The sequence below is a fragment of the Catharus ustulatus genome, chromosome 1 (assembly GCF_009819885.2).
Source record: "Catharus ustulatus isolate bCatUst1 chromosome 1, bCatUst1.pri.v2, whole genome shotgun sequence".
Classification (NCBI taxonomy): domain Eukaryota; kingdom Metazoa; phylum Chordata; class Aves; order Passeriformes; family Turdidae; genus Catharus; species Catharus ustulatus.
Window position 1 is genome coordinate 133,154,277 of NC_046221.1, and position 106,492 is coordinate 133,260,768.

The 106,492-nt window shown below is 40.7% G+C and overlaps 4 protein-coding genes across 8 annotated transcripts; 3 read left to right on the forward strand and 1 right to left on the reverse strand.

Annotated features, from left to right (window-relative positions):
• The first annotated feature begins 303 nt into the window (after positions 1 to 303).
• On the forward strand, positions 304 to 20,909 carry LRRCC1 (leucine rich repeat and coiled-coil centrosomal protein 1). Of its 3 annotated transcripts, XM_033073176.2 has the most exons (19): positions 320 to 791; positions 877 to 1,082; positions 1,445 to 1,510; positions 2,230 to 2,397; positions 4,232 to 4,401; positions 4,503 to 4,712; positions 5,514 to 5,716; positions 6,430 to 6,586; positions 6,906 to 7,054; positions 8,079 to 8,283; positions 10,530 to 10,669; positions 11,941 to 12,142; positions 13,198 to 13,383; positions 14,569 to 14,743; positions 15,468 to 15,631; positions 16,480 to 16,688; positions 16,884 to 17,021; positions 19,872 to 20,007; positions 20,617 to 20,909. In XM_033073176.2, the coding sequence occupies exons 1-19, from the start codon at positions 715 to 717 to the stop codon at positions 20,746 to 20,748; spliced, it is 3,093 nt and encodes a 1,030-aa protein (XP_032929067.1). In that variant the 5' UTR covers positions 320 to 714; the 3' UTR covers positions 20,749 to 20,909. The 3 variants fall into 3 exon arrangements, with proteins under 3 accessions (XP_032929075.1, XP_032929067.1, XP_032929085.1); XM_033073184.2 differs by lacking the exons at positions 16,480 to 16,688; positions 19,872 to 20,007; positions 20,617 to 20,909 and having other exon boundaries at positions 304 to 791; positions 16,884 to 17,005; XM_033073194.1 differs by lacking the exons at positions 320 to 791; positions 877 to 1,082; positions 1,445 to 1,510 and having other exon boundaries at positions 2,313 to 2,397; positions 4,232 to 4,297.
• Positions 20,910 to 24,772: 3,863 nt separating this feature from the next.
• E2F5 (E2F transcription factor 5) lies at positions 24,773 to 41,576 on the forward strand. Its single transcript, XM_033061362.1, has 9 exons — positions 24,773 to 24,937; positions 33,149 to 33,258; positions 33,912 to 34,073; positions 35,173 to 35,216; positions 36,998 to 37,062; positions 37,985 to 38,252; positions 38,969 to 39,169; positions 39,580 to 39,624; positions 40,845 to 41,576. Exons 1-9 carry the CDS (start codon positions 24,812 to 24,814, stop codon positions 40,952 to 40,954), a joined length of 1,131 nt encoding a protein of 376 aa, XP_032917253.1. The 5' UTR covers positions 24,773 to 24,811; the 3' UTR covers positions 40,955 to 41,576.
• Positions 41,534 to 46,800, reverse strand: RBIS (ribosomal biogenesis factor). The gene is made up of 3 exons (XM_033061378.2): positions 46,666 to 46,800; positions 43,178 to 43,294; positions 41,534 to 41,701 (listed from the first exon to the last, which is right to left on the reverse strand). The coding sequence occupies exons 1-3, from the start codon at positions 46,783 to 46,785 to the stop codon at positions 41,633 to 41,635; spliced, it is 306 nt and encodes a 101-aa protein (XP_032917269.1). The 5' UTR covers positions 46,786 to 46,800; the 3' UTR covers positions 41,534 to 41,632.
• Positions 46,801 to 47,260: 460 nt separating this feature from the next.
• LOC117008356 (carbonic anhydrase 13-like) lies at positions 47,261 to 65,950 on the forward strand. Of its 3 annotated transcripts, none has more exons than XM_033082156.1 (7): positions 47,261 to 47,683; positions 53,974 to 54,171; positions 57,854 to 57,972; positions 61,261 to 61,356; positions 62,477 to 62,539; positions 63,393 to 63,548; positions 65,661 to 65,950. In XM_033082156.1, the coding sequence occupies exons 1-7, from the start codon at positions 47,653 to 47,655 to the stop codon at positions 65,772 to 65,774; spliced, it is 777 nt and encodes a 258-aa protein (XP_032938047.1). In that variant the 5' UTR covers positions 47,261 to 47,652; the 3' UTR covers positions 65,775 to 65,950. The 3 variants fall into 3 exon arrangements, with proteins under 3 accessions (XP_032938047.1, XP_032938056.1, XP_032938064.1); XM_033082165.1 differs by lacking the exon at positions 47,261 to 47,683 and adding an exon at positions 55,688 to 55,752 and having other exon boundaries at positions 54,126 to 54,171; XM_033082173.1 differs by lacking the exons at positions 47,261 to 47,683; positions 53,974 to 54,171 and adding an exon at positions 54,892 to 55,752.
• The last annotated feature ends 40,542 nt before the right edge of the window (positions 65,951 to 106,492 follow it).

The following is a 106,492-nucleotide window of genomic DNA, read 5'->3' on the forward strand; positions in this document are numbered from 1 at the left end:
TGCACATGTATTTCTTGATATCCAGTAATCTTCCAACTCTCTGTCCATTCTGCCATGTACAGCTGGATTTGGATCACTATCTTAGAACAAATCAATGGTACACTAAATGGCATCTTAAAGTATAGATGCAATTGACTTTTTTTTCACTGATCATCCTAGTGTTCGATTTCTGGAAAAACAAAGATTTCTGATTTACAGAATCTCCCAGGCAGCAGATTAATAAGTATTTCTTACTTCGGACAAAGCTGCCTGATCTCAGGAAACCTCAGTGAGGTTATCCCCCAAGGAGGCGGTCACAGCTCAGGCCTGACAGAGCTGCACAGTGCTCTCAGGCACACGCTGTGACTCTCGGGGATGGCCGGCGATAATCCCTGCGCGTCCCTTCCACCTCCGCATGTTTTGTGATTCTGTGAAACTCTGAACACCGGGCGAGCTCTAAAAACCACCAAAGCCCCGCCCATGTTCCCCCGACAAGAATTCAAAGCAGTCCGGTCTGTTAACCCGGCCCCTTCCTGGCCGATGGCAGGAAGGGGCAGGTAGGCGGCAGGAAAGCGGCAGAAGGCAGCAAGGAGCCCAGCGGAGGCGCGGGGCCCGTCCCGCGCTGCCCGCGGCCCTGAGGCGGGGCCGTGAGGCGTTTGTGTCCCCGAGGCTGTTGTTGTGTCCCGGCCCAAGGCGGGAGCACTGCCGTGGGAGCCGAGGGAGGTTTGAAGCGAGATGCGGGCAGCGCGGGGGCCCGGCGGGACGGCGGGGATCCCCGGCGAGCTGAGCCTCATGGATAAGGGCGTTAAGAGGTGAGTGCGGGCGGGCCGGGAGAGGGAGGGCGGGCCGCGGCTGGGGCCGAGCTGCCCGGCTGACGGTGCGCACTTCTCCCCGCAGCCTGCGGGATGTTTCCCTGAGCTCGGACCTGCACACGCTCAACGCCCACTGCAACCTCATCACCAAGATCCAAGGGCTCGACCACCTCCGGAATCTGCAGCACTTGGATCTGTCATCAAACCAGATCCGCCGCATCGAGGGGCTCGGTTCCCTGGCTAAGCTGCGCAGCCTGAGCTTGTCCTGTAACCTGCTAACCAAAGTGGAAGGTCTGCAATGTTTATTTCTGTCCATTTAACAAGTTACAAAGGTTTCCTGAGAGTCGTCTTAAGTTTACTTCTGGAATGGTTGCATATAATTAAGGTTATACCAAGTTAGTATGGGTTAGTATGCTAACACTTTTATAAAGTAAATTTTATGATGGGTATATATGGTCTTCATAAACCTTATCATAGCAAAATGCTTTAATTTTGAAGGAAAACCTGATTTTTATATTGTGATTGTAGTTTAATGTCATAATTCGTAGTTATGATCTTTAAAGGCTCACTTTGCAAGCTTTGAATTTGATTTGAAAGTAGAGCATTCTTCCAAAAATCCCACTGATTCTATTTTTCCCCCTCATTTTGTTTAGGACTGGAAAACCTCTTTAATTTAAGTACCCTGAACTTGTCATATAATCGCATACATGATCTCTCTGGTAAGTGATGTTGCCATGTGCTGTGCAATACAAAGCATTTGTCTCACTTTAATTTTTAAAAACTTGACTAAGTGTATTTTGAGAAGTTTCTAGCACTTCAAGTGCCGGTTCAGTGAATAATTCTAATAAAGGTGGCAATTGCTGCTCTTTTCAGCTTAAAGGATTTTAACACCAAATATTGTTCTGAACTGGAATTTATTCTTCTGTGTTTGGTGAGGCCAAGCTTGTTTAGAAAGTGGTACAGTAAACATTTCAGACTTACTTCCAAACTATTCATGTCTTACATTTTTATAGAACAAAAATGCAACTTTGCCTATGATATGGAAGTTCTCTTCTGGGTCAGTTCTTACTATTTCATGCTACAAAATCAAGAGAGGTTTTAATGGAAAATTAAAATAACATTGGTAACAATTTTGTTAATGAGATTGTATTTTAAAATAACCTTTAAGGAAAAGGCTTATTTTTCCATGATTTTTGACAGTCAGAGATTAATCTGTTTCTTTAAAGTTAGCTCACATAGCTTAAGTGTTGTACTTTGTGGTAGAGTAGCATAGGCAGTTAACATGTAGACAGGGTCATGGAACAAGTATTCTCTCATTTCTAGTTATATTATTTACTGAATATTTTTCAACAAGATGCCATTTGTTCTAAATGCTATCGTCTAGGACTGTAGCAGAAAACATTATTTTCTGGTTGTTGGTTTTTTCTAAAATTTCCAGGATTTCAATCCCTTCATGGAACCAGACATAAGATTAGCCACATCGACCTTCATAGCAACTGTGTAAGCAATATTAATCACTTACTTCAGTGCACGAAGGGGCTGCGCTGTTTGACAAACCTCACGCTGGAAAGAAACGGAAAAGCCAATCCAGTTTGTCACACAGCAGGTATGGATCTGATCTTACGTAGATAATTTGTGCTCATTAGATCAGTGATTTCCTTTAAGCTGTGAGCTGTTTAATGAAGCTTGTAAATTCATTCATAAACTGGCCAGCCTGCAGAAATCTACATTCTGTCAAAATTAATTCATTTTCCATTTTAAGCAATTTTTTTTTTTCCCCACGGCATATTCTCAAAATTGTAATTTTTATGCTTTGGTAAGGCTCAGCATTTTCACTTGTGAGTCCAGAGGAGTGCCAGCAACACGAGTAGAGGAATGGAGCACCTCTCTTATGAGGAAAGGCAGAGAGAATTGGGATTATTCATCCTGGAGAAGAGAAGGGTTCAGAATGACCTAATTGTGTCTTTGCAGTACTCAAGAGGAGTCTACAAGAAGGGAGAAAGACTCTTTCCAAGCGTATGTAGTGACAGGACAAGGAGGAATGGCTTCAAACTGGAGTAGGCTTAGATTAGATATTAGGAAAAAATTATTTACTGTGAAGGGTGGTGAGGCACTGGAACAAGTTGCCCAGAATGGTTGTGGATACTCCATCCCTGGAAATGTTCAAGGACAGGTTGGATGGAGTTCTGAGCCACATGGACTGGTGAAAGGACAGGAGTGTTAATATTAGAAGCTGGAAAGGTAGAGAATTCAAAGAATGTATGTAGTGATACTGAAATGTATAGACAGGGGGCAGGCACGGGAAGTAGGTAGTCCGCTACTGATAGAGACTGCAAGAGAAAGATCAGTAACAGTTTTTCCTTCTTTTCCCACTGCTTTGGTCAGCAGTGACAGACTCTAGGATCTTTTGCAGTAATTAGCATTTTCATCTAAATAGGTGGCAGATGTTTCACTGGGCAACATCGAGACAAGTTAGAGAATGCATGTTCATACATCACTTTCAGTTGCACTTGAGCTTCTGGTTTGGGGGTAGGTTTTTCGGGCCATTAAGATGTTACACTCTTAAGTTAAAACAAGTTAAATTGTAGCATTCTTGATTGGTGTATTTAAATTTTCTTTGTGCGTAAGAGAGGAAAATCTCTTACAGGAAGGTGGAATTGGAAGATTGATGCTTTTGTGAGAGTTTAAAAGATAATTCCATTAAAAAGAGTAGGATAATAGGAATTACAACCATATAAAATAGCAACCATATCGTGACCATACAATTGATACAGGTGTAATGTATCCACAGTTCCAAAGAAACATCGGAGCTTTTTGAGGAAAGCAAAGGTTTTAAGTAATGTTTTTAAATGCACTTATGTTTTACAAATACATTCAGACACTACAGAAATAGTAACAGGACTACTAAAGGTATCTGACTAACTTAGAAAATGCCACTAGTTTTCTTCTGCAAGTATTTACATACCTTTTCATATCTATGTCTTTTGTGGCACTTTCAAAACTGCAGTGTTTTGAAAATGCTAACTTCAATGCTTTACAGTTTCATAATGCCTTATTTCTTTCACTGGCAAAGGATGAAGTTGTCTAAGCCCTTTCAAAACTTGCCTTCCCATTGTATTTGTCTGCCCTTGCACTTGGTACAACTGTTTGGGTGCAGTAGGCTGGTGTGAAAAGATTGTCTGTGCAATTGCAGTGTGCTGATGGTGGCTGGGAAACTCCTGTGTAGATCAGGACTAGGCAGGCAGTTTCCCAGTTGATTTAATTTGTAATGTTGTCTGTTGAAAGCCTTGGGTGGGGAACAATGAGAATTGTAGATCACTCACTACTTTTTTTCTTTCATTAAAAATGCAATGAATCATTTAAGGTGATGAGGTACCTAAAATACACTAGACATCATCTTGGAAGGTTGATTTCAATTTAAATGTGGTCTTTTTCTCAAGGTTATAGAGAAACTGTTCTTCAGTCATTACCCCAGCTAACAGTTCTAGATGGAAGAAATATTTCTGGTGAGTTAGTGGACCTGGCAGAAGAAAAGTGTTCAGATTTGCAGTGTTTACAAGACATTTTGGGCTCTTTGGTTTCATCTGGATGCCCTTCCTCCAGAGATCAGGTGCTGTAGTTTATGTGTACTGTTTTTTTAATTGACACATTCTGTTTTTATATTGCATGCAATGTATTAAATGCTGCAAGGGTTGTCTTTTCTTCCGATAGAGCAATGTTCCCTTACCGCTGGTGACACCACACATTGACCAGGCACTGGCTCAGTTTCGGCAACGTACAAGGATACCAGTGCAAGGTGCCACCAGCTCCTCCACAGAGCTCGTCTCATCTTCGGAACCTGAGAAGACCCAGCTTGATAAAATACTCGGTGAGATGAGGATTAGAAAAATAGAAGATCAGATTTTACAGATACTGCAAAAGGTGATTTCTTTTCTGTGATTCCACAGTAAGTTTTGTTTTTAAGATAACAAACAAAATCAGCCTTTCTGCTGAATTGCTGAACCAGACTAGCACATTTCTACTGGTATGTATGGGCTGACTGTGCTAATGTGTTCTTAGTAATTTTGAAAAGCTGGGAATAAAATCAAAACAAGCCTTTAAAACTGAAGATTGCACTTTGTGTCATGAATCATTCCATACAAAATAAAATCATAGTGTATGGGAATAGCAGAGCTATCTGATCGTGTTATATTAGAAAATTCTTTTTATGTTTGGGGGTTTTTTAATCCGGAAATATCAATATACTAACTGAACCAGGATGAAACATGAAATGCACCAAAGTGCCTGGATTATACAGTTGGTGAAAATTAATTTCACCAATAGGTCAACTTGGTCTGATACGTTTGTCATGTAATGTAGTTTGTATTGTTAAAATAGGTAACATAGGTTTGTCAGATTAGTTTGGTAGTGGTGTTTGAAAGGCTTTTTTTGGTTTTAAGTGCTGGGTTTGTTTTATATTTTTCACCAACTGCCTAAGGATTTTACCAAACTTCAGATATTTCAAAAGGAAACAAGCATCCTGGGAATACTTTAGCTTTAAAACAATAAAATATTTCGGCAAGGAGGGAAGAGATTGTAAAAGTAAAGAACTAGAAGCAATTGTTTAGTATTTTTCAAAATTATTTTTTGTGAACTTTTTTAAAAATAGGATCTGAATAAGTGTTAGAAATTAGCCAATCAGAAACTGTAAAATTTGTATCTAAAACTTTGATCTCTTCTTAGGTATCTGATAGTTCAAGACAGGAAACTGCTCCAAATGCTTTCAAAGCTAAGAGAGACACAGATCCAACTTCTGAGAGTGAAAATGAGAGTGGAAAAGAGAACAACAGAAAGGTCATGAAAGGAAGCAAGATCCCCATTTACCGTAAAACTGCCTTATCTAAAAAAGGTCATGCACGTCATCTAAAGAAGAAAATAACTGGCAGGTATCCCAGTGTTTACTATATAAAGCCAAAATGAATTAAACTGGATATTGTCAGCATGAACATAGTTTTAGCTTGAAACATTTCACTGAGAGTAGCAGATTGAGTAAATCAGGTCAGTTAATAGTGCCCTGAAAATGAGTAGCTAATGAGTTCAGTCGTTTCTCTATATAAGCCATTTCATTCTTCAGGTGAGAAGGAAATTGAACTGAAGATTCCAAAACACTTTCAAAATCTTAACAGCTTATATTTCTGTTTTTTTAAATTGTGGTGACAAAAGAATTATCCATAGATGGAAGTGAGTAATTTAAAAAATGTAAGATTCATGGTGTCAGAGCAATGGTCAAGAATATATATCCTTGATGAAGCTGAGGATGCCATATTAATTTAATTTGTATAGTAAATATCAGATGTGATGAGTAGAAGACATACAAATTGGCATATATGTTTTTCAGTCAGCCTCTGCAGTTCTACAGCTACTCTACCCTTATGAAATTATTTCATGTCTATGTGATCATGAGATGGTTTTGGGTAGCATCTGCTAGTTGTGTCTTTTTAGGGCTGAATATTTGAATTTAGCTGTTTCTGTGGTTTGATTGCAAATTATTTTCCAAATGGTTTTGAACTCTCTAGTGTCCAGCTGCTGAACAGAACGGCAAGTTTTTTTCATTTAGAAGTGTCTGAATCTGCTGTTAATGTTTAAACCCTGTATATAGGGAAGAGAAGACTTCTTCGAAGTGTTCATGCTCTAGTGAAAAAGACTCTCATTTTAAAGTAGTGGGAAGAAAAGCTGAAATACTAACTGGAAGACAGAGCAACATGGAAAAAGTAGAAGAATGTAATTCAAATCCCATAGAGGAATCAACATACCGAGTAGGTTTTGCATCATTTCAAGTTAAGTATGAGCGTATCTTCATCTGAACCTTGGTCAAACTAGAACTGGAGATGACAAAAATAATTGCATGTAGATATTATCAGAAGTAGTGGAGTTCTTGTAGTGTCAGTTGGGAGAGGATATATTTTATTTCACTTTTATGGGAGTTTTTGGCCTGGTCACTTGCACTTTCTTCTGTCATCCATGAATTCCAGAAAGACAAAAAAATCTTGTTCTACAGTTATACATTTTGTTTGTCATTTTTGGCTATGCTTGAATATTTCCTAATAAGTTGATGCTTATCACATTCTTGCTAAGGCACTGATTCAAGAACTGGATCAGGAGAAAGAAAGGAGGTGGAAAGCAGAGCAAGCAGAGAAGAAACTATTAGAGCATGTCAATGAGCTACAAAAGCATGCAAAAGAAGAAAAGAATATTCAGAGTATGGCTGTATACAATACAGACAGGTAGGGAAACAGTGCTGTAGTCGAAGAGTTTGTTTTGGTGGTTTTTTTTAGTTTCCAATAATTAATTTCATAGGCTTAAGAAACAAGGACAGCTTTAAACAATATACTTGAGAATACTGAGAATTTCTCTCAGTGTTACCTAGTGAAATTCCCTACTGCAGCTTTCATCCTGTTCTTGTCATAGAACAGTATCAGTATGCCACTTTCCTCCATTTCTAGCCATTACCATCTGTATCATAACTGTACCTTCAGTTCAAGCTCTAGTAGCTGTCCCATATCATACTTCTGCCTTCTGTGTCCCAGTCTCCCTTTCCACATATACCTAGAGCATTCTTTGCTTTTTTCTGTGCAGCACATTAGAACAAAAATGTTTCTGGCCAGCCAGAGTTGGCCCACAGGCAGTGCAGGGCAGGCCTAGCGTATCTTCAGAGAAATGGTTGTCACCATGCTTGTGTGTTCTGAGCAGCAACCTTTTTTTTTAAAAGATGTCCTTACTTTTTTTTTTTTTTTTAAAGATCTCCGTATTTTTGGAGATGACTGCTCCATATGTCTTTTTTTCAACTGCATTTTATTTATCAAAGCCATATTTTCTTTCTTTTAGGAAGAACCAAGTCATGTGCTTCCTGAGTTACCATCCATGACTAATTCTGAATATTTCCCCTTTTTCCCTTTTTAAGTTCACTTCCTACCTTTATATTATACCCATCTACATTTATACCATCTTCTATAAGAGGCTTATTATGTTCCTGTAAAGCAAAGTAATACTGGAATGTAATTTCCTAAAGACATATCTAGGAGGTTGTCTCTGTCTCGGGATTTTTAAAATGAATCTCCATACAGCAGTGCTACACGACTTAAGTAACAGTTTGTCTTTTTAAACAGTTTTATATGACTGCTAATAATAGTAGAACTCAGTAAAAAACAAGATATGTTGCTACAACAGCTACTAATGTCTTTTTCTCAATGTATTTGGCATCAAACTTAAAGTAAAATGTTTGTAATACAACTTTGTGTTTATTCTCAGGTTAAAGGAATTGATACTGGAAGAGAGAGCTGCCAAAGCAAGACTACAAGCACATGTCCAACAGTTGAAAGGTGAAACTGAAAGGCTTGCTAATGAACTAAAACAGGCAAAAAATAAAGAAGCAGAATATCAGAAGACCATGCAAGCTTTAGAAGAAACACTATCCAAGATGGAGACACAGAGATTGCAGCAACGAGCAGCAGAGGTAAATATTTTTCGTGAGTAAATGATGCAATGACAACAAGGTGGCTACCACAGTTCCTGAAAGAAATACTAGATTTTTACCAGCATTGAGTCTTGAGTTTCCCACAATAAAACCTTGGGCCTTTTTTCTGCATAGGTATCCATTTTAATAGCCAATTGTATTTTATAAATGGTGGCCTTAAGATAAAGGAGAACGAATCCTATGTACTTAACACTAAGAGTTGATATTTTCTGAAAATACTGAGGGACAAAGACAAGTTTTTAAAGTTCTAAGTTCAATAGACATCTTACTACTGGGATGGAAATCTGGTGAGTAGAATTAGATGCTTTTAATTGCAACCAGAACAAAACACTAATTGCTGAGAATGTTTAAGATTTAATTTGTGTGATGTTATGTGTTTGTTTGGGATTTTTTGGTTTTGTTTTTACAGCTGGAGAAGATAATGATGCTTTTGTAGTGAGACACTCTTTGTTGAATATAAAAATATATAAGATCAAGATGCTGGACCAGATACTGCCACTGTTTCTTTCTGAAAAATTTATTTCTGAATTTTCAGTGTTCTCCAATATCTATTCCTTTTGTCTGCTTACATTATTATGTTAGTCCATTCCTGTGTCACTGAACTTAGAGGAAATGAATCTTAACACAGCCATCCTGAAAACTCTTTGGACTGATAGTGTGATGCTCTAGGAAGTGGGGTTCAGGTTCCCTGGAAGGAATGAGAATCAGGGAGTGTGCTTCAGGCACACTCTTTGGGCACTTGAGTGGCTCTTCCATTTCTTCTTTAGCTGTAGATATCCTGGAGCTATTATGGAATCTAGAAGTGACCTTCATTTTAGATCAGGTATCTGCCTGTCAGTTTGAAAAGTACTAAATTTAGTGATTTGGAGAACAGGAGAGTGGGATTTGCATGTGTGTGTGGGTTTTTTCTGTCCTATAAGAATGGAAACACCTTATTAATGTATGAGGCTTTTATTTTTCCTTCAATGAGTTTGTAGAAATAAGTCATTTTTTTTGGTGGTAGTAACATTGTTTTTATTAAGGGAAGATTTTTTGTTCCTGTCTTTAGGATCCTGTAACAAATACTCCTTAATAATTATGTTTCAAAGAATAATCATGAGGCTCTTAAAACTAAATCCTCTTTTTGAGTGTTCAGATTTAACATACTTTGGGCCTATTTTATCAATTCCAAGATTAAGAAATTCTAGAGCATTTCAGAGAGCTTTCTCATTGTACATCCTGGCATTTACTTTCAGTGGTTAATTATGGGTACTCCATGTAGCCACCAATGTTGAAGGCCTTCAGGCAGCATTACTAGATGACTTCTTGAAGGGATTCAAGATTCAGCATGAGTACATTTACTATGCATCTAAATGTGTACCCTGTTCCCTTGTTCTACCTTGACATTTTTGTCAAAATGTGTTCCCACTTGACATTTTTTAAGTGCTTCAATTTAGGAGAGAATTGCTTCTCTTCTTCCACAAAACAAAGGAATACAGTGTGGTGTGTCTAAAAGTTGCTCATTAAGCTATTCATGAAAAGGTCTAACATATAGAACATAAGAACTTTGCCTTCTGAAGTGTCCTGATTTTGAATTACCATTTAATGAGTAATCAAAACCATTTTTATAATATTTGTCATATCTTTTTTCTTCATGTTGAATCAGAACAGAGTTTTGTATTTAAAAGGCTTAAGTCTGTAAAATGGAATTACTCATGAAAGCTTGCATTGAATGGAAAAAGTGGAGTATGCCATCTGCTGTTTATACTGATTCTACATTTTTTGTAAAATCATTAGAAAGCAGCTCTGTTCAGCAACTCTAAACTGTACAAATCAGAATGATGGAGATTTTTACAAAAGTGGAGTGTTAAAAAAATTAAGTTAATGTTGAATACATCTAAAAATGTTCAAAAATAAAACAAGTCTTAAAAGAGTTTCTAATTGAGGAAATCATTCTGCCAATACCCTCCCACTTCTGCAGGACACCTTGAAGTTCTTTACAAATTAGGTAAACACCCTTGGTTCTTTATTAAAGTAGCTTTTTGAGTTGAAGGAAGTTAAGACTTTATTTTAAACATCTTGTCTTAAATTTCTTCAAGTGTTACAGTATACATTAAGAAAAAAATAAGAAAAAAAACTCAAACAAAAAAACTCTTAGAAAGTACCTGTTCCTTTGTGTTCTAGTATAAAACATGAAGACTAGATTAAAGTTGTAAGAAAATCTTGCTCTTGTCTTTATGACACAGTTGAAACAGGTGCAAGAAGCAGAGCTTAAAGCATCAGCAAATGAAAGAGAAGTGCAGTTACTTCGAATATCTGTCCGACAACAGAAGGAGAAGGTAAAACATCTACACGAGCTTCTGGTATTAAGAGAGCAAGAACAAAGGTATGGGGTCATTATTTCTTTTCACAAGTTAATAGAGATGCTTGTGTTGCCAGCATGTCTTTTTGTTCTCAAGTACAGGTGTGTTTTTGTTTGGGTTTGGGTTCGGGTTCTTTTAGGGTTTTTTGATTAGTGGGAGAGATGGTCTTTGTAAAAATGTAGATGTGTTCCTACACATTTTCTTGCTCATTTAAGAATATCTTGTAGATTCCTGATTCATAAGTTCATGTAAGCAACTTCCAGCCTTTCATGTGAAAGGTTCTTGTTTTAGAACATGGCTGAATTCTTTATTTTATGCTTGATCTGTAATCCAGGAATAATCAGATAAAAATAAATTGTATTTGAATTACGGTCTGAAGAGCTGTATATGCTACAATAACACAAAAGTGTTCAAAAAAATCAAATCAGCCTCTTCCTTGTTGGGTAGAGGGTGAGTTACTTGCCTGACTGTTTTCCTCTTTGAAAATTTCCCTTTTCTGGAGAATACTTGACACTAAATTCTGTGGTGTTCAGCTAATACAATCAAATATGTGCACAAACAATATCAAGAAGTATCATGAGGTACAGTATTATGTAAGGAAGGTTCTTAATAAAATAAGGTGGTTAAATTTGCTAAATTTTACAGGGGAAAATGGATTCAGTTATCAAGAAAAATGCAGGTTCAGATGAGATGAATCTTACAACTTTGTTTTGAGAACTTTCAATAATTACTTCATAAAGCTCCAAAAGACATAACAGGAAGGACAGTGGAAATTTTATTTTATAATTTTTTGCTTTAAAGTAGATGAACAGGGAAGTTTTGAAGTATAGGGTACATTTGCGTCAACATTGGCCTTTTAGGTGCCTGTTGCTGCTACTTTTCAGGTTTTGGGTCTAAGTGAATAGCAGCAGTTGTTGGGTAAGGGTGAAAGGAATGACTGACTGCAAAAGAGTGTGTTTGGCTGTACAGGGCTTTTCTCTGATTCCAGTGTCACTTCCAGATGTTTGTTAACAGCAAAACAAACAAGTGCTAAATCACAGCAAAAGCACAATTGGATAATTTCTACAAATGTTTGAATTAAAAAGTTAGGATATTCCTTTGGGTGTTTTTAACAGTAATCAACAGAATGTTCTTCATGCTGGGGCCATTGTCAGAGAAGACTGAAGGCTGTCTGTGAGATGAAGGAATTTATCCCATTTATTATGTAATTGATTATCCTTGTTCAGTAAGACCAAGGAAATTAATTAGACAGATCCTGCAGTTCATGTCTCAAGTGTATGCCTGATAATTTCAGGAAAGAACTTGGATCCCGAGTTGCTTTAAATGGACCTGAATTTCAAGATGCTTTGTCAAAAGAAGTGGCTAAAGAGAAGCAGAGGCATGAACAGCATGCTAGAGAATTGCAGGAGAAAATTAACATGTCAAACCAGAAGTATAGAGAGTTAGAAGATGAATTTCGTTTAGCTTTAACTATTGAAGCAAAAAGGTTTCAAGAGGTAAGACTAAGAGAACATTTCATTTTACACTAGGTGGGGTTGTAGTTCTCTTAAATGTGTTGGATTTGGGTGGATGTTCTGGGTGTGGTTTTTTGGTGTTCTCTTGGGTTGGTTTTTTGTCCCTATGATCTTTGTTCCAAGGATTCATGCAAAAATACTGATAGAAAGGTTTGAAATATCAGTTATTAGAACAATGACAGCAAATGGCAAGTCAGTGCTCAAAAACCCCAAAATCAAAAGAAATTTTAAAAACCCCTTGTCTGATGTTATTAATTTATTTTAAAATATGTTGACCTCCATTTAGAATATATTTAATTAGAGTAATACCTCTTATTTTGTTTGTGTTTTGATAAGGTTATAGTTGAATATATATACAAGTGTATTTAGTAATACAGTTCCTTATTGCCTAAATTGTCAAAATTGAATTTTGGATATGCATTTTGAAACTCAAATTCAAAACTTACTTGCTAAATTCCTTAGATAATTTATTTCTGTGGCTAGTATTTATATATGTTTTATATGTTAAATATAATATTAAATACTTCACCTTAAACTTGGCTTTCTTTGCTTTAAATAAGTTTTAAGTAGATAGGAGAAGAGGGGAAAGAAAAGACAGGGGTTTTACCCTTCAAATCTTTCTGTTGCAAGAGAAGAAGGCTTGAATTAACTTCATCCTTCTTTTGAGATTTTAATGTCAATTTTAACAATGAGATTAAATCAAAGCATTGTTTTTAGTTCCCAAATATGGTTTTTCTGCTCTGGTTCTCATCCACCCAATTTTTTTTTTCTGCATCTGGGGGTTCTTTTTTGTTTGGATTTTGTAATGTTTTGTTGGGCTTGGGTTTTTTTTTTTTTTACAAATATGTGGCTGGGTAGAACCAGTTTTTCAAGTTGAAGTTTCACGAACGAACCAGGAGAAAACCGGTTTCAGTTATTCATTGATTTCATATACAGTTGGTGTCTTCACTTGAAATTCAAATGTCACTTGTGTTTATGTATGCACAGTTTGTTTCGAAATGTTAGCATTTTTCAAGTCTTGTCTCATAAAATTTTAGGTAAAACAGGATTTTGAAAAAGTTTCTGCTGATCTAGTTGAACACAAACAAGCCCTCTTTGAGTTGGAGCTAAGGGAAAAAGACATGGCAAGTCTGATCCAAGACCTGACAAACTTGGTGGAAGAACAAAAAGCAAAAATTGCAGAATTAACAAAATCAAACGAAGAAGCTACAGCAAACCTAAAGGTATTTGTTTCAGAACCTTTCAATGACAAAAATTATTTTTTGTGGTGTTTCAACTACAAAAGTGAATGATTCCATGCAAGCTTGATTAACTAAGACACAGGTTTCCTGTTGCACTAAAACCCAGTAGTGCACGCCAGCCTTTATTCTTGCATCTTGCGTTTCTACTTCTCACAAACACTGCTCCCCATATAGAAAAATATCAACTCATTCATGTTTTGGAAAGTGCACTCCTTGCCCCATAGCAGTTTGTATACATCAGTTGTGTGTGTGTGTGTATATATATATAATCAAAATTACATTAATAGCCCTAACCCCTTGTAAATTCAAAGAAATGGAACATGCTTCTGCATTGGTCACTGTATACGAAGTAAAAATGTAATTGAACAAATAATGCAGTGTAGTTATTATTAGCAGCTTAGTATCTCCTAGTTGTATAATATTAGAAGTATTATTTATTATCTACTGCTTGTCAAATTTTCATCTTTAATACTGTGGGCACAGTTGCTTTGTGGTATTTTGTGGTACTTTGTGGTACATATTCTAGTACTAGTCTATTATCTCTAATTTTTTTTCAATCTTAAGGACATAACTTTTGAATGGCTGTGTGATGCAGTCCAGCTTTGTGCTAAAACTTGGGTGGCAGTACAATCTCTGCACAGCTGTTTCTAATCTCCCCTCTACATGTTGTTGTTATGGTGCCCAAACATTTTGTTGTTGTGCAGAATAGGATTCTGTCAGTCACTGATGCTTTTAAGAAAAAAATTGAAAAATACCTATATTAAATACCTGTAAAACAAAAAGTAGCTGGAATAATGGAAGATACATATTGCTGGAAGTGAAAGTACATCGCAGCTTCTGTCTTCTGATTCAGTTTTTAATATCTTTACTTACTCTTTTGCTTTCTTGACTTGTGCATTTGTATGGGTTTTTATGATGACATTGATACTTTGGAGTGGGTATTTAGAAGTCAGGTTTACATTTTTCTGGGATGGAAGTATGTCTTCTTGAAGCAAACATTTGTGGAATGAGATGCAGATAGAACCCTCAATGCAAGCAGAGTATTTGTCAGTTAACTTCATTTGGTGTATATAAGGATTACTTTCCTAACCCCATAGTATTGATTTGAAATTTTGAATATTGTTTTAAATTATTCTTACTGTCTTTTCCCAATGTTTGTTCATACAGTGTCGAACTGGAGAACTTGAAACTGTGGTTGAGGAGGACAAACAAAAAGCTGTTCAAGTTGAACATCTAAAAAAGGAAAATAGAGAACTTATTTCCCAGCTGACAGCCCAGGAATCTGTGATTGATGGATTAAAAATGGAAAGAAAAATATGGGGGCAGGAGTTGGCAGAACAGGGTAAAATAGTGGGGTATTTTCTTTTGCAGAAAAAATGGTGGTGTTCAGTATCTTACATTTCAAATAAACACTCCAATATAGTTTTAATCATGACAGGGTCCTTGGATGCCTTCTTGATCTTATCCAGTTGTAAAGATGATGTGCAAAAATAGATGTTCTGTGGCACATGGCCTGATACAGGATTTGTAACAACAGTTGTGAGTCACCTGTGAATACAGTTTATCTGTTTCCTGAAAATGTGAAAGTACCCTAAAGTTGTACAAACAACTTTTAAACTTGAAGCTAGAAAAACAAGATATGTAAATAATGCTATGCAATGCTTCTTGTCTAGCAGGGAAGTCTAATATGGGAATTTCAGGATATATCTTAAAAAGAATGTTAAATGCTGGGAGAAAAGAACAAGTTTGGGCATTTTTCATTTTTCTGTATTCCTGTGACTCAGCACCACCTTGTGGTCTTTTGGGATCTGTAAGTATTGGTGTCAACTATTTTTCAGAGAAGTTTTCAAAAAGGATAAAAGACAGGCCTTCAGTTCTGCATTTTTTCTTAAGTGTTACCTACCTACAGATTCAATCCCTACAGTGCTTCCACTGGGCAAAATAGTCAACACTTAGGTTTGTAAGGCTCTTACCTTTGCCTTCCCCAGCCCAATCTCCCAACATTCCACATCTTAAAATAATCTATAAGATGAGTTGCTGTAATGTTAATATCCTGTTTTGTCCAGGAGCTCATCTTGCACAAGATCGGGGGAAACTGGAGGCAAAAATTGAAGCTTTAACAAATGAGATTGACACGTTAAAAAAGCAAAAAGAACAGGACAGTGACACCATAAAAATTAAAAACAAAATAGTGGATGATCAGACAGAAACAATTAGGAGACTAAAAGAAGTAAGTGCCATATCTGACAATTTGTGTGCTTGACTTTCATTGCATGTCTTAATTTTAGTTATCACAAAGCCTGTGATAAAAGTTGAGTCTGCACTCGTAGTTTTCCAACTCACAAATCACAAGCAGGCTGTCAGTGGCAATTCATTCCACTGACAGTAGAAGAGGGCTTTTTATTAAATTGATACACAATGATGCTACTTTGATGCTACATCTCTCATTAAATCATATTTATGTACAGACTTTCTTCTCTTTGCCTCACTTCAGTTTATTCTTGATAATGATTTTGAGAGGTGAAACTAGGATAGCGTAATTCTTCCTGAGTGTTTAAAAGAAAAGAAAAATAATTTTTAAAAATTTGCTGCACATTTATTTTACAACATAATTTTTTTTGTTCTTGTAAAACAGTATTTTGCCAGCAGAGGTAATATGTTTTGTCCCAATAATTCTATTTGTCTCATTTAGATACTTAAAACTTTAGCCCCAAATTTTATAGCATGTTTTGTCAGTCAAAGTTAGATGCATTACTCATTACAGATTGTGAGCTCAGTGACTTACATACAAGTTTTTTATTCAGCTCTTATGTAGAATAAGAGTTCAAAATAAGTTCTTTCTTGTCTTGCTTTCAACTTCAAATTTATGGTTTGATGGGTTTTTTTTTAAATTCAGACTTCTTTCAGATGAAGATTCAGTAACTGACTATCACTTTACTAAGTCTTCTTCATACATTCAGAAGAGCAAACTCTCATGTTCTTCTCTGTTTTATTCCATCGTAGACTAAAGACATACTCTTAAGGGGTAACAATAAAGTTAAGGGAGTTTACGTGTTCTAAAATATTTGTCTTTTAAAGGGCTTACAAGAAAAGGATAAACAAATTAAAAAAAAACATGAAGAAAATTGGGAAGCTCAGAAATTGCTTCAAGTACAGTTGGATGAAAAAGCTGCTGAATGTGAAAAGCTAATGGAAAAATTAGAAAGGCAAAATGAAAGAAAAGAGGAATTAAAGCAACTGCTAGAAGAAAAAGAAGTAGAACTTGATGACATTAAGAATGCACACAGGTGATACATACAAATCACAATGATTCTTTGGGATCATTGTATGCAACACTGCTCTGAAGTTATTCTATAGTCAGAGAGTACTCACTTGCTATTAAAACTCACAGAAATGAGGGAAAATGGAAGCATGAAAAACTTATCTGCCTTCCTAAGAAGTGGTGTTTACATTAATTGTAAATATGTGTGGGTTTTTTTCAGTGCACTGAAAAAGAGGTGGCAAGGTAAAGGAGAGCTATTAAGCCAGCTGGAGGTGCAGGTTAAACAAATGAAGGAGAACTTTGATTTCAAAGAGAAGAAGCTGATTGAAGAGAGGGATAAAAGTCTTCAAACTCAAAGGTGAACACTTTAATAGTTTATTTTGTGACTGCTCAGTTACTGTAGAGTTGCACTATTAATAACTGCAGAAATGTTCCACTATATGGTGAAAGAATGTGTAATAACTTTTTAACTGCTTGGTGAGCCTAGTTACAAACTGGGCCTAGAAGGAATTCTTGCTGTAGTGGTGACATACTTCATGGAACTGGCATTCAGTTACAGCATTTGGCATCTGAACTTCTAAATTTCCATTTTCTTTGAAATTTACCTCATACAATTGGCCTCGTCCCATCACTCCAACCTGCCCCAATCCCTTCTGTAGAGCCTTCCTGCCCTCCAGCAGATCAATACTCCTGCCCAACTTGGTGTCTGTTAATCACTGTTTGAATCTGTGACTATTTCTAAATCGCCTGTCGTTCTTTTCCCATACAAATAGCAAGATTTTTAATTTATTGTCCTATTCCTCTTGTACTGTCAATTTCTTTGATCAATTACAGTAATTTCACAACCATAAGGCACACCGGACTATAAGGCGCACCCCCGGGAGCCGGCACATTTCGCAACTTTGTAGATCAGATAAGGCGCACCGGACTATAAGGCGCACTTTTTTTTTGCAGCGAGGAGCTGCGCGGCGCCCAACAAAGTAACAAATTAGTAACAGAATCGCGCCATCGCGGGTTTACTGGCATGTGCTCAAATTGGAAACATTTTAACAGATTGGGGCTGCATTTAAAGGCTACACCAGGCTCCCTCCCCATGCGCGGGCGGGCCCGGCACTCTTGCACGCCGCTGACGCCGGCTGGCATGGCTCAGGACTGCCCGCGGTTCGGGGCGGCAGGGGACTGCCCATGGCCACCAGGCAGGAGCCGGGAAGGAGCTGGGAGAGAGCCCACAGAGAGCGGGGAGAGAGCGGAGGCAGGCAGCCGGCAGACAGCGGGGACACAGCCAGGAAACAGCAGGCAGAAAGCAGAGGCAGATGCCCGCAGACAGCGGGAATACAGCTGGGACCAGCCGGGAGCTCTAGCCACAAGGAGGGAGCCGGACTGCCCATGGGGAGGGACTGCTCGCTGGCAGCTGGGATCTGGTGTGGTCCATGTCGAACTCACTCTCGCTGTTAACAACCACCCTCAGTAACACCTTCACCCATGGGTAGGCAAGAAGCTTTTCTCTGATTGGTTTATTGTGGTCAGAAACGCCGGTCCCGGCTTCCCCCTGGGATTGTTTGGGCGTGGAGATTTAGACAAATCCCGCATTTCTGACCACGATAAACCAGTCAGAGCAAAGCTTCTTGCCTGCACGGAGGTGAAGGTGTTACTGAGGGTGAGTGTTACTGGTGAGCGTGAGTTCGGCATGGCTCCACAGAGGAGACTAGCTTACGACGCACATTTTAAATTAAAAGGAATCAACCATGCAAAACAACATGGAAATAGAGATGCAGCTAGGGAATTTTTTTGGGGAGTTTTTTCCCTTCACTCTTCTCAAACCTGGGAAAACAGCCCTGGTGGTGCCATCTCGCTTCACTGCTCCAGTGCTTACAGACGCTGAGTGCAATACTCGTTAGCATGTCCTCCTGTCGAGTAAACGAAGAGCAGTTCCCGGGAGACTCAGAGACAGACCAATACCAGAGGACATGCTGAGAAGGGCGACCACACCAGATCCCAGCCGCGGATGAACAGCCCTGAACCACGGCATTCCCGAACCACAGGCAGTCCGGGTCCCTCCCTGCGGCTGCAGGTCCCGGCTGTGTCCCAGCTCCCCCGCTTCGGCTGCAGTTCCCAGCGGGTCTTGGCTCCCGCGTAGTGGCCGCACCTCCCGCCAGTCCCAGCTCTCTCCCCGCACAGCAGCCACGCCTCCGGCGGGTCCTGGCTCAGCTCACACTTCCGGGGTGGCAAATGTCACAACTTTGTCCATCATATAAGGCGCACCGGACTATAAGGCGCACTTCCAGGTTCGAGGGAAAATTTTAGTCAAAAGGGTGCGCCTTATAATCATGAAATTACTGTAATAGTTAAATATGAGATTATACAGAAACAAGTACTCATAATCCAGAAAATTATTTCATATGCTTCTGGAATGATGGAATGAAAGTTTGCTAGACTGATGCCTGTGATAAGTTTAGATTCTTACTGTCATTTCTACTTTATTCTTTGGCCCCCTTCTCATGATTTTCTTGCATCCTCCCAACTATTCTTGAGAAAATACCAGCTAGTTAATAAGACTGCATTAAAAAAAAAAAAAAAAACAGAACCACAACAAATAACAATAACAAGCCAAAAAAACCAAACCACCTTAAATAGTCAATAGTATTGGGATTTGGTATTGTTAAAAGATCAATAGTGAAATTGATATTTTTGTTCTAAATAATTCTGGTTTTTTTCAGAATTTTGTTGTAAATTAATTGTATAAATTTGCCTTATTTTTTGTTCCTACATATTTAAAAATTATCCTCTAAAAGCAGAATTTGCTTGAAGTTAAAGAAATGCTTCTTTGCAGCGAAGGAGACACTTTTCTGTTTCTGTGAGACAGGCTCACAGGCCATTCACAGGATCACACTGTTCATTCACTCCTTGGAAACCAAAAGCATAATAAGGAGATGTTTGAAAACAGGTGGAGTTCTCAGCCATGTTGACAGTAGCAATCCCTAATCTTCATATCCTTTGCTAGTGATTAAATGCCTCTTCTAAGAGAATGCCAAAAGTCCTAAACACAGTGCATAAAGCTAGAACATGTACTTGAGAAAACAGAACATTTCTGCCAATATATGTCTTCATGCTTAAGTTATTAAAACCTTATTAAAGGCAGAGTTGGACAAAGCAAAATACTTCAGTTGTTTGCAGGACTTTGATTTATTTTTTTTCAATCTTTTTTTAGGATTGCTGTGGAAAAGCTTCATAAAATGGATAATGCTTTCAGAAAACAACTTGAGTCAGTGTTGGCAGCACATCAGAAAGAACTCTTGCACCTGGAAAATGAAAAGGAAAAACAAATTGAAGCAGCAAATGAAAAAGTAATTTTAATACTCAATTCATACATTTATTGTATTTGCATTTTTATTCTACAGCTCTAAAAGAGTGGTGCTTGGAAGTCTCCTGTTTGAATCTATCAGGCTGACTCTGGATGGAAACAGTCCTGGTTTAATACTCAATCTTTGCACAGCAAGAAAATCTCTCAACTTGTGTCATTGTAATGTTTTATATTCAAGAAAAGTAAAGCTCCATGCTATGCAGCTATTATGAATCAAGAGCTAACATTTCCTTATCTATATAGGCAATAGTAATGATGACTATGCCAGATAATCCCTTTAACTCACCTATGTCAACCTTAACTCTTCCTGTTTCTGTCATCTACTGCATTCTTAACATGACAACTGGTGCTTTTTTCCCATAGTAAGTTTTCTGGATTGATACAGTACTTGCTACCTCCTAGCAGATTAATACATGTTTCTAAAGAAAAAATTCTGCTACTGCATCCACTATCAAGAGTAATGCATTGCATATTCAGACATAAGCATATAACCCTTACATTGCTTATCAGTGTTAAAAATTGCCAAGATTATGTGGGTTTAGGTGTACTAAGAAAAGAAAGAATTCTACTTCATCTCTGTGTCCTCTTTCAGGTCTACTCTGTTGAAGAAGAAATGCGAGAGCTTCTGCAAGAAATGGCAAACAATAAAAAAGTCATGGAAAGTAAAATACGACGACTTACACATGCATTGAATGATATTCAACAAGGCTTTGAAGGTTATTAATATTTATATTAAAAATGTATATTACTCAAGCAGTTTCATCTACTACAATGTACCTTTTTTTGTTTTCTAGAGAATTAAGTTTTTGTTATATATTTTGATAGTTCAGGTAGCAGACAAATGTTTTTACATTATTTTCATAATAAAGAGTTATTTCTAAAGAGTTTTTTTTTTGTTTATATTAACTGCTGTCAAAATGGGTCAAAACATGTATAATGAAAATCATCCTATGTAATTAGGAATTAGAATGTTTAATAAGAAAAAGGGAGGTTGGAAAGTTTTAAGCCAAGAGCTTGAAGCTTTGCTTCAGTGAGGTCAAGATTCTTGTAAAGAGAGAACCAAGAATCTTGAATCACAGAAGGGCTTGGTTTGAAAGGGACCTTAAAGATCATCCAGCTCCAACACCTCTGCCCTGGGCAGGGACACCTTCCACTAGACAGAGTTATACAGAGCCCCATCCTACCTGGCCTTGAATACTTCCAGAGATGGGGCATTCACAACCTTTTTGCACAACCTCTTCCAGTGCCTCACCACCCTCGCAGTAAGGAATTTTTTCCTATTAGCTAATCTAAACCAACTATTTTACAGTTTAAAACCATTTTCCCTTCTCCTGTCACAACATCCCCTTGTAACTAGACTCTCTCCATCTTTCTTGTACCTGAAAACATGTTTAATCTGCCACTGTTGAAGAATGTGCAACTACAGCAACTTAAGAGTGGCTTTTTTGGCAACATAGTTTGGTTTTCTCTGCAGCAGTAAGTTTCCTACCAGGCTTATGAAACAGGAGATAATGATCTAAGAGCTTCTCATAGAAACAAAACATAAGCCTTATGTTAATATTTTGTTACACTTATTTCACTGTGGAGGCTTTACCATCTCCACTGTACTTTGGCATTTACTTCATTTGCTTCTTCTCAGATCATAAACTGTTACTGAACTACTCCGTCCTCTGAAGCATTTTCATGCTTCTCTAGTAAAGAGATCTGTGAACAGTAAAATCACGGGGACAGGCTGGTACACCAGGTGGAGCTGCTTCCTCCCCCTTGCACCTCGCAGTAGCTGAAGCAGAGTTCTGTTGCTCCAGTGACCGTAGCAGCCCCTAAGGTGATTTTACCATCAGTTTTTCAGAACCCAGGCTTTAGCACATTGGCACAGTGTAACAGGGTGCATTTTGGTGCCCAGCAGCCCTGTAAAAGTATGGTTTTTTTAGTGCTGGTTGACAGCTGACTGAACACAAGCCAGCAGTGTGCCCAGGTGGCCAAGAAGGCCAATGGCATCCTGGCCTGCAGGAATAGTGTGGCCAGCAGGAGCAGGGAGGTCATTCTTCCCCTGTACTCAGCACTGGTGAGGCCACACCTTGAGTGCTGTGTCCAGTTCTGGCCCCTCAGTTTAGGAAGGACCTTGAGACGCTTGAGCGCATCCAGAGGAGGCAACGAAGCTGGTAAGGGGTTTGGAACACAAACTCTGTGAGGAACAGCTGAGGGAACTGGGGCTGTTCAGCCTGGAGAAAAGGAGACTCAGGGGTGACTTTATCACTCTCTACAACTTCCTGAAAGGCAGTTGGAGCCAGGTGGGGGTTGGTCTCCTTCTCCAGGCAGCAGCTGACAGAATGAGAGAACAGAGTCTTGAGTCGCAACAAGTGAAATATATGTTGGATGTGAGGAAAAAGTTTTTCATGGAAAGACTGATCAATTGCTGGAATGGTCTGCCCAAGAAGGTGGTGGAGTCACCATCCCTGGGTGTGTTAAAAAAAAAAGACTGGATGTGGCACTCAGTGCCATGGTTTAGTTGAGGTAATAGGGCATAAGTTGGACTCAGGGATCTCGAAGGTCTCTTCTAACCTTGTGATTCTGTGTGAGGCCTGCTGGATTTGTTATCAATATGTTTTTGAAGCTTGTTGTGTGAGCCAGAGTTTGATACCAGCTGCTTCTTGTTCTTAAGTGTGGGATGAAAAGGCCTTGGAAACCTGGGCACAAGTTGAAAGCAGAGGCCGTGGCAGTGAAAACAACATCCTGATGACCAGTGAGTAGTCTTTGACAAAGCACAACCTTTAAATCTGGGAACAGACTCTTTGTTTTAAGAATGGAAGTAGCAGTAGTAAAGCAAAAAAACCAGCAGCCCAACAACTGAATGAGGTGCCTGCAACAGCCTGGGAAAACAACCTTCACTCTGCTTTGCACAGGGGGAGGTGTGTAGGGCTGGGAATTGTCTAGAGATTGCACAGTCTTATAAAAGGGTAAAATTCCAAATTTGTGGAGGGGACAGACAGCAGACATCTGCTTCAGCTCTGACTCCCTGCATGAAGTTCCCAAACCTGACCGATGAAAACACCAGGAGTGAGCCATCAGCACTAATGGGGAGCTGTTTCAGCTGAGGTAAGAGAGAGCTGTTAAGGACTGCTTGCTTGGAATCTGTGCCACCAGCTCATACTACGCAAAAGTTAACAGTGTAATGGTTAGCAGGATGTAAGAACTAACTCTTAAGTTCTTAAACGCAGAAGAATTACTTCTTACCCTTGTGCTCTATGAACTCTGTCCACAGTATGTGAGGGAAATGCTCATCTGGAACGCTGTTCAATAGTACTTCCATGGATATCATTGGTGCAGAAAACTCACCACTTCAGAGTACTTTTCTGTCATGTTGATCAAGTGTTTCCTGGGGCACTTCTTTTTTCTTTGCTTATTATTTGACCAAGCTACACTTCGGGTGATGTAACTGAATACCTGGAACGCACCAGGAAGTTAAAAGAATTTGTTCTTACCCTGATCCAATTTCTTAATTTCTCCTCTGAGTTTTAACTCCAAAAATGTCATTCTGAAATTTATATTCTGATTTCATCATATGGAGTTGTTAAAATTTTTAACATGAATTCTTTCTATTCCTTGCTCTTGGCTCAGGAATTTCATGTTACAGTACTTGGGAAAATGCACGTGTTAGTAGTGCTTGGAACATTTGTTTTACTTGCAGATGACTCCATTTTGCACTGTTTCTGTCATTATACTTACATGGCTTCCTTAGAACTCATTTAATAAGTGTTTCAATGATTTTTACCTTCAAAATGGTAAAATAATAAAGATATGGTGCAGGAGAAAGCTGTACCGAATTTATAAATTTCAACCCAGCACGACTGAAAAACATAACTTAATAAAATAAATAAAATAAATTTAATTAAATAAAAACATACATGAAATGTGAACACTGACCCTGTCAGATGCAAGGCAGAAATGTGAACACTGACCCTGTCAGATGCAAGGCACACTCTTGTGCATTAATCATGACAATTTAAAAATCAATTCAATTTTTAGACTTTTCTTTTCCCGACTAGAGAATGATCTGTTTCAATCAACACTGAGTATGGAACCAAGAAATTCTTGTGTTACTGGAGACCAGGAGGACTGTGGTGCAGGTGCAGAGAGAGCGCGTTGCCATGCACACGCTGTCCTGAACATGCTGCTGCATGTGCAGGTACAGACAGCTCCTGTGTGCCATGGCACACCCAGGGTTCTGTGCGCCTGTGTGACGGGAAGCTGAGGGCCTGCTCTTCTTCAAGTGCATCCCCGGAATTCTTATACCGTACGGACTGTAAAGCTTTTATTCGATGCGGGAAAGAGGTGTACCTGAATCAAGGCCAGTGGAAGGGGCTGGGTAGGCATCCAAAATTCCCTGTGCCCCTGGCCAGATCATCAGTCCTGTGCCTGGCCTGGGGAGGAGTGAGAACATCGCCTGCAATTAATATGTGTGTTTTTATATCAAATGCAAACGGCGAAATGAGCGACAAGAAGCTATCGAGGCGGAGACAGACAGGCTCCAGGCCTGCGCTACCAATCCCGGGGGCCCTGAGCGAGAGCCGGGAGCGGCCGTGCCATCCAAGGGCAATCCCTCTCCCGGAGGGCGCCGGGCCCGTCCCCGCGGCAGCCGCAGGCCCGCGGCCGCACCGCGCCCGTGTCCAGGCAACGGCGGCGGCGTCACTTCCGGCGGGCCGCCCCTCCCGCCGCCGCGCTGGGCCGGGGGCCGCGCTCCCGCTCGGGCCGTTGCGGCGGTCGCGACACGTGGCCCCGCCGGCGGCATGGCCGCGGCGGCCGAGGCGGCGGGCGGCGGCAGCAGCCGCCACGAGAAGAGCCTGGGGCTGCTCACCACCAAGTTCGTGTCGCTGCTGCAGGAGGCCAAGGACGGCGTGCTGGATCTCAAAGCGGTGCGAGGGCGGGGGGGCTGCCGGCGGCACCGCCGAGCACTGGGCCGGGGGCCGGGCAGGGCCGCCCGCTCCCTCCTTCCGTCCCTTCGTCCTTCCCTCCCTGCCACCCGCCCGGCGTGGTGGGGCCTCCCCTGATACAGGGTGCCCGGGGATGGCTGACAGCCGCCGCGGTCGGCTAAAATACGCATTTCGGCTCTTTATAAAGGAGTGTAAGGGGTACCGTGCGTTAAGTTTAACTTGCTGAGAGTGGTCGTACTTACTGTGTCCTGTTCTGGGCTCCTCGGGAGAAGAAAGACAAGGAGCTGCTGGACAGGGTCCAGCGGAGGGTACAAAGATGGTGCGGGGTCTGGAGCATCTCTTACAAGGAGAGACTTCGGGAGCGGGGCCTGTTTAGTCTGAAAAGAAAACACTGAGAGCAGGTCTCATCAGTGCATAAATATATATATATATATATAGATATATATAGATATATACAGATGTGTATCTTGTAAGTGCATGCCGAGAGTTTGGTGCCAGACTCTTTGGTGGTGCTCAGTGACAGGAGGAGAAATGGCCATAAACTAAAGCACAAGAAGTTTCATCTCAACATGAGATAGAACTTCTGTATGTTAAGGGTGGCAGAACACTGGAACAGGCTGCCCAGGGAGGTCGTGGTGTCTCCCTCTCTGGAGACATTCAAAACCCACCTGGATGACTTCCTGTGCACCTGCTCCAGGAGATCCTACCTTTCTAGGGATTGGACTAAATGATTTCCAGAGGTCCCTTCCTACCCTAACAGTTCTGTAATTTTTTTTCACTGCCCTAAGTTACTCCCTGTTCCGTGTGTGGGCTGCTGTTTGAACCTGTTTCTTGCCCACATTCTCCTTTTAGCAAGGGAAAGTGATGGTAAAAAACAGACCATTGAGACCTTATACTTTCTATTATGTGTGAATGAAAGAAGCTGAATTGGCATGTGAGTGACAAATTATTGTCACCCAGCTTTGCAGCCAGCCCACTGCCTCCAAGGCTTGAGGGCATTGGGCTGAAGTGCCTGGAGCATCTCCAGTGATGCCCTGGGACCAGCCCACCTTGGCGAGGTCGTCATGCCTGGAGGTCACTGTGTTGCAGCAAGTGTCACTGTCACTTGGCACTGTGTCCTGCCAGCTCCCTGGAGCGTGCTGCCGCTCTGGCCCAGGAGCTTGGGCCCTCTGGGCTGTTGGGTGTGCAGTGCGTTGAGGCAAAGGTGTGTTAACCTAACTGGTTCAGGTCATCAGTGAACAGCTGAGGGGTTCAGCAAAGTACAGTAAGAGGCTGGCTTGGTGTTCTGCTTAAAGTCCTTTCTGGAAAACTGACCCATTTTTTGATGACTCTTAATAAGCCCCAGGTGGTGAATGATGTTCTCAGAGCTTTTTTTGTGCACCCCAGTTAAGAGTGGAGGCACTTTGGTGATGTTACTGTGGCTAATGAAACTTCAAGGTGAATAGGGAAGGACACTGATGGATTTTATATTCCTCATTTAGTTATGCTGTGGTCTAGACAAGTTTATGAGCTCCTTAGTATTAGTTGTTTCTTTATCTAGCAAAACAGAATAAAGATGTCCAGATCTTTGGAATTGTTGTGCAGCTTCCTTTATTGTCTGTCATGTCTGAGAGATGTTCCAGGTCAATCTGAGAAGCAAAACATACTTAGTTTGTAAGACATCAGGCCCAAAAGCTTGGCTTAAAGTGCTAAAGAGGATTGACCTGTACAATAAAGTTGGGTGGTGTAGTGAGATGGAGCAATGCTTCTTGTTCTCTTTAGTGGGGAATGTATTGACTGAGAAGGAATGAAAGGGTTGGTAGCCACGGAAAAGTTAAGGGGGCATTGCAACCAATCATAGACATTTCTGCTCGAGACCTATTGGAGACTGGTTTCTGAATTACAGGTTACAGTTTGTTGAAAGGAAATACTAACTGCAGTGCATAAGTTGTTGGTATTTTTGTAAGCAGTGAGTCAGAACATACATTTCTGTAACTGGTTTTCTCCTAAATAAGCCATATATCGAAGGAAAAAGGAAGACCAGTTTTGTGTTTGTGTTGTGTCAGTGTGCTTAGCAAGCTGAAGAACAGGACAGTCTTGAAATGGAACAGAACATTCCAAGAAATTATTTGTGCAGTGAACACCTTGAGGTGTCTCCCTGCTAGCTAGTATTGACTGTGTGATGTTGTGCTACTGGTTGGTATTTCTGTAGCAAAACCAGCACTAGAAAGAAAATTAAATTTGAAAACAAGTGGACTTCCAGTTTTGTGATTTAGCAATTGAGAAGGAAGATCTGTTCTATGGGACATTTTCTGGTGATCTTTAATACCTCTCTAATTATAGTTTAGGAGGCTCTAAGAGGAAGGTGTGAAAATGTTTTAGTGCTGGACACTTCTCTGGTAACATCTGAGAAATTATGGGAGTGGAAGTGAGAATTTTCTTTACTTGAAATTTGAATTTTGCATTTACTTTAAAATCAAACAGGTATTCTAAAATAATGACATACTTGTCACAGAATAGCATTGTATAAAGAAATCTAATAATGGAATTAAGTTTAAAACACTAAGGGATGATACAGAAGGGAAAGAAAATGAAATTTCTGTCTGCAGCAACCCATGAATTGCAGGGAAGAAAGAAAAAGGGCAATTTGAGTGAATAAGGGATAAACCACCTGAATGGATGCTGCTCATGGTGTACAATACTTCTGCCCTAATTTCTTAAGTGAGATTTGTTTCTAGCAGAATACCATCCCTGCTCTAATGATGGTTTAGTGTTTCTGATCATCAGTGCAAAACATGAGATATTCTGAAATCCACTTGTTTTAGAAATGTGCTGGTCAGGGGCAAATAACTACCTTACACTTGCTGTACTCCACAGAAGAAAGAGCCTGTCTGTTAGATTTTACGTTCCCTTACTGTTTATGTTGCAATGACATTCAGTACTTTTATCTACAATTTGACAAGAGCGCCATTCAATTTAAAACTCTCACCAAACTGTTCACAGCCCTCTTGGGCACCTGTGATACAGGCAGAGCTCAGAAGATGCAGGACCTCTTTCCTTTGACACATGGAGAGAGCAAGCAGGCAGTGCTGGACCCTGTGCTTTGTTAAGGTTCCCGGTAATGACTCTGCCAAGGTTCCTGTGCTCTCTAGGATTAACGCAACCCATTTACAGCTGATAATTTCTGCTGCCTTTTGTCATCTCCCAGGGAGCAAACAAGTTGTGTGTAAGGTGGCGGGGGTGGAGGGGCTACAAACTCTCAATTGCTCTTTTCCTGGCCTTTCTCTCTTATTTCTGGGCGTGTGTGTCTGTGCATGTCTGCAGCTGAACCTGGGCTGTACAGTGTGTTTTCTGTATTCCAGGAGCTGCACAATCAGAAGGTAGGCAGAACCATAGCTGTGTGCTTAGACACTTATTCCAGCACTGAACCTGTCTATGAGACACTCATGAGTGCTTGGCTTGAATACATACTTAATCAAAGTATGAGGGGATATTAGGAGGAATAATGATAGAGTTCAGCAGCTTAACATTAGAAAGATTTTATGAAAGAACTCTGAATGTGGAAGCTATATCCACCCATGTTAGCAGGGCCACTGTTGCAGATGTCCCTTTCTTGACACAGGCTGAGAAGTGATGAGTTTTAACAGTGTTTTTGACAAAAGACTTGTCTGAGGAAGCTCTTTTAATTATTTAAACTATTAATGAATTGTGTATGTGGATGACTGAACTTTATTTCTGATCCATGGCAGAAGGTATCACACTGATAACTGCTACAATGTCAGGGAGGAACTTCTCAATTGCTTTTTAAAGTATCTGTGAAATTTTTTAAAGATACAGTAAATTCACGAATACAAGCTGCACTGAGTATAAGCCGCATCTCTGGGTGTTGGCAAATATTTCGGTTTTTGTCCATAAATAAGCCGCACCCGAATATAAGCCGCTCTGTCGTTCGCAGCGAGGACTCGCGTGCAATTAGTAACAGAAGCGCGAGAGGGCGGGGTTTACTGGCTGAGCTAAGGCTGTGCAGGCTCGGCCCACTAGGGGCTGCCGACGGGGCCAGGTGGCCCAGCCCGGTGCTGCCGCTCGGGGCCGGCCGCTGCTGCCACTGGGCTCGGTCACCCCGGGTCGGCGCTGCCCCGCGGTGGCAGGCAGGGACGGAGCTTCCCCCGCTCCTACAGCAGCGGCGGCGGGCGGGGACGGAGCTTTCCCGCGCCCGTGGCGCTGGCGGCGGGCGCGGACAAAGCACCCCGCCCCCTCCCCGGGCCGCAGCAATGGCGGCGCGCACTTCCCTCCCCCTCCCCGGGCTGCAGTAATGGCTGTGCGGGGCTCCCGTCGGCTCCCCGAGCCGCGGCAATGGCGGCGCGCCCCTCCCCCCCCCCCCTCCTCCCCTGGGCTGCGGCAGAGGAGGGAAGAAGAGAACTCTCCCGCTTCTCTCCCCGCCCCCCGTGCTGCCTGCAGGGAGCCAGGGCAACACAGTAACACTGTAACAATTGCGAAATGCCGGCTTTTACTGGCAGGTACTTGGCTCGGCACTCTGGCTGGCACGTCTGGGGTTGTAAATGTCGGAAAATTATTCACATATTAGCCGCCCCCGACTATTAGCCGCACTTCCGGGTTTCCACCAAAATTTTTGTCAAATTGCTGCGGCTTGTATTCGTGAAATTACTGTAATTAGATTACAAGGTCTGTACCAGAAAGCTAGTGACTGTCTGGATTAAACTTCTCATCTGGCAACTGGCCCCAGCTTGTATTGGAACTCTTGTAAGTAGCTAAATTTCATAGTGATTGAATTATATGCAGGGCCAGTAAGCCAAATACACATGTAATTGTGTTGTTCATTTTCCTATGAAACGAGCCCCTCTCCTGGGCATCTGGAGCTGGTAGTGGTGAATCTGCTGCTGGTCTTCATGGGAGTTGTGCTTTGGGCATACATAATGGCATAGCATTTAGAGTGGAACAATTACTTGAACTTTGAAACATTTTAAATTGGACAGTCAAAAAAAGTGACTTTTTTTTTGTTTTAATCTTAAGCTTTGGTTTCATAGCTTCAAATTTATGTACAGTAATTTCACGACCATAAGGTGCACCGAACTATAAGGCGCACCCCTCGGGAGTTGGCAAAATTCGCAACTTTGTAGATCAGATAAGGCGCACCAGACTATAGGGCACACTTTTTTTTTGCAGCGAGGCTCTGCCCCCAGCTCCTCCCGCACGGTTGCTGGCCGAGGCCCCACCTCAACCTGGCAGCCATGGGCCCCCGGGCCTGCCTCCACCCAGCTGCCGCGGCACTGCCGGCTCCCCCCACGGCTCGCAGCTCTCACTTCCGGGGTGGCAAATGTCACAACTTTGTCCATTATATAAGGTGCACCAGACTATAAGGCGCACTTCCAGGTTTGGGGGAAAATTTTAGTCAAAAGGGTGCGCCTTATAGTCATGAAATTACTGTACATTGATATCTTTTGCTAGCAATACAGTTTGAAAATACATTAAGATTACAGAGCATTTTTATTTTGTAGACAGGCCTTTGGGGGCATCTCAAGAGGTAATGAAATCTGTCTCCAGAGCAATTTCTTCATTATTCAAGCCATGAGTGGTAGACTAAGTCCTAGGTCAATATGTAGAGTGGTGGGATCAAAACAGAAAGTTGAATAGCATCTAAGTGTGTGCTGTCCATTCCTTGCACAAGCTGTAAACAGCTTGTAGAATAATTGAAAACTGTGAGATGTATGGGGTGCTGATTCAGCATTGTGCAAATGGCATCAGCTCTGTCACCTGCTGTATTTTTAAGGCTCTTTTCAAGTCCTTGGAAGCAGTGTTCACATATGCAGCAAAAATAGCAGATTAAGATAGCAGGTGCATACCTATAGAAACAAGTGATCAAAGAGTCAGTTTACTTGGACAGAACTAAAGTGCACTTTGTATGTATTTGCATACATCTTGTTTGTTAGTTTAGAAAATATTTTAGAAGACACATCGAGAAGACCATACAAAAGATAAATGCTGCTGATGATGTCGATGGAGACAGTGTTTGGTGGGTACATTACTGTCAAGGAGAAAGAGCAATGTTTATGCTTCATAGCTATAAGAGTGCCTTTTAAATCTCTGTTCTTTCTTTTTATCCTTTCAACTTTATTTCAGTAGCAAAAGGTAATTGTACTATTAAGCAAAGAAATTTGGTTTTCCTTCCAAGTTAATGGTTGTCTCAAGCTGTACCTTCCATATAGGCTGCTTACAAAAAGCATACATTTAATAGATTGGAATGAACTGAAGTAAATCATTACATTCCTGTAGTAGAAATTGTTTGATTTATGCATTAGTTCAAATTCAGAACTTTGAAATTTGCCTACCCTTCTCTTTATTTTTCTTCTCTTTTATTTGTTTAATACATACAATTCCATGTACAGTAATTTCACGATTATAAGCCGCACCATTTTGACTAAAATTTTGGTCCGAACCCGAAGTGCGGCTTATAATCAGGTGCGGTTTATATATGGACAAAGAATGAAAAGTTGCTGTTTTAGTTTGGAGGACAGGTGTCTGCTGAGAAAGGCAGGAGCTTTTCTTTGAAACGGAGAATGTAAACCCCCTCCCTCCAAATTATTATAATTTTGAAATCAAGGGGCTTTCAGGCAAAGATATGGGAATTAGGAATAACAATTCTTTTCTGAGGAAATTAAAATAGAAATACAGTACTACAAAGAAACAAACTCCAAACCCTGACAAAGTCAGAGTACAACCTGACACCCATCAGGCAGGGTGTTGGTAGCAGTCCCATTAAATGGTGGCTGCATCCTCCTGCAGTGACAGATGTGATTCAGTTGGAGCAGTGCTCCTGTACAAGGTGCAGTTTCCCTCCGGAGGTCCAGTGGTGATGTGGAGAAATCCGGTTTTCCTCTGGAGTCCAGTGGAGAAAGGGGCTCCCTTAGTGTCCCAAAACCTCTGTTTTTATCTTGGTAAGAAATGTTGGGCTCTTCCCCCTGGTTGGAGCAACTTCCAATGGGATGCAGTAATTTTATCAGTCCCACAGTGGGACTCAATGGGCCATTAGCAGAAAATGACTCGCTGGAGGAAGGATGGGTTGTGAAAAGATAAAAACAATGCCCCGCCCGGTTTCAATGGATGGCCCATTAGCAGAATATCTCCCATGGAGATAAGGATCACTGCCCCACCCTCAACAGATGGTGATAGAATAGATACCTTTTATCACACTCTGTACTGTAACGTGCAGCTTATAATCAGGTGCGGCTTATATATGGACAAAGAATGAAAAGTTGCTGGCACCCAAAAGTGCGGCTTATAATTGGTGCGTCTTATAATCTTGAAATTACTGTAATCATTGTATTTAAGTGTCCCAACTAACTACAGATTCGGTCTCCTCTCTGCTTTCCTTTCTTTTAGTGAGTATTCCTTGAAGTTGAGCTTCTTTTCAGGTGTGGAAGGCATGACTAGTCAATTTGCTTATTTTATCTTAACTCTTTGCATCAGTTACACAAAAGTCACCATGGACAGAAAGAAGTAAGGCATGAAGCGGTTGCTGTTGTGTAACACTGCCTTGCTCGGAGGGACGAGGTGTGACAGCCCTCAGACACACTGCACAGCTGGCAGCAGCACCATCCCCAGCAGCTGTACCAGGGTGCTGGAGCTCAGGGTGACAGATCCAGTGAGCCCTTGTGCCCCATGAGGGGCATTTGTGCAAGAACAATGCTGGCCTGAAACACTGCAGCTCTCCTGCTGCCACTTTGTGAAATTACAGCCCTGTTCTGTATCCTGGCACCACTGAATCCAAACAAAGGCTGTAATACCTCAAGTGTCAGGGGAAGGAATGATAAACTTTGTATATCCTTGGCTTCAGAGGCTTGCCCCACAGCAGGGTGTTGCTGCCTGCCTTCCATACCTTTTCCTGCCCTCCAGAAAGAGCATGGCAAGCTCCTCCATGCAGTTGAATAAGCTGCAGATACTGACCACGGTCTTTGTGAGCTGTGAGCTCCCCTCTCTGTCGGGGGATGTCCTGCTGGCCTTCAGCCAGGAGACTGCTCCTTTGGCTTTGTAATACTAGGTGCAGGTGCTGAACTTCAGAATTCATGATGGTATCTTAGGCTCTTGAAGAGTGGAACCTTCTCCCTTCGAAGTTATGTTAGATGGCATTTTTCCAAGGGAGTGGCTTAACTGTCTTTCCCTCAACGTGCAAGTTGCTGATACTTGTTCTGTCCACAGGCTGCTGATACACTTGCTGTGAGGCAGAAGAGAAGGATCTATGATATCACCAACGTTCTGGAGGGGATTGATCTCATTGAGAAGAAGTCAAAAAACAGCATTCAGTGGAAGTAAGTAATGTCAGTTCTGCAAATTTTCACATGGCTAAGAGCAACAAAAATTGCCTCTTTCTGCTTCTGACACCCTAAAATTAACATTGTGCTAATCAATGAGCAACATGATGTTGTAGAAGTACAATAAAGTTGAAAATTAACTGTATTTGTTTTCCCTTTAACTTGTGCCTGTGATATGTAAAATCAAGTTTAAAGCTCACAGAAGAAAAACTTCCAGAAAACTTGTAGTGCTACTTTGTAACTAGCACAGGTAATTGAAAAATTCACCTGGAATGAATCTGGGAGGGGTGTCAGGGCACACTGTCTCCACCTACCTTCCCTACCACAGTCCCTGCCTATTTTCTCTTAGGTCTCTGAAGGTAAAAGCTCAAGATAAGAATTATAGGGGAAGGAGATAGGCCCTGCCAGTGTCAACACGGAAAAAAAAGTGCATTCCAAAATAAGATAAACTTTTGTAGAGGGAAATTTGATCTGAAGTTAAGAATTCTCATTTTCCTGTCAAAACACTGCTTGGAGGTTAAATGCTCATTTCCTTCATATTGAATATTAGTAGATTTTTTCAAATGTTGAAAATAGTCTTAAGAAATTATCATTGGATGTTTGCTTTAGATTTTCACTTGTTATTTCATGAACCCTTATCCCTTTTCAAGAGGAGTAGGTGCTGGCTGCAATACGAAAGAAGTCATAGACAGGCTGAGGTATCTGGAAGCTGAAATTGAAGATTTAGAGCTAAAAGAAAAAGAATTGGATCAGCAGAAACTATGGCTTCAGCAAAGCATCAAGAACGTCATGGATGACTCTACAAACCACCAATATCCTTTTAAATTAATTGTGTGCATTTTGGAACTAAAAGCAACAGTTAAAGTGTAGGTAATGCATAAAGCATAATGTAACTCATTTTGCCCTGAAGCAAGGTAAGACAAATATTTTTTCAGATTTTGCTTCAACAAAAGAAGACATAAATCTTATTTAGATGACTTTTTAACTTCTATGACTGTGATTAGTAGCATGAAAATAATTTAACTTATATGTACAGCAGTAATTATTAGGTCAATAATATAATCCCAGTGTCTTATTTGAAATTAGTTATATTGCTTTCCAGAACTTGAATTTCTATTTTGTTACCAGTGCTTCACATGAATCTTTCTTGTTGCTTCATTCTTTTGAAAAGATTTAAGCTGTCACCCAAAGATAAATTGACAAAGTCCCAAACCTTGTTCGGGTTAAAAAATAAAATCCTGTATATAAATACCAGAGAGTTCCATCTGCATTGCTTGCAAGCATGTATTTAGCTGTCTTGCAAAACAGATGCCTGAGAATGGGAGCAGTAGAGTCCCTTTCTTATCTATAACACCATTGATAAGTACTTAAAACTTACTGGAGTTTCTGTTCATAAACTGTTTCTGTAAAATGGATTTAGTAGCAGGAGACTGAAGTTAAATGTTAGGATAGACAAACATCTGTCTGGAATGCCTGAACAGTGGATTGATTCTACCTTGAGGCAGAGGAATGGCAGATGAATTCTGAAGTTTCCCCTAGCAGTATTTTTGTGTAATTCTGGCAAATGCTGATACATACCTAAATTCTGTATTGTCAAATTAACAAGGTAAACGGTATTCTTCAAAACAAGATTTTACATGTTCCCTTTTTTAGAAGAATCTCTTCTCATTCAAGCTACACAACTATTTTTCTGTTCATATTTTTTTGCTGATACAGATATTTTCTTTAAAACACAGAACTCTTGTTATTTGTAATGAGCTATTCTGAAAGTCAAAAATAATGCCTTCATTAGACCTCTAATAATAATAATAACATTGTAATTTAGGCTCAGTTTGGACAAACTTCTGAAGGGTAGCAAATACCATTTTTACATTGTTTTAAGAAAGAAAATTATTCCTTAACATAAATTACATTTTCATATGTCACCCATGAAGATATCTGCAACTGTTTCAATGGTAAGTTGCTGCTAGGCTGTATTTCTAAAGTGAGGAATTTCTTGAAAAATAACTTGCTAACTAACCTGTTTTTCCTGCAAGTATTTTGAATTGAGAAGTACTCAATGGTGATCAGTACTAGGTAGAGCTCTCTTAATGTTCATGGCTACCAAGTTCTGGCATTTTCTATTTGTAGTCATAGATTGTATAGAATGGAAGCTCAGCTGGAGTCCTGGTTTTGGATCAGCAGGTATTCATAATTTTCAGCAGCTTGCCACAGGCCATTAATGGAACCAGAGACAGGACATGTTGGTTCAACCCTCCAAAAAAACAGGAAGATCCAAATTTTGTGTAATTTTCTGGTGGTAACTGTGGCCAGACAGAGCTTGTAGAGCCAGCAGAAGGTCAGTTATGGAGCATTGCTACTCAATCTAAAGGATTCCTATACAGGTGGTTTGAAGAAATTGCTGGGAAGTGCTGGCAGAGGTTACTTCCCTTGACATCGTCTCCTGATCCTGGGGCATCCAAGGCAAGATTGTTGTTCAGCCTCCAGCTAGGCTCAAAAGCATCTTTTCTTTGTCACATGGAAGATTTTTTTAAATAAAAACACAAGATTAGAAAACTACTGCAGAATTTAACAAAAATGAACTGTTACTGAAAAGAGTCATTACAAAATATGAAGGCACCTAGCACGGTGCTCACATAGTACTTCACCTAAGTGTTTCTTAGGAGGCAGAGAAAGAAAACTGTTATTCCAAATTAGTTATGGACAAAGAGGAAATTATGTGCAGGTAGGCAAGTGATCTGCAGTATTGTGCCAGTGCTGTGCATGTAACTATGGTCCCCTGATTTTAACCGACACATTTTAATGTGCATAGTAAGCCACAGATGAGTGTGACAGACAGCTGCTGTATCCCAGTTGTATGTGCTGTGGAAGCCATGCGCTTAGATACTTGGAAGTGCTGGTACTGAAGATGAACATTAATACCTCTTCTTCCTTCTGTTAAATCTCTGTACTACCAGCATTCATCAAAGTCATAAAATGAGCTAGACCAGAGAGCTGGTTTAGCTGAAGTCATATGAGGAGCAGCTGAGGGAGCTGGGGGTGTTTAGCCTGCAGAAAGGGAGGTTCAAGAGAGACCTTATCACTGTCTACAAGTACCTGAAAGGAGGCTGTAGCCAGGTGGGGATCAATCTCTTCTCCCAGGCAGCCAGTGACAGGACAAGAGGACATGGCCTCAAGCTGCACTGGGGAGGTTCAGGTTGGACATCAGGAAAAGTTTCTTCAAGAAAGGGTGGTTAAGCATTGGATCAGACTGCCCAGGAAGGTGGTGGAGTCATTATCCATGAAGGTATTCAAGAAACAACTGGACATGACACTTAGTGCTATGGTCTAATTGACAAAATAGTGATCACTCAAAGGTTGGACTCGATTATCTTGGAAGTCTTTTCCAACCTAAATGATTCTTTGGTTCTATGAAAAAAGGACTTAGTAAAATATTTTCACCTTGTGTTACATATACAACTAGGAAACAAATGGGAGAAGAACATGGTGAATCTTGTACTGTTGTGAGAAAAGGTTTTTGCAATTATGATAAAAGTATTGGAATTCTGTGATTTATACTATGCAGTATACTTGGATCTTAGAGGGACTACACATGTCCTACCACAAAAGTTTACATATGCTAAATTACACGGTACTTTAAGTGGCCTTAGAGAATTTCCAGATCTCATTTGAGTGCATACTATACAAGACAAGAAAAATACACTTAACACTTTATTTAAAATTGCTGTTTAACCAGGAGATACACTTCTAGCAATTCAAGCACCTTGTGGTACACAGTTAGAAGTACCTAGACCTGAAATGGTATGTACTGGTTTCTTGTTTACCTAAGTGTTCTAGAGCAATAGCAGCAAAAAAGAGCTGTTTTAGAGCAGAGAATTTATCTCCAGCCATGTGCAAGAGGAGGGAAGAAAGGATTAGGATTGTTTCAGTTGAGAAGACAGAGGCTGGACAGAAAAAAGTGGGTTTTATACACTTTTGTAGACTAATGGTAACCCTGCCTTCTATTACAAACCAAAATACACAAGTGGGTTTCTTCTCTCTTGCTTTTAAATGTTGCAGCTTTCAAAATAATGCATAGTTGTAATGAATTCTCTTGAGAACTCAGTGACTTTTATGTGTCAAGTTTCTCTGTTGTGTTGTTAAAATGGATCTCCTATGGAAAAGGATTTCAGATTTAGTTTTGATGTAATTTATACTTAGTCTTATGATACTAGACTGGATAGAGAAACAGACTGCAATATCACTTTAGCCAAAAGGATTAAATTGGCAAGATTAAAGTAGGAGGCCAAATTATTTACTTCTGTCTATCTTTAACTTTTTTTTTTTATTGTTGTTGCAGTGCTTGGTTTTAAATAGTGTTTACATAGTTGGGAGAGAGCATTGTGTGAAGCGTGATAGCCACTGTGCTTATAGAAGGCTGAAATTCACCTGAGAAGTTTCACAAGCTATTTTTAGTGAGGCTAAGCACAATCTAATATCAGTAAAAGCACCCAAGGCTAGAACCATGAAGCTGATCAGTGGTACTATCTTTGTCCGTCTCTGCTGAAATCAGTTCAGGCAATGGTAAGGTTCTTTGCAGGACCCAAGTTAGCAGCTGTGATGTTGGATTTTGTTGGGGTTTTTTTGTTGCTGAGGACTAAAACAGCTGATCTTAGTCTTCATCACCTTGCACAGTTCCAAGTTCTCAAGAAACAGTAACTTTTGTAATACACCATCTTTACAGGGACAGAATGGACAGAAGAAATACCAGATCAATCTTAAAAGTAATTCAGGACCTATCCATGTGCTGCTTATAAATAAAGAATCAAGCTCCTCCAAGCCCACGGTGTTTCCGGTTCCTCCACCCGATGACCTTGCCCAGCCCCCATCTCAGCCTGCAGCTCCAGTGACTCCACTTAAACCAGCTGCAGCACCTCCAAATCCCCCAGAACACCACGACCCGAACCAAGGACAGGAGTTACAGCAAACAGCAGTTGCGGACACGCCATCAGGTGGATCCAGGGGTTTTCCTACCTCTGATGGGTGGGGGAGGAAGGCAGCTGGAGGGAAAGAAGTGTTAAGAAAGGTGGTAGACAAATGAAAGATCAAGAATTTGCATAGGGCAGCAGCTGTTCATTGAAGAACTACTCCAGGGGTTTAGTAACAGCTCTCAGGAAGTTAGAGAGACACCTCTTGTGTCCGGTGAAACAGATGCTTCCCTCACATCTTATCATCTTACAGTGAAGAGGTTTTGGATGTAATCCTGTTAATTATTCTGAGGTGCTTCTCCAGAAAGTATTGTGGAGCAAAATTGCAAACCTCTTGACAGAGGATATGATTTGAACGTGTACCTTTTAATGAGACTAATAATACAGGCACCAGTTCCAGCTATTGTACCACAAGGTCACTTACCTTCTTCCACATAGCCACAGTAAGAGGCTGCCTGAATAATTTTTTTCATTATAATAGTAAATTAAAAGGTAATAGCAAAAGATTTAAGAAAATGCTGTATTACAACTGCGTTCCTGAGGGGTTCTAATTGCGTTCATTTATTAACCTTTAACTAATTGATAATTAATGAAATTGAGCCTGTGACTGTGGAAGGGGAAGACTCCTCTCACCTGATCCCAGACATTGGCCACGTTCTCCTCAAAAGACAAAGCTGGGGCAGGTGCAGTGTGTTCAGTTTCACTGTAACAGACTTTTAACACACCTTCCTTTCATGTAGATGGCAGTGCCCAGCGGAACAGCGCAGCCCCCACAGCTCCTTACTCCAGCCTTCCAGAGCCAGAGCTGTATCCCAGCCTGTCTGGAGACAGTGCCCAAGCCTCAGCCAGCTCCAGTGACTACCAGAGCTTGCTGCCTCTGGATGTCAGCTGTATTCTCAAGCCAAACTCATTTGACATTGCAAAGATGGAGGAGCCTGCAGGTAGGAAGGCGTAGTTCCTGTTTAAGTATTTCACTAGTTCCCTGAGCCCATCTTTGTGACCAAATTACCAATGAGTTACACAGAGGAAAAAACAGGTCTGTTTGCCTGCTAATGAAGTCACTGTGCCAGCTCTGAGGAATTTTGAACAAATTAGTTTCTTTGCCACTAAATGAGCTTCAGGTATATGGCTCTTGGGTTTTAAGAGGTAAGTGGGAAAAATGTACTGGGGGGGAAAAACTGAGGGATAAAAAGATAAGTATATTTTACATGTACCTGGCATAGTGTCTCTACAGCTCCTATGCTGCACAAGCCATAGTGCACTTTCCAATTCAGTGTTTTAATGCAAAGAAAGTGTTGACTGGTATTAAAAAACCCCACATACATAAAGCATGTGCTCCTGTCTTTCACAGGAAATATCAGTGGAGATATTATTGATGAACTCATGTCTTCTGATGGTAAGTATTTAGCATATTTTCTAATAATCACAAGTAGCAGCATGGTTTTTGTGTGAACAGCACTTGGAAGGCATCTGTTAAATCTGATGCCAAGAGTCAGTATGAAACTATTTACTTCCTGTGTTGCCTCCTCTGTCACTCTTGCCTTTGCTCCCGTTTCTATTCCCTGCAACAGTTTTATTTAACAGTCAAAATATGAAAACCTTAATCCAACAAGCACTTACATGCATGAATAACCCACCAGTACTTAATTTAGGGACAAAGAAAGAACAAGCTGATGACTAGTGTGCCGCCTTAAAAAAAATTAAATCTGGTTTAATTCTGTTCTGCCTAAAGCTTTGTGCAGGTGCTTTAAGTATTTCAGAACATAGTTCTGGATGCAAACTGATACATGTCCAGCTGTGTACACTAACAGAACAAATGTCACCCATTTCTGTTCTTGCACATCTCTGGCCGTATGAGTGCAGCACTGAACCACAGCTGCTACGAATTAATGTGCTCCCTACCTCTGTGCCACTCTCACTGAGGCAAGGAGGTGAACTTGACTCGCTTTGTTCCTTTTGCACTGTGTTCTGTAAGGCCAGTATATCTGCCCCTCAAGCAGATGACCTCAGGGCTCATCCAGAAAGAGACGTGGTTATAAGATCCAAGGGGCAAGATGGGATTCTGTGAACGTGCCAGTATGTGGTTAACATGGAAACAGCCTGCACTTCTGAAACAGGGATGGCATGCTCAGCTCACGTACACTGTTCTTACAGTGCAGAAGTGACAGCTCTTCTTGCACAAACTGTTAGCCTCCATTTCCTTTCCATAAAAATAGAGATAATGCTAAGTTCCTTACTTTTTGAAGGCTGATACATGCAATATTGTAACAAGACAAAGGAATATAAATATAAATTATGGCTTTCTGGTTAAAGTTTTCAAAAGCTGCTCAGGAACTCTTTTGCTGCAGAAGAAGAAATTAAACCCATATTCCACACCTATCACTCCACTTCGGCAAACTGACTTAAAATACCAAGCAAAAAAATGGTAGATATATCACTTACTACCTTAGTTTGAATGCAGTACAGGTTTTCATGTTATGTATCCCAGTGAGCTTGTCAGATTATCAAGACTATTTTAATTATTAAGACTAACCCTGATGACAAACATACTGAATTATGATAGGGCTGATTTTCCAAAAGTGTTTTAATTTAAACTAAACTATTCCTGCTTTACAGTTTTTCCTCTCTTACGACTCTCTCCTACTCCCGGAGATGACTACAACTTTAACCTGGATGATAATGAAGGAGTCTGTGATCTCTTTGATGTGCAGATACTAAATTATTAGATATTGTGTCAACCAGACTACTTATCTACCTCTAACTGTAACATTCTAGACTTCTTCATAACCTAAGTATTTGAATAATGAATGTATAACTTCTTAGTTCACTGACTCTGGGAGTATATTTCCTTTTGCTTCCTTTAACTACTTCACAAAACAATTCAAGAACAAGAAAAAAAGGGCTCTTATCAAAAATTCTGGCACTTTTTCACCTGGGTGTTTTTCTGTCTAAACCAACTGTCTGGAGCTTTCTTTAGTAAGAAAAGTGAAAATACTTTATAGCCTTTTGATCATTTAAAAAAAAATGATTAGGCTTCTTGCTCACAATTAACAGCATTTTCTTTGAAGCTTTACTGCCAAGAAGCTTTCTATATTCTTAATTTTTCAAACAATTTTGAAGCTTTCACTGCCAAGTTGAAAAGTGAAGGGTATCAACTTGAGTTATGCTAAATTGTTTCAGTGAACCAATTTTGTGAAGTGCCTTCTGTTTTAGCACTTTAAGTTTCTCACACTGACTTCTGACATTCCACTTTCCTAGATGATAGGAAAGGTCTGTTTGTAGTTTGTATTAAAGTGTGCCAATACTTGTATATTAACAAGATTTTTTTAATAAAATTGTGCAAACAAAGCCATCAGTATTTGTGGTCTTTCATTTCTTGCAACCCCTTCATCATCCATTTAGCATTACAACTGAGATAATAAGCTTGTGGCAGCATCCACATTTGCTGGTTCTTCTTCCATATTTGTGGAAACCTAGAAAAAAAAAGTTTCAGTTTAGAGCAGTAAACAATTATTTTTTTTCTGCGTGAAATAAAAAAAACCCACCCCGACTAATAAATACCCATTGTCCAGAAGATTAGTTTGTCTCTTATATATTTAGTTTAGGCTAATTTTGCAGTCATACTTCAATAATTTGGGGGGATTGCAGGATACACTGAGGTTGACACATAAGCAGGAAATGCATTGTGCTTCAGGAGCATTGTACCAGTAACGTAACACATGGCCCAACTAAGACAGTCTGAACTTTTAGTTCACAACTGCTCTCAACAACACTTTTGCAACTTTGGAGAAAATACTAATACAGCATGAGTGATTAAATTCAACAGTCATGTAAAGCCCTACTGTAACAGGAGCAGTAGCACAGTCTGAATTCTTGGTGGAATAAAAAACAAGCCAGCAGGGACAGGATCATTGGCTCCAACTGCCTTGAAATCCTGGCTTGGCTTCTTCCTGTGCTGGCAGCACTGTCACTTTTATGTTTCATTTTTCCCTCAGCCTCTCCCCTTAAGGTATTTGACACTTGTTTAGTTGCTCCCAGCTGTACAGAAACTTGATCATCTCAGGCATACTGAGAACTCATGTCCACTTCTCCAAACTCCACCTTCCTCCAACAGCCAGGATGGATTCATCTGCATCTCATCCTGAAGCACTGCTTTCTCTCCCTGAAACTGCACCTAGAGCATCAGTTAGCAGAAAGAGTTTATATGGAGGAGCTTGTCAGAAATTAAACTTAGTTAATTCTTGTGCAAGACTGCAAGTAGGCCTGTATAAAAAAACAGACAAAGGCAAGAGAAACACTGTCTTGAAATTAACTGCTGCAAGCAAGATCTCTACTACAGAAATTGCTGTTTCAGGTGTTGGTCTTTCTGATGAGGTAATACAAAGGCTTGGGAATTGGGAACAGAGAGGCAGAACTGTTTGTTTGAGAGCACTGTCAGGTGCTTCAAGTAGGGAACAGCCAGGTTCATCCTATGTCTATTCATGTGGAGATAAAAAGTTTCAAATCAAGGGGACGGAGCTGGGACTAACTTAAAAGAAGCAATTAGAAATCAGCTAGAATGTCATTTAAAAATATGCTTTTGAAGCCTGCTTCAGCATGGCTAACACCCTCTCTCTTTACTTTAGTAGTTATATAGAATTTGAACATGCTAACCAGGTTTCAGCATTACCATACAAATGAAATTCATAGAACTGGGATTCTAACTTTAAAGCAACTGCATGAATTCACAGATAAATAGAATATTCTGAGGTGGAAGGGACCCACAAGAATCATCAAGTCCAACTGTAATGTAAATGGCCCTTATGGGGGTTGAACCCAACACTTTGGTGTTACCAGCACCATGCTCTGACCAACTGAGCTAATTGCCTGCAGTCTTCAGAGACATATTATAATGCTTTAAACACACACATTCACTTCACTCTTCTCAGACTTTTACAAAGGGAAATTACCTGCTGAGTCTTCTGAGGTTCTGCTGTGGTACCTTTTGATAGCTGCCGGATTTCTTTCTGAACTTCAGCAAATGCTTTATTTATTGTGCTAACTTTTTCAGCATTTTTAATGTTTATCTGGGAGGAAAAAAAATACACAGATTGGTATTTTTAACAAAAATTTCACTGATGTGAAATTGCCCATTTTTTGTGCAATTATTATGCAGCAAGTATGACATGCTTTTCAGTACATTTTATCGGTTACTTCATTAGGTCATCTACCAGTATACTAATAAATTCAAAATTAAAGAGTTAAACTTGCTATATTGGAATGGAAGCCCATAGTGATCCAGAAAGAGAACACAGAGAAAACAAAAGTCAGGCTTCACAGGCCCTGCTACACCACCCTCAGCTCCTCTTAGGTAAAGAAAGTCTCTGGAAGGGTTCCTTCCTCTCTCTGGTAGACTGACCCTGGCTGCATGCCAGATGCCCACCAAAGCCACTCCATTGTTACTTTTTTCAGCTGGACAGGAGACAGGAAATATAATGAAAGGCACATAGGTAGAGATAAGAGCAGGGAGAGATCATTCACCAGTTGCTGTGGGCAGGACAGACCCAGCTTGGGGAGAAAATAATTTCATTATTGTCAAACAAATGCTGCAGAGAAATCTCAGCTCCGACACCTGGAGCACCTCCTCCCCCTCCTTCACTGTCCTTGGTTCTGCAGGGCTGTTTCTTTTAAAAATTCTCATTCCTCTGTTCTGACTGCTGCTGGTGGTGTGTTTCATAACTACATCATCCTCGAGGCACTGCCAGTACCTGACAGGCTCTGCCTTGGCCAGCAGCATACCCATCCTGAAGTCATCTGGCATTAGCCCTTTCAGACACAACAGGAAGCTTCTGGAAGCTTTTTTGAGAAGCCACACTTGTAGCCCCTCAAATCAAATACAATTTGTAAATGATTTTGCTATTTTGAATTTCTTCCAGTAGCTTACCTTTCATCATCACACCTTGTATCCTAATTGTTTGTACTATAGGTCTGGCCAATAGTGTCTACCAGGTTGTGCCGCAGTATTTAAAGGAACTCTGCAGCTGTAGCAGAGTGGAATGTGTATCCCTGGGCACCTCAGCCTCTCTTTTAGCCCAAGTCTGCCTTTGTAAGTCATTTCATCAAAGATTTTGCTTTCAAAAAGGAAGCACTAGAATATGGACATGTGTTGCACTCTGGGGACAACTGTCAGTGGTAAAGGAGCACGGTGGATGCAAGAAGGCATAAACTCTCACCACTGCAGCAAAGTAAGATTCAGCTGATCTCAGCCTTAGCACCTGCTGTTTCTGAAGTCTGGAAGAGGATCATAGCCAGGTAATGACCTATTACATTGCAAACATTCCAAAAGCACGCTCAAAGGTCTTCGGGCAACCCCAAATTTCAGGATACCTACTGATGTTTCAAAGGCTACCCCTGTAATTCACCTCTGAGCAACTTAAACAGACAGAACTGTGAATGGTTACATGTATTCATTTTGCTTGTAAAGCCCCCATAATTTCAGAGCATGTATACAGTAGTAATAATTCCATTCTGACTGACCACGGAAACCAGCATTGAGAAAGCAGTGGCAGTGAGGCTGATAAAACAGATCAGATGAACACTAACTGGGACAGTGACTGGAGAAATACAGCCCCAGCTCGCAGCTCTGATCAGAGTGGATGGACTGCTGGTAACACGATGTACAAAGACCATGTGTTCAATCAGCTTCACAGGGGTTTTAGAAGGTTACAGTCAGTTTTAATAAATTATATCCTCAGGTACTCGGGCAGGACTCCTCCAAAGAGAGAGGCTCTATAGCTACCACGGGTATCTACATCAAAAGTTGTCTGAACAATGGGCTTTTAGCTATTAATGAATAAATGTATTTTAGTGATTTTCTTTCTGATCATCTTCCTATAATGATCCTTAATGATAAGTAAATCACATTAAGCTCAAAGGCTTAATGCATTAAAGAATAAAACACAGTTTAAAACACAGAGAATAAAATTTTACTCCTAATAAGCTACTGACTTTTCATGAATATTTTAAACCTGTTTCTCTCTTCATTATACAGAACAGTCTAGACTAGGAGGAGATGCGACGCCAGCAACATAAAATTGTTTTTTTCTGAAGTTTGCAACATTCCTGTCTATCCACCAGATTAATCGTTGAGTAGCTTTGTCTTGCAGGAGAAAATCTGAGACAGCCTTCTTTTAAAGAGCCATTTACTTATGTTTGTCCAGCAGACTGCAACTGCACCAAATAGAAAAAATAAGCCACTATCTGCTTTTATTATTTTTATTAACAGGTGCTTTTCTAGAGGGAGAGCGGAACTAACTCTTGCAGAACACACACCTCAGGCTGGAGGCAGGGTTTGAGAAGATACCATACAATGACTCACTGCTCACAATAAGAAAACCCTTGCTTAGATCACTCCCATCGCTCTTCCCACTGCTCCCTGCTGCATGACCCACTCTCTCCCTCCTCTGGGCTGTGCTCCTCTACAGACATTAAAATAACATAATTTTTGCTTCTTTGATTTTCCATTGCTTTAGTATGTTAAACTGGCTCACAGAAGCATCTACAGAGCATCACAGCCCATGCAAGGTGCAAGAAAGGGGTAGAGAGGAATTAAGAGCAAAACAGTGCACGCTCCTAGGTCTGTTCACTGCATCTCACTGACAGTTTTACTCGACAGCTGAGGCAAATAAATAGCTACTGGATCAGAAAAGGCTCCACCCTTTCTGGTTCTTTCCCATCAAAACGCTTCCCTGTGCATTCATTCATAATTAAGTTTGTTCAACTCACCAACCCAGCACATAAAGTGCCAAATGCATTTTTAATGGCTTTTGCTGCTGATTTAGCAAGTTGAGTCACCTAGTGGGTGAAGAGTTCCTGAGCCAGCGTCAAGGAGAGCTGTGGGAATATGGCCCAAAGCCTGGCAAAAGATCCCTTCCTGGGACCAGGAACGTGATGGAAAGGAGCAAGACTTCCCCTTGTTAGTTGTACTAACTATGCTCGGTGGTTTGGATCAAGGCATTCTGTTAACCCGTACCCTGAACTACACCCTCAGCGACGCCGTCAGTGCAGTCCACTGAAGGCGAACTCGCTGAACTGCTGATCGCATTCCCGAGGAAGAGGCGAGATACTGTCAGCCATTTCCCAAACGACACCCCTCAAGCACAGCCGGATGCTTTCTGTGGCATATGCCTGCAAATTAGTCAAAGGAACTTCTGCTTGTGATACATCCACATACAAACCTAATTTTCGGGTGAAAATCGTGCATCTTGCCGCACACTGCCCCTCAAACAGCTCGATTTAACCAGCTTCCGAGCGCTCGCTCCGCCGCGCAGCGCGGCCGAAAGGGACGAAACCCCGCCGGGCCGAGGCCTCCCGCGGGCAACGCGGCCGGGCCGGGGCTCTCCCCGAGGTGAGGCGCTGCCGCAGCCCGGCCAGCGCCTCCCCCCGCCGCGGCACTCACCTGCTTCAGCCCGGAGGTGACGGGCCGCGCCTTGCCCTTGGCCTTGGCCCTGAGGACGCCGCTGCGGGCGATGCGGAACACGCTGCCGGCCTTGGCGGCCCCGCCGCGGCTCTTGCCCATGGCGGCGGCTGCGGCGCGGCGGGTGACGTCACGCGGGGCTGTGACGCGGGAGCCGCCAATGGCCCACAGCGCCGTCACGGGCCGGGCGCGCCGCCGCCAGGGGGCGCGCGCCGCCTCAAATGGGCACTGCGGGAGCGGCGCTGTCCCTGTCCTGTCCCTGTCCCTGTCCCTGTCCCTGTCCTGTCCCTGTCCCGGCCCCGCTTTTGCGGCACGGGAGGGCTGACAGCTCCTTGGCGCGAGCCCGCAGCCCAAGCGCCGAGCCCAAAGCTCCGCGTTGCCACAAGCACGTGCCCACGGGCAGCCCCGGCACACGCTTGGATAAATTGCCAGTGGGTTGTGGGACACCCTTCTGCCTCACGGCCCCGCTTGGGAAAATCTGAAATCTTCCTGCGCCTATTCCAAAGGGAATTGGGTTTACACCCCTGGGAGAAGAACGGGAGGGGATGCAGCGGCGCGCACTGGGCTTTACTTTCGGGGGTGGCGGGGGTGGCCCCAGGAATGGACACCGCTGACTTTCCCTGCCGCACAACTCGTGCTCTGGCGGGACGGGCTGGCGGAGCCACCTTCCCTCTGTTGGCGAGGGCCATTGGGAGCTGGCACTGCCTCCCCCGGGCCACCCCGACGGTGCTGGGGGGAAGCTGGGGAGAGCCCGGGTGACGAAGGGCTTGGGGCGACAACAGGCACGGACGGGCCGGGAGGCCGGAGCGCTGCAGGTCTCCTTATCAGCGCCCGAGGATCGGGGCGTCGCCGCCCGTCGCCTTCAAATCGGGCGCAGCCGCCTCTCCCGCCCCAGCCCGTCCCATCCCATCCCGTCCCGTCCCGTCCTGTCCCGTCCCGTGCCGTGCCGGCAGGAGAGCAGACAGAGCCATGCTGCACTGGGGATACGACGAGCACAACGGTAGGGAACGGCGGCCGGGGCCGGCGGGGTCCCGCGGGCGACGCTTCCCGTGGGGCTCGGCAGCTCCCGCGCCCTCGGGAGAGCTGGATGGGCTGGAACGCTTTGCAGCATGAGAGCCAGCCGATTTTTGCCTCGGCAATCTGCAAGGCGGGCGACTGAGAGGTGTCCGTGCGTGCGGCATCGCCTGCAGAGGCGGCCGCGCTTGGCTCCGGGTCGGCTCTGCCGCGCTCCCGGTTGGGATTTCCTTGGCTCGCTTAGCCGAGCTGTTGCGTGCACAGATCGAGTACGTGGTATACAGCTGCGCTGATCGGAACTGCTGTACCAGCAGTGCTTTTCTGATTCCAGCTGTGTTCTGCTTCTGCTGCACGGTGGGAAATCCTAGTTACTTGACTGGATTATTTAAATGTATAACTATGCGCCTAAGACGAGATGCTTTTGGATTTTAGTTGTTCCGTGGTTCCTTCATCTTGTCAGTCTTTGAAGTCCCAAGATGGGCTGATCAGCAGGCTTAAAGACTTTGCTCTGTTTTGCATCTTCAGTCATGCAAACGCTGCTCCAGTGTGCAGACGGTCTCACAAGTCATGCAAGTAGAAATGAAAGTGGTTTTGTAAATTGTAGGTTCAACTCTGATAAAATACATGGAATGTCTTACATTGTCTGTGCACAGAGAAATGAAATGCTGTGACAGTAAAGGGAGACAGCTATATATTTGCATATACTACTGCCTATAAGAATATGCTTTGTGTATATTATTATATAGACTTTGGAATACTGTTTGTGTAAGTACTGCCTTTCCTTCCTGGCCCTCTTGTTCCATCTTTTCTGGATGGATGTACTTTTCCTGAAAAACTGGGTAGTGGTGGTGGATCACAGAGATGTTGCAATGATTGGGTGTGTTATCTGCTGTTGTGCAGTCTACCCTACCCCTCCCCTGAAGACGTAAATGGGTCTTGTTTTTCATTTTTTTTCTCCATACTTTTCTATGCTTTGGGCTTCACCTGCACTGTCCAGATAAGAAGCCCACTTTCCCTCCCTTATCCTATCTCTTCTTGTTTGCTATTCTCAACTTCTAGAGAGAGGAGGCCACCAGAATTTCTACTGGGGTGGCCCTGGACCTTACTTGAGGCCCTATCTATCCTATAAAACTCTATCTTCTCCTGGAGCATGTCCTCCCCTTCCTTGTGGTGTCTCCAGAGCTGTTTCTTTCACTTATTTTCACTCCTGTCTTTCGATTGCTGTTGCACAGAAACTTTTTCCCGTTCTTAAATTTGTTATCCCAGAGGTGCCAGCTCTGTCCCTGATGGCCCCAGCCTTGTCCAGCAGTGGGTCTGTCCTGGAACCAGCTGGCACTGACCCTTTTGGAAAACTTCAGCAGCTTCCCACAGAATCCACACTTGCAGCCTTGCTGTTACCAGTATCTTGTCACACAAACCTAATGCAGAAGTTCTCAGTTAATTTGATGCATGTATTTCTGAAATGCAGGAAGGCATTATTTTATGTCTGTGAGAACCTTGGCCTTTGCTTTCTTGCCGCTTCTCTTACCTCACAGTTTTGATGTTGCTTATCTGTAGATGCATAGTACTGAAATTTTGAAAACTATGTGGCATCATGCACACTTTTCACTGCCGCTCAAGGTTCCTGTCAGGATGGGAATGTTCTTGCCCCTCGAGTCCTTTTTTTGTTTACAGGGCAATTGCTTTAGTTAAAGGCAGATCACAGAATGAGAAAGGTTGGAAGGGACCACAGTGGGAAATCAATTGCCTTCAGTTTACTATTTGTTTAATGAAATACATGGTAATTATTTACATGTATTGTCTTTTACTGCAAAAATTTCCCTTGATCTAGTTACTACTGTAATGCTGAGGCAGTTTGTATATAAAAGGGATATTAATAATAGAATCATAGAATCATTTAAATTGCATGACACCTTTAAGATACTTCATTTGAGCCATAACATACATTTTTTCTGTCTGAGAATAATTACATCGTTTCAATAGCTGCTTTTAAAAAGGTGCTTAATTTTACCCGTAATGAATTTTTAATTGCTTTTGTTTGAGCTCATCTTACTGTAACCTAATATGCAATCAAATTACTGGCAAACCTAAGTTTATAAATTTAACCACTCTGTGTTTCATAAACTGGGCAATGAATTATCTTTAGAAGTAAATGAGGATGTGATCCTGTCAAGGTCAGACCATACTAAAATAGTGAATTTTCTATATATAATAACAAGCTGGAAAAAAAGACCCAAAACCCCAACCCCTTTTTCACCTGTACATGTTCCATTTATGCACGTATAGAGGCTCACTGGAACTCAACTGTATCCTTCAATATCTTCACTAGGCTTGTCTCAAGTTATCCTGTTGATTAAATTTGTAATCTTTAGTTTCAGCTGGATCAAAATGCAGCCCTGTGAGGTGCTATAGTGAATTCTATTTCCTGTCAAATTCCTGACTGCCTTCATTGTGAGATCTGTTTCATGAACTGGATGTGTGCAATGCTGGTGAGTGGTATGTGCATTGATAGTCTGACCTAAAAGTGTCAGACAATTCATTGCCTGTGGTAATGTTGTGTCCAAAATAAAGGCATGAAATCTTCTGAGCAGATGGTTCAGGTTTTTTGTTATAAATCTCAGTCACAATGGCTTTGATTGTTAAGAGCTACTAGAAAATTGCCTCTAGGAAGAGAACATTTTCCAAACAGCAGGAGAGGATTTCATAAGTTCAAAAATTGGTATATTAATCACTTTCATTCAGTAGAGAAAAAATGGAGGAAAGTGAATTAATGAGTATCCCTCACGTACCTGGATATGTCCTAAAGTGCTTATTTAAAAAACAAAAGTGTAAATTAATTTAATGTGGAGGCATCTAATTCAGATCTGAATTCAGAAGAAATTTTCACCCTGGAGATCCCTCTGGCTTAATTCTGATTGTATGGCATGCATTTGAGCATCTGTTTCAACAGTAATGACTTTTTTTGCAACAGTCATACACAAAGTGTGCATTGGCTAGGGTCTGTAAAAATGAATTGAGTCACAGATTTCCTGGAGTGACAAAAGGATAATGGTACTAGATTGTTGGTTGATTACCTATTTTTTGATATTACCTAATGGTACAAAATAAGCTGAAGTTTCTTCATATTTTCCCATATATTTTGAAAGGTCAGGTGTCTGGTAGTTTGTTTACTGATAGATATTTAATCTCCATAGCAAAACAGTATTCTGGGTCATCTGAGCCAAGAACAAGTGCCAAACCAGCAACAATGTCTTTTTAGAACTGGATATTACTGTTAAATAATTAGGTAGTGACAGAATCACAGTGTCAGGTCTTCTTTTTGGCAACTTTGTATTATTTCTGAATGCCAGTCATCTGTATTATTTAATTTAAATAACTATAGTTATTTCTGAGATGGAACAATAGGAGACCAAGTAGTTAAGTGCATAAATATATTTTTGCCTTTTCTCACTTAAGGAGTATTAGAAATATTAAAATTAAGTAGCAAAAGGCTTTTTATAGGCATCTCAAATCATGGTAGTGAGATATGAATTACGGAGTGGTGCTTCTTACAAGTAGGATTTTGTGTTGCATCTCTAACTACAAGATACTAGAATTTAAATATAATTAAAATTATATTCTAAGTTGTATCTAAGTAGAATATCGAATAGTTCGTGAACTGAGAGGAATTAAATTTAAACAGTTTTATGTTTCAAACCAGTAGGATTTCTATCTTCTGCCTTAGAATCGATTTCTTTATTGAATTTAATAATGAAGTAATTAACAAAAGTACTTTTTAACAAATCAAGACTGAAGTCTTTGTTGTGAGGGTTAAGCCTTAGGCTATTCTTTACAAGTTTTACAAGTTTTTCCCACTTCTGTTTTCCAGTGCTGCTTACAGGAGAATCATTCTCTGCCCAGGTGCTGTGTGACCCCCCGGCGCTGTGGGCGCTTCCTCCCTGATTTATGGCCGGGGTGCATGGGTGCTTTTAGCACCTGTGAGTTTCTGAGCTGTGTTCACTTCTCTTGAAGTCAAGGAGAGAAAAATCTCTAACAGCTTTTGATGTTAGGCTATTGGCCATTGCATCATATGTTTTCATCCTTCTTTGTCATCATTTCTGTTTAAGTGTTCAGCCATCCAGAAAGACCAAACCAAATTTTTTACACTGAGGTCAGTTATCTTCAGTACAGGGATTTAGTTAAGAGGATTTCCAGTGATGCAGATTTTATTTGACCAGGTTCTGATGCTCATATTAAGTTTTTCTTATATCCAGTCTCTCAGTTGATTTATTATGCTTCTTACCCATTATAAGCCTGGAGGAAAAACAAGTACTGTGCTCTTCTTCATACTGAAAGATTGCCCTGCAGACTTTCACCTTTCACCTTTCTCTTCTTCCTTTCTTCTTTCCCCTTGCTTTCCCCACCTTTCCATCCTAAATCTTGTTTTCTGTCCTGATAGAATATACAGTAATTTCACGACCATAAGGCACACCGGACTATAAGGCGCACCCCCCCCGGAGTCGGCAAAATTCGCAACTTTGTAGATCAGATAAGGCGCACCGGACTATAGGGCGCACTTTTTTTTTGCAGCAAGGCTCCGCCCCCAGCTCCCTCCACGCGGTTGCTGGCCGAGGCCCCGCCTCAAGCCGGCAGCCATTGGCCCCGGGGCCCGCCTGTACCCGGCAGGGGCGGTGCCGCAAGCCACAGGGCTACCCTGGACCCGGCAGCCATGGGCCCCCGGGACTGCCTGGACCCGGGAAGGAGGGTGCCGCGGGCTCCCTAGCCCGCCTTGATCCGGCAGCCATGGGCTCCCAGGACTGCCTGGAGCCGGGAACGGGGGTGCCACGGGCCCCCTGGCCCCTCTGGACCTGGCAGCCATGGGCTCCCGGGACTGCCTGGACCTGAGAGGGGCGGTGCTGCGGGCCCCCTGGCCCGCCTCCACCCGGCAGGGGCGGTGGTACAGGCCTCCAGGCCCGCCCCCAGCCGGCTGCCGCGGCACTTCTGGCTCCCCCCATGGCTCACAGCTCACACTTCCGGTTTGGCAAATTTCGCAACTTTGTACATCATATAAGGCGCACCGGACTATAAGGCGCACTTCCGGGTTTGAGGGAAAATTTTAGTCAAAAGGGTGCGCCTTATAGTCGTGAAATTACTGCATTTCCCAGACAACTTGCCGCTCATATTTTTCTTTACCCTCTTATCCAAATATGGTTAAACAGTGGCACATATATTTTTATTGTGAAATATTGTGTTTAGTAGGTAACAACCGATAACTCACATACCTTATCAATGAAGCTTTTCTTACTCTTTTAGGATGTCATTTACCATTTTCTTATATGCATATTATTGATTTGTTAGCTTTTCAGGTGATGTTTGGGTTAGCCTGCTTGGAGAGAGGAAGGTTGAGATGACTAGTGTTGATTAACAGCTTCTTTATTCCTGTAATTTCTACCTAAGTCTGGTGAATGGTGCTGCATCTGTGTCTGGAAGATCTGCTCTCATCAGCTGTAGGCAGTAGAAATCCAAACCTCACACAGGCACCACTGTCCTGAGTGTTCCTGTTCTTTGATTTTGTCAGTGCTACTCTAGTGTGTGTGTGTATGTATGCCTGTGTGCATGGACGCTTCATGATTAGAGGGTGACAGTCTCTCTTTCTTGTGACGGTGTGCACAGTTGGTGGGCTGTGAGAGGTGATCAGAGGTGCAGCAGTGTTTAGGTTCCAGGCACTGCCATCAGGCTCCAGGAACCACTCAGCCTTTTCTGACATCACCAATTGCCTTTTTTGACATCTCCCTGTCTCACTCAGACTGATCAGTGGAAGAAGATATGTTCTCAGGTCTTTTGCAGCAAATTATTAAGGCATAAAAATTCTTAATGCAGGGATTTGCATGGAAAAGAGGTAATCCTTGAATATACAATGAGAAATGGTATTAGGCAAAAATGGCGTGTCGAAAATTTATTGGGACATAGTGTCTGTTGGATACAGGATGCCTGATTTGGATGAGCATTTGTTGTATGTGTCTTGTGCACAGCTGAGTCTTACCTGGGAATAATTAAGTATCTGCATACTGCATGTGCCCTTGTGTAAAGGTGCATGCAAGAAGCTACCTGAAGGGGTCCTGAGAACTGCTATTGCAATATGATGCAACAAAAGTAACTGAATATTTTTATCTGTGTTTTCCTGATGCATCCTTTTTGAATTTAAAAGATGCAGACAAGGACAATTCAAGCAGAGTTTTCTTTCATAAGAATGAGGGTGCTGTCAGCAATTTAGACTTCTCTTCCAATGCGTTGCAGGGCCTGCCCACTGGAAAGAGGTTTTTCCTGTCGCTAATGGAGACCGTCAGTCACCTATTGACATCAAAACTGAGGAAACCAAGTATGATCCCTCCCTCCGTCCTCTAAACCCCAGTTATGATCCAGCTTCTGCTAAAATCATCCTTAACAACGGGCACTCCACCAGTGTGGAGTTTGATGACACCGTCAACAAATCAGGTTTGTTCCTTTACTCTTGTACTGTAACTTCCTCCACCAATTCCTAAATAGAATGCCTACAGCCTGGGCACGTGTCGCTGCTGGGTATGAACTCCTTATAAACAGTAAGACTTTGCTCTTCTGGATGAGAGGTTCATTTTTCCTGTCTTTCAGCATGATACAGTGTGGGAACATATTTGGACACAAGTTTGAGGTTGCGTTTCTCAGAAAGTACTGGGATTCCCTACTCACAGGAGTGGTTTGATCCACTCCCACCTGTGGGAGAGTGCCAGCCCTCTGTTTGAACAGTGTTGTGTACAATTTTTCAAATGCTACTCTCTCTCTCTCTCTCTCTCTCACTGCAGATGAACCCTTTATGTCTCATTACAGGTTCATTCCAACCGAATCACTCAAATTTGTTATATGAATTTAGCTGCAGGTTTGGTTATATGTTTTTCCCCTTTTTGCAATCTATACTCGGACTTCTTACATCAAGTAAGAGCCAATACAGAACACGTGAAATAGATCCCAATTAATACCTTTTCTTCTCTGAAAAGTATTATTGCCCCAGTCTTTTCCAGGAATATGTAGCTTCCCTTTTTGCAAACAATAATTCTTATTTAGAAGCTCTCTGGTTTATATCATAGTCTTTGTAATGTTAGTGCCTTCATCTTTGAAACTGTCTCTTAGATTTTGGACAAGCCAGAATGCCTCCCCTTGAAGCTGTAGGAGTGCAGAATCTTCAAGAAATAAAATAATTTTGTGGCTCTGTGAGCTTAGCTGAGGATCCAAGACCGTATGACGCTTTCACAAGGATCAAAGCCAGAGAGACTTAGTTTTTAATGACGCAATAGTCCTGCGGATTAGTGGCAAGAGGGAGAGACCACCATGTTTTTGTTTCCTGAACAGTATTAGTTTTAAACTTTCTGTCAACACTGGATGTTGCCTGAAAGCCCAGCTGACCATCAATGATCAGTCTGACTTTGTGTCAGATGCCACGGAAGTTCCCAGAATTAATCTCTGCTTCAAGTCTAGTAAATGCTGGTGAACTAAAGCACATCTCTTAGAAAAATATACAATCTTTATTTCAAATTTTCCAGCGATGGTGAACCTACCACAGCCTTTGGTAAGTTATTCTAATTGTTAATTACCTTCACAGTTTGAAACAAAACAAGGTAATGAATGTGAATACACCAAGAACCTCTTCCACTCTTTTAACTCCATCCATTAAGTGACAGGACCTGAACACAGTGTTTCTCTAGGCTTCCCCTGGTGCCAAAGCTATGTTAATGTGATCCTCCTCTTACTGCTTTCCTCAGGCCATATCTCCAAGGATATAGTTCATATTATGGCAAAGCACTGACAGATGTTGATCAGATAATTAACAGATGGAATCCCCAGTTTCCCTCAGTAGACTCCATGTCTTGTATGCATGGACCAGATTCTTCAGTCCACAACCATAAACTGAGTAATTCACTATTTTCCCTAATATTTGCCACTGACAAATTTGATCAGTATTGTTTTTGTTTTCTTTCAGGTCATTGCTCAAAAAATACTGAATTTTCTAGGGCCCAAATTTGGCTTCTGGGGCACCTGTGTGAAGTAAGAACTCCTGCCATGTGTTGGTTTCATGAAAAAAAATCAAATTAATTGGTACTAAATACCTTATCATCTTCTAATGCATTATTAACTGACTCCCATATGAACTATTTCCTCACTTTGGTCAGCATTGGAACTGGGCTGTCAAGTCTGTAACTGTTTGTGTAAGTCTGTTTATGCTCTTTGGTCCCACATTAGCTCCATTCTTTGAAATCGTTCTATTGATCTTCTTCCAGCATTTTTCAAAATTCGAGATACTGATATTCTGGCTACCCTCTTCCTTAATTACTGTTGGAATGAAGGGGTTTTACCATTACTATGTGATGTGGCACAGATACATCAACAGGCCATTTCCACATTTTTCAGCATAAGTATTTCATGCTGTGCATTTCTCCATAATAGTTCTTCCTCAGTCAGTTAGAACACTGATCTTTACACTTTTCTAGGATCATTTGCATCCAAGTTTACAGTCCTTAAAAGAAGGAATTTAAAAGTGCCGCTGTCCCATCGCCTCTGTTTGCTAAGTTTATAGGCTGTATAAATGTATGTTTTTGAGTTCAAGCTTTAAGGAAGTTAAATATTTTTGTCCCAGAATAAACAGCCATAGTTTCTTTTCATTATCCAAGCTACTTGTATTAGCATATAGTCAACTTAAAAATTCTTCTTTCATCTTTATTTGGTGTATTTTGTTCCTAAGAAAGTTTAGGATTTGGACTAAATGCAGAAGAAAGAAAAAATGCTATTGTCATCCTTACTGCTCTTAATTTAAAAAACATCTGGTTAAATCTCCTCTCATTTCCCCTTTTACATTTCTGTAATGAGCCAGTAAACTGTTCCAGACTGATTCCCAAACACTCAGAGGACATATGTATCTGGGAGAATGGTGTGATTTGTTTGCTGTGAATAAGGAATCTGAGTGTAATTTGCATTCAAGGCTCTGTGAAGAGATATTTTGATTGTAAGTTTGACAAGAAAATTATGAGCACTTGCAAAAGCAAAATAATGAAAACCCCACCCACATGCATGTTAGTTTGACTAGAATTAGAATTCTATATTATTACTAATTCTATATTAGTATAGAATTAGAAAGAATAGAATAGAGTAGACCCTTTCAGTTGGAAGGGACCTGCAGCAATCATCTTGTCCAACTGCCCGAGCAGTTCAGGGCTAACCAAAAGTTAAAGGATGTTGTTAAGGGCACTGTCCAAATGCCTCTTAAACTCTGATAAGCCCAGGGCTTTGACAGCCTCTCTAGGAAGCTTATTCCAATGTTTGACCACCATTGTGGTAGAGAAATGCTTCCTTGCATCGAGTTCAAATCTTCCCTGGCACAGCTTTGAGCCTTACCCACAAGTCCTGTCACGGGATACTTGAGAGAAGAGACCAGCAGCTCCCTCTCTGCTTCCCCTCCTCAGAAGTAAAGAGCGGTGAGGACACCCCTCAGCCTCCTTTTCTCCAAACTAGACAAACCCAAAGTACATAGCTTCTCCTCATAGGAGCTACTTTCCAGCCCAGTTGTCAGTAATATTGTAGTTGTACAATGCATATGTAGGATTGGCTTAATTTTATGTAGGTTAATACCAGCTTCTTTTCCTCAGTCTTCAATCTGATATAACTGGTTCTAGTTGCAAATGAAGGAAAGAACCTCAAAAATTTAAGCTCCACCTATTTTCCACCAAATTTCAAAGAAGAAGTAAATTCTGCTGACATTACATTTTTATGATCCTGCTCCTTATTCATAAAACCTATATTTTGAGCTTAATTTCTTAGTGATTCTTTTAAATATAATTAAGAGAGAAAACTCTTGAGTGTTGTAAAGTAGAAGTATTTTCCCATTCTCTAAGCCCTATCCAACCTTGGTAATAACAGCATACCCTTTAGTGGTCCATAACCCACTAATCTGCCCCTAAATGCAATTTTCGTAGTCATATCCTCAGCAGGTGAGGGCTTCTGTAGTACTTCCAAGAAATGGGAAGCCACCTGAGACAACTTATGAGCAGGAACAGAGGAGTGTCCGGAGACTGAAGTCTGGTGTGAGGTTAGAGGATGTGGGTAGGGACGCCTGTTCTCTCAGTGAAGCTTTTTCATCTGTTTGGGTTTCCAGTGCTGACTGGGGGGCCACTCAGTGGGACCTACAGGCTGCGCCAGATTCACTTCCACTGGGGATCCAATGATGAAGCTGGCTCTGAGCACACTGTGGATGGGATGAAGTATGCAGCAGAGGTAAGGCTTTACATGGAGTCATCTGGACCTTGTGACTAGTTTTCCATTGCAAGAATAATGTTGCCCTTCCTTTTCCTGCTTTTCATGTTCCCCTCATTTTATCGAAAGACAAGTGGTCTTCCTGAAGTGTTGCATGTTTGATCTTTCTCAAAGGAGAACCTCTTTGAAAGCTTTGGAGAGGATTAAAAAAGGAGTACAGAAGACAAGAGCTTGATAAGAGCAAGACTTAGTGTTCAAGAGTTATTTTAAACTTTGTCTTTCATTGTATCTTCCTTGGAGAACATTTTCAAAGTCATCTTCAATGACAAATCACAGAATTATTGGATTTGGGGCCCATGTAGTGTAAAGTTTATGCAAGACTTAGGAATGTTGCATTTTGTGGTGCACTTAACAATGTGGTGGTAACAACATTGAGAACCACGCTTTAATATCTGTGGGATGCCTGCTGTCTGTGGGGTGGCTGCTGTCTGTGGGGTACTGTGCTTCAGTGGAGGTGGTGTGCCACAGGGAGAAGTGCACCATCTGCTCTGGCATGGAGCTTTCATTCCTGCTCTGTCTCCTTTGGTGCATTTGAGTAATCTGCAGGAGAAAGTTCTCAGTATGAGATTCCTTTTTGCAAATGGAAGTAACATGGAATATTTTCAGGAGATTGAGAACTTTAAAAACTTATGATTCAGACAGGGTCAGAGTTTTCTGGGGTTAAAAAGAAGTAAAAAGTGTAAAAATTAATGGACAAATAAAAGGCATAATACTACAGAAGAAAAAGATACAATGTATGCACTGTGGTGTGATCAGATTTTACTGGAAATGCTATAAGAGATCCTGGTCAGGAAAAAAAGATCGGTTTTCTAACACTAATGGGGAAAAGTGACATTTGCAGTGTTTAAAGGCTTATGTTTTCCACAGGATCCAGGTGAGATGGAATATAAAGAATTAATAGAGGTGCTTTAAAACCATTAAGTACCAAATCCAAATTTCTAGCTGAGAAAATATATGTTTCCCATCTAAGAAACCAAATGGAAGGAGAAAATATCTCTGAATTTCTAGCCAGTCTAAAAGCCTTTCTGTTACCTGGGTTGGGTAACCCTCCACAAGAAGCTCTCTAGATGTCACTTTGGCTTTGGGATAAGAAACTCAGAATTAAAACCAAGGCTTCTGAATATTGTTCACACAAAACAAAATACCTCAGAAGGAGACATGAAGATGGTTTCAGTGCTCACCTTTGTAAAGAAGATGTGCAAGGTTTCAAGAAAAAGCATCGACTGAATTGAAGAAAGAATTAATGTACAGGTAAAGAGGACTGCAAGGTTTGGTGTTGAAGCCCACCAGGAAGCAGAAGGGATCCATGGCTCCATTCTCTGTGGCAACATACAGTCTGATCAAGGTCTCTTCACAAGCTGCAGTGACACAGAGGTGGTAAGACGGGATATATTCCTTAGAGAGAAGGCACAACTCATTGAGAATGGTTCTGTACCCAAAAGCATTTCACAGTCTGTTTGGGGGTTTTGGTTTTGGGGGGGTTACCTTGTTGGGGCTTTTTTGGCAAAGCTGTGAGGGAGTGGGAGTGGGCTTTTAGTAGCTGTGGGAATTTTCCTTTTTGTCCTTTGTTAGGCTGTCTTTGGTGTTGATGTTTTTGGTTTTTTTTCCCAAATCCGCAATAAAAGTATTTCTAACTTAGAGTATCTGTTTCCTTTTGCGTATGTAAACATGTAATTGTTCAAAAGTTGTTCAACATAGGTTCTGGGAACTTATAATAGGGAGCAGAGAGTATAGGCCCCAGACTGTAAATGCACTTGAGAAAGGTTTAGTGGACTATGTTTCCCTCCTGGTTTAGTGTGTAATAATAATAATAATAATAATAATTCTCAACAACTTTCCTTCAAGGATTTCTGAAGCCGTGAGCCAGCATGTGTGTCATCGTGGCTGTACATGTATTATTATTGACAGCAGTGTGATTCCTTACTTGCTGCAAGTAATGTTTCAGCACTTTAGAGCCCAAATGCTTAACAAATACTGATATTAAGTAAGGCCAAGTAAGATCGCCATTTTATAGATATGGAAAATTGAAACTCATAGACATTAAGCAAGGATTGATATTTGAATAAAAATCTTTACATTCCAAAGATCCCTATTTCAGCCATGCAGTTATGTTGCTTCGCATAGAAATCCTTTAAAGCAGGTTTCAGTTTTCCTAAATTGTTCTTTGCTTGTCTTGTAGGTGCTGTATTCCAAAAGGAAGCCTTTTTTTTCGTGGGTTCATCCCAGTTTAAGTCATTTAATGAGTTGCTTTTCATCATTCTTGAAGTTCAAAATCTGAAATGATGGTCACCAATTTTAGAAAAGCCAATCTCACTCCCTGCTTCTGAGCATCTTTAACTAAAAACTATGTGTAATAAGATTTACTAATCCATTGAGGATTTATGAAAGTAATTAATGTTTGTGAAGTTCAGTGCTGTGTGAGTGTAGTCTCTCCAGTTTGGCAGTCAGACCATTGCTTAAGGTTGGCGCTTCTGGGAACCAGGAGCTCCCATCATGAAGTGTGGTCAGGAATTGGGAAACCTGATTTAACAGGATATAGACATCGCAGGCTTTTCCTCTTCCCTCCTGGCTGGGTAGTGTCTTTAAGCTTCTTAAGCAGATGTGACAGGACACTTCCAGAATAATGCATGTTGGAAATGCAAATGCTCAAACTTGAGATAATCAAGCTGCTTTTAAGGGCATCACTACTGGTAGTCATAGAAAATAACATTTGAAAAGTGTCAAAAATGAAATGCTGATGTTCCCTTAAGCTAATCAAGGGAAAAGGAGTCAGTGCAAGCTTAATGTGTATTTGTCTGTTTTCTAGTTATTTATGTGGATGATTAATGTGGCTGAAAGCTTGATTGAAGAAAAAGAGGAATAAAATACTAATTACATCCTCATGAATTTCAATCACTTTTTAAAATCAGCTGTACTAAAAATGGATTTAAACCCCTAGTTATATAACCATTGGGTTTTTTTTGTCTTAACTTCTTGGTTCAAAATCTGGGGACCTGACACCAATTTGATAGGCATTGTGGTGTGCTGATCGCTGCTAAATTTTTTATAATCTCAGCCACTGGAAATGCTTTTGCCAGTCGTGTGAACTACATATTTACTGATTTCATTAAATATCTGCATTTAGAACACTGAATGATTCTGAATACATAAGAGTGAAATAGAGTGTCAAACCCAGTAAAGTTATAATATTCATTTGCCACTATTTGAGTTCAACGAGAGTTGATGCTGTCTGTGTCTCTTGCTTTTCAGCTTCATGTGGTCCATTGGAATGCAGAGAAGTATTCCAGTTTTGTTGAGGCAGCTTCTCAGTCAGATGGACTTGCAGTCATGGCTGTATTTCTGAAGGTAAGAGGAGAATGCTTCAGCCCTCAAAATAAATCTGCATTATAAGCCTAAAGAGATAATGTGATGGTTGGTGTAATTATTGCTAAAGAGATACTTATTTTATATTTATTTCCTTAATAGTGTTTACCTGCCAATGGAGAAAGCTGTGCTTTCCTTTAAGAATAAAAATATCAGCTTAACAGATTTTTCAAGACAATGAAACTCTTCAGTTTGTGTAGTCTGCAAGCCCATATAACACTAGATGTGGAACTTAATTCAGCTACCTCTATTTGGATCCCAGTAACTTGTTCTTGACTAGCATGTTCCTTTAGGGCAACAGCTTGGTTTAAAGGTTTCTTTAATGGCTTGTTGCTGAGCTGGTAGTTTCTTCTAGAAAATAATGATAATTAAAAAATACAAAACCAGAAACTAGAGAATTCTCAAATAATTATTTTAGATCTTTTTGCCTTCTCTACCTGTTCTAAGATTAAATTCATGCAACAGCTTCCCTGACTTCCATGTGAAGAAGCAGATGGGGAATTCACACAATCTATGACAAAAGATAGGGCTTTGGTCAATTCTGTGGTTTCTGGTGGCTGACACAGCTTCCTGACAACAGCTAGTCCTGGTGCTGGCACAGTCAGCCATTCCATGCAGCAGCTGCAAAGAACTGCTTCAGTAATTCAGTAATTCTACCTTTCCAGTTTGCATTACAATGACTCAAGGGAAGTGTCACTGGATTTCTTAGCACACAAATTCAGTTTGCAATGTTCGTGTGTAAGAACAGTGTTTTCAATGTTATAAACAGTTTAAATTTCCAGTCTTAGTCTGTAACTTGTAATAGTCTGCATATTAAAACATGAAGGATAAATGGTTTCTATTCCCCTGTAATGAAAAGTGTGTAATTCTTTTGTAGCTGAAATAATTACTGTGAATAACCAGAATAGCAAGGGAATAGATCTTTTTTGTGACCAGTATAATTTCTAAGGCCCAGCTAGTCACAGGCTTGTACTCAGAAAATGCATCAGATCTTACAGTCACTGCTGTTATATAAAGCAGTTTCATTACACATTTGCTTTTTATTAATTTCTGTTGCTTTTCTCTGGAGCTCCACTGTTTCTTCTTTCTTTGGTGTTAATAGATTGGTGAGTGCAACCCTCAGCTGAACAAGATTACTGACCGCTTGGACACCATCAGGATCAAGGTGAACAAGTGCTTCTAAAAGAATACTAGCTAATATTGGTGGTTGCTTTTGTTGGGATTTTTTATTTTTTGGTAGGGTTTTTTATTTTTTGAAACCTGACTGCTACTCCCTGCACCTTCATGTTTCCTTATCCCTAGTGATTGATATCTGATTTGAGACAGTTAATGTGCATTCTACTTAAGTTGAAAACTAAGTAGACAGAATATAATTTTTACACAGTAAAAGATCAGAGGAAAAGGCTAATTGCTCACATATCCCAGTCTCTGATAAATCTGTTTCTATGAGGATAATAACAGAGAAAAACATACTTTATGGAAAGTTGTAAAAAAGATGAGGGAAAGACTTCTTTCCTGTTTTGCTGAGGTAAAGGGTGAGAAATAATCTATGAGAGAAATCAGCCAAACTCTAAACATAATGTTTCAGACAGACACCTCTGGCCTGGTATCTGGTACCAGGAAGAAGCAGAAGTAGCTCCTGGGAGGAGAGAGTGGGAAGGGAAGAAAGTGGCAGTAATCTGTGGGGTAACTCCACCAGCCCCACAGAGACCATGTTGAAAGTTTTAACATCTGTCTTCCCACAACTTCCATCTCATGGTCATCTGTAACTTTGGGGAGCCTTTGCTAACATGGCAGTTTTCATGGTGTCCTGCTGGCACAAAGGAAAGTCACAGCAAAGCTGTCACTGAGGTGAGACCTCATCAGAAGTGCAGTGATGAGGACCTCCTGTCATCACCCAAGATGCTGCCAGCCCACCTGATAGTGGAATAAACTCTACCTCCTTTGGCATGATTTACCTTGGCCTCTTGCTTTTAAATAATATTGCCCTGGTATTTCTTTCTTTTATTTCTTTCCAGGGAAAAAAAGCACTATTCACAAACTTTGATCCCAGCTGTCTGCTTCCCAAGTCCCTGGACTACTGGACTTACTTTGGATCTCTCACTGTTCCACCTCTCCTTGAGAGTGTCATCTGGATTGTTCTGAGAGAGCCCATAAGTGTTTGTTCTGAACAGGTATCTTTGGATTTTTCACTGCTGTGGAAATGCTGCTTTTGTAAGAATTGAAATTGTAAATACCACCCAAAATTACAGTTTTTTTCAGACCTTGGCACTGCAAACCTTACAAGATTTTCAAAAGCTAAAATTTGTATGTCAAATTTATTCTGACTAGTTGTCTTTCTTGCTGTAACAGCTGCGTCTTATTCATTTTTAAAAAGAATCTGCGTACTCTAAAAATTGATAAACAAAAATAATCCATAGGGAACTTAAAAAAGAGTTGTGGTGATGCTTAGAAATTCTGGAATTCCACTTCATTTAATTATTTTCATATCCTGCTGAAACCTCATCTTTGGCATTTTTATCTTGGAGACAAGTAGTAAATGTCTTCTTGCATTCTAAATGCATAAAACTTGATGAATTTACTAGAATTATGAAAAGGGACTACTATTGTAATAAGTTGGGGTTGTTATAGGCTGTTTTAGGAAAGCTGTGATTCGGCATAAGAGAGTCTATTTGCATTTCTTGTTAAAGCTTCATGCTGTGTCTTAACTTGGCAACAGTGACACCCAGCGGGCTTATCCTCTCAGGTATAAAGTATTTCTGAGTAGAGATCACATACTCTGGAAAAATGGTAATTTCAGTCTTTGCTGAAAATGTCAAGACAGTTCCCTGAATGGGTTGCTTGTTAGGAGACCTCAGATTTCTGTTTGTAACTTATTTAAACTCATTTATTTGCTCAATGTGTGTATTCTTCTCATCTGTATCTCTTCCTCACTCCCCTCAATCTGGCTTTGTAAGGCTCACTGCAATGTGTATGGATCCAGGATTGAAAACTTGTGTTAAAATATCAACTTTCCAAAAACAAGCAATTTTTCAGATTAAAAGCTTCTTATTTGGGCAAATCTGTAAGTAATATATTCTAAAATGTGAAATGCTGTGTATAAACAGCCATGTGTAACAGTCTCAGAGAACATAGTATGGGAAAGTGTCAAGCATAGTGATCTTTTATTAGTCATTTTTCATAAACTTTATCTATATCTTATGTATTAAAGGAGAAATTGCTATATTCTTATCAATATAAAAAAATGCATGCAGCTAAAGTGCTTGTTTCCATTAATGTCTGCTATTGTGATTGATCAGTCAGCACCATGACTGACACTGTTCTACTACTTAATTTTATTCTTTGTCTTTCTTTAGGGCTTTAGACTTTACTACTGAATTCTTGTTGCACTTTTCAGGTTAAAAGAAATTAAAAATAGCTTTTAAGTATTTAGAAACTTACAGGACCCTGAATTACAAATGTTAGCTTCAGAATGGGGTGAGGCAAGATAGCATTGACCTTTTCTGCTCTTAATGTCATTATGATGCAATGTGCCATACAACCAAATGCTTTATTTTAATGGAATGTTTTTTGTGCTGTCCTACCATTGGTAACCTAGGAAGGAAGTAAGATGATATATAGAAATAGTCACTACTGGAAATATTAGAAATTAAACAAAATTCTATACTTAGGTCAGAAATCAGGCTCAGATTTCCCAAGGTTTAGACATGGAGCTCTGATGGGGTTTCTGCTGTGATCAGCATGTGCTGAGTTACTAGTAACTGCATGTCCTGTGTGTTCACAAGGGATGAATTTGGAATCTCTCCTGGTTTGAGTAAGTGCTAGGTGCAGAAGCTTTTTGTAGCTTCACACCTGCAATTCCAGGTTAATTGTGCATATACTCTTTGAAGAAGGAAACATATACAGAATGTTTGTATGACAAGAAACAATCTTGACTTTTGGCAAAAAGCATTTCAGAATCTCCAAACTATGAAATCCAACTAAAAAAATACAGCCTCCCCCAGTTTAGATCAGGTTATGTGTGAATAAAGGAAAACAAGGAATCCTTATGCACAGTTTCATGTTGACATGTATTTTGTGATATTTTCCTTGTAGTCATCCTTTTTCATTTACAAGGATGGGAATGGTGAAATTGCCATTCCCCTCATGACTTAATAAAATACAGTTCTGTCCTTTCAGGTGGAATAGAAGTGACAAGTGTCTTTAATATTTGCATTTTCACATACCTTTTCATTAGTACTGACCTGAGTGTTTTCTGCTGAACCTTGTGTCTCTGTTGGTTACAGCTGGCCAAATTCCGCAGCCTCCTGAGCACTGCAGAGGACGAGGTCGCTTGCTGCTTGCTGAGAAACTTCCGGCCTCCACAGCCTCTAAGGGGACGAGAAGTCAGAAGGAATTAAAGGAGCAAATCCAGAGTAGCCTCCCTCTGAAACCAAAGGCTGAATTCATTTTAATAGTTAATATACTTTGTGATTTTTCATTTTTTTTGTGAGTTGTTTTAACACATAGGTGTTGTTTTATTAGTGGTTTCCATGCAGTCATTTCTCAGAAGCAAGTATGTCCAGAGTTGTCACAGGTTCATTGATGTTAAAGGTCTGACTGGGTTTGAGTGCATTGGCTTGGAAGCACTGAGCCGTCAGCATTTGCATACACAGTGGTCACTGCTAATCATGAGAGTCAAATGTGGTGAAGGAATTGCCAGATTTTGCCACCAAATTACTGAACAGGATCCCTGGTATTATTTACAGTATAGGATGTTCTGGGATTATTCTTCTGTTCTCTAACATAACATTTATCTTCTGTAGAAATCTCACATTACATTTTCTCAAGGAAAAGATATTTCAAGGATGATGTAATTTCATTGCTGACTTCTGCAATACTTTCCTACATAAAGCAGTAATGACTAGCAGCATTTAAGTGAAACAGATATTTATATGATCCTGTTATTCTGGCTGCTTCGTAGCAGTAATCACGTACTGATTAATGTTTTTTTTTAAAAGCAAATATTAAGGATTTTGTATATTGCAAGATCGTGTCAGGTAGAGTAGGTATTCCTGAATTAGGTATTTCACAATGTCACAAGAAGAAATTGTCCTGAAACCTGAAAACTGCAAGGTGGAAGGGCATAGAGGGAGGTGTTTGTGCCTAAATCCAGACTTGCCACTTAAAATCAAGAGGCAGGGGTAGCTGTTGTTCCAGACTGTTGCATGCTGCAGTGTGAATCACATGCTGCTTACCTCTCATCTCCCTGTGGAGCGCTACTACCCAGGTATAGAATGTCTCAAGGTGCTGGCTGAGGTTCTGCTGTCATAGTTGAACTTAAGTGGTTGGTTGCACTTATTCCAAGACCAAAGAGAATAGTCAGAGAGAGCCAAAGAAATCAGAGTCAAGTCAACATCTAATAAAAAAATCAGCCCTCAATAGCAATATGTTGAAATGTCTGTCTGTATGAGCTGACTTGAGCCTGTGTTTTCTCTCAGGAACTTTTTCTATCTGAATATAACTGGGGTTTTTTACACCAAATATTTTTGTTAATGAACATGCCATGGGATGTAGCTTAGGATAGAATTCAATTTACTCTCGAACTGGGAGAGCTACATAGTTGAAATCCTGTGATATCTGAAAGAGGCAGCTAGAGGTTTTACTTGCAGCAACTAACACCAATCTCTGTAGTACTGACAAATTAATCTTCCATAACTGCTCTCCTTGAATTGACTTTTAAATAGGTTTTATATGCTCTGCTTTTTACCTCAATGAGTCATTTGATCTTAGATGAACAAACAAGAGAAATCACAATCAGGATTGACTTTATATGCTGTTTTAGAACAAGAGATTAGACGTAGAGATATAGATATTTTATCTTAGTTTAAGATATGTGGAATTTTTTGTTTTCTCCTCCCCAGAATATAGCTATTACATCCTGCAACACCTCCCAATGCCTTTTGAATATTTTCTGAAGAAAAGAACACAAACAAACCATTGGAGAAATAAAAGGCATTTAGCATTGCTAAAAAGAAAAGCAGGAGTGTGTTGTATGTTTTCACTCCTTCTTTTAGATTTAGGATTGGATCTCATATGCTTCCCTGTTATGTGAGTAGCTACAGAATGTGAAAAAATGTTTACAAATTACAGGAAGGATACAAAGAATTTGTTTGTAGAAGAGAAAGGAATAAGGCTACTGCTTCACATTGTAAACAGAAGTTTTACGTATTTCTTACATATTGTAAACAGTGGAGTTGATTCAATGCTGTTATATTTATAAGGATTTTATCAAAATAAATTTGGATTTTATGAATGCGTCGTGTATTTTCTATTGTAGAGCCTAAATTTTTACAGAGAAGGCTATACTTTTATAATTAACACATGCATATTTAGGTTTGGAGAAAATTGTCACCCATCATATGAAGTCTGTCTTTGGACAGTGTGGTATTAGTAATGTCTTTATGTTCCAAATAAAATATTTTTGGCAGTGGTAAGACATGCAATCAATTCTGCAAGTTTTTGATAGTGCATTTTGAACTATTGACTGTTTCTAACGTTATGCTAATAAGTTTTAGGAGAAGTCATCATTCAAGTAATTCCCCTTTTGTGAGGATGCCATCCATGTTCATGTTAGATTGGCCTAGCTGAAAGTTAGTGGTGACATCTGAAAAAGACTAGAAATGCTCAGTTGCCTGAAATCCCTTGGGAACAGCTTCTCAGGTTATCCATCCCCTACAACTGTAAAGTGAGAATTTGGACACAGTCTCAGCTCTGAGCACTTGGTTGCACCCTCAGTCACTAATTTCCTCTATGCCCAAGCTACACTGAATCTCAAACAGGCTACTTAATGTGCTCCCAGAGAATCTTATCTGAACTCCATGTTGTCCTCTACAGCAATTGAGGCTGAAATGTCATCACCCCCCAGCCCCCCTGCAGCTGTATGTCCCTTTGATCGACTCTTAACTCTCTGACACACTTGGAGCCTTTATATTAAGAAGAAAGAAATGCTCAGTGACCAAAAAAAATAGAGTGTATTTGCTGAAAATAGTAGCTGTCAAGAATTGTGGACTGCTGAGAGGTTGATCACCCATAAATTTATTCTCAGAATTAAATAAACTACAGCAGAGCCCTGGGGTCAGCTCTGCTGATTTTGGCACAGGAGGGAAGCAGTCAGCTCTGCTGTGCTTACAGAATTTGCCATCATTCTCATGATGTTTTTAATGTTGCACATGTTTAACATCAGCTGGGAATTTTCTTTATGTCAAACAAAAAAACCTGAGGAGTAGCAGTCTTCCCTTCTGGAGTACAGTGGGCTGAAGATATACCAGACATCTGTTTGATGTCACACATCTATTTGCTATGTACCTTTGTTTTCTCTGCTGGTTTAGAGATTTGTCTCTTAGTTGCTTCCAGACATGAACTGGGACCAAAAGGAATTCTAAGAATTAATTTGAAGGAAAAAAAATCCTAAGTTGTCAATTAATAAAATAACTTCACAGGAAAAAAAAAAAAGTGGAATATGGCATATGAATAAAATAACATAAATCAAATATATATGTTATACAGTTTCTATAAACTTAATGGAAAGGAAATCTGGATTAAAATTCTGGTAGCTTTAAATAGGCAAGGGGCAAATTACAAGAAATAAATTTTCAGATGTTAAAAGTTGCAAATAATTGAGAAACTTGGAGCACCTTCAGGTTGTAATATCAGCACGAAGGTATGAATACCAGAGGAATCTTGCTTAAGAGAGGTGGCCTCTTTCTTTTGCTATCCATTAATTAGTCGAAAAAACGCATGGAGACAATCTCCCTTATCACTGCTTCTAGATGGACTGCAACTAACTTCTGACCTAGCTGTTATGTTTTTTTGTACTCCCACCCAATCTGATCTTGCTTTCTAGTTACTGATGTGAAATACAAAGGTTTAGTCTGACATTTAATCTCTTAGACTCTGCTGTTTCTGTATGTCTTACTTGGGAAGTGCTTGGCTCAGTGACAGAGGACCTTCTGTGTGTGACTGCTGTCTCTGTGAGACAGGAGACAATACTGAAATGCTGAAACAAAAATGTTTCTGCATTCATGTTTTGTTTCCTATTTCTGTCAACCTCTCCGTCATTTAGGCCAAGTACGTTTCCATTGTGGTGAAACATTTGCATGTGTGATCTGTGTCTCATCTCCTGTGCAGCACAATTTGAGGACTGGGAATGTCTCTGACAGGAGAATACTGGATTGCCATGTGAAAACAGAGATTCTCTGTCTCTGATTAACAGAACTGATGTGCTGTGCTGTCAATTCCTATGTCTATTTTATGAAATTTCACCAACATACTTGTGTGGATAGGTTATGTGCAACAGGCAGAAGAAATATGTATTTTTGTGAAAATCTGATTTAGTTATTTTTCTGTCTCTGGTTTTCAAACTTTTGAATGAAAATCAGCTGTTTAAATGCCAACACTTTGCTTCCAGTTCTTTCCCTTTCTAGAGTTGTATGAACAACAGACAGAAATACGACCTCAATATTTCTTCTTTTTTAGTAGTACTTCGGTGGTTTTGAGGAAAAAGGTGAACCCAGTCATTCTTGGAGTTTTTCAGAGAGGTTTTTCTTGATTTCTGTTTTCCCTTTGTCCTGTTGAAGCTTCAGCTTCTTTTATAGTTTTTGTTTTCATTGATAAACTAGTGAATGGTGCTGATGATACAAAATCTTCCCCTGTCAGAAACAGAAGAAAGATTGATTGAGAACAGGGGTATTGGGTTAGAAAAAATGATAGCAGACTAAACTATATTAAGTAATCTAAAATTCTGAACTGACTGGGAAAAACTGAGTGGTGAGATGTGAAGAAGATAAAAATGCTGAAAAAAGAAGAGGCAATCTAAAAGCCTTCTAATACAAAAAGAGCCCTTTGCATATTGCTCTTGCCAATAGATGTCACTGTGAATCACTGACATGACATCCTGAATAAGACCCACTGTGTCCTGAAGGCTCAGCCTGTGAAGAAGGGTATGCAATATAACTCACATTTTAAGCATGTGCTGTTGATTGTGATTTTTCTCCCGTAAAAGTGAAACAAGATTGTGAAAAAAAGAAAAAGAAATAATTACTTTCTGATGCATAACAAAAGATACTCAGATTTAAAAGGTGATATTTAAGTGAATATGTGCATTTAAATGCTCCCCTGTTTTCCATGAGTAATTGCTACTGCACAGTTTCACACATGCCTGAAGTCACATGCCAGAAACAACCGCTATAGGAGCAAGGTGAGTTTTTCTGTGTTTTCTTCTATCTGGAAGTTTCCCCAAGCATTAAAAAGCAATATCAATGTCATTTTGTGCAGGGAACCTGGATGCTGCATGGCCACATCAGCACTACCAAGCAGGCTCTGCAGGTCTGGCACATTCTGTGTTAGCTGGACATCTCTGAGCCCATAGAAGGCCACTGGGCAAATCATGGGCAGCAGGGCAGATGATGCCAGTGCCTTAAATTCTGGCTGCAAGCTCTGGGCAAGGACAAATTCACACCTACAGTAAATACAGCTGAGCATAGGTAATCATCATTAACCATTTGTGTTTTTTTATAAAGGCTGCAATGAAGATTCGTATGGAAAATCTGATCTGATTTATTTAAAGCAGTTTCTGCTTCAGAAATTTTCTGAATCATGTGAATGGTGGTGCTCATTTTAGCCTTGGCACCACTGTTGCCTCACTGTGTGAGGTTCCAGAGAGGACTTCTCTACCTGTCTCTCTCAGTTATGAGATACTGAAATGTCACTGTAGGAACTCAAGGCAGGCTCCTTGATTCACACAAGCACACTGTAAATGTAAATGTGTATTAAAAGATCTTTGTGGTTACATCGATCATGTGAAACCCCTGGTTTCTGAAAAAAAGGAAAGATTTCACCCATTTTAAAAAGGGTAGAAAGGAGCACCCCAGGAACTACTGACCTGTCAGCCTCAGCTCTGTTCTGGAAAGATCATGAAAGAGATTCTCTTAGAAACTATGCTAAGGAACATGGAGGAGAGGGAGGCAATTTGAGATGGTCAGCATGGCTTCACCAAGGGCAAGTGCTGCCTCACTAAACTGGTGATTTTCTAGGTTGAAGTGACTGCATCAGTGGACTAGGAAGGAGCCATGAATGTTGTCAATCTGGCCTTCTGTAAGATCTTTGACACAGTCCCCCACAACACCCTCCACTCTAAACTGGAGCAAGCTTGATGGGATGGTGGATTGTTCAGTGGATGAAAATAGGCCATATATCATGCAGAGGGTATAGGGCAATGGCTCAGGGTCCTGAGGGACACCAGTAACAAGTGGTGTCCCTCAGGTGTCTATACTGGGAGCAGCACTGTATAGTGTCTTCATCAGTGGTACAGACAGTGGCATCAAGTGCACCCTCAGCAAGTTTGTGAATGACACCAAGCTGAGCAGTGCAGTTCACACAGCTGTAGGATGGGGTGTCACCCAGAGGGACCTGAAGAAGCTGGAGAAGTGGGCCCATAGGAATCTCATGAGGCTCCATAGGATCAAGTACAAGGTGCTGCACCTGTGTCAGGGCAACCCTTGGTTTCAACACAGGATGGGGATGAATAGATCAAGAACAGCCTGGCTGAGAATGATTATGGGGTTCTGGTGGATGAGAGGCTGGACATGAGCTGCCAATGTGCAGCCCAGAAAGCCAATTGTGTCCTGGACTGCATATCTTTGTTTGTTTAATTTATTTGCATATCTGTCATTTTTACTGCTCTGGATTTCCTCCTTCATGTCAGCATGCAGAGATAGGTATACACAGCCTACATGGCCCCCACCTCTGGGTTATGGCAATCAGGATGTAATCTAGTAATCTACCTCTGCAGTGCAGCCATAGCTGTGGGAACACCCAGGATATCAGAGCTAAACAGAACTTGGGTAAACACACTGCTTAGGTGTGATATTGCATAAATAACACAGAAGTCTCATGATTGTGCATCACTTTTCCCCAGTGACTGGTGCATTGCATCCTGACTTTGCGTTCAGAGGTGCTTGTAGAGGTATTCACAGTAAATTCCTGCTAAACTGGGTTGAGATTAAAAAAAAAAAAGATTCAGTCAAGGCCTTTCTCTTGCATCTGGTAATTCATGCAGGAGGAAAACAAGACTGACTGAACTGCTTTTTAATGAAATAGAGAAAGCTCCATTTAGTTTTCTGGAAAGCGTGTATTCCTGTTCTGTTGTGCTTTACATGCTGTTATTTATATATCTGTAGTGGACTTGTTTGCTATTATGGCTTAAGGCTCTTTAGAATCAGTTGGTATCCCAGCCTGGGCAGTGGGCAGCTCTTCAGCCTGCACATTTTTGAGTGCTAAGATGTGCTTCATTTCTAGTGCCTAGCACTGTCACTGAGGTAGGCATTGAACACTTATGAGCTAATGCTTCTTACTGGCACTAAGTGTTACTTTTCTCATTTGACAGTGGAAAAGCTATCTAAACAAGGAATAAAAGCACTGATCAAAAGAGAGCCTAGATGGCTAAAAAGAACTATATTTAGTTGCATATTCTTGTTTGCTGACACTGTTTTCGGAGTTTACAGTGAGGGACAATGTAAGTACTACCAAGTTACATCAGTGAAGAACTCCTGTTAAAAAGCAGTGTAGCTGGTTCAAAGGCTGCCCATCAAGGCACTTGCAGAGGCAACAGGGATACCACCTACTTCTTGAATTAATGTGTTAGATACCAACACCCTCTGCTTTTCCAAAGGGGAAATCAAATGTATCTGCTGTGCCTTGCAGTGAACTTATTATCTGTGCCTCTCAGGGTAATTGAAACAAGCCAGGACTCACTTTCTGGTCCTGGAATAAGGGCCATAGCATGTCCTGTGTTTGTACAGGTGAACTTCCTACATATTTTATTGCATACAATCTATTGGAAACCACAATCTCATTTGGTTTAGTGAATTTAGGCTCTCTTGCAGAGAGTTCTAACTGACATTTGCCAAAACTACACTGGGGAGCTTCCATTTGACTTGTATGGGCACAACTGACTCTTCTGGCATGTGCTTAGGTTGCTACATACAGCAGTGTGACCCCAGGTTTCACCACCACCTCTCTTCTTGCTACATCCCCCTTGAGTGGCTGTGTGACACCTTGTCCCCAGTCTGTCTGGACACTTAGCCACAAGCTGGTTGCTGTGTGAGCACCACTGCACATGGTATTCCTGCACAACAGAGGTATTTAGATGTCTCATAAATGAGAGAGGCAGCCTGGTGTCTGCTTTCTGGAGTTCTCTACTGAATTTAGCCACTGGCATTCATCCTAAGTTTCATTACAGGGGCCAAAATGCATCTTCTGGAACCTGTTGTATGTTTTCTTGTGCCTTTCCTTGTTTTCAAAATAGTGCATTAATGCTTGTTCTTGCACTGTTGTCTCGCATGTGGTCATTCATGTTGCCTTTCAGCAGAAATTCCCATTTTTTGTGACTTTTGTCACAGAAAGCCAGCACTTACATGAATGCTGTTTAACCAGTCTTTGTTAGGTATGCAGTCAGACTAGAACCAGCTGGTCCTGTGCTCTGAGCCAGGAGCATGAGGGTGAGACCAAGGATTAGAAATTGAGTCCCCTCTTCTTTCTCTTTGGGCAAAGGTTTGCAGCCTGGAAAACTGGATATGTAGAGGGGGTTGACTGTGTGCCAGGACAGATCATATATCTATTTTAGAGAGAGCACTGAAAGGTGTTTATAGAATGCTGTGTTTTAATGCTCATGGGGACTGAGCCACGTCTAGGATGGGAGCCTTGTGCAGAAATTCCTTTTTATTTCTAACTTTCCACCACTTTTCTTTGTGTCTTTGCAGGAGTCACATTACGTCAATATTTTCAAATGGATACTTAACTCCTTGTTTAGCCATTTAAAAAGAAGCTTTTAATTTCCTTGAAATACTGACTACCTAAAATATCCGCTAGTTAACAGAAGCTCCAGCCCTGTGGATCACATCTGTTGTGGTGTTTAGAGATTTTAAAGCTTAACCTTTAGGAACAAGTGCTCAGGAGTAGTCTTATTATTAGTCTAACCATCTCACTGGAATGTTTGCAGATGTACAGAAGAACATGAGTAAGAGCACAATACATGTCACAGCCTTTAATACAATTAAATTTTAATATATAGTCTTTTATAATTATAATTTTGTTTTGTTTAATAATTTATTTGAATTCCAGCTATGCTCCTTTCTCAACTGACACAACTTGCTGTAGTATCATAGAAATGAGATTTCAGAACTGCATCTAGAGCTTGATCTCCTGTACGTAAGTGTCTGATCTTGCAACTGCTTGAGCCAAATATCTGGCTCAAGTGGAGGTGTTCTCCACCTCCTCCTCATCAATCAGATATTCTCAAATGAGTTAAAATATCAGTTGAGGAAATAAATATGTCTACAGCAAATGCTTGGAAGAACTAAAGGATCACAAGATAGGACAGCAATGTTCATGCCAGAGGAACCTAGGAGGCGAAGCAGGGTACAGTGAGTGAAATAGGAAACAATTCTGTAGGTCTTGGCAGAGCTTTCCTTTGCAATAGTTATCTAAAGCTGTCTGGAGGCTTTCCCTGGAACCTTTCTCTCTCTTGACCCAATAATGAAAGAATTAATGTTACAAACTTTGTTGTGGGATATGTAAAAGAAATGCAAACCACCAGACTGTCGGCTGATAGCCTTGGGAAATCCTGCCTTAATGTTAATCCTGCAGGACTTGTTCAAGGGCTAAAAGCACTCAGAATAGCTGGACTGTGGCTGTTTCAGGCATTTCTTTTAAATATGTGCATTTTTACAGAGAGAAGACACAATGGATCCATGGGACCATAAATCCAAAATATGTAGCAGAAATAACCTGTATGATTCCATGAAGATAATTAAGAATAAAGGGTCTTGAGAGGCCATTAGACCACACTTCACAATGGTGCAGATCAGTGCAAGAGCACACAGTTTGGTGAGGTTCAGAGGGGACATGCAGATCTGGCCTCCCCTGAGGAGTGCAGGGAAGCCTGATCACACACACAGAAGGGCTGTGGATGTCCCCTCCTTGCTCTTCCTCATGGGGACCTTCCTGATAAGACAGGGGTGGTTCTACTGCATCAGGTGCTGACAGCTTTTTCGCTACTGCTACCAAATCTGTCCTAACACATTTTTGAAGGGTAAATCTAAACATTTCCTGATGTCACGTTGCAGGGGTGCCAAGGGTCAGTATCTCCTTATCAGGAGGAAGCAGTTGGTTTCAAGGGACAGCCCAGATGACCAGATTGCTCCAAGCCTCAGCTGTCTCCTGGTTAACACGCTCCAGCTGAAGGATTGAGCTTACAGCAGGGCAGGAGAGGGAATGCTCTGAGGTGCCATTTCCAAAAGTATTGGCAGTGCATGTCTTGGTCTTTTTATTAGAATCACAGAATCATTTAGGTTGGAAAAGTCCTCTAAGACCATGAAGTCCAACCATTAGTGATTTACATTATTGCATTACTCTGAATGCTGTGTCCCAAATTTACCAAAGATTTCATGGCATTAGTCATGTCAGACACTAACTTTTGCAATTTTTTGGTCTATTCACTTCTTTATCCTGTTCAGCTGCGGTTAACAAGCAGTTTGCTAAAGACCCCAGTGGCAATAAGAGCAGGCCAGATCACCACTACACATCAAATCTGTGGCCTCAGAAAAGTGTGTCCTTTTGCCATGGGGTTTTCTGTGAAGAGCTGATGCTTTTGTGACCAAAGGGTCAAAAATGATGCTTAGGGAACTCTCACTGGTGCTGGCAAAGGGTGGCCCCAGCAGGCTCAGCTGTGGCTGAATTCAGCTGTGGGCCTGGCTTGGGTCACCATGGCTGTGTGGCAGAGTTTGGCAGATAAATGCTGCTCCCCTGCCCTGCTGAATCTGGTCTGGGGCTTTTCCCAGCTGAGTCTTAGATTTCCACCTTGGTGTGTGTCCGAGAATATTTATGATCAAATGAAGCAGACGTTACACACTTCCCAGCACAATGAATGTCAGAGACATCATGGATATCCTTGGAAGCGTTCAAGGCCATGTTGTGTGGGGCTCTGAGCAACCCGATCTAGTGGAAAGTGTCCCTGCCCATGGCAGGAGGTTTGGAAATGGAGGATCTTTAAGATCCCTTCCAACCCAGGCCATTCTATGATTCTAAGATATTCCAGGTTCTAGATTTCACAGATGTGTCAAATGTGAGCAATAGCTCTCCAAAGAAAAAATGGGAGGTGAAAGTAATGGATATCTGAAAGCGGATAATCAGGTGGCAATAGATTGGTCGTGAGGGAAGTGCTCATTTCAGGGTGCAGATTTTACAGTGTGATCTCCTGGTTACCTCAGAGTATTGCAAAAGACTTAATGACTTAAACAGTCAATAAAATAAATGAATTTTACTTGAGCTCTCTGCTAATGCAGAAAAAAATTCAATAAGGCCTGCAAGGAATCTAGAATGCATTACCATAACATAACCAACATAAGCATCAGTATACCAGGAATCTTGGTGGTTCTTCTCTTCTCTTCTCTTCTCTTCTCTTCTCTTCTCTTCTCTTCTCTTCTCTTCTCTTCTCTTCTCTTCTCTTCTCTTCTCTTCTCTTCTCTTCTCTTCTCTTCTCTTCTCTTCTCTTCTCTTCTCTTCTCTTCTCTTCTCTTCTCTTCTCTTCTCTTCTCTTCTCTTCTCTTCTCTTTTCTCTTCTCTTCTCTTTTCTCAAGAAATCACCCATTCAAATTACTGCACTAGGTAATTTTCCTTTCCATCTCTTTTATAGTCCTATTAAGTCCTATTAGATGTCAATATAGTGATAGTTTTATGTCCTAAACTGCAATCCTGTTTATATTTTATCTTTCTTTGCTATAAAGATAAGAGAACTCTCCTAACCTGCTAGTCAAGTCTGGACATTTTGTGACATGAGCTTGCCTTTCTTTGATCAAGTTAGGGACACTTCCTTACTATTTCCTAGACTCTCAATCACTTATTCATTTTCTTTGTCATCATAATCGCATCTATTTGATTTTCAAAATTCTTTCTACTTAATGTTTTCACTTGTATTTCATTAAAGGTAATTTCTGAAGGAGTTATACTAAAGGATGAAGGGTGAAGTCTTCATGTTGGAAACGAACTAGAGACAAACCAGTAGGTACAGCTACCCGCTTCCTTTAACCCTTGTGCACACACAGAAAGGTTTTCAACTGATTGAAGCCACAGCTCTGCAGCTCAGGCCCACTCTAAATCTGAGAAACTACAGGACACAGCCAGTTAGAGACATTTTCAAAGGGGTTCTAAATGAAGCAGTTCTGTATAGAAAGCTGTTGTTCTTCCTAACAGGTTTGTCCCCATTTCTCAGTGGTGTTATGCTTGTGATCTCTCTGCGAAGTTCAATTTTTTTTGCCATCATAAGGAAGGTTACTGCTTTGAAACCAGCCAAAGTGATGTACCTGTGTCTCTGTTCTCACTTTTCCCCCAAACACCATCAGCTTTTTTCTGAAGAATTGAGAGCAGGGAAAATGATTGTTCTTTTGTTCATGGCAGTTAAAGGGATGATGCTGCACTAAGACTGGCTAAAGCACTGTGGTTTCAGGATTGCTCATAAAGAAGATATCAATTACCAAAGAGAATTATTGGCCTCTTCATCATTGTTTCTATTATGTTTTCTTACGAACAGAAAGAGGTATTTTATTAGCTTTGCTTAATAAGGTAACAGGATGAGGATTGCAGGAATATCTGGCTGAATGTTCCTTGTCTGCTTTTTAGTTAGCATGGAAGTGGAGAATGCTTATGAGTACTGAGTTCCTCATTCCCAGGTTTATGGATGAGCCTCTATTTTGTTCATTCTGCATCAGAAATTGATATTATGAGGAAAATACATTTGTTTTTACAAAAGGGAAAATTTCCTTCATCAAGGTGGAGGTCTAAGGCTAAGCTGACGTATTGCATTTTAGCTGCTATGTGCTTATCTGCAGTTTGTGTTCTCTCTTCTGCACTTTCAATTAACAAAAGTTTCCTTTAATTCCAAACCAGGAGAATAAGACTATAATTTTTTTTTTTTTTTTTTCCCAGGTGAAAATTGCTTGTGATATCTCAAAATCTGTTTCAAATGAAAAATTATCCATAAATGTAGTGCCTGTTTTGGAATGGAATAAAGATAGGGCTCAGTATGATTTCATTGTGTTTCTTACAAATGCATTACACTGAATTAAGTTAGAATATTGACTTCTGTCATCATGCTTAACAAGCTAATGGCACAGGGCAGTAATGCTACAAGCCAACCAGGTATAATGTAATTTCATTCATTTCACAGGTTCTGATATACTTATTGCTACTACATTGTGGTGGCAAGTCACTGACCAAGGCCTTGGTGATCCAGTTTCTGGCTACACACATTGGTTAGCTGAAAAGATGGTCTTAGGAGTATAGCTTAATGAGTGAAGCTTATAGCAGCAGAGGTGGTATTTTCTATTTAAAACAGTTCAGCTTTTGAGTATGTTTGGAGCAGAAATTTGAAATTTCTCTGCAGTTTATAGCGTGTGAAGACCTGTAAATGTTTACAGCACTGCTGTGTAGTCAGAGGCATGCAAATGTAAAAGAAGCAACTCTATCTGTAGCAACACATGCTGCAAAACCCTAACAGATAATGTTTGCTGACATAATTTAAGGCAGGTACATTCAAACAAAAAACATAAATTACATAGTGGGGTTGATTAGAAACCTAATTTCTTTTCTAATGTTTTATGTTGTTTCTTGTGGAGTCTGACTATCTTCTTCAGACCTTTGCCACTGCTGGACATTAAATAATTTAGCTGTCCTGGCTGGAGCAATTTCTAAAGCTGAAAATTGCTGTGTTTGAGAAATAGTGAAATGGGAGCTGCAAGTGTGTGGTTTAAATGCACAGCATTTTTTTTCCTTCCTTTGACTGAGAGAAATTTCAGTGTGGTTATTGTGAGGCTATGCTGGTGATAAACACCAGGTTTAATTTTAAATAGACAGATGGATGGAAGTGCAGGATTAGGTAGGAACCAGTAATGGTGAACTCTTACTGCTACAGAAAAAGCCCAAATCTATCTACGGGATGGAGCCCTAACAATACAAAATTGGTCATGGGATGCCATAAATTCATACCCAGGATCATGCTTTCAGCTCTCAAATCTCAACAGCCTCATTCAGACAAAATCCTGCATTACTTTGAAGTCTTCAAAAAAGCAGATGAGAGACAGTGTAATTTTAATTTAACTACTCTCTATATTATTATAATCAGGCTGTGATTATGTTTACCCTAGCATTTACTGAATTCAAGACTGTCAAGATACTATCAAGTTTTTCATTGCATAAGCCAACCTGTAAATAAAAACATACAGTAATTTCACGACTATAAGGCGCACCTTTTTGACTAAATTTTTTCCCTGAACCCGGAAGTGCGCCTTATAGTCCGGTGTGCCTTATCTGAGGGACAAAGTTGCGAAATTTGCCAAACCGGAAGTGCAAGCCGCAATGGGGGGGCGGTGCCGCGGGAGCACCGTGTCACAAGTGGGGGCGGGAGCGGGCGGCCACAGCCGGCAGGAGCCAAGAGGGGAGGGAGGGAGCCAACGCCAGTCCTGGCCTGGGCGGAACAAGGAGCTGGGTGGCGCCACCATGGGCGCTGGGGGAACGAGAAGCCGGGCGGCGCCGGCCCTGGCCCGGGCGAGGGGGAAACGAGAACCCGGGTGGCCCTGGCCCGGGCGCGGAGGGAACAAGAAGTGCGAGCCCGCAACAGCCCTGAGCAGAGCCCGCCCGGCGGCGGCATCGGAGCAGCGGCAGTGAAGCCCCTGCGGCCGCCAAAAGGCGACGCCGGCCGAGCCGCTGCGGCCGCCATAAAGCGGCGGCGGCGAAGCCCCAGCGGCCGGTGGATCGCGGCATCGGGGAAGCCCCCGCGGTCGCCAAATCCCGGCGCCGCCGGAGCCCCCGCGGCCGCCGAGAAGCGGTGCCGCCGGAGCCCCCGCAGCCGCCGAGAAGCGGCAGCGGCCGAGCCCCCGCGGCCGCCGAGAAGCGGCGGCGGGGAAACCCCTTGCGGCCGCCGAGAAGCGGTGCCGCCGGAGCCCCTTGCGGCCGCCGAGAAGCGGCGCCGCCGGAGCCCCCGCGGCCGCCGAGAAGCGGCGGCGGCCGGGTCCCCGCGGCCGCCGAGAAGCGGCGATGGCCGAGCCCCCGCGGCCGCCGACAAGCGGCGGCGGGGAAATCCCTTGCGGCCGCCGAGAAGCGGCGCCGCCGGAGCCCCTTGCGACCGCCGAGAAGCGGCGCCGCCGGAGCCGCCGCGGCCGCCGAGAAGCGGCGGTGGGGAAATCCCTTGCGGCCGCCGAGAAGCGGCGGCGGCCGAGCCCCCACAGCCGCCAAGAAGCGGCGGCGGGGAAATCCCTTGCGGCCGCCGAGAAGCGGCGCCGCCGGAGCCCCTTGTGGCCGCCGAGAAACGGCGCCGCTGGAGCCCCCGCGGCCGCCGAGAAGCGGCGGCGGCCGGGCCCCCGCGGCCGCCGAGAAGCGGCGACGGCCGGGCCACCGCGGCCGCCAAGAAGCGGCGGCGGGGAAATCCCTTGCGGCCGCCGAGAAGCGGCGCCGCCGGAGCCCCTTGCGGCCGCCGAGAAGCGGCGCCGCCGGAGCCCCCGCGGCCGCCGAGAAGCGGCGGCGGCCGGGCCCCCGCGGCCGCCGAGAAGCGGCGACGGCCGGGCCCCCGCGGCCGCCGAGAAGTGGCGGCGGGGAAATCCCTTGCGGCCGCCGAGAAGCGGCGCCGCCGGAGCCGCCGCGGCCGCCGAGAAGCGGCGGCGGGGAAATCCCTTGCGGCCGCCGAGAAGCGGCGCCGCCGGAGCCCCCGCGGCCGCCGAATCGCGGCACCGCCGGAGGCCCCGCGGCCACCGAGAAGACAGACGCCATGGCGCCCACGCCACCGTGCCCCGAGAGGACGGGCGCTGGTGCGGCTGCACCACCGAGCCGAGCGGGGACGGGCGCTGGGGCGGTTGCACCGCCGAGCCGAGCGGGGAATGGCGAAAGGGTGGACGCGCCGCCTTGCCGAGCGGGGACAGGCGCCGGGGCAGCTGCACCGCCGTGCTGAGCAGGGGACAGGCACTGGGGTGGCCGCACTGCCGTGCCCGGAGAGGACAGACGCCATGGCGTCCACGCCACCGTGCCCCGAGAGGACGGGCTCCAGGGAGGCTGTGCCGGCGAGCCGAGCGGGGACGGGCGCTGGGGCGGCTGTGATGCCTTGCCGAGCGGGGACGGGCGCGGGGGTGGCTCCGCGGAGCCTCGAGGGGGAACAGCACGGCAGGAGCGTCAAGCCGAGCGAAGGAACGGCACGGCAGGAGCACCGAGCTGAGCGAGGGAACGGCACAGTGGCTCCGCAGAGCCGCGAGGGGAAACAGCATCGCGGCAGCACGGAGCCGTGAGGAAGAGGCGGCCCCGCGGCTGCGCCAAGCCACGCCTGCCGGCACCAGGGGTAGGCGGGAGTGCCAGGGCCCACTGCACGAGGAGGGCGCCTGGGGCTGCCTTTGAAAGCCTACACTCTGTGAAAAATGTTTCTAAATTGTGCTCCTTCCAGTAAACTCCACGATCTCGGGTTTCCGTTACTAATTCGTTACTTTGTTGCGCATGGCTCGTATCTTTGCGGCAAAAAAAAAGTGCGCCTTATAGTCCGGTGCGCCTTATCTGATCTACAAAGTTGCAAATTTTGCCGACTCCCGGGGGGTGCGCCTTATAGTCCGGTGCGCCTTATAGTCGTGAAATTACTGTACTTTAAAATCCTAAATACATAATGATAGTTTTATTCTTAATGAATAAATAGTAAGAATATGCTTTATAAGTATTGCATGAATTTATCCTTCTACTTTGCACAGTAATACAAACAGTGGTGCAAAAATAATCTGTTTTTAGAAGTATATGACTGCATTGATCATATGTGCTTATCCTTGAAATTTGCTTTGAAAACATTTTACTGGTATCTTTTTTCAATGTGAATGATGAGTAATTATATTTTAGGAGTTTATAATATTGTATAATACTGTGTTATAACAGTTCCTTAATATAAAAAGTTCTGTAATTATAAGGAATTATTTTTCCTGCCCGAGCTGGTTTTGAATGTCTGAGTATGTCATGCGTGGATTCAAGATTTCTTGGAGTTCTGATCTAGAAATTTCTAATTAATAAGACAAAACGGCCACACACGACTCAGTCTTTCTGAGAAATTCCACGTTGTTATAAATGAAGTGGAAAACACAAAAGCTGTGAACATTTCCTGTTGCAAAAATAAATGAAACAACACAAGTTCGCTAGCACCCATGACTTTTCCTGAGGGGTCTGTGGTTTAAATGGCAACTTAGGGAAAACATCCATCTGGAAGTGTGGGCAAAGGTGGAAATATTTGCTGTATCAGGATAAGAGGCAATCATCTCCACCTACTTAACACAAAGGCATATTTTTTTCTAGTCCTCATCACTGCAGCTTTGATAAGGAAAGGGAAGAGAAAGATATGTGTTTGCAGTATGTCAGGAAAACAGTGACAATTGCCAAGCTATCCAGCTTGTTGAAAGCCTCAGCTGCATTCAAATTCTTGTCTGCCTTCCAGTGAATGAGATAAAGCTAAAAACCAATTAACAGGATCAATTTTGCTGGTTCTATTACAAAGGAATGCCACAATTAGTGAGAAATAGAAACGCCACTCTGCATTCTTAGGGTCTGACAAAACAGAGCGTGCTTGTGAATGCTTGCAGATTTATGGTGGTCAGCTGAATTGCCCTGGCATTGTCAGGACTCACTCAGGCTTTACCTTGGGTAGGCAGAACTGCAAGGATTCCTGAAAACAATTTAGGGGTAAGTACACAGAGATGTGGGCAAGCACAGCTTGCAGAAAAACATACATTTTTCTAGCTCTGCTTCTGTTTACAGTGCATGCCTTTGAAAATGTAGTACATTAACTAGCATTTTGAGGAGTGTAACCACTTTGTTGCACATGGTACAAGATTTACCACAATAGTCCCATTTACTGCAAAACATTGATGGTGTGGCCATGAATGTCATAGAGTTTTAAGGAACTTTTGTTTTGTCTTGCGTTGCATATTGTATCTTGAGCTTTTTTTGCTGGTTGTTTTTGTTTGTTTGTTTGTTTTTTCCCTTTTTTCTTGTGAAATACAAACAAACTTCCAGTTTGGAAAGCTTAAGAATTTCTTTAAGTGCTGTGCCACCTATGAATATGCTTAGCAATTCTGTAGGAATTCAGTAACTCTATGGAAATAGACTAGTCCTGGATTACTTGTATATTGTTTCAGCAACATCACAAGAGAAAATATAAAGTGTTCTTAAAATACAAAGAGGTGATTCTAAAATATAGAAACAGAACATGGAAATTATCATACAATAGACATAGTCTTAAAATTCTGATTTCAATTCCTTTTTGCTTCTAATGCCTTTTAATTTTAAATCAAATTGCTGTATTTTCAACTTAACATCTGTATTGTTTCAACACATTTTAAACTTTTATTCAAAACAAACTATTAAACACTTAATCATGCTCTGCTTAAACACAGCTGAAGAGCACTATCTCTTTACAACTGAAAGTAATTCTAAAGGGACACCCCTTTCTTATCTTGGCTGTATCAAGTGAGATAACTGCATCACTCTGACAAGAGAAAAGAAGATAACTCTGGCAGTGTATTCCTAATGCCTGGATGAAAAAATGTATAATCCATCTCCTTAGTTTGTCATGTTGGAATGTTCATAAAATCTCAAAAGCTGCCAAAGATAACATTACATGGAATGAACATGAATAGTTTGTAGTATGCTGATGACTACTGGCAGGACTTTAAGGCACTAGAAAACAAATGAAATCTGTTATTTTAGAGATGGTTTAAAATCTTTGTAAAACAGACTTTGCTTCATTATCTGAAGACATTTAACATACTGGACTGCTGCAGGGGCCCCTACTAGATAACCTTTTTCCCTCTTTGCTCCTTAATTTCTTCTGGGTTTCCTTCTAATTTGCTGTCCTTGAAAAGCCAGGAGGAGCAAAACCAATAAACCCAACCTTGCAGAGACCAGCATGCTGGTAGCTTCAAGGAGCTCCAGCTACAGTTATAGTGGGGCACTGGGTGCTCAGGCTCTCTGAAAAGCAGATGATGTAGTATCAAGCTCAATGCACTTCTACAGCTGACCTTTTAAAACATTTACCAAAGGTTGTTTGCTTTCATACCTGTACCTTACAGCCCCATTTCATTATTTAAATATGGATTTAGATTATCTAAATTTAGCTTAACAAGCACAGTCAGCATAACCCAATTTGCTCTTGCAAGGTCAACTTTGCACATGCAAGGATGGTATTGCATTTGTAAGGTAAAATAACTACCACAGCTATCTACATATACTTTTTTTTTCCTCCCTAGGGATGATATATGTGAACAGACCTTAAAAATCTGACTTTGGCTTTTCTTTCATTGACTCTGCCTCTGAGGCATATTTCCTTCCACCCAGTGTGTGCTCTGAGCCTTGTTCATTAGTTTGGAATGGAAATTAAACTTCTGCGATGTTTATGTTCCAGAGAGGGGTTCTCCAGTCAGCCTTGCAAATGCATGAAGTATGGTAAAAACTTTATTAATCAATAAAGTCTTCCTGACAGCCAAGTCATAGATTTCAAAGATTTTTATACTGTGCAAGCAGTTTTGTCCCTATTCACACCATTTTATATGAGATTATTTTTAAGTATCTAGAGAAAAAAACCCTGACAGTTTATGCAGTTAAGCTAAAGCCATTGAAGGTTTCAATTCTAGGTATGTATACGAGTGTTTCAGTCATACTAAATCTGCATGTCTCTTTGACACAGTTTCAAATATCAGGTGAAATGTATGTGCATACATCTACTACTCCAGCGAGTATAACTGTTTTAAAGGTCTATTTCTTCACAGAAGTAACAGTTATAGGTATTTGATGTTTTCTGAATTTAGAGTATGAGCTGCTGCCCCAGGTGCACTCAGATGTTATTGACATTGCTTATTGGTCATTACCACTAATTCCTTGCTTACAAGCACATAAAAGTGTATTGATTTCCAGTGACAGGCAATTGTAATTGTTCATGATGCTTTGAAATATGTACCTGGAGTTGCATTTGCAACATTACCCATCCACAGAAAGAAATCTCCTTTGCTGTCAAAGTAATAACACTCTCCAAGGGGAAAAAAACCCGCTAGTACAGGGTGTTTTCAAATGGTGTAATAGTGTAACTTTTGCATATGTATAAACCTCCCACTTTAGTTTTTAAAAAAGAAAAAAAAAATCACAATTGAGTAACTGTGTTTAGAAAATCTCCTCCTACGTTCCCCTCCCCAAATCAGTGAGTATCCTGAAGGTTTCCTACTGGGAAATTACCTTTTACCATTGGCACAAGAAATTTGCCAAGTCCTGATTTTAAAGAACATAATTTGGATCTTCATCATTTAAAAAGTGCTGCTAACTGGTGTAATAGAATTAGCATGATATCCTAATCTATGTAAGTACTCCTGAAAAGCAAATAGTCTTTCTATACATATATTTTTTTTTTAAAGAAAATGAAAAAAGAAACCTTATATCCCCCTTTTCAGGTCCCCTTTTTAGTAACCTGAGGGTTTGTCTTTATTCTTGTCTTTAAATTTCATGTGGAATGAAAATCCAACACCAATGATCTCTTTGCATATGGAAGGTTTCCAAGTGACTCACAGAAGACCCACAAATTGATCTTTTTACATACTTGATTTTAGTATCTGTAGGAGTCTGAAGGTCTGGCAGTAGAGTATAACTTGTGCCAGTGGTCAGGTCCCAGATAAAATAAATAATTGATGTTTTCTGCTTCTAATTCTGTACCAGTACTAAATAGATGTCATTTTCCCATGGAATGGTATGCATAATAAAGATACTTGATATGTAATCAATGTAACTTCTTATTGTTATAATTAAAAGAAATAAATATATTATTTTAAAATCTGGTTTTCTGTTAAGGATTGCTTTTACCATTGTTGCCTTGTTAACTGCAACTCAAACTTGCCTTTTGTTTCTCCTTGCAAGGTGCTGTCTTCTTTGAAAAAACACTACTGATGCCAAGGAAAACTGTTAACAAAATATGTCTGATTTGAATTTCTTCTGAATTTCTAAGTTATGTATGGGCTTTTATATGCCTGCTCGAACAGTAAAGACATTAGCATTTTCTAACCAACATTTATTGATTCCATATGATAAAAGAAAGGGTTGTAATAAGGAAACAGTGTGGTTTGCACAATCAGAAAACGTTTACTTTTTAATTCAGTACATATATTAAAACAGATGTGAGTTGGATGCCAAATTAAAATAGAAATCATCCTAACTGTTCAAATATTGTCCAAAAACCTTTACACTAAATAATCCAAAGGATAATTATGATATAAAAATGAAGACTATAGAGAAAGCAGTGGATGATCAGCCTTTTATAAAATTCATGATTAAAGAAATTTATGTGCAGATTTTAGAACATTGATTTTGAAAAGTCACTAAAAATAGTCAATCTCCGTAGCTCTTAGTGGTAGTAAACAACAATCAGTGTTCATGAAAATGGTCAATATATTATTAAATGCTACATTAATACAACCAGCAATGCTCTTAATAAGAAAGGAGTTCCAAAACCTACTAAGTCCTACCGGCTTCATATGTTTTGGGAATGATCTCAGGGCATTTTTGTACTGCTAGGAATCTTCACAGCAATCTTTTGGGGACTAATACCTGACTGGTTTAAGGCTAAATTCTGCTAAAACATATCGGATTTTGCCTGGCTAAACTCTGTCTCATGCATACTAAAAAGCAGGATTGCGTTTTTGGGACCCAATGCTTGACAGGTACTGCAGCATATTAAATAGTTGTGGTATGATCTGTATTTGTAAACATTTGAACTGAGTGTACGGAGTAATTATTTCTGCATAAAATAAGGTTTATCATAGATTATGTAAGTCTTGCCGTGTCATCCTGCGTTGCAAAAGTGGAACCTGTTGACATTTTCTTGTTTTTCTGACAGGCTATCCTCAGTAATAGGAAACTACTGATATCTGCTTGTGCAGATGTCCGCAGCTGACGTCAGGAATTTCAGACACCATTGTGCAAGTTGTGTTCTAACCTGTAAAACTGGTTGCAGTGATGATTAAGGATATGACAGCTTTTAGGTACATCTCAGTCATAGGTGAATAGCAATTGTCTGTTCATTTTTTGGGTTGTTCATAAATTATGTTTTATCAGAACAGAAAATGTTCAAAGGAAAATTAACACCACAAACTTTTGCTGGAAGACACCTTTGCCTGCTTAGTCTCTGATCCAAGTCAGATTACTAAAATGATATCAGCCATTTTGAAACAGAATGTGCATCTTGCAGAACAGAAATTTTGATTTTGACCAGATCTGATATCAATTTTCATTGTTCCTTGGGAATAATGTAGGAGGTAAGTTCCTTCACTCCCATGAGAGCCAGAGCATCAAATAATTTGCAGTTCTTCACACTCATGGCAGGGTGAGAGACCCCTCAGTTTCCTGTCTGCCATCAGTTATCTGTAGGCTGTATTTGCTACTGTGAATTAGTTATATAGATCATATCAAAGACCTTCTTCCTGCAGTCAAGAACAATCAGCTGAATCACTGAAAAAGAAAGAGACTAGTTAGATGGGACTAACCCAGAGAGATGTGAAAATGTATTTATGGTTTGTGGGAAACAGATGGTACATTACAGCCTGATAGAGGGACAATATAATATAAAGAAATTTAGTGACAAAGAATACAGAAGAGTGGGCCAAGGTAATTTTGTATTTTCTAAGAAAAGAATGAAGTTTTAGGAATAATGCCAAAGGAAATATAAATATTATCTTGTTATACATATGCAATGAGAATATAATTTGGAAGTATTACCATAGTTTCTTTTGCTTGATCAGATAATCAATGTAAATTTTATGACTATGAAAAATATTCTTTCTGCATGAGGTGAGCATGGCAGAGATTCAGTAAAATGATCTCTTGGAAGAGGAGTCAAGCTTTCAGAACTGTGACCTTTTCACTGTCTCATCAGCCTGGCTATAAAGTAATTCTAGACTCTGGTTTAATGCAGCAGATTGTGTGTGACTGACACAACAACTGCTTTGCTTCTTGAAACCCAACGCAACTGGCTTATGATTCCTGCCATTACTGTTTTCTCTTTCTACATCCATAAGTGCACTTCAGCTTTTCCTATCACTGTTGTTAAAATACTTAATTACAAGTATTTCTTAATTAAAGTCTAACCTGCTAGTTCTTACAACTTTAAATAAAAACCTGTCAACCCCTCTTTGTCTTTTGCATGAATGCAGGGAGTAAGGTTAATGTTATGAAGGAGCTCTTGACCTCATGCAAAGTCTCCATGAGCCAGGATTCAATGAAAAAGAGTCCAGTGGTTTTTTTTTTAATAGACTTCCCTTTTTTTTTTTTTTAATCCTTGAGGTTACAGTGCAGCTGTGCAATCAACCTTTTCTCCAGATGGGCAAAGAAATTGTTTGACTTTAAAGAATGTCCTAGGAAATGCAGCTTAGAAAGGGTGACTGAAAGCTTACTGCTTGTTGCACAGCTCTCTCCATTTGGGCAACTTCTTTCACATCCCTTTTCCAGCTGACAAAACCCATTTCAAGGCTTTTTTAACAACTTCATGCTAGGAGGAAATACCTGAACACAAAGAGCACTGAAATATTTTTTTTCCAAAATAAGAGGTTTCTGTAAATTGCCATTGGGATGGAAGTAAATTATTTATAAATTTAAGTCAAAACAATATGATTTAAAGCAATTCATTTTTGTGGCTTTTGTGCATTCCTCCACTGATTATTGTTGTCCAGATGTTGTCATGTTTTTCCAATACATTAGAATTTATGGGACTAAATTGCTGAGACAGCAACCACAAAAAATGTCCCAGCAGCACAGGGCATAGGAAGGCTGAGGATAATGTATGGTAATACCTTTCTTAAAACACAACCCTGTATTCCATCATCCACTGATTACTGTCTACACATTTTAGGCTACCCCACTCTGCAGGGAAAGTGTTAGCACCCTTCCAGGAAACTGGGATTAATGAAACATGATAGCCTTGGCAAAACCTTCTCAGTATAAATAGAAGTGGATCCCTGGCTTTCTGGATGAATGTGTGCAAAGTTTAATGTCTAAAGCTCTGAACCTACAAAACATTATAGATATGTTTAACTTTATGCATAGCAGGACACCTACTGATGTAGTTTGAGAGTATGAAGTTAAAAATGAACATACTACAGGAATGAATGAAAAAAAGTCTTATTTGAAGGATGCTAGAAAAAACCTCTGAAAGTTCTTCTGAAAAATATATTATTATATGACATTATTTGCATTATATTATATAAACATTGAATTATTTTTTCATTTTGTAAGTTCCAAATACTATATATCTCAATAGTGTACTGATTTGTGATAAAACTCTGCAAATATTCTTACTAATTATTTAATTGGCTCTCATAGTGACATTTTTTATTTAACGTTTACAGAGAATTGAGACACTGTTATTTGTAATGGCCTGGTCAAAATTAAATATTGCATTAGATAATGTTCCCATGTAGCTATTGTAAGTAAACCAGTGGGGGGAAAGGTGCAAAATTATGAAAGTTCTGGACTGAAATAGGAGGGCACTTCCGAGCCACCAGTCGCTGCTTGATCTGAGGAAGCTCTGGCCATCCTTGTGCAAAGTATTGCACAGGGTGCAAGAGGTAAGGATAACCTTAAAAATAAAATAATTCATAGTAAGCATTAGCCTGTGGTATAAAGGTGTGAGATAGTAGGGCCCTGATGATTATGAAAGAGCTGTGGTCTCCTATTACCTCACACCTGCTTCATGCACTGGGCTTTGCTGATGTCAGAGGCACAGCTCTGTGTGTGCACAGCTGGCTCTTGTGGATAGGATCAAACCTGGCTCCTCTACATGAGAGAAAAAGTGTCTTCTTAACTGGGGAATTTTATCCGCTATGGCCTATAGTTTTAGGCTTTTAATACTAACTGAGCATATATTTTGAGTTCTGAAATATAGTATATCAACCTGTATAAAAAGTATAGAACTGTCTGTCCTGTAACTCCCTGCCCCAATTAAAAGAACAGACAAACTCTGAAGCAAGGAAAAAACTTGTGTCCAAATAATGAAGTATTCATCATCTTTTCTTGTAACTAAGTACTAGGAATATGTAATCATATTTTCTAGCAGACAACAAAACTTTATCATTGTCATCATACACCTCATATTTAGGGAATATATTTAATTGCAACTAATTTGTATGTTTAGATAACAGAAGAGATTTGTAGGTGGATAGGTGGACATGGAATGATAATAAAAACAAATTTTATATTTTTCGGTTATACTGACACAACATTAAATAATTGGTATTAGAAATAATGGGGTAGCTCTATGTTTTTGTCTTTTCCTTTAAACTCTGTATCTTAATATGAAAAGAGCATATATAGTGGCAACAGACTCACAGATTTATAGATTCAACATACAAAAGGGTAAGACAGACTGATTTGGTGGTACCTTTTACCTTCCCTACATTAGGGGTTTTCAGCAAGCAGGCTTGTTCCTTTTGCTTGGTTTTCACATTTTAAAGAATCCACAGATCCCAGAGTTTTGGACCTGAAGTTAAAAATCATATTTGTATGTCAGGAGAGTGCTGAAAATTGTTACTGGAATTATACATTTTCAGGATTTGCAAGCTTCAGCTGAAACTGCTGATGAGCTTCAACGTAGCTTTGCCAGCTAAAAAAATATATATACGTACACACACACACACACACACACACACACACACACACATATATATGTCACTGCTATTGCTTGAGAATAAATTTGAGCTGTATCTGTGGAGCTGTATCTGTGGAGCTGTATGTATGGAGGGAGATGTTTGTCCAAATGTATTCAATTTTTGGAGTTCCAAAAATTTTAACTCTTTTTTACAAGGATGGGTGGTTAAAGGATAAAGGGAATGGCTGTAAACTAAGAGAGGGTAAGTTTAAATTAGATAGTAGGAAGAAATTCTTTACTGTGAGAGTGGTGAGACACTGGAACAGGTTGTCCAAAAAGGTTGTGAATTTCTGGAAGTGTTCAAGTGTAGGATGTGGCCCTGAGTAATCTGCCCATGCCCATGGAAGGGGATTTTTCTGTGATACTTCAGTGATTTGTGATAGCGTTTATTCTGGAATTGCATTAGGCATTAATTAATCTCATGATTTTGTACAGAATTGACTGTTGAATAAATAGCACAAGAGAAATTTCTTCTTTCAGGTGTCACTGACTGTTGAAACTGCATCATTTTAATCAGCTCCTGATAGAAAGAAAATATTTTAATCAGAATAAGGCGGTCACACAGTCTCCAGCTTGGAGGCTTTCTCTGGGGAGCTGTGCCCTCTGCTGTTGGCCAGAGCACAGTGAAGGAACAGCAATAAACAGCAGCCTGAATGCGTTTTGACCTGAAACATGGGTAAAATGGGACAGTTCAAAAACGTCTTCTAACAGAACTATTTTTATAGGGTAAGGTTGTTGTCCAAAACTTATTTGTGATATGAGGATTTTGGTCAAAATCCTACGGAATATTTAATCAAGTTTTATTGTAAATTTCATCTGGCGGCTAAGAATATTTTTTTGTTTCTCATCACCTGAGAGACTCTTCAGTGAAAAACAGGAGCAACAGAACTTTTGAGATAGGTTTGGGTTTTTTTTCTTTTCTCAGGGAGGAAGCATTAAAATTCATTATTTCTTCTGAAACAATGGGGTAGAAAAAGTACTATCTCTTCTATCAAAATAGAAGTATAAAACCTAAAAGTATATGGTTACTGGAAAGGTTATTGTACTTTTTATTACTGTTGAACCTTTTTTCATTAAATAATGCTTAAAATCCAATTGAAAGCTTATTTATCTGTATTACTGGCAGACTAGTCTGCCTGTAATTTGCCATACCTTTTAATTTTACTGTCTCCATTGGTGACAGTCAAAGAATAGTTTCTATGAACCAGTGAGGGATGCAGTGCTTCTTTCACAATTTCTCAGAGTTATCAACTACAAAGGGACAAGGGGGAAAAAAGGTCATAATTTCAGTTTCAACTCTTTGCTGCTATTCTAAACTATTTTTCTCTTTGAGCTACTGAGCTGCTGGAAACACACCTACACAAGCAAAACATTAAAGTTTTGTTACAAATGTAAAATGCAGATACATATCTATGCAAATAAGCTTATTTATGCATCACAGTGGTAGTTTAGCTGATTTCCATTCTAAGATTTTATCACACAGGCAGTGTTCTCTCTTGTTATGTTCCACATTAAACTCTACAAGCATAGTGCAAGTTGGAGAAGTATCCAAACTGCAAGCTAGGGACTGGGGAAGCAAAATGCCTCTTGTGGTTAGAGGTCAGGTTTGCGACCACTTGAGGAACCTGAACATTGTCTGTGGGATGTTGAAATAAATCCCAGAGTCCTGAGGAAATTCGCTGATGCTGTTGCCAAGCCACTCTCCATGACATTCGAAAAATCACAATAGTCAGGTGAAGTCCTAGGTGACTGGAAAAATGGAAACATTGCACCCATTTTTCTAAAGGGCATAAAGGAGGATCCTGGGAACTACTGCTCTTGTCAGCCCTACCACCTGGTAATATAACAGAACAGATCTTCATGGCAGCTATGCTGCATGGAGGACAGGAGGTGAATCAGAACATTCAGCATGGTTTCATCAAGGGCAACTCCTGCCTGACAAACACAGTGGCCTTCTGTGATGGAGTTGTCTACATCAGTGGACAAGGGAAGAACCATGGATGCCATCTATCTGGACTTCAGCAAAGCCTTGGGCACAGTCCCCCACAGCATCCTACTCTCCTAATTGGAGAGAGATGGATTTGATGGGTGAATGAGGAATGAGGAATTGACTGGACCATGGTATCACCCAGAGGGCAGTGGTTCTGTGTCCTGATGTGTGTCACTAACAGGTGGTGTCCCTCAGGGGTCCATAGGGGGACAAGTACCATTTAATGGTTTTTATTAGTGACATAGACTAAGGGATCAAGTGCACCCTCAACAAGTTTGCAAATGGCACCAAGCTGAGTGGTAGGTTAACACAGCTGAAGGATGGAATGCCATCCAGAGGGACCTGCACAAGCTTGAGAAGCCAGCCCATGAGAACCTCAAGAGGTTCTACAAGGCCAAGTGCAAGGTCCTGCACCTGAGTCAGGGCAAATCCCAGTATCATATAAACTGGGGTATGAAGGGATTGAGAACAGCTTTTGCAAGAAAGGCTTAGGGCTTCTGGTGTATGAGAAGCTGGAAATGTCCCAGCAATGTGTGCTCGCATCCCAGAAAACCGACCATATCCTGTGCTGCTTCAGAATATTGGCCAGCAGGTCAGGAGAGGTGATTCTACCTCTCTGTTCTCATGAGATCCCACCTGGAATACTGCAACCAGCTCTAGGACTCCAGCACAGGGAGGATATGGATCTGTGGGAGCAAGCTGAACACAGGGGAGCCACAGAAATGAGTAGAGGGCTGGAACACCTCCTATGAAGAAAGGCTGAGACAGTTGTGCTTTTTCAACCTGGAGAAGAGATGGCTCCAGGGAGACCTCACTACACTTATTCAGTGCTTTAAGGAGGCCTATAAGAAAGATGAGGATAAATATTTTAGTAGGGTGTGTAGCAATGATACAAGGGGTAATGTTATCATTAAAAGAGGGTAGATTCAGATTAGATGAAAGGAAGAAGCCCTTTACAAAGAGAGTGCTGAAACACTGGCACACACTGCCCAGAGAGGTGGTGGATGATCCATTCCTGGAAATATTCAACTTAAGGTGGACAGAGCTCTGGTGATATAGATGAAAATACCCCTGCTCATTGCAGGGTTGGAAGTAGATGACCTTTAAGGTTCCCTTCCAATGCTCCTTGATTTTATGATTCTGTGATATGTGCATCCACTTGCTTGATGGTGCATGGACAGCCTGGCACAGTGTGACTTGTCAGTACTTTCCCTTTTCACCAGGGCATGTTTGAAACTTACTGCATATGCAGTCTAAGAATAATATTTTTTAAGAATCAGAAACAGTTTTAGGAATGTCACAGAATTCACAAGCACCCCAGAGACATTAGACTAACTCTGTCACCTACAGACACTCCATTTCTGTATTTGCACTGAAAAAATCCCACCTTAGCCCTCTGCAGTATTCTTACAGATGTGCAACTAGCAAGCATCCCAACTTCTAGTGTGTAAACTTAAGTAGGAGAATGTGACAAATTAATAAGATTTAATTAGACTTGTAGAGAAATTGAGCAAGGTTTTTCCAAGAAATCATACATATTCCTTAACCATCTTCAAGAGTGGGCATCCCACTGGGATGTGAGCAAGCTTTGCGATGACTCCTCCCCATCTTTGTGATTCCCCCTCCTGTTTAGTTGTTTTAAAAGGTAAATCTTGTTATCCTTTCTATTCTTGAATGAACATCTGCTTTTGCAAATTTCTGATACAGGTATGATGTGCCTCAAAATGTCTGAAATATGGCATGCTTGCCCTGTTCCTTTGAGTTTCTGCTGCAGTTTAGCACATTCCATGCTCCCTGCTACCATGAAATCACACTTTTTACTACCCAGTTATCCTACTCCTCTCACAGAGGTACAAAAAAATAAACTCTAGTATGCTGCCAAAACATGAGAGAGAATTGTGTGAGTCCCAGGTCAACAGAGCAGGCTGCAGGCCTCCTTTCAGTTTAAAGTAAGTTTTCTTCCCAGAGATGACCTTGAAAAACTGAAACAATTTGAACAGACTGAGATGGAGGCAAGGAGCCAAGGAGTTGATCTCACTTGACAACAGGCAGAAAGCAAGAGTGTTGCTGAATGGAGACAGGTGCATGATGGCACTCCTGCACGTTCATCCTCCTACCTATTCAGAAGAGAAGAAATCCTGAAAAAAATCTCCCTATACTTCACCATCTTCCTGGCCATTGTCCATCCCATTGCAGGCTGACAGAGCAGGAATGTGGGAGACCATGAAGGACTCTCCCAGCTATTTCAATACAGCTCTGAAGAACAACTTTATCTGACAGGATAGATATTTTAAAAATCAGAATTATTACTTCTGTGAAGAATTCATATTCTGTTTGTTTCTTTGCAGTTTACCTCAATTTCATGCTTCCAAGTAACAATGTCTTGAAAAATGCCCACTCTTATTTGAAAGGACTATACCCTTGTGTTTCTTTAGTGAAAGATTAAAACCACCCAGATGATCTCAATAACATCAGTCTTTGACAGCTTCTTGAAGTGACAAGAAAACAGATCTAAATAAAGATATTTTGGCTTCTGTGTTTTAGAAACTGATCAAAAAAGAAAAAAGTGAAGAGGAGGCTGTAAGATGCAAACAAGAAATGGAGAACCCACAGAAAAAAAATCTAAGATGTGTAGAATAATATGGGACCAGACTGGATCTGAAGATGTAGGAAGATGGAAAGCAAATGTGTTAGGACAACCTGGTGAGATCAGAATTCTAGCTTGTGCCTGCCTTACTTGCACACCTTGAGTACCTCTAATGCACAGAGCAAGGCTATCTTAGCTTTGCTTGATGGTGGAAACAAAGTGTTTCTGCCCTTTACAATAATCATTCTGTACTTTGATGGAGACCGTAATTTTCTGTGAAGGACAGCCCTTCTTTTTTTCATCATTATATTGCTCTCTGCCACATACAGAAACGACTGAATTTCTGTTCACTATTTTTCTTAAAGAAGTATTGATCTCAATGTTTTTTTCATTGGCCATATGATGATATTGTTGCCTTTGCACTACAACTTGTTGTCCCTGTAGGAAGGTTAATCTTGTCTACTGCAAGACTTTGGACTTCAGATTTGTCCTTTTCCCTCATTGTTTTACTCTCACTGAATATCAGCATATGGTACATTAATAGTTCATGTACATTAACCCTACACATTTCTTTTTGCATGGCCAACCATTTTGAAAGTGTATTTCATCCAGAGACTACTGAAAAAGCTAGTTCTAATTCTTTCCCAAATTTATATCTGTAAGTGAAATCAAATCTTAGCAAGCATTTTAAGAATGAATTATGAAAGTAGCTCTTATGCTAAGTAAAATTAATATAAATTATTTTATTATATTTTTCTGAAATATATGTGAGATATTTTGAGGTTATTATTTCTGCAGGAGGCTGGATTAGATGATTGTCTCAAGTCCCTTCTATTCTGAGTCTTTTTATACTTCTGTGACTGGTATGTTATAAAATACTACTCTATCACTGTAAAAAATATTGGAACACTAGATAAGAATATTGAGTTCCTGGTTTATTCTATTTATTTTCTATTAACAGATACAGGAAACACAGATTGTGCTGTATAGAGAATATGTCCAGAATTAAAGACAAGAAGGATGAGTCAGAGATGTGGGCATCACCTTGGGAATTTTGAACATGGATGTGAAATGATTTTTATAATTCATTATATTCGGATTAGGGCATACCATAGATAATGGTTGTTCTGTGAACTTTTATCTGTGGTGGAAACCATCATGTGAATAAAGTAAAACAGCCAACAGTCCAAAACTTATCACTTTGTTTGGATAAACTAATACAATTGAGAGTTCAGATATGTGTATTTATAGAAAAAAAAGAGTATCCAGTAAGTGATGGTATGGGATGTTGCAAGATGGGGATGATCTCAGTTATTACAAACAGGAGACTAGATCTAAATGAAGGGGATTATAAAAGCTATAATTACCTAATGCCTCCTAAAAGCCTAATCTAAACTGTTGAGGTTTTTCCATTCCAAAGTGCAATACCATACAGAGCTCACATATCACGTAGTAAGTACATGATATGTACTAACTACATATCTAACTTCCTATAGTAAGGTTTATTTTCCTGGGATATTTTTTCTCTTATTTTATACTTACATATATCTATGTACACAAACAATGGGACAGGAATGCTGGAGCAGCTGTCTCGAAGCTTTAGTCTATCCCAATCATCAGTCTCATTTTACAGAACCAAGCAAGGAGATGGAGCAGCTTCAGCTGCTAGCACAGCAGGGGAAGTTCTTTTTATTACACAGTCCTTTAACAACTTTCTAGCCAATGGCATAATATTAAAAGCTGACAAGCATTTGCTCAGGCCAATAAATAAAGCTACTCATGCATCTTGCTTTGAACAGTGCTTGCTTGTAATAGCTTAAAGCAATGGATAAAGCTTTATTGTTAAGCTTACATATTTCTATTTCTTGCTTAACATATTTTCCTGAGGCCTATCTCTACACAGCTCACAGCCCTATTGTTTCTTGTCCTTGCATCTTCAGCATTCTTGCATTTCTCTGTCCTGAGATTTGCTTTCACATAGCTTTCTGGGAGTTTTATACCTTTTCTATTTCCCACAATTCCCCCCTCAGTTTAAGAAATCCATTTAATGACTTTGTCATACATTAAATACTTTGTGTTACATAGTTCTACTACAGTGCAGTTTTCCTTTTTTAGCAAAACAGTCTTACCAGCTTTCTAAACAAGGCTATATTAATAAACTTCACCTTTTTTGCTTGTCTAAGGCACTTTCTTTGTTTATTTTGAACCACAGTAGTTCTAAGGTTTTGAAAGATCTGGTCGATTCCAAGAATGTAAGTCAAATCTAGTAGTAAGTGCTATCTCTTGGTTTGTTAAGTCTCTGTTCCAAGGCCTTAAATCAAAGCCTTTGTCATCTTTTACACTATCATACTTGAGATCAGCAGACTACTGGATAATATCCTGTGAATTCTCTGTATTTTCCTTTCCTACATTACTTCCTTGAACAACAAAAGCTTCCTTGATAATTTTGTTCATCATCTGTTGCACACACCAAAGCACACAAGGCACTACTACTAGCATCACCACCACAACAATCAAAACACATAAACCTACTTTGCAAAGCTCCCTTAACCAATGTGCAAAGTTCCATCTCTCAAACAAAACATCTAAGCATGATCCATCAACTCTTTTGATTTGAGATGTTAAATCTTTCAACTTCTGTACACTTTTGTGAATAGAATCAGAGTGGTCAGACAAGTTCATGCAACACAATCCACCAAACTCTTCACAACCATGTCCTTGTGCCAGTAAGAGAAAATCAATTGCTGCTCTATTTTATAGGGTGGCATGTCTAACACTGCTAACATCTGTCAGCATATCACTAATTGCAGTGGATGTGGCATTGGTCCGTTTACTCAACCAACATCCAACCCGATCTTATTGTTTCAATGCCATTGCCAAAGCAAGTTGGGGTAATATCAAACCTGCTTAAGCCCTTTCTGCAGCCTTCCAATTTTCATCATATTGATGGGCAAATTTTTTTCCCCTATGTTTCTTCTCAGTAACTGCTTTAGCACGGGGTGCTATCACTGTGATCCTTCCAGTGCTGCATGGATCACTTTGGAGGTGTGATGGAATGCCTTGCCAAGCCCTATCTCTACAAATGAACCAATATGCTTTTGGTAATTGTTGTGGATATTGGTCAACCCTAGTAAGTCCATCCCAACTGTCTGAATAATTAGACCAAAAACTTGAATTTCTGTATGCAAAGTAATGGGGAGTAACATTGTACTTTGCAGGATCGTTTTCTTGCCAATCACTAGCTGAAAATGTAATGCAGAAATCCATTGTTAAAGACCAAGGATTTCTAGTTCTTGAGGTTCAGGTAACGCTTTGGGAAGTTCTTTGGTCCAAATGTTCCCGTCACTCACAGGATTGCTTCCGTTGGCAACCTTGCCTAGTTTACTATTCAGTTGCCATTTGGTCAAAGGATCATAATACACAGGTATTGGCCAATGTCTTACTGGCACACCAACTAGACAGGTTGAAAAATGCTTCTCTGGTTTGGAATTGGACAGGTATACGGTGTCTGAACCTGCAGCCTTGGCCAAGGCAACCCAAACATTTGTCTTTGGTTGTTCTACAGGTAAATCCACAATGCATGAAGCAAGCAAGACTAGCAAGCACCAGCGTAGCAATAGATTTCACTCCATATCTTTCATGAGCTATTTTTTGGCAAAAGAATTATCCATGAATATCAATTCTCAAATTTAATTAGAGGATAGCCAATTGTAACAAAAAGGGGGTAATTCTACTTTACTAATTTAATGGGAGTGTTTTTATCTTTCTATGGGTACCAAGCTTTTGCCAAGAACGCTCTACAAAAGAAACAATTTCCAAACTTTATTCATTAGCATGAAAATCAAGGTTTTCAGGCTCCACAGGTGAACAAGGAACGTCATTTGTGGTCTGTAGTCTTTCTGTTCAGTTCACATCTGTGCACTTGTTTCTTTGCTCTTGGGATTGGCTGTGTTCTCTTGTGTGTGATACGGTTTGACATTCTTTGCTGGAACCCACTTTGACCCTGCACCTGTAAAAACACAAGCAAACCTTGTCCCCAGGTTATTAGTTGAAAAGGACCTTCAATTTGTCCTGTCTCAGGATTTCTAATTAAAACAGGGGGATTTGCTTTCAATTTTGCCTTTGTGTTATTTGAAAAATGCTGTAAAACTGATGGATTGGGTTCTGCAAAAGAGCTATTCAAAAAATTAAAAGCATATAAAGCTTCGCTCAACATCATCTGTGGTGTCACCTCTGCTTCCCCCTTCTCTTGATCAAGAATGCATTTTAGGGTGTGATGTGTCCTTTTAACAATGGCTTGACCTGTGGGGGAGTGAGGAATACCAAAAGTGTGGTGAACACCCCAGTCCATCAAAAATGTGGCCAATTTTTGGGCTGTATATGTGGGACCATTGTCTGTTTTTACCTCTTGGGGAATACCTAGTGAAGCAAATGCTTCAAAAAAATGTTGACAGACATGATTGGCTGTTTGGACAGAGGCAAAGACTGTGCCTGAAAAAGTGTCCACTGACACATGGATATTTTTTAATTTCCCAATGGAGAGGTATTTTTTTAATATCTGTTTGCCATAATTGCAGGCTTTGCAAACCCCGTGGGTTAACAGCTCCTGTAGAGACAGGAGGTGGCACAAGCTGTCAATCAGGGCAAGTATTAATGATGAATTTCGCTTGACTTTTAGGGATATGGAACATTTGCACAAGCGCTTGGTGCGTTTTGGTGAAAAAAGGCATGACTCAATTTTGCTTGATCAGAAATTGTTTGCCAAGGTGTCTGAAACAACCATTGTCAGTTTGTCTGCTCTTGCCTTTCCTTCTGCCAGAAATCCTGGAAGTGAAGAATGAGCCCTAATACGGGAAACAAAATAAGGGTTAGTTCTGTGCTGCAAAGCTGTATAAAGACATGAAAGCCAATGATATAGGGTGTCATTGCTAACGTCTTTTAAGATTGAGCCCTTTATTCTTGTAGTTACACTCGCAATATAAGCAGAATCTGTAATTAAATTGAAAGGCTCAGAAAAAAGCCGAAAAGCTCTGACCACTGCAGCTAATTCAGTAATTTGAGGGGAAACTTCCACTGCTTGAATGTCTGATTCCTATGTTTTTGTCATTTGGTTCACCCATACTATTACTGATTCATGGGTTTTGTCAGATCCATCAGTGAAGAGAGTTATAGCATTTAAAGGCTCTTCACTTCACATAGGTTTTTCTCTAAAGCTCAATTTTGCTTGCAACAATTTGTGACCTGGATAATGAATAGAACAAATGCCTGAAAAATTTAACAATGCATTTTGTAAATTGTCTGAATTTTGCAATGCCCAATCAAGGTAATCTTTTTTCACAAGTAAATAAATAATTGCAAAGTCTTGACCTGCTAAAGTTAACAATCTTGTTCTGGCTTTGATTATAATTTGTGCTATCATTTTCATAGTAGTAAAAATTTCAGGGACCTGTGAGGAAGAAAAACCCATTCAATTATTAACAAAGGATTTTTTTCAGAAGAGTCTTATTGAAAGATAAATCCATAAAGTTGCATTCTTTCTCCTAAAACTGCAAGAAAAAAAGGCTTTTCCAGAGAACTAGGATGAACTTGTATCTTCTGGAAAGCTTCTGTGACTTTTTCAAGGGCTACCTGTGCTTCAGATGTTAAAGTCCTAGGGGCTTTTATGTCACAGTCTCCTCTCAGCAAGTCAAAGAGTGGGGCAAGTTCATCACTGGTAATTCCCAAGCCAGGTCTGACCCAATTAATTTCTCCTGAAAGTTGTTGTAGATCAACAACTATGTAATGTATGGATGGATGCTGGTCCAAAGCTTATCTTCTGCAGTTTGATTTTCTGTTCTGTCATCATCCATCCCAGATATTTCCAGGGTGGGATTTTTTGTATTTCTGATGTAGGAATTTCCAGTGTGGCTTTTTTAACTTCAGCAACAACACTATCACGAGTTTGTCCCACTTCTGTTTGTGTTGGGGCTGCAATGAGCAAATTGTCCATGTAGTGTAGAATTACGGATCATGGGTGCTTTTGTCAAGCTGGAGATAGTTTGTGCAACAAAATATTGGCAAATAGTTGGGGAGTTCTTCATCCCTTGGGATAAAAATTTCCAGTGATATCTTTGCAGTGGTTCTCCTCTGTTGATAGCTGGAACCAAAAAGGCAAACCTTGGGACATCCTCTGGATGGAAAGGAATGTTGAAAAAACAGTCTTTTAAATCAATGATGACAAGGGGCAAATCTCTTGGAATGACTGACACAGAGGGAAGTCCAGGTTGCAGGGATCCTCTGTCCTTGATCACAAATTACCTTCCTCAGGCCATGAAGCAATCTCCAGGAGTCAGAAGTCCTCTTGTGGATGACAAAAACTGGAGAATTCCAGGGACTATTGATGGGCGTGATGTGATTCTTTTTATAATTGCTGCTCTACCAGTTTTTAAAGAATCTTTAATTTTTTCTCTGATATAGACCATCGGTCAATGCAGACAGGGGTATCTGTTTTCTAAGTCAGCTTCAGAGTGGTGGGCATTGACTAAGTCCCCCATTAAAGGCTCACTTCTAATTTAGCTCCCCACTGGGACAGAACATCTCTCCTCCATGCTGAGATGCATCTCTGCACCACGAAGAGACAACTCTGGGCTAAGACAGCTCTGGGCAGCACAGCCTGGTCCTGGGGCTTATCATAAGCAACATGATAAGCATTAGTGAGTTGATCATTGGGACTGCCAGCAAAATTTTCTATTAGTCTGTTAAGATGCTTTCCCCACTCTAAATTCCACAAGAGATATTGAGAATTGGTTAAAATCAGGGAAGCCACATTACAACAATCTGCGGAGTGAGATCATAGGAATTAAAAATACTTTTTAAAAATTTATTTATTCTCCTTTATAGCTTGTCTGAGTTCTTTGATGTCATGATGAGAGAGGGCCTCATATTGTGGATTATGATAATTTTAACCATATTTCACAGGCACAGCAAGAAATTGCCCCTTTGAGGAATCAAAACCTTTATCTTGCTCAAGATTCCACCTGATTTCTGACTTATTAGGCAAACATAATGGAGTATTGTCACTTGTGCTTTTCAAATCAGATTTGGGTAAGGCAAATTCTCCATCTGATCTTACTCCCAGATCTAATGTTTGAGCAATAATCACAGGCTGTCTCCCAAATTTGGCGCTGCCTGGCATTTGTGCTGGGAAGACAGGCTGTCTCGAGTTAAAAACAGTAACCTGCATTTGTGCTGTGGCCCCTTCCCCCCGTGTCTGAAAAGCAGCAGCAGGGGAAGGCAGGGGACCCGCAGATGGAAGAGATTGAGACAATACAGTCCCCTGGCATGCGGGAAGTGGGACAGCTTGGAACAGCCTGAGGGAGGGAAGGGAGGAGATGCCTGGCTTCTGGGGAGAGAGGAGCTGCTATGCTGAGGCAGGGAAAGAGCAGCATGCCCTATTTGAGAAGCAAGGGGAACCAAGGAATCGATCTGGGGTGCCAGGGAAACTGTGGGTGGGTTCAGTTGCTGAAAAATGTTCAACATTAAACAACAAACAGACAGTAAGTTTGCAACACTCTGGTCTCGACTGAGAGTAACTGCATTATAAAGTTTCCAATTAGCAAAATCCCAAAACTCATGTGTGACAACAGAGCTAGGGTCTAAGTTTGGAAAGTTCGTCTTGACTCACATTTGGAGGTCTTTCAATTCATTATCTGGAACATTAATATGAGGTTTAGTAGTGATAATTGTCTTCAGCCAGTGATATACGTCCCATATCACTATAGACAAGTCCTGTCCCATACTGATTTCCCCAGAGCTCACCTCTGTGCGTCCCCACAGGGTGTCTTTCTCAAACTCAATCCTCACTGTCCAGCAGCCTCAGGAAGAGATGAGAATATTATCCGTTTATAATCCAAAAGGATTATTCAACAGGTGTCCCTTTTAACTAGCTGGGGATTCCAACAGTTGTTTCATAAAACGAAACAAGGCACCATCACTGTTGGTTTTTCCTGGGATATTTTTTCTCTTATTTTATATTTACATATATCTATGTACACAAACAATGGGACAGGAATGCTGGAGCAGCTGTCTCGAAGCTTTAGTCTATCCCAATCATCAGTCTCATTTTACAGAACCAAGCAAGGAGATAGAACAGCTTCAGCTGCTAGCACAGCAGAGGAAGTTCTTTTTGCTACAAAGTCCTTTAACAACTTTCTAGCCAATGGCATAGTAGCAAAAGCTGACAAGCGTTTGCTCAGGCCAATTAATAAAGCTACACATACATCTTGCTTTGAACAATGCTTGCTTGTAATAGCTTAAAACAATGGATAAAGCTTCTTTATTAAGCTTGCAAATTTCTACTATCTTGCTTAACATATTTTCCTGAGATTATGATTGTTTATCATGAAGTACATATCATGTAGTAAGTACAGAAAGAAAAATAAATCTTATACAAACAGTATTGTCTTCAATTATTTCAGAGCAATCTTTTAAACTTTCTGGAACAGATACTTTTCCTTTAATGATGCTCTGATTGCTGAAGGACTATTTACTTGTTATACTGGAATGTAACAAACATAATACAATTAAATGTCACCAATTTATGTTGATCTTATTTGCATCCTTGTAGATGATGCTTTAATCTCTAAGAAAGCAAATGGGTTGGTGAAGAAAACAGAATCCCTTGTCTTGTAAAAGCAAGCTTACTATTCTCAGGAGCGATTTCAGTGCTGTTTTACTTATTGTTTACTAATATTCAGGTGTTAACATAAAAACTCAAGGAAGGATGGCTCTGATTTGGTCTGCGTGAATCTTATTCTCTACCTGTAGAGAGTTTTCAAACTGTGCAAATATGCAAGAGTTCAAACCCTGACTGAGAAAAAGTCGAGGGGCACAGGAGATCTTTCTTTTCACAGAGAGCCAGAAAATGTGTCTTGCCCTTTGCTATCAACACATTGGTAACAGAGAGAAGCACCAGAAAAGAAGAAGGACTGTGAGCAATGCCAAGGCTTTTCAGAACTGTGGTAAATGTGGTCTTACAAAGGACAGGCAGTTTGTACCATTTTCTAGAGATGCAAGAGAACAAAAAGTGCCTTGCTGAGACATACATAGACTAAACAGGGAAGATCAGGCTTGATTCTCCCAAGTCCCTCCCAGAACACCCAAAGAACATCTGGTAAGCTAATTCAGTAATAAGACTAATTTACATTATTTTTTTAAAATAAATTCATAGTTTCTTTGAATCCAAAATTTTATGTGACTTTAAATATTTAAAGTGCTATTTAAAATAAACCTCCAATATCTGAAGTAACTAAAAATGTTGTTTACCTGAACTGAATCTATAAAGTGTACAAGCACTTGACCTAAAATAAAAGATCTGACTAGGAACTTTAAATTCTTCACGTGTTTAAATTCTTGGTTAGGTTGGGCTTTTGTGCTTGATGACTTAGCTGTCCAGCAGCAGAGCTTTTCTCTAATTTTGGAAGCAGAAGAAGGTCTTGCAACCATTCCATCCTACACAGCACAAATCTGTCACTGTAACAGTGTATCAGTGGTCCCTTGAACTCCTCTACTCTCCCATATTGTACTAAATAAATGAAAGCTTCCATTATTATGTCATAGAAGCAAATGATTCACTGAATATTTGACTGTCTAGTAAGAGCAAATCTTAGTCTTTCTGACTCAATGCTAAGAGCTGTCTTCTGTTTGAATGATAGATAAATACAGCTTATATCTGTGATCCATAAGGAGGTTTTCTCCACCAGGAAAATGTCTTGCCTTCACAGAGGCACTAAAGCTATAGGGGTGATTGTTGAAGCAAAGACATCAGTTTCTAATATATCTTTTTTTTTCTGAAAGCCAGCAGAGCTCTTGTAATACAAAATGGCTCATATTTATTTTCACTCTTGCAGTTGGGCTCTGTGTATAAGCATGACTGACTATTAAATATAAACCTTTTGTGGAAAAGCACATCCTGAATGTCTATTTTTCAGCATTGCAGGATGTTTAGTAGCCAATGTTATTAGATGTTAGTCTGTGTACTACCATCCAGAAAAGTCACAATATTGGCAAAAACAAAAGACTGCTGTCACAGCTGATAAATCCAGAAGGGCTTAATGAAGGTGTGGTCTGTCTATGATAAAACAAGGAGACTTAAAATGCCTTTTTAAAAATACTTTTGGGATTAGATCATTGCTAGTCCACATGACATTGCTTAAACTCTCAGAAAATGTGTTGGGTAAGGATTGTTTGATTTCATGGACTATGCACCCAGCTATTGAATTAAATTCTTTGTATTGCCTTGTGGTTTGAGTAGATTATCTGTTATTTTACCATAATAAATAATTTTTGGTATTTTTTACAATATTACAATTTATTATTTTATTACACTCAAGGATGTTGTCAAACTCAGACCTTTAATAAACTCAGAGAAGTAGAAATACAATGTATTCAGCATCTCTGAATTTATAGCTAAACAAATGGTATTGGTCTTGGAATACACAGATGAAAATTGTTGGCCTGTTGCCCAATCGTGTGTGTAAGACCTATAATTGAAACACTATGTTCATTGCCTCTCTCAAAAAAGGTATAGTGATGCAAGGTTAGAAAAATATTTTCCATGTCTAATGCCTTAAAATACTTTGCTATAATTTCTGTAGAGAACCTTTGCAAAAAGCATGTGGTTAAAGCTGGAATGCCCAGCCAGAAGCACGTGGAAGAAAACTGAATAGTGAAACTAACTTTGCAAACTCCAATGTTGAGAGACACAAACTGAGAAGAATAAACA

Excerpts from the sequence above, each read along its gene's own strand:
- LRRCC1 (XM_033073176.2), top strand. The coding sequence starts at position 715 with ATGCGGGCAGCGCGGGGGCCCGGCGGGACGGCGGGGATCCCCGGCGAG. Across the intron at positions 14,744-15,467 it reads GCAGGAGTTGGCAGAACAGG|GAGCTCATCTTGCACAAGAT; the intron begins GTAAAATAGTGG and ends TGTTTTGTCCAG. Across the intron at positions 20,008-20,616 it reads TTGAAGCAGCAAATGAAAAA|GTCTACTCTGTTGAAGAAGA; the intron begins GTAATTTTAATA and ends GTCCTCTTTCAG.
- E2F5 (XM_033061362.1), top strand. The coding sequence starts at position 24,812 with ATGGCCGCGGCGGCCGAGGCGGCGGGCGGCGGCAGCAGCCGCCACGAG. Across the intron at positions 24,938-33,148 it reads GCGTGCTGGATCTCAAAGCG|GCTGCTGATACACTTGCTGT; the intron begins GTGCGAGGGCGG and ends TTCTGTCCACAG. Across the intron at positions 37,063-37,984 it reads AAGTACCTAGACCTGAAATG|GGACAGAATGGACAGAAGAA; the intron begins GTATGTACTGGT and ends CCATCTTTACAG.
- RBIS (XM_033061378.2), bottom strand. The coding sequence starts at position 46,785 with ATGGGCAAGAGCCGCGGCGGGGCCGCCAAGGCCGGCAGCGTGTTCCGC. Across the intron at positions 43,295-46,665 it reads TCACCTCCGGGCTGAAGCAG|ATAAACATTAAAAATGCTGA; the intron begins GTGAGTGCCGCG and ends TTTTCCTCCCAG. Across the intron at positions 41,702-43,177 it reads AACCTCAGAAGACTCAGCAG|GTTTCCACAAATATGGAAGA; the intron begins GTAATTTCCCTT and ends TTTTTTTTCTAG.
- LOC117008356 (XM_033082156.1), top strand. The coding sequence starts at position 47,653 with ATGCTGCACTGGGGATACGACGAGCACAACG. Across the intron at positions 54,172-57,853 it reads TGACACCGTCAACAAATCAG|TGCTGACTGGGGGGCCACTC; the intron begins GTTTGTTCCTTT and ends TTGGGTTTCCAG. Across the intron at positions 63,549-65,660 it reads TAAGTGTTTGTTCTGAACAG|CTGGCCAAATTCCGCAGCCT; the intron begins GTATCTTTGGAT and ends TGTTGGTTACAG.